At 37.6% G+C, this 144,179-nt stretch overlaps 2 protein-coding genes across 8 annotated transcripts in view; both read left to right on the top strand.

Annotated features, from left to right (window-relative positions):
• The first annotated feature begins 27,398 nt into the window (after positions 1-27,398).
• On the top strand, positions 27,399-135,347 carry Rps6ka3 (ribosomal protein S6 kinase A3). 7 transcript variants are annotated; one of them, XM_087903157.1, is made up of 24 exons: positions 27,781-27,874; positions 50,553-50,646; positions 51,603-51,639; positions 57,800-57,856; positions 81,246-81,362; positions 87,861-87,942; positions 94,406-94,486; positions 95,091-95,170; positions 95,705-95,811; positions 100,960-100,997; positions 101,184-101,326; positions 102,592-102,662; positions 107,040-107,128; positions 107,310-107,374; positions 107,678-107,780; positions 109,049-109,173; positions 111,552-111,677; positions 114,624-114,713; positions 117,195-117,353; positions 118,163-118,324; positions 120,209-120,285; positions 121,427-121,544; positions 129,616-129,756; positions 130,335-135,347. In XM_087903157.1, exons 4-24 carry the CDS (start codon positions 57,815-57,817, stop codon positions 130,455-130,457), a joined length of 2,139 nt encoding a protein of 712 aa, XP_087759283.1. In that variant the 5' UTR covers positions 27,781-27,874; positions 50,553-50,646; positions 51,603-51,639; positions 57,800-57,814; the 3' UTR covers positions 130,458-135,347. The 7 variants fall into 7 exon arrangements, with proteins under 7 accessions (XP_085540534.1, XP_087759285.1, XP_087759283.1 ...); XM_087903158.1 differs by lacking the exon at positions 51,603-51,639; XM_087903160.1 differs by lacking the exon at positions 50,553-50,646 and having other exon boundaries at positions 27,858-27,874.
• A 4,902-nt stretch (positions 135,348-140,249) lies between these two features.
• Positions 140,250-144,179, top strand: part of Eif1ax (eukaryotic translation initiation factor 1A X-linked) — a 14,203-nt gene continuing 10,273 nt past the window's right edge. The window contains exon 1 of the mRNA XM_048440713.3: positions 140,250-140,467. Coding sequence (XP_048296670.1) covers positions 140,452-140,467 — 16 coding nt within the window. The 5' untranslated portion in view covers positions 140,250-140,451. The remainder of the gene's footprint in view (positions 140,468-144,179) is intronic.

Raw genomic sequence — 144,179 nt, 5'->3', positions numbered from 1 at the left:
TTTGCTTATCACCATAGATCCTTCGTCTGGCGAAGGACGGCTATGCAGTCGGAGGCCCACATTGGAGCAACGGATTGAGCCCCCCGAGGTCCGGAGGGGGAGCGGAAGGAGGAGGAACATGAAAGACGAAATCAGTACTGCGAGGGATGCTATCACCCACTGATACAAGGGAACGGATCTGATGAGAATTTACCAGGGCCAGTCGGACTGGGACTGAACGAGGACGTGATCTAGCCAGATTCTCGGAATTTGGCCGGATTCTCTGACTGTGGCTGGCCCGGGGTCTTTCTGAAAAGCCATTGACTATGACACTGGGACCTGTTTCCTCTGCATATGCTGGATTTTGGGGATCCAGTCTGTTTGGACGCTCGCCTTCCTGGACCTGGAGGGAGGGGGAGGGAGCTGGAGCTTCCCACAGGGCAGGAAACCCCGACTCCCCTGGGGGACGGAGGGGAAGGAGGGGGGGAGTGGGGGGAGTGGGAGGGTGTTGGGAGGGGGGGCGGAAATGGAAACTTTTATAATTTAATAAAATTTACTAAAAAAAAAAATGTCACCACAATACTAGTTTTGTTCCTTCTTTTGAGAACTGTCAGTTCCACAGATTTAGCCATTTATTGAATGTATGTTTCAGTTTTTGGTGTTTAATTTTTAATCTCTCTGTAAATTCTAGATATTACTTCCCTACCAGATATATAGCTGTTAAAGATTTTTCCCTCGCTCTGTAATCTCCTTGCTCTAATTGTTCCTGTTGCTGTGCAGATTGCTACAATCCCATGTGTCAATTCTTGCTAATATTTCCTGAGCAATCGGAGTTATTTTCAGAACATCTTTGCTTATGGCTATATCTCTAAATGTCCTCCCCCAACAAATTTACAGTTTCAGGTCTTGCTATTAAGGTCTTTGACCTATTTTGAAATTATTTTGTGCAGGGGAAGAGGTAAGGATCTAGTATCATTCGTGGATACCCAGTTTTCTTAGCACTATTTGTCGAAAAGGCTGACTTTTCTCTAGGGTGTGTTTTGACACCTTCTGTGTGACATTATTCCTAGAGAGATGTGAACAAACATCGAATTACCCTAGATAGGAAACAAACAACAGAGATCTAAGTAACAATACCCAAAACTTGGTGAGCCAATGAGGTTTTTTGGATTACTTAAAAGTGTATCTATGTTGAAATCAGAAAAACAAATGACATATTCTCTCTCAGATGTGGATGCTAGCTATGAACCTTTGGATACATGTGTTTAAATTGGGTACCCATAAAAACCAGAAAACTAGTAAGAGGCCACTGAATTGATTTTAAGAGAAGAGAGATAGAGCACAGTTAGTGTGGATGGGGAAGAAGAAATAATGGACCAGGAGGGATTAGGTGGGATGAAAGATGGGAGGGCAGGGTTAAAAAGGGAATATGAGGAGGAAATAGCTATCTGAAAGACTTTTGAAAATGTCATATAGAATCTTACTACTATAGAATCTTCCTAAAATATACATATACATAAAAGTGTTTACATATTTTTACCCTACAATGGGGTGATAATACCACTATTAGATACCAACTGTTTTTTTAATAAATAAATAAAATAAAAATAAAAAGCCTAGTACCAGGAATAGGTTACCTCTTTTGGAGTTTTTAGAAACTGGGGCCTCATAGACCCCCAAACACTGTAGACTATTGCTATTGCTCTTCATTATGCTATGTAATTTGAGGGTAAGACTCTATTCTTAAAAATACCATATGTTGGGGCTGGAGAGATGGCTCAGCAGTTAAGAGCACTGACTGCTCATCCAGAGGACCAAGGTTCAATTCCCAGCACACACATGGCAGTTCACAACTGTCTGAAAATGCAGTTCCATGAGATCTGACACCTTCACACCAATGCACATGAAATAAAGTTAAATAAATCATTAAAAGTTTTTTTAAAAAAATACCACATGCTTAAGGTATAACTTCATGCCTATTGGCCAGTTTTCAAGGTACTGGAAGGTGTTTTGCATGCTACTTGGAGAGGAAAGTAATCAGTAGTCTTATATAGCTGTGAACCCTGCAAACTACAATAACAAGGAACCTGGCAAGATATGCCCATATACAATAGTGACACAAATGTTACGGGAGAAACTTTTTGCATAAAATTAAGACCTGTTCCACAAAGACAGAATTCATGCCTGGCAACATTAAAGTGAGAAAGAACCCATGAATGTGTAAGGCATAGGTCCTAGGTGAGAACTTACTATTTTATTTCTTTGCTAAGTGGATATAGTATTAAACTGTGCCCTAAGTACCTATCTTTATACTCATAGATTAGTGCATCACTTAATCCTCACCAGAGAAGCTTCTTTTTTTGCAGTAGATGGTGATTAATAAAGAGATCCATAACTGGTCAATTTATAGAGACTAAGAGACTATAGCATGCTAGAACTAAATGGGACATCTATATCACGCTTCTTCCTCCCGAGGCTCAGTAATTGTCGTGGGAGAGAGGGCAGAAAGATGGCAAGAGCCAGGACTTGGGAGTGACTGCAGTGAAACAATGTTTTACAGACATGACTGAGCTATTACTGCACACATGCACTCACAGCAGTTATGATTGCATGCAAAGACCATGCAAGATCAAGCTAGACAAAATCCAGCATGGATTGGGAAGGGGATCGCAAAGTCTCACCCCTAGCTGAGGAGTTAATAGCAACTGATGGTTACAAGGAAAAGGAGGGTCAATTTTCTCTAGGAATGCTGCTTTATCTACTCTAATAGATAACCTTACACCAATGCACATACTGGCAGCACTAAGTGAACTAAATGGGCTGAAGAAAAGAGCACCTGAAATTGGGAATGAATAGTAGTGGAGGGAATAGAGGGAGAATTGAAGAGGTGTGAATGTGTGTAGGGGGGGATTTAATCAAAAGGATTATATGCATGCATGAAATTGACAAACAATGAAAACGTATTTAGGTGAGGGGTTACTTACAGGAGCAGAGGCAACTCAAATGCAGTTACATCACCAAAGGTTCACCCCAGCAAGAATGATGGTTCATGAAAACTGGAACCCTGGAGTTCTCCACATGACTTAAACTTAGGAAGAGAGGTTTCCTGTGCTTCTGTTAAGTTTTAGGAAATGTTTTGAATCTTTTAAATTGTTTATTTCTTGAATTTTAATGGGTCTCTTTTAGAATTTTTCTGAGTCTTATCGAGCCTGCACAAATAGACTGTTTCAACTTCTAGGAAATCACTGCACAACAACACCTTTGTCAAAAACTTGGTGACTGTGACGATGTGGGTTTATTTCTGCTTGTTGGTATTATATTTCACTAATCTATGTGTTTGTTCTTGCACCAGTTGCCTGCTGGTTTTGTTACTATAACTCTGCGATAAAATGTGGGATCAAGGATTGTGATACTTCCAGCATTATTCTTTGTGCCTAGAATTGTTTCAGCTACTCAAGACTGTGTGTGCTTCCATACAAATATCAGGACTGTGTTTTCTAGATCTGTGAAGAATTATAAAAGAGATTTCACTTAATCTGTAAAATGCTTTTGAGGATACCAATTTATGAATCACTGTCATAATAAATAATATTCAAAGCCATGAACTTATATAAGACCAATAGAGAGAAAACATTGCTACAATAAGACAAGAGAACTTGGACCAAGTCTCAGCTACTTGAAAGATGGATAATATTTTGACAGACAGAGATATAAACAGTATCTAACTATAAAGAAGAACATAGTGAACAAAAGCTAAGTTAAAGATGAGTTTAGCCTAAGTAGGACAGCATGAGCAATTCATTTAGAGAGAGACAATAATAGATGTCAAATCCTAGGTTGGATCCTCAGATGTCAACTGATGAATCATGGAAGGCTTTTTATTTGCAGAGGCTTTCTGCTTCTGATGATACCTGACTAGTGCACACATATGACCACCATTTTCTTTATAATAACTATAAATATAAACCAATTTTCCAACACAATATTTTCATTGATTATTTGGGAATATCACATCATGCACCCTGAAAACACTCATTTCCCAGTACTTCCATATTTGCCTCCTTTCTTCTGACCCCTCCAAAAAAATTAAAATTAAGAATAAAAAGAAGTACAATTTGTTCATACACTCACTGGAGCATGATCAAACTCTCAGTGGACTGCCCTTAAGTAAAACTGAGTCTGAAACCATTTTTTTTTACTCTTTTTTAATTTTTAAAGATCCATTTATTTATTTATTATGTATATAGTGTTCTGCCTGCATGTATGCGTGCACCAGATCTCATTACAGATGGTTGTGAGCCACCATGTGGTTGTTGGGAATTGAACTCAGAACCTTTGGAAGAGCAACCAGTGTTCTTAACCTCTTAGCCATCACTCTAGCTCCCTCCCCCAATTTTTTACTGTTTTTGTTGAGTTATCTATTTTTCTCCACTGCCCCACTTCATCCCCTCTTCCATGACCCCCATGCTCCCAATTTATTCAGGAGATCTTGTCTCTTTCTCCTTCTTATATAGATTCATATATGTCTCTCTTAGGGTCCTTTTCATTGTCTAGATTCTCTGGAGTTGTGGACTGTAGGCTGGTTTTTCTTTGCTTTACGTTTAAAAGCCACTTATGAGTGAGTATATATTATATGTGTCTTTCTGGGTCTGAGTTAGCTCACTCAATATGTTTTTTTTTCTAGATCCATCCATTTGCCAGCAAATTTCAAGATGTCATTATATATACCACTGTGTCGTACTCTGTTGTGTAAATGTACCATATTTTCTTTATCCATTCTTTGGTCGAGGGGCACCTAGGTTGTTTCCAGGTTCTAGCGATTATGAATAATGCTGCTATTAACGTAGCTGAACACATGCCCTTGTGGTATGATTGAGCCTTCTCTGTGTACATACCCAAGAGCAGTACTTCTGGGTCTTGAGGTAGATTGTTTCCTAATTTTCTGAGAAACTGCTACACTGATTTCCAAAGTGGCTGGACCAGTTTGTACTCCCACCAGCAATGGAGGAGTGTTCCCTTTATTCCACATCCTCTCCAGCATAAGCTGTCATCAGTGTTTTTGATCTTTCCAGCCCCCCAATTTTTGATCTTACTAAAGGCACCGGAGAACAAAGAAAATCTTTCAAGTGCCGAGTGGGTAGATGCTTGAAGCAGAATACCAGCTCTCTTTGAGTTTCCCATATTCATTAGCTTTTTGCTTAGAGAAAAATTCTGGTCTTCACTAAACAAGGTATATATAATTAGCAATATTTACTGATGAGCCAGAAAGCAGTCTAAAGAGAAAAATAGCAATCTCTTTTAAAAATATCCAGATTCCAGGTGTTTTAAATTCTTTGTTTTAGCTTTGCCTAAATCTCTGGTTGATCCTGACAATACATGGGCATGGCAGACTACAAGAAAACCAGCTCAAACTTTTTGGGCTAAATCTTCAGCTGCTGCCCGATTTGGAATCTGAGTTCAGCTCAGTTCCTTGCCTATAAAATAAACAAAAAGATCAAAACTCCTTTGTAGGATCATAACTTAATCTATACTCCCTAGGTATGCCATTTACAACATGTAGGATATAATTCTTACTCATTAGATACATGAATAGTAAAATATGACTCATGCTCAAGAGAAGTAATAATCAATGGAGAAAATGGCGCAATAAACATCCAAATGGAAATGCACTTATAGAGTATAGCAGTCAACTCGTCCTTGCATACCTTAGGAGAATTAATCATTTAAGTCAGTAGTCAAGATGAATTTAAGTAAACAAAGGCCAGAGGTAGGAGAACAGTAAGGAAACTATTAATTAGAAAAAAAAGATACTTTGTGGAGGACAAAACTTGGATATAGGATGAGAAATTTAGGTTGGGAAATATTTAATTTCAAATATTAACATTATATTCAGATGGAGTACCCAATGTAGAGTCCCAAATACAAGATGGAGTTGTGCAACAGGTCAGAAGTGAAGCTTGAGAAAAATAATTTGAAGTCTGTCAATATAGAAGAGATCCCTGAAGCTCTTTGGAAGTTAGCTTAGTTTTGCAAAGCAGAATATGGATATTTAGACGGTAAGTTATGTGCATTAGTTATCAAGTACTATGATGCTTAGTGTTGTCAATTGGTAAAATCTAGAGTGTCTGGGCATGTCTGTGCGGGATTATCTTGATTATATTACTTAATGTGGAAAGGCCTGGGAGTCCATTCCCCAGGTAGGGAATCCTGTATTGTATAAATGGAGAAAAGGAACCGAACAGTGGTATATGTTTATTGCTCTCTGTTTCTGATTATGGAGACATTGTGACCAGGTTCTTCAAGATCCTGCTGCTTCGCTTACCTGTCTTGATAGACCATACCCTTGAATTGTGAGCAAGGATAAACCATTTCTCCCTTACGTTGTTTTTGCCAGAGTATTTTAGAACAGCAACAGGAAAAGAAAGAAATAAAAAAATAACCATGTGCTTATAGTAACAACCAGACAGCAGAACTAGCACATGCCTAGAATCCTAGCAGAGACTGGAAGATTGTGAGTTTGAGGCTAGACTGGATTGCATGGTGAGACCCTATCTTTAAAAAAAAAAGCAACCATTTATTTGACCTAAAATTTCATAAAAATGGAAATTTGGGGCTGAATTCAGCTGGACATTTATTCGGCTCTTTTGTAGATCCACTCATGATTCTAGCCATCCAGACCTTGGCTGGATACTCTCACTGTTTTTGAGAAGCATCTAACACATCTTATCTCTTCTTCGTGTGTTCTTTCTTCCCTGAATATTTCTGACCTACGTGTATTCAGGCAGATCCTGATAAAGGAAGCAAAGGTGTGCAACATTAATGTGGCTCAGACTAGAAACCAGTACCACATTGCAGCCATCACATTCTTTTGGTTAAAGGTAGTCATCAGGGGGTCCCAGACTGAAATAGCAGAAAATTAACTCTGCCTTGATGGTACAAATAGAAAAGTCATGCTGCAAAATGGCATGGTGACGTGGGACAAAACTTTTCCTGGGGAGATTAAACACACACATCTATTCACCCCATCCAGGGAACCCATGACAGATGAAAGTATAAACATCCCCAAAGTCCGACTTACTGAACCAATGAGTTTTATTAGGGTTACTTACCAGAATATAGGCGAGGGGTTACTTACAGTAGCAGAAATGACTCAAAGACAGCTGCATCACCAAAAACCCATGCACGACTACTCACAAAAGCAGGGAACCTGGAGCACACTGCACAGCCTGCAGGCAGCTAACAGCATGGAGAGTGTCCTTTCCGGGTGCCTCGGTTGGTCTAAACCTCTTCCCACTGGTTTCTGCTTCTTTCAGGCAGTTAATTTGCTGTCAGAATCTTCTTTGCAGCTTTTCTCCTCTGTGAGTCATCTTTGAAGCTCTCAAATGTATCACAAATTGTAAAAACTCAGAGACAGAAATTGGGGTTCAACCCCAAAACCAGAAAAGCAAGGCAGGTAAGCCAGTAGAGAAGCCTTTAAGGCTGAGCGAAGGCAAACTAAGCAGACTAAGCCTCTCTCTTCCCATTTTATATTCCCTCTAGTGCTGGGATTAAAAGAATGGCTCCCTAGTACTGGTATTAAAGGTGTAGGCCACCACTACCTGGATTTGTTTCTTTGCTGATCTTGTGTAGCCCAGGGTAGCCTTGAACTCTCAGCGATCCCTCTGCCTCTGTCTCCCAAATCCTGGGATTAAAAGAGTGTGCCACCATTACCTGACTTCTAGTGGCTTTAGCTTTGCCTCTGGTCTTCAGGCAAGATTTATTTATTAAAATACAAATAATATACCACTATATTTCCCCTTTTCTGTATAAAATAAAAAAGGCTATAAATAATATAAGAAAAACTACATACAGCAATACTGTAGGGAGCCGCCTGGATGTGGCCTTGGCCAGATAGTGCCAGCACTCCTACAGCCTGGAGGTATACATATCCTTTGATGTTGCCGCCTTAGGCCGGTGTGCTGGAGCCTTGTTTTGCATTTCAAGAGACTCGGTCTCCTGACCTGTCCCGTGGCCTTGGATCCTAGTAGAATGGCATCAACCAATCAGCATTCGAGCCTCTCACCCTAGAAAAGCGGCTGTCTTTGGATTTTTCGCTCTCTCTCGTCATCCCTGTTCCCCATTCCCCCTTTCAAGCAAGGAGCTCTAATAAATTGTGATTGAGAAGGATTCTTGATTTTGTGACCGTCCATTCCTGCTGGTCAGGGAGCGCGTCACATTTTGGTGCCGAAACCCGGGACGCCGGATTTGAACAAGCCAAGGAGGGAGCAGAATTCAGAACTCAACACAAAGAGCGGTGACTGACGTCAGGAAATCCTCCAGATGTAAGCTGATTGCTAAGGCTGGTCCAGAGTGGTAATGTGTGCATTTGTTCTTCTCTGTTGCTTTGGGTTGCGCTGTGATTAACCAGGTGGTGAGTGCCTTTGCTGCTGCGACTACAGCTCTAGTCAAAAGTAAAACTAAGTCCGCAGTAGATCAAGCAGCATTTTTCTAAAAGGACTTCCTTGTAAGTAAAAAGGAGGTTTTTTTCTTTAGCCCAGGGGGTAAGTGCGCACCATGGGCAATTCTTATGGAGCCAGTTCGAACCCCAGGGAGATTTATCGCTCAATCCAGGCACTTTTGCGACAGCGTGATTTAAAGATCTCTTCTAGCACTGTCGCTAACATTGTAAAAGACATTATTGATGTCTCACCTTGGTTTGCAGCTTCAGGTGACCTAACTTTACCATCTTGGAATAAGCTAGGCAGGGATTTGGAACAAGCAGAAGGAAATATTGGGAGAGGCACACTTCCTTTTTGGAGGATGGTGCGGGACTGCTTGAAGGAAGAACGTAATATAGAGATATTAAAACAGGGTCGCAAGGCATTACAGAAACATCAGGACAGCTTTTCAGAATCAGATCAGAAGGAGGAACAAGAGTGTAGGCCTAGAAAGAAAAAGGAAAAATTAAAAGAAAAGGATCCGGAAATAAAAAAAGGAGAAAAGGGGAAGAGAAGCCCCATAGCTTTAGTAGTGAAAGAATTTGTAGATTTAGATTTATCAGAGGAGGAAGAACAACTAGAGGGAACGGCTGCTAAATCCGAGAAAGAGCAGCAAGGTAGCCGGAGGCGGGGCGATGTTGATGTGTTTACTACAAAGGGCAGAAGAGACGAGGCGCCAGTTCCTGCTGCCCTCCCCCCATCCGCCCCTCCACCCATGTACCAGCAGGTAGCTACAGAAGGTCACAGCTTCATAGGAAGGCAAACTTGGTCGCAACTGGCTGCTGCCTTTCCTGTTTTTGAGGAGCCACAGAATTACAATAGGTGGTATGAACCAATCCCATACAGACAGCTGAAGGATTTGGTTGAAGCTGCGAGAAATTATGGAGCAAATGCCAGTTATACAATCGCATTATTGAGAAGGATTGTTACAGTAGCACTGACTCCTACAGACTGGCAGGAGATTGCAAGAGCAGCTCTTCCAGCAGGGCAATTCCTGGATTTTAAATCTATAGTCCAGGACAAGGCTCAGACCCAAGAGCGCATTAACATACAAAGTGGCCACCCAGAGTGGACGGCTGATATGCTTCTTGGACAGGGGGCATTTGCTGGAAATCAGAATCATTATCCTTGGGAGGTTTATAGGCAGGTTAGTGAGATCCATTATAGAGCATGGAAATCACTCCCTAATAAAGGTGAAACAGCTGGTAATTTAACCAAGATTATTCAAGGTGCTGCAGAGCCATTCTCTGATTATGTGGCTAGGATGACAGAGGCAGCTGAAAGAATGTTTGGGAATTTAGATATTTCATTGCCTTTTGTCCAGCAAATAATATTTGAGCAGAGCACCAAGGAATGTCAAAGAGCAATAGGTCCAGTAAAGGGAAAGGGATTAGAAGCCTGGATCAAAGCCTGCCGTGAAGTTGGGGGGCCTCTAACCAATGCAGGGCTGGCGGCTGCTGTGCTTGCTGCTGCCAGAGGTGTCAGAGGAGATAAGGGAAAGGCATGCTTTAAATGTGGACAGTTGGGGCATTTCAAAAAACAATGTCCCAATAGTCATAATGCCTCAGATTCTTCAGGGCTCTCAGCTGCAACATCGCAGAGGCAGCCAGACATTTGTCCCAGATGCAAGAAAGGGAAACATTGGGCTAATGAGTGCAGATCAGTTAGGGATATAAATGGACAACTTATTCCTATGCCTATTCAGTCATTGTCAAAAAACGGATTGAGGGGCCCATGCACCCAGGGCCCAAAAATATTTGGGGCAATTCAGAACACGATGGCAGTCCCCGAGATGACTCCATCGTCCCAACAAGAAGGACAGCCAAAGGCTCCGGAGGGCTGGACCTCTGTGCCACCTCCAAACTGCTATTAACTCAGGATATGGGAGTTCAGGTCATAGAAACTGACATGTTTGGGCCATTAGAAAAAGATACTGTTGGCATAGTCTTAGGACATTCATCCTCAATTATGAAAGGCCTGATAGTCCATCCTGGAGTCATAGACCCTGCCTATGAAGGTTGCATTAAAATTCTTTGCCATTCTCCATACGGGGTAGTTTCCATCGCCCCAGGAGACAGAATAGCTCAACTCTTAGTTCTGCCTTCAGGGCGTAATAAGCTTCCAGCAGAGGGGCTTGTCTTAAAGGACAAAAGCCTTGCTCCCATGGGAGTAGATTTGGCTTGTTTATCCTTGGAGCTTGATCAGCGACCAATCTTAAATTTAGAAATAGAAGGAAAGATTTTTTCAGGCCTAGTGGATACTGGAGCAGATAAAAGTATCATCAGATCCCAAGCATGGCCAAAACGCTGGCCCTTACAACAGGCCTCCCAGTCCCTTCAAGGGCTGGGGTATGCACAAACACCGCATATAAGTGCTAAGGAGTTAGTCTGGAGAACAGAAGATCAGAGAGGGACTTTTCAGCCTTTTGTGGTTGATTTGCCCATCAACCTATGGGGCAGGGATGTGCAGTCTCAAATGAGATTGAGACTTACAAATGATTATTCTGATACCAGTAAGCAAATGATGGCACGTCAGGGCTATGTTCCCAATAAGGGACTTGGTAAATGTCTCCAAGGTAGACAGAATCCTATTGAGACTGTCTCCAAGTTAGATAGAAAAGGCTTGGGTTTTTCATAGGGGCCACTGAAGCTGTAGCTTCCACACAAAAGACAATGCCCATCCCTTGGCTAGTAGATAAGCCGGTATGGGTCCCTCAGTGGCCCCTTTCCTTGGAAAAGCTGGAAGCTGCAAGACAATTAGTACAAGAACAGTTAGAACTAGGACATTTAGAACATTCTGTATCACGTTGGAATACGCCTATTTTTGTGATTAAAAAGGCTTCTGGAGGTTGGAGGTTACTGCATGACCTTAGGGCAGTCAATGCTCAGATGCAGGTCATGGGCCCAGCCCAGCAGGGTCTTCCATTGCTTTCAGCAATACCAAAGAATTGGCCTGTAATTTCCTTGGACATCAAGGACTGTTTCTTTTCAATTCCCGTGTGTCCCCAGGACCGGGAAAGGTTTGCATTTACTCTTCCATCTGTTAACAATGAGCAACCCAATGCTCGGTTTCAATGGAAAACTTTGCCTCAGGGAATGGCCAATAGCGCCCTCATATGTCAGTTATATGTAGATGCAGCATTGAGTCCTGTTAGGAGACAATTTCCTACGGTAAAAATTGTTCACTACATGGATGATTTATTATTATCTGCCCCACATCAGGAAACCCTGAAGGAAGTTTTCCAAAAGGTTACATCCCTTTTGGAGGAGCAAGGACTCCATATAGCCTCAAATAAAGTACAAACATCTTCGATGGTGAAATTTTTGGGGACTATAATCACCCCTGAAAGCATCAGGCCTCAGAAAGTGCTTATTCGCACCCATCACCTTAAAACTCTTAATGATTTCCAGCAGTTGCTGGGAGATATAAATTGGATTAGAGGATATCTAAATATACCTCGATCTGAGCTCTTGCCTTTATTTTCCATCTTAGAAGGCAATCCTGATATCTGTTCACCTAGAGCCATGACCCCGGCTGCAATGCAGACCCTTAAGAGGGTAGAATCTGCTATTACTACAGCTCAATTACAGCGAGTGAATCCATCCTTACCAATTTTGCTATGCATTCTCAAAACAAAAAATTATCCCACTGGAGTGTTATGGCAAGATGGACCCCTCTGGTGGATGCATGGAAATTCCATAGGAGCAAGATCTGTTCAATATTACCCAGAATTGGTGGCTGGCCAAGCATTAATGGGAATAAAGCTTTGCTTAGCCCACTTTGCGAGAATGCCTGACAAGTTGATAATTCCCTATACGAGGGAACAGGTAGAAGTTTTGGCAGCCACAGTAGATGGCTGGGCTATCCTGCTTTGTGCATTCCCTAATGTTATTGACAATCATGTGCCAAGGCACCCCTTAATAAATTTTGTGGAGAAAAATTTGGTGTATTTTCCCAGGATTACCTCACCCCACCCATTAGAAGGAGCCTTAACTATCTATACAGATGGCTCAAAGACCGGAAAAGGGGCTCTGGTGGCAGGAAATGCTAAACCTGTGGTCTTTCAATTTCGGCCTGATTCCCCCCAAGTCACTGAGTGCTTGGTGGTTTTGGAGGTGTTTCAGAGATTTCTTGAGCCATTTAATTTAATTTCAGATTCACAATATGTGGTCAATGCTGTGGCCTCTCTTGAGGTTGCAGCCTCAATTCGCAGCTCAAGTACAGTGTCTAATATTCTTTTACAAATACAAAAACATATTTTAAAAAGAGAAAATCCCTTTTATGTTGCTCATATTCGAGCCCATTCTCTCTTGCCAGGACCTATGGCAGAGGCTAATGCTCAAGCTGATGGTGCTACTCGAGCACTCGCCCTTGTGGCTACAGATTCACTCCAGCTAGCTAGAGATTTCCATCAACTTTATCATGTTCCAGCAAATACACTTCGCTTAAAGTTTAAGATCTCTAGGGAAGATGCCAGGAGGATAGTAAAAGCCTGTCCCTCCTGCGTGACCATGTTACATCCCCCACATATTGGGGTAAATCCCAGGGGGTTAAAGCCAAACTCACTCTGGCAAATGGATGTGACTCACATCTCGGAGTTTGGCAGACAAAAGTATGTTCATGTGTCGGTGGACACATGCTCTGGAATAATTCATGCCACCCCACTGGCAGGGGAAAAGGTAACTCATGTAAAAATGCATTGCTTAGAGGCCTGGGCAGCTTGGGGAAAGCCAAGTCGTTTAAAAACCGACAATGGCCCAGCATATGCCTCACAGGGCTTTAAAGCCTTTTGCAAGCAATTACAAGTTGAACATACCACTGGCCTACCATACAATCCTCAAAGCCAGGGTATCGTAGAAAGAGCAAATAGAAATTTAAAGGAAATTTTGCGAAAGCAAAAAGGGGGAATAGCTATAGCAGCTTCCCCCAGAGAAAGGATTTCTCTTGCACTCTTTACACTTAATTTTTTAATTCAAAATATTGCTGGAAAAACAGCAGCAGACAGGCATGCCCTGTTTGAAAGCTCTACAGAGCGAGATTTGGTCATGTGGAAGGATGTATTGATTAATAAATGGTGTGGACCGGATCAGGTAATTACCAGATCCAGGGGAGCAATTTGCATTTTCCCTCAGAATCGTGAAGATCCAATCTGGGTGCCAACGAGACTGACAAGAGAAATAAAGAAGAAAGATGATCCAGTGGATGCTGAGTGTCCTGCTGTGGAAGATTCGTGCCAGTGATGACCCTCTGGGCGGTGTCAAGAGCAACTGTTTCACGTTATCACCTTGAGCAGCACCCTGTGCAACCTCTTATCTCTTAACAATTTTCTGACTGACTCTATTCTGCCTTTCTCCCTCCTTGGGGATGGGTGGGAGCAGAGATATCCTTGGCATGCTGTGTCTAGGTGGAAGTGCTGTATGTCTTTGATTGGTGTGCTACCTGCTAGCCCAAGTGAGGAGGGACAAGGTCTTTGTGGCACAGGCCTTGGCAGTCTTGGAATGTGTATCCTCACCCCAGGTTTGGCTCTCAGCCTCAAAAGAGCTCACAGGCAATTAGCCATGCATAGCCTTTGCACCCTCTAGGGACCAGATAGTCCCACGGCACAGAGGAAGGTATGCATAGGCGGAGGGTGTGCAGACACAGCCCTAGCACTCCCAGGGAAGTAGTTGTCCCATTGCACGGGAAGGGTGTGTCTTGCTTTTCTTTTCTTTAATCAGTCCACACATCATGAGGTGGGGACCAGATTGGAAAATAGTTTTGCCTTATTGCTCTAAAAGACAATAAAAGGAGGAGCTGTAGGGAGCCGCCTGGATGTGGCCTTGGCCAGATAGTGCCAGCACTCCTACAGCCTGGAGGTATACATATCCTTTGATGTTGCCGCCTTAGGCCGGTGTGCTGGAGCCTTGTTTTGCATTTCAAGAGACTCGGTCTCCTGACCTGTCCCGTGGCCTTGGATCCTAGTAGAATGGCATCAACCAATCAGCATTCGAGCCTCTCACCCTAGAAAAGCGGCTGTCTTTGGATTTTTCGCTCTCTCTCGTCATCCCTGTTCCCCATTCCCCCTTTCAAGCAAGGAGCTCTAATAAATTGTGATTGAGAAGGATTCTTGATTTTGTGACCGTCCATTCCTGCTGGTCAGGGAGCGCGTCACACAATACAATGACTGTATACAATATATGCAGGCAACAAATATCTCAACAATGTCTAGTCCATTTGCATTTGACTAATTCAGAGAAAATACTCCACATCTATCCTATCTTGGTGAGTACAAATTTTTGTACCTAATTTACTTTATATCACAACTTGCATTACCATCCAAAACTATCTTTTGATATCTCTCAACCTTATATACTTTACATTTCTTTGATGAATTTCTTTTCTGAGTCTCATAAACAAGGGAGACTATAACTATAACTATGTAGTCTTCAATTCCCTCAAAGACTGAGAAGGAAATAATATTAACTGAGTAAGCAGGAAGTGCAAGTCAGCAACTTCCAAAAAATGTGAGTAATGATAGAAACAGCTGGCTTCCTGGACAGTCACCCAAAGTTCCTCTGCAACTTTGGGACATCCATCTTCAATGTACAAGCCTAACATATCCGACAGACCTTTCTGTGAAGCAGGACATTCTGAAAGGCTGTACCTCCTTGTCTTGACAATGTTTTTGTGTGTGTGTCTTGTTTTTTCAATTAGGACAGCATACTGTCAGGAGTGGAGGCAAGGGCATTATCTTGCCCATGACTTACTTTTGCCACAAAGAAAGCAACATAGAGTGGAATTTCTTCAATGCCCACCATCATCTCTGAAGTAGATTGGTGCTGCCAGGAGCAGACATGTATCATTGTCATAAAAAAAGAACCTTGGTTATTAAAACATCTTAAATGTCATATCCTGTAGATCTCTGAAGGGTTTGAAAATGGCCTGTCTATCTAAAATATATCTTTGTTTGACCTTGGAAACATACCTAATGTGACTATAAGTTCGATTATACTAGGTGACTACTAACCTGCATTTCCTTATTATCCTAAACAGCTGATAATAATTTTCAACATCTAGAAATTTGTATTCCATTGTTAAATGAGTTATATATAGATATAATACCTTGAACAAGAGTAGAAATGTATGTACTGTGTGTTCTAAAAATAATCTGAAAATACAAAATTTGTGTACAATATACAAGAGTCCAATCCAATGTAAAACATTTAAAACTAGTTGCTTTTTGAAAACTAGATTCAATAATCTACCTTTTTATCTTATCATATCTATATTCTCCCTTTTTTCCTTTTCAAAATAAGAACTTTGAATCTATTTCCTTTGTTTATCTTTTTTCCTGACCATTACCTATAATACCTTGTAACTAGCCCCCTAAACAATGACAAATATCCATAATCTATTGAACGACCAAAACCCACCTACCCCACCTCTTGGGAATGTGGGCATCATGGTATTAACTTTACTTACTGCTGTCTAGGGGCGATGGTATCTTTAGGGGATCCTGAAAAGAAAAATTTGGGTAAATTGTCAAGTCCTGGGGGAGACAGAAGTATCATTTTTTTGTCCAGTCCATGTGTAATGGGAAAGTGAAGGACTTGTCTCAAGTCCTGGCTAGAGTAGTCTGTTAGACTGGATCTTCTCAGCTAGCCACCTCAAAATTATTCTAAGCATTATGGGGTTCAAAGCCTAGAGAAGGGGAGGGGTCTAGTGAATCTGGTCAGTTTCAGGGAGTTCTTGAAACTATTTTTTGGTTGTTTACCTGTCTGCTTAAGGAGCTCCCCTGCAGGATGAAATAGTTAATATCTGAGACTGTTACACAACATATGGATATAAACTTAGTTTGTGATTTTGCAATCTACCATATAATCAGGGATATAACCATGGAACATTATTCCTGAAAACCAAAAGAAGCAACCATTTTTCCATTAATGAATGAATAAGTAAAATGCACAGTCTATTTATTATAAACTATATTACAAATAACATACACAAAGAAAGATAAGAGGAGAGGAGAGAGAGAGAGAGAGAGAGAGAGAGAGAGAGAGAGAGAGAGAGAGAGAGTCAGGAGAGAATGGGGTTGGACATTGGAGGAGTCAAAGGAAGGAGTAGGGTGAATATTATCAAAGTGCATTGTGTGTGTGTATGGAAATACCAAAAGTTAATAAGATAGCATATCTTAAAAGAATATTGCAAAGGATGTGGAGAAATATCCAAATTTAAAAAGTCCATTGGAGCTAGGCAATGGTTGCACATGCCTTTGATCCCAACACTCAGGAGGCAGAAACGGGTGGATCTTTGTGAGTTCACGGCCAGTCTGGTCTACAGAGCTAGTTCCAGAATAGCTAGGGCTGTTACACGGAGAAACCCTGTCTCAAAAAAAAAAAAAAAAAAACAAACCCATAGGTTCAGAGAAGCCTTGACTGTAAGAGCTTCTTGCTCTATGAAATTTGGATGCACTAGCTTCCTGGCACAGGGATGTGTTCCATCAACCTGGAAACTATCCAAACTCCATAGTTTAGAAAATGTTAATGGCTGCTTCATCATAAAGGCATGATTAGTTATTAACTCAATCTCCCACCTCTTTCCTCTCCCTGCAGCATGACAAGAATGAAAGCTCCAAGCTTCTACTCGTATTCAGAGCCCACCAAAAGCCACCTTATTCCCCACTCACAAAGTTACAAGAGTTTTAGGAGCTCAGCGTAAGGAATTATGGGAAGAAACCATGTGAGTGTGTCTGTGTGTGATCTTATAACATGCAATGAAATATTATTCAACTTAAAAGGATGAAATTGGGTCACGTGCTGCAACATAGAGGGACCTTGAGAGCATGGTGTTAAGTGAGCTAAACCAATCACAAAAAGAAAAGGCAAATAATGTATTGGTACATAAGGTATCTAAAGTAGACAAATTTCCAGAGACAGAAAATAACATACTAGCAACCAGGGCCCGAGGTGAGGGGGAAACGGGAAGTTGTTGTCTACTGGGTATAGAGTTTCAAGCTTTACAAGATGAACAAAAACGTTCCAGAGATTATTTTTGCAGCAGTGTGAATGACTTAAGACTACTGAGCTGTGCACTTAAAATGAATAAGGTGGTAAATTTTGTATGATATATTTTTGTCACAAAAATAAAATATTAAAAAGATAGACTTTATAAATGACCTATATTGGGGGTAAAGGAAAAGAAATGAAAAACATAAAGAAACAAACATTTTTACTATGTCTGAAGCTAATGGAAACAATCACTGTGAGATGAAGGGCTCCAAAATTTATCCTTTGCTTTCAGGAGTTAAACGGAGGCCAGCTCATCTGGCCTTCATCTCTCCAGGCTAGGGCTCATACCATCTATCCTAGCTCCCAGATTTATAGTGTCTGTTGGAAACTCCAAACCCAGATGCACATTCTTTTCTCCTTTCTCTAAAATCTGTCTATGCAAAAATACTAGATCTTTAAAATTTCGATTTATGGAAGAGCATTGTGGATTTTAAAGAATTAGATGAGATTTTCATTAAGAATGCATCCTTTGGCCATAGATCAGAGCTAGTGAGAAACACTTTGAAAGGTGGGCCAGAGACAGTGAGGGAGGTCCTAACCTTCAGAAGCAGTGACAGACAGAGAAGGAAGGGGGGAACACATAGATTAAAAAGTAGAGTTACAATATAGTTGTATAATGACGCTGGGAGTGGAAGATGAATAAGAGAAAGACAAGGAACGGATAGTACCTTGAACTCTACCTCCCACATGCCTCCCTCCCTCCCTTCCTTCCTTTCCTTACCCAGCCTAAACACACACACTCACCCTGACCTCTCCATTTCTAACTTGTTAAACTAAGTAAATGGTGATGCCACAAACCTCTAGAAATTGAGGCAAAGAATAAAACTATTTTTAAAAGATTAATTCCACTGCTGCCCAAGGAACAAGCTGGGGACATCTCCTTGGACGTGGGAACCCCTCTAGAGTCTAGTCTCTTGTCAATCCTAAAATGGCTCCCTTAATTAAGATATCTACTTCCCTGCTCCCATATCCACCCTTCCCCTCCATCCTAACCATCCTATTCCCCCAAGTTCTCCCTAATCCTCCCCTTCTCCCTTCTCCCTCCCCATCTCCCCTTACATCCACCCCACCCCCACCTCCCTGCACCCAACTTTTGCCTGGCAATCTTGTCTACTTCCAATATCCAGGAGGATAACTATATGATTTTCGTTGGGTTCACCTTCTTATTTAGCTTCTCTAGGATCACGAATTATAGGCTCAATGTCCTTTGTTTATGGAGCAGAAGGAGGGAGAACATGAGCAAGGAAGTCAGGACCGCGAGGGGTGCATCCACCCACAGAGACGGTGGGACTGATCTAATGGGAGCTCACCAAGGTCAGCTGAACTGAGAGTGATGGAGCATATGATCAAACCGGACTCTCTGAATGTGGCTGTCAATGAGGACTGACTGAGAAGCCAAGGACAATGGCACTGGGTTTTGATTCTACTGCATGGACTAGCTTTGTGGGAGCCTGATTTGTTTGGATGCTCACCTTCCTAGACCTGGATGGAGGGGGGAGGACCTTGAATTTCCCGCGGGGCAGGGAACCCTGACTGCTCTTAGGACTGGAGAGGGAGGAGGAGGGGAAGGGGGGAGGGGGAGGGAAATGGGAGGTGGGGAGGAGGTGGAAATTTTTAATAAATAAATAAATAAGATTACTTCCATCCCCTGCCCACCCTCCATTCAGGAGACTGAGGCGAAGGGATAATGAGCCTAAGACCTGTGAAGGTTAGCCTTGGCTAAGCACAAACACCTGTCTAAAAAAAAATGAAAGGAGAGAGAGAGAGAGAGAGAGAGAGAGAGAGAGAGAGAGAGAGAGAGAGAGAGAGAGAGAGAAGGGGGGAGAGAGGAAGATTGGAACTGTGAGATCAGAGTAACCCATAAAACCTAGCTTCCTCTGAAACCTGTATAAAACCATTCTTGGCCACTTCTTAACTTCTGGTGCTTTGTTAACCACCTTTGACATTCATTGGCTGGCAGGTGCACCAGTGCAAACTTCCTTTGTTCCAAGGCCTTCCCCCTGTGTCTCCATTCACAGAGCAGTCTTCTTATAAGGACATCAGCTATGTTGGATTACGGGTCCACCCTGTTAAAGTATGGCCTCATTTTAATTCATTACACCTGTAAAGACAGCATTACCAAATGAGTCATTTTCAAAAGTAGTAAGGATTAGGAATTCAGTATCTTTCTGTAGGGTAGCATAATTCAACCCTTAACAGTTGTCTGAAGCCCTGTAGAAAAGTTTTTCATTGTTATTCTTTCACAGTACCTGGGTTTTTTTTTTCTTTTCTTTTCCCTTCCTTCTTTCCTTCCTTCCTTCTTTCCTTCCTTCCTTCCTTCCTTTCTCTCTCTCTCTTTCTTTAGTTCTTTCTATCTCTCTCTTCCTGTCTGTCTGTCTGTCTGTCTTTTATTGTACTGGAAACAGAACCCTGGGTCACTCACATGCCAGGAAAATGTTCCACCACTGATCTATATGACCACTCATCAAAAAATATTATATTGCTCTTTGGAAATAGTAAAATATTTTCTGTTTTTCTAAATAGCATTTCACAAAAATTCTTGCAAAACTTAAGTGATTTAAATGTACATGATTTTATTAAGTGGGATTAATTGCATTTTCAAATAAAGCTATTTAATCTATAGTTTCACTCCTTAATTAGTAAGCTATTTTAAATTATGCTCAGGTTTTTAAAAGAATTTTTGTAGCTATACCCCTAAGGTATTTTTTTCTTACCCTTATCTGTTTAAATGAATTACTGAAATCATAATCAATGTGTTATGTGATGAAAATGTACTCCGTTCATAATGGCATAATTAAATCAATCACCAGATTTTCCACCAACAGACCTCATCTAAGACTGCCTCACTTACACAATTTTGTGATTAAAGTTGCATATTTCCCAAGCATAGAGATTTGGGATTTGGTAAGTAGCCACAGAGTAGAGTTCCATTTAATTCCATGGTGTCACTTCCAGTTGAGCATTGGTTATAGAATGAGGTTAAATCCAAATCTCTAAAAAAAAAAATCCAGAGTTTTTCTTAAAGTTATCTTCCTCCTAATTGCAAACTCAAATCTGCGCTCCAGAGAACAAACACAAACTTTAAAACAACCACAATAACAGCCACATTCTAAAACAACAGTTTCATAATGTTTAGGCATTTCTTTTTCTTTTTATTTTCTTAAATTTCCTTTTTTTTATTTTCATGATGATGAATAGGAATCGGTGGTCCTTGGGGTTTTGCTTCAAAATGGTTTGTGAACTGAAAAAAAAAATGAGAACCACTGTTCTAACCAAGGCACAGTAAATTGATAGTTATAAAACAGAAATTCTGGCCTCTGAAGGAATGCATTACGCTGTGATTTTTGCTTAATGTTAAAGCAGCCGTTTTAATATTGGTTTGAAAATGAAATTTGAATGCATTATCTCTCTCGTATGAATTAATGTTTATAAACAAGAACATTCCGAGGGTCTTTTCTGCTCTAGTCAAAACCGGAAGGAGAACAGTAGCTTATTAATGCTCCAAGAATGGCTTCTCAGCTCCTTGTCAAGCCTCAAATCCTCATAATTTTTTCTCTTCAAACAACTCTGAAACAGAATGACACCTTCAAGGATTAAACATTTTGAAAACCAATAAAAGAAAACATTAAAGCATGCCTGACACAGACTCCATGTTTCCCTGTTCCTCCCGTGTTCCCTCTGTAAGTATGAGTCAGGTGCTGTTAACTTTGACTCAGACATTTGTTAGTTTCTTTTGAGCATTCTATAAACAGGTTTTGATCATAGCCCATGAGGCAACTGACCTGTAATCATTTGCATTTCAACACATGCAGCTTGAAACACAAAACAGCCAGTTATCCTACGTTCTCTTTTATTTGAATTCCCCAGGAAGTTAGTCACAGGACGTGTGTGTGTGTGTGTGTGTGTGTGTGATATGAGTGCCCTAAAGAAAATGATAGTACTGCAATAAAATGCTCTCTCAACAAATGAAAAGCAATAACTTGCAAGAGTTACATTATGTATTCGGGAATACTCCTTTTCTGAAATGGGTAACAAAAGCTCCATTTATTGAAGGCTTTCTAATGGCAATGTACTTAATGCTTTCTAGACATGATTCCCATTTAATCCTGCCAGACATCCAATGAGACGAATACTATTATTCTTATTTCAGACGAGGAAATCAAAGCCTATTTTGCAAATACCCACTGAGCAACTATTATATGCCGATCCCTGATCTAAACAAAATTGAAGCTTAGAGAGATGTGAAATTTGGATATATTCTTATCATGACCCCATCCCATTTCATGGAAATAATGCTGAAGAAAATGTTCCACACACGGGAAACATGGCTCAGTGGGTAAAACACTCGCTGTACGAGCATGAGGTACTGAGTTTCAATGCCAAGAATCTAGATTGGCACACACAAGTTGTAGAGAACAAAGAAGAGGGGGCTGGAGAGATGGAGAGTGGTCAGTGGTTAAGAGCACTGACTGTTCTTCCAGAGGACCCAGGTTCAATTCCCAGCACCCACATGGCAGCTCACAACTGTCTGAAGATCTAGTTCCAGGGGATCTGACACCTTCACACCAATACACATAAAATAAAGTTAAATAAACCTTAAAAAATATTTTTTTAAAAAAGAACAAAGAAGAGACCCTCCCTCAAACAGGGTGAAAGGTGAGGCCTCACACAACACCTGAGGCTGTCCTCTGATATCCACACATGTATGCCTGCACGAACATACACACACACACGTAAATACGTTTTTTGTAAAGGAAGCATTTTATGTATCTGTATTGTAGAATGCCTTTACCCTTGTTCCGTATAGATTTTATTAATTTCTTCTTTCATCTTGTCATTGAACATTCTATCTGGAGAGGAACCTAGAGAAAATTTCTGCATTTCCAAATATTTGAATGCTCTCAAATAGAATATTCAAATAGACCTCTCTTGTTTTTTCTTAAAGGTTTGTATCGTGATTTTTTTTCATTTGACACAAGGTCTCACTATGTAGCCACAGGGCCTCACTATGAATCCCTTGTTGACCTATGCTCACTATGTAGACTAGGTTGGCCTTAAAATCATAGAGATCACCTACCTCTGCTTCTGGAGTGCTGGAACTAAAGGTGTATACCACCACACCTGGACTTGAGATATATATTATTTCAGAAGTTCCTAGTGATTCTGTTTGTTTGTTTGTTGTGTGTGTGTGTGTGCACCCGTGTGTGGGTTTTTTTTGTTATTGTTGTTTTTCAAGAAAGGGTTTGCTCTATAGACCAGTCTGGCCTTGAACTCACAGAGATCTGCCTGCCTCTGCCTCCCAAGTGCTGGGATTAAAGGTGTGTGCCACCGCTGCCCAGCATTTCAAGAAAAATCATACACATGAAAGATACATTACCATGCATTTTGTTAAACTCCTGTCTTATGTGATATAAGATATGAGCCTGAATCATATAATTCCTTCTGTAAAGAAGAATGTGTCTAGTGTTTGTTTACCATTTGTTCTTGTGAAAACGGATATACTTCAAATAATATAAAAGGGAAAGCGTTTTCCTGGAGGTGACAGTGATTGTACTTTGTGAGTTTCATATGCTATGGCAGGTCTATGCGTATGAAACTGTGAGTTTTAAATGTATGTGGGATGGAGAGCTCACCATGAGCCACGGTTAGTCATGTTGCAACTTTTCCAGACTGAGGTAACTCCATTTTTTGACAAATGTTATTTTGTCAAATGAGTGCCCATTTAAACTTGTACACAAAGGTTATAATTACAGCAGGAAATTGTTGGGGGCAGAGGAGGTTAAGCTAGTTGTCCTGTCATACATTAGGAATCATTTCTTGGAACCCTAGTTCAGATTTTCTACTGAGGTTTGCCATTTCCTCAGCTGTTGTTTTAAGTCATAACTTTCCAGTGTTTGGGTTCTGGATACACGGGGTAGGGAGATTAGAAGATAAACGAACCAATCCTTTCTGCTGATTTTTCACAGAGAAGGGGGAAAAGCAGAACCTGAAGCTATGACTCTAGGGTTATCTATTGGACCTGTGGGCATTCATAAAAAGCTCAATTCATAAAAAATTCAAAAACTCATAAAAAGCTCATAATAAAGCAGTGCTGTCTTGTAGAACTATAGTGTGAAACATGATAAGAACCGACACATGCAAGAACTAGTGTATAGGTTTTAAAAGGTAAAATCATAAGCCAGGTGTGGGGGTGGATGCACACCTGCAATTCCGGTACTCAGGAAACAAAACGGGAGGATCACAAGTTCAAGGCCAGCCTGAGGTAGGTAGTGAGATTCTGTCGCAAGGAGAATCAAAAGTGAACTTAATATAATAAAATTTTATTTAACACGGGAGAGTTGATATAGTCAACACAAAAATTCTGATGAGATTCTTTATATTTTTTTCTTAAGATACAACACACCAGTGCATTTTTTTTTTAATTCAAGACAGGGTTTCTCTGTGTAGTCCTGGCTGCCCTGGAACTCACTCTGTAGACCAGGCTACTCTGGCACTCTGGAACTGAGAGATCTGTCTGCTTCTGCCTCCCAAGTGCTGGTGCTAAAGACATTAGATACCACGCCCAGCTGATACTGTGCACCTCAATTCGGACCAGCATACCTCATTTTAAGGCTCGGTAGACACAGAAAGCTAGTGGCTTGCTATCTCTGGAGGTTTGGAGACAGAAGGCAACTCTTCTTTGAATAGCAAGAGTTAGATTTCTTTCTTAGGAAAACAAAAGTAATCTTGTTCAGGCCAGCAGCAACTACTGTTTCAGAATCCTGTACTCTAGCCGTTTCCTCTATCTTGGTGCCTGGTGGGAACAGGACTTCTAAAACATAAATGTGTCTGGAAGGCTGTGATGCAAGGCCATTTTTGCTGGCTGTAAGCGAGGTCTCCGGAACCAAAGAGAACACATAACTCTTCTTAAATTTGAAGGTGATTATGCCCCAGTTGAAACTGAATTCTGTTCAGTGTATAAAGCAAAAACAAAACAAAACAAAACACATCACAGTCATTCCTGGAGGCAAACTAAACAAAGCCAGAAAACTGAACAAAGCCAGAGTGATCTGGAGAAAGGTAATGGGGGAGGGGGGGCATGATTCATGCCAAATTCCATATTCCAAAGCAACCTTCCTGCTAAGGCCGCCGGACACAGAATATGTGTAATGCTTCAGCCTTCCTGAATTTACCCTAATGAAAAGCAAATAAATAAAAGTGTAAGGGAAGGGGGAATTCTGTACTATTAGTTGATTTTCCCCAAGTTACTCAAGCACTACTCTTGGATCTGATAAAATAAATAAATGGGGAAAACACCCCCCCCCATCATTTTCTTTTCTTTTAGAGGCAAAAAATAAGAGAATTGTATTTTTCTACATCAGTTCACAGTTTAAGTTGATCCTATGTACAAGAAGACATCTGTGGTAGTGGTATTTTAAACCATTAGTAGCAGTCAATTTAATGTTCAATTCCCACAGTTGTGACCACTGCTTACAGATCAGTTAACCTAATTTTAAAATTATTACAGGCAGGGCCTGATGGCACTGGCCTGTAATCCCTGTTATTTGGTATTCTGAGGCAGGAGAATAATAAAATTTAAATGTCAGTGAGACTGAGACCTTGACTCAAAACAAAGCAAAGCAAACAAACAAACAAAAAAGGCTTGGGGATGTAATTCTGTGGCAGAGTGCTTGCCTACCGTGTAGGAGGCTTCAAGGTCAATCCAGAGAACGGCAAAAAATAAGATTGAAATAGGGAACTCTGGTTGGTTTTCAAGGTAAACAGAAAACCATAAAAGCTAGTCTTGAAAAATCACACACACCATGCTTTGTTTTTATTTTTTTATTACATTGATTAATTATACATGCGTGTGCGCACCAGCTTGGGAGATCACAGGACAACTTCCTGGAGCCAGTTCTTTCCTTCCACCATTTTTGCCTTGGGGATCAAACTCGGGTCATCATGCTTAGCCTGAAGTGTCTTTACCCACTAAAGCCTCTTGTTGGCTCAAAATGCTTTATTTTATACGGTTTCTGTGGGGGTAATTAGTGCCAGAGGGTGTTTAGGCAAATAACTTCGGCATTCTGTGTATAAGTGCAAAATAATACATAATTCCATGTCTTCAAACTTCTGAGAGCATGTTTTTACATCAAGCGGGTGCTGCCAACTAACCTGAATTAGGGCCCAGGTTGAACTTGCAGCACCCGAATTAAATATGGTGACAAGCGTCTCCACGTGTCCCTCCCTTCGTCTCGAGATTACTCTGAGCCTGCTTAGCTGTTGTTCAAAGTGAGCTGTCCCTGAGTCCAAGGCTGAGGGAGAGGGCTCGCAGCAAGAATTTCCGGCTGCCTTCCCCAAACAGTTGGAGCTTTCATCAGACGAGGCTCCCAGGCCTGGAGGGGCATGCTGCAGATGGCAGCAAAAAGAGCCCAACACCTGTCTCTGGCGGGCCGGGCAAGCAACCTTGCCCAGACCGCACAGACCTGGCCGACTGGGCGTGGGTCTCTAAGGTCATTCTCACACCTGCAGAAGGGAGGGTGGAGAGAACTCTCCAGGCGTCTGGATCCCCGGGATGATTAAAGGAAACTGTTAAAAGGCGTGCAGGGAGAGCACAGCGGGGGGACGCGCTGTGGTAGCCAAGCGTGGGAGGCTAGGGATGCCTCCCTCCAGGCCTTGGGGACTGAAGGAAGAAACAAACTGGCCAGAGATTTCCCTGTGCTTTACCCCCCCCCCCCTCCCGCTGCAGGGCGATTAGCCAGGGGCTGCAGTAGCTTTCCACTCAACCCAGCGACTTTTACCCATTTCTACCCAGGCATACAGTGCGCCTAAGCGGCGGGCGCGATGAACTCAGGACTGAACGAACCTTCCTGGAACCCACTCCGAGAGCCCAGGCTTTATTTCCCAAACTCTTAGAATTCTGCGGCTTCGACGCCGACTGAAGATTGGGTTCCCTTAACCCAGGGCTTCCTCTTCTTGGGCAGGAGGAGGAGTCACAACCTCCTCCTTCTCCTCCGCCTACAACCAGCTTGATTTTTTTTTAAGAAAAAAAAATCTAATCTTTTATTTAAAGTCAACGGAGGAGCAGGAACCCCGCGCTCCTGCCTACAAGATATTTTTGCTAACTCCTTAATCTCTGCCAAGAAGGGCAACCTTAAGGAACCTCTGTTTTCTTTGGAGATTTAGGTATCAAGGCAGGGGTGTGACAGTCTGGGCTGAAACTCGAGGGCTCTACGTACTTGGGAAGGGTTATTGGGGCGGAGGTAGGGTGGCACGAAAAAAATCGCAAATGCTAACAATTTTAACAGGAGAATCAACTTGAAAAGCTTTGACTCAAACTGGGAGCCGAACCTGCGTGCGGCTGGCTCCCAGGCACGAAGCCTCTCGAGTCCGGTCCAAGAAGAGGCAAAGGGGTCAGGTGAATACTCGGCATGTGATCCTGAAGAGGAAGAATCTCGGGCCAGGAGGGGATGTGCCCATAGCCTAGGCGCGCCCACGCGCACCCCTGGAGGAGAAAGGCCGAAAAGACATCTCCCGCCTCCGCCCCAGGCTGCTAGCACGGGACTGCTCCCCCAGCGCCCTGCCTAGCTTCTCCAGCTGAGCGCGAACCCCTCTGTTCTTGCATTCTCCGCGAACCTCCAACCTGCTTGGACTCGTGGCAGTTAAAGTCACCCAGCCTCTCTCGTCCTTCCTGCACTGCCCATTTCTCCCCCACCTCCTCCCTCCCCAACTCCCGCCAACGCCCCCAAATCTCTTGGGCTCGCCCTTCCTGAAAGTAGGCGAGGCCCAGAAGCCGAGGCTGGGGAGAAGGAGGAGGGAGGGGTGGGGGTGGGAAAGGGGTGGAGCCGAGCATAGAGGCCCGAGGGCGTGTCCTGGAGCTGCCACGCCCCTGGGTGCGCGCGGTGGTGGTGGCAGCGACCCAGCCTCGCTCTGAGAGACAGGTATCGCTTAGACGCCATGTTGTGAGCGGAAGTGGGGGGGCGCCCGGCGGTCGCTTTTGCTGGGAGCGGGCGCGGGAACCGGTGGGGAGGGGAGGCGGGGGGCGGAGCCGTAGCCCGGGCGGCGGAAGGAGGAGAGGAAGAAAGGGGCGAGCCCTGGTGCCTGGCGGCGGCGCGAGGCTCTCGCTCGGAGTGCGGGCGGCTGTGGCCAGGCGCTGGGCATTCGGGCGGTCAGTGTCGGCGTCGAGCTCGCTCTCGGGAGCCGGCGCTGGTCCTGCTGCTGCTTCTCAACTCTGCCTGGCGCTCGAGCGGCGAAGGAGCCGGGCCGGCTGTGGGGCGGGTGGGGAGGGAGGAGGTGGTGAAGGCGGCGGGCCGGGGAGGGGGGAAGATGCCGCTGGCGCAGCTGGCGGACCCGTGGCAGAAGATGGCTGTGGAGAGCCCTTCCGACAGCGCTGAGGTGAGTGCAGCCGGGCGGCGGGGCAGACGCGCCCCTTGCCCACGTCCCCGCCGGCTAGCTCTCCTCCCTGGAGCTGCCCCTTTGACCACCTTCTCCGGCTCACATCTTGTCCCGGGTGCGGGATTCTGCCTTGGGTCGTTGGGGTTTGCCGATCTGTCTGTCTATTTCTCACTCACTCACTCTCATCTCTCCCAGGCTCTTTTTTGGGGGGCGGGGGGGGCGGCTGCCGGTGTGGCGGCGCGTGGGGTTTGGAGTGGGCGCTGAGGCTTTGCAAGAAGCCGGTTTTAATCAACTTTGCGTGGGGGAAGCAGGAGGCAATGCGGGAGCCGGCGGCGAGTTGAGAAGTTTAGCCCTGCCGGCTCCGGGAGCTTCTCCGGAATCTTAGCGACTTTGGGGTAATGGGTTCGGTTCACCCTGGAGCCAAGGCTTGAGTCTGGCCAAGAGAGGGAGGGAATTGCTGCAGAGAGACGGGTGCACGCAGGGCAGGGTGGTAAGCCATGAGGATTTTGAGTAAGGGGTACAGGACTGAGGGGCACCCCCCTCATCTGTCGCAGCGCTTTTCGCCGCAGCAAAAGAAAAACAGGACGCCTCCGGTACCCCACTCACTGGTTTTTGAGGTCACTGAGTTGTAAGACCCTGAGTATAACTTTGTTTCCCGTCCGTGGAGGTTAGCGGGTGAAATTCAAGGAGATCAGCGGTAGCTGTAAAGGGCTATCTGGTTTTCCTCGCCCGGGATCTGGTGACCATCCCCGAGACACCCACCCCGGTGTCAAAAAGCCCAAACAATATACCCAAACAAGGCAAAACAGAATTTCTGCGGACACATCCCAGCACCGAGCTTTTCCCAGCTGCCCCTGTCCCAGAATCAACTCAAGATCTGAGAAAATAATCCAGACAAGATCCATTCCAGGGTATCAGCGCCCCTCTCCAGAGTGGAAAATCAGTTCCTGATGGTGGCGCGCCTGTGATTCTTCTTTCTTGACTTTTCGCTGCCTTCTGTCCTCGCAGCGGACTTTAGGGGATTACAGGATGATAGGTTGGGTGTGTGTAATAGTTACTGAGCGAGTGACCCCATTTCTGGAAAGCATGACTGAAACGCGGGGGTGGAACCGGGCAGGCTCTGATGAGTGGTGTTCTTGGCGGCAGCGGCTGCCCCTGCCGGCCTCCGCAGTGTGAGAGGTGGATAGGGTTACTGGTTACGTCAGTAAAACTCAGGCTCAGTTTGGTGTGAGATGCGGGACACTTATATTCACCGGGAGGGGGAAAGGGGTGGAGGAAAGGAATCCATTCAAATCATTTTTCAGGTTTTTCTCCCTAGTCATTCCACTGCCATATAAAAATATTTGCTTGATCTTCTTAAATTCAGGAAGCATTTGAGTCCATACTTAATATATTTTGTTACAAGATAATGCCTTTAATATCTAAATGCCTCTCAAAAATATGAATGACGTAAACACATGTTGCCATGTTTTTAAAAGGCAATGCCTGTGTAAAAAAAAGAAATAGTGTTTTTACGACTGGCAGAATTACAAGAATTTTATTTAAATTTGAGAGCCAATATGATTCCGTAAGCCTTTAATAACAAAGTTAAATTTAGAATGTTTAATCATCATTTGCCTGGATAGTGTGTAAAACAAGGGGGCCTCTTCTTTTTTTTTCCTTCAGAAAAATTGCATTTAAAAATACATCTATCAAGGTGTCAAAATGTTCCCAAAGTACTACACTTGTCGAAGAAATTGTATATACTTAGTATTTGCTTTTTAATTTATTTTTTTCTTAGTTTTTTGAGACAGTCCAGGCTGGCTTGGAACTCATTATGTAGACCAGGCTGGCCTTGCTCTCACAGAGATCTGCTTGCCTCTGCCTCCCAAGCACTGGGGTTAAAGGCATATGCCTCCAAGCCCAGGTATGAGTCTGCTTTTTAAAAACACACAGTAACAATTATGATTCAAAATGAATCCACTGATACATTAAAATGATTTATTAAAGCTATACCTCAACATATTGCCTTTAGATAGTTTGTTTCCTTTGTTTGCTAAATTGTTCATCCACATTTTTTCTTGACATGTGTCAATATGCAGGGAGAAATCATTTAAAATTCTACTTTATCCTTTTTCTGTATAGTATTTAGAGAAATACTATATGTATAGCATTTAGGTAAAGTACAAGCTCCCTTATTTAGCATCTACTATATGCAAAGGTATTGTGCTATACCTGCTGTTTGATTTTTATCCTTACTGTAACCCAGCAGAGAGGATTGTGGTCCCCATTGTTACAGATTAGGAAACTAAATTCAGTAGTTAAGAGTACAAAGATTATAAATAGTAAATGATAGAGCCATAATTTGAAACCAGGTAGATAAAATGTGTGTGTTTTGCTTTATGTTAGAATACGTGCTTCAAATCATTTGTCAAGGCATAAACATACTAATAGAGATCATGGTATTCTTCATAAGCAAATATAAGATCTGATTTACAAAAGGATTAATTTATAATTATATATTAATAATATTAGATATTAATGATATATACAAGAGAGAGTGTGTGTGTGTGCGTGCGCTCATATTGTTAGTGTCATGTTTTCCAAAGCATGGTGGATAAAATTCCATTGTAATTTCTAAAGATTTTTCTTACTATTCTGGCATAAAGTATGTCAGAACCAGGTATTGCCTGTCTAGCTTTATTAAAGGTAGACTTCAACACAATGCTTTTAGATACTCTGTTTCCTTTGCTTGTTAAGCTATTGCAAGTAAAATGTTTCTTATATGATTTTAAAATACTGAAATCAGTGAGAGAAGAGAGTTTTCAGAGAAACTAATACTGATACCCATTATTATGCCATCTCCTCCCCAGTAGACTTGCATCAGGGGAATAACAGGGTTTCTAAAGAAATATTTACTTAAGCAACTTCATCAGAAATTGCCTCTCCTTGCTAAAAGATTTTAAGTTTGCTCTATATAGGATTACATTTATGGTCTCATCACTAAATAGATAGACTGAGCTCTTGAAAGCAAACCCCTTTTTATTTCTCTGAATCCTCAGCAATTAACATAATGCCTGGCACATATATATTATGAACTCAATAAATGCTAAGTGAATCATGAAGGTTTAGAATAGGGTACTTAGGACTCTTAATCTGTGTTATCATTTTAATTCCTCATTGAAGTATGAACAATTTAAAAAGACCTGCATGCCTCTAAAAACACCAGCTGTTTCTTCATTCCTTCACACCAGTGTTCCTGCTTTAAGACCTCACATAAGCCTCATGGTGTTCAAAATAAACAACAACAACAACACTTGTGGTTGAACTCAAACATGGGTCATAACATGATAGGCTAGAACTAGGCCAAATGTTAAAGGCAAATTTAGGATAGATATTCAGAAGTCCTTAGTGGATTACTTAAAGTTACAAGTACTTTTTTTTTGATATTTGACTGTTAGGGGATGGATATCAAAGAATTGTGGTTCTTCTACAAATCCACTGCTGTCAGGGACCAATATCACTAGCTGACAAGCCTAACTGAAAGTATATGGTTTTCCTTAGTTGCACTGGAATTGGAATAACTGCTAATCTAAATAGAAAACAATGTAAAAGTAATAAAATGAAGGTTATCTATGCTCTTTAAAAATAGACACAATGCAATCCATTATATATAATATGAACAATGTTCTTATACAATGTGTTGCATAAAAATAGTCACCTTGACTTCCTTTAAATAACAAGTACCTAACAGGCGTTGAAAAATAATATATTTGATAACAAAAAAAAGAAACTTTGTATTGTAGCTCTTTAGTGAACATACAGCCATTTTTAACCTCAAAATTAGACAGTAATTATAATACAGCACAGGGTTTTACAGTATTTCTAGTATGTATTATATAGGTTTCTTGTGTTTAATTTGTTGGGAAAGTGTTTTATTCATCTATGATAATTGACTTTTAACAAATGTTTTATTAAGTTCTTTTTCCATTACCTATTTCATTTTTACCACTTTTCAGGTTTTTTATTCCTCCAAATGAAGATCTGAGGCAAGGACAGGTATTACTTCATGTCAGCTGTCAAGTTACTATAACACATTACTGAATACTTCATTGTTTTCAGTGATTCGGATACAGGACAACATTTAAAAAAAAAAAATCCAGAAATCTGCTTTATTTTAGCATCTGAATCCTGTGTTAGTAGACTATCCAAAACGTGAAACTTCCCCTGTTCCTTTGAACTTTAAGATAAAGAGGTAAAAGTGTTTACTCAAAGAAGCAAATATAGGCACATTTGGCCTTTTCTTTACTGCAGTTCTGTAAATCACAGTAAATATAATCCTAATTTTACATAAGAAAAATGACATAATTTAGATGTGCAGTCTTGAACCAAGAATTTGTCTTGGTAAGTTGTAAAATAAATAGAAGTATAGCAAATTATTTATCTAGAAAACTGAATTGCAGAATTGTTCTTAAACTTTTCTTTAATTATCATCTACAAAAAAATTCATATCATTGTCATAGTTAACAAGATTTGCTCTATCCTTCCATGATCTAGTACATGTGTATTGTTAGGCTATAAATGATGAGTGACATCAGAGTGGCCTGATTCACTCATTGCACATTGGATGCGTTAGGCCCAGTGGCTCCGATTGTAATAAAGGATAATAACATTTTCTTGTCTCTCTAATGATGCATAAGTGTAATAACGTTCAATTGTTGATGTGTTTTAATGAAAAATACATTTTTAAGCATTGAAATACACTTTCACGTGTATGTTTGTGTATATTTACATCTCATTCTCAATTCATATCATAGAAAAATTAAGTTTTTTTAAGATTTATTTATTATGTGTACAATGTTCTGCTGGCATGTACATGCCAGAAGAGGGCACCAGATCTCAGTAGAGATGGTTGTGAGCCAACATGTGGTTGGCGGGATTTGAACTCAAGACCTCTGGAAGAGCAGCAGCCAATGCTCTTAATCTCTAAGCCATCTCTCCAGCTTGTGATTAAGTTTTAATAGATAATATTAACACATCCTTATACCCACCCATGTGTTGTTCCGAATCTTCAAAATAAGTATAAAAATATTGACTTCAGAGTTGTGATGAGAATTAAATAAATTGATAGTTTATGTAAAACAATTGTATAATGTATGATTTGTGTTTATTAAGTAATACTTATAATTGACTTACTCAAAGAACTGTCTTGAATTTTTTTCCAGAATTAAGCAAAACAAGGAAAAATAATTTATTTAGTTGATCATTTTAAATAATCATTATAATATCTGAATATACCTATAAGGGTAAAATAGAAGTCTCTTCAGTCTTGTTCTTTTTGTTGTTCTTTCCAAATATTATCTTTAAAGAATAAAAACCAAGAAAGAGCATCATGAGAGACATGTAAAGGAAAAGGAAGACAGAAAAGCGTGTTCCCATCTTAAAACTGTTCAGAAGAGGTGTCATAAACTGACATGCCAGTTTTTTCTTAGAGATAAATAAAATGAAAGTAGACCATTCACATGCTGCTGTCTTATGATCAGTGAAATACAGAATTGCCTGTACATTGATCTCTTGAAGATAATATATTTGTAAAGAAATGATTGAAGTCAATATATAGCATCAATAGATAAAATTTTAATTTTCTAAAATATATCAAAGCAAGGTATATACATGTTTTCATAATTTAGGGTTAATCAATTCTTGTTCATTTTAATTTTAGGGAAATTAATATAGTACATCTCCCTTCCCAGTACTGTAAGTACATTTATTTTGGTTATTGAACAGGCCATCGATAAATAGGATTTCCTGTCTAGAAATGTAAACCTTTGGGTTTTGTCTGTTAGGTATTGGTACTTTAAAAACTTTAAACACTATAGAGTATTTTACAGAGAAGACTCTAGAGACACTCTTAAAAATATCCAGAGGCTCTGGGGTTGTTATTAAAGGGTATATGTAACCCAGCAGTCAACCTCTCCCCTATAAAATAAGAGCATGTGACATCATTAAGTTTAAAAATCTGGAGTGCCATGAGATGAGCCAGTATCTTTACTGCATAATTTCTGAGAACTTTTAAGATAATGTACACAGTGAAACTGCAAAACAGTATTTGAGCCAGGGGTACAAGTGAGATCCTGTCTTTATAAAACAAACAAGCAAAACAACAAAATTTTTATTTGAGACTTGACGTTAGAACTCTGTTTTCATGAACCACCTTTTGGAATCTTAAACAACACAAGTGTTTTACAGAACAGTTCTAAAAAGTTCAGTATCTTAGCCAGGTGGTGGTGGTGCACGCCTTTAATCTCAGCACTTTGGAGGCAGAGGCAGGAGGATCTCTGTGAGTTCGAGGCCAGCCTGATCTACACAAGTTAGTTCCAGGTCAGGCAACAAAGCGACACAGAACAGAGAAATCCTGTCTCGAAAAACCAAAAAAAAGAAAGAGAGAGAGAGAGAGAGAGAAAGAAAGTTCAGTATCTTGTAACTTAATCATTATTGCCTGGAGAAGAGCTCCTATTTTTAATTGACTGTACTGAAGCTTTTGGCTTTGTCAAAAAAATTTCATTTCATTTTTAATTAAAATATTTCTGAGTTGTACAGTAAATTTTCAATTCAGTATTGGACTGAAGTTTAAATATAGGATGTCTCAGTGGGTAAAGATGCTTACTCACCAAGCCTGATGACCTGAATTCAATCCTGGGACCCACATAACAAAAGGATATATATAAAGCCAACTCACATAAATTGTCCTCTGATCTTCACACATGTGTATGCCATGGCACACGTGCACTATAACATTATTGTGCCCCACTCCCATCAAATGTTAAAAACAACATATATTTTTAAATAAAACTTTTTAAAAATTAAAATTTTTTATTTGAATTTTTATGGTTCTTAGTTATATAGTTCGTTAATACCAAGCCTTTACTAAATTACCCTTACATTAACTTCCTCTAAATTTTGTTAAGTATTCATACTTTTTTCACTTTTTCTTTTTGGTATTTACTGGACATAGTGTCTAATAGTAAATAGTAATTTTATGTTTTGGCATACCATAACAAAATGGCTCATTTATTGCCTTCTCTTAAAGATGTCAGCTACAAAGTAGAATGTGAATGAAGTAACAACTAGGAAGCTGTAAAGTGGGTCCAGTTTTGTTCTTGGGAAATTTTGTTGGTTTCCCAAATATTAGAGATATTTTACACTTAAATATCAATCCAAAAGCACTTTTAGATTTCTTCGTTCTTCTCCTATAGTAGAAGTAGGGTTACAGTCAAAGTAAATTAAAGATAATTTCTCCATCTTAGCTAATACAGTCTCTTACACACTTTAGGTCTTGATTATGATTTAGGTATGAATTGATTTTCATATCATCATGTTACATATGATTTTTTGTTTGTTTGTTTTTCAAGACAGGTTTTCTCTGTAGCTTTGAAACCTGTCCTGGAACTAGCTCTTGTAGACTAGGCTGGCCTGGAACTCACAGAGAACCACCTGTCTCTGTCTCCTGAGTGCTGGGATTAAAGAAGGTGTGTGCCACCACTGCCTGGCACATATGATGATCTTTAAATCTGACCTGGTCATCTAGATTTTTGTATGCTTAGTTCTAATCCTTTGGTTCACAAAGCTTGTTACAGGAAACAGGTTAGTCATATGATACGCTTTAGAAATAAGTTGTCAAATGATAGCCTGAAGCAAAAGATCATTTTGTTACCAATAAATTGAATTGCATCTTACACTAGAGATCTTATGAAACCTACAGTAAAATCCTCAACATTAGAACATTATATATTTATTCACATTTGTTAACAGAGGTGAATTTTTATTTTTTTAAATTCTGTAAACAGTATAAAATAATGAATATTTGCCATTAAAAAGAACTGCCAGCTGTGCATAGTTGTACATATATATATATATATATATATATATATATATATATATATGTATATATACACACACCAGTGTATGAGAGACTTCATCTCTACTGGAGAAAAAAATGGATCTGGAGAGATGGTTTGGTGAATAAAAACAGTTATCATATAAACATGAAGACCTGAGTTTGAATTTGAAGAACTCATGCAAAAGCCAGACTTGTAGCATGTGCATTTGTATTTTTATCACTCCTACTGGGAGGTGGAAGGCAGAGAGAGAGAGAATCCCCTGAAACTCAAGGGCCAGATGTCCTGACTTATGCAGAGGAAAAACAATAGAGACCTGGTCTCAAATAAGGTAGAAGGGGAGGACCTTCACAGATTGTCCTCTGATCTCCACATGTGCTCTTTGGCCTGTACATAGCCACTCTTCACATGCATGTGCTCACATACGCATTGTATACACACACACACACACACACACACACAGAGAGAGAGAGAGAGAGAGAGAGAGAATAATTTTTTAAGACTGGAAGAGGGGTGGGGAGGTGGCTGAACATTTAAGAGTGCCTGCTGTTCTTCCAGGAGACTGGATTTCAGTGTTTAGCACACATGTTCTTTGGGTTCCTTAACCACTTATAACTCTAACTCCAGGGAATCTGGCGCCATCTTCTGGCTTCTGTGGGGCATCTATATGCCCTGGCAACCTCCCATACTCGTACGTATTTTTAAAAAGCACCAGGATTTATCCCTACTGCATGCACTGGATTTTTGGGATCCTATTCTTTTTGGATGTATACCTTGTTCAGCCTGGATATAGTAGGAAGGGCCTTGGACCTTCCACAAAGCAATGTGCCTTAGCCTCTCTGAGGATTGGATGGGAGTGGGGTGGGAGGGTGTATGAAGGGAATGGGAGGAAGGGAGGGAGTGGGAACTTGGATTGGTATTTTTAAAAAATCTAATAAAAAAAGAATGAAAAACTTCAAAAAAGAGAATTATTTTATACAGTTGAACGTATAGCTCAGCACTGTTCAATACAATGTTAATAGTGGATTGTTAGGCACTTAAGACATAGTTGGTGTTACTGGAAAACAGTTCTGGGGATGGGACACAGGATTTCACATATGCTAGGTAATTGCTCTATCACTAAGTTACATCCCAGCCCTGAATTTTTAGTTTAGAGTCACCTGTATTTTTGTCTACTGTGTAGACCAATGCAGTTCTAGATTATAAAGATTTGTACAACTAGAACTCCCCTTTTACTTCTAGTTCAGTGTTTAGTTTTCCATTCCTCGACTTCTTATTTGTGTTATGAAATAAATAGGCTAAGGCATTTTTTTCTAAACAAAAATATATTTGATAGATGTTTTTCACAATTATTCCTTTCCTATCCTGATGATTTTTATAAACCTTCTTATGTGACATATATTCACAATTCACCATCATGCTCTTCAGTAGTTTTTCTGGTGGCATTTCTGGTTGAAGCAGTGAAATATTTAGCTATCAAAATGTTGAAATTATAAGCTTCCTCTTGTGGACTGAGCTTGTGGATAGAAGTATTAAACAATAAAAATAGGACAGAAGAGAACATGATTATATTTTATGTTATTGAATGAAAAATGCTACATGGTAACTTAAAATATTGTATTCTGTACATTCTACTGCGCTACATAAAACTAAAAATGGCCTTAAGTGTCTTGGAATTTTAAACCTTTTTAGTTTAGTTTAGTATAGAATTTTGGAACTGAGAACAATTTAGCCATATTCAAAGGCAGAAGCAGGCAGACCTCTGTGAGTGTGAAGCCAGCCTGGTCTACATAGTTCCAGAACAGCCACAGCCAAGACTGTAGATAAAGAGTCTCTCTCTCTCGCGCTCTCTCTCTCTCTCTCTCTCTCTCTCTCTCTCTCTCTCTCTCTCACACACACACACACACACACACACACACACACACGACCAACTGAGACATGCTCAGAACATTTCATTTCACTACAGTTCATTTTTCTATGCACTACACACATAATTTAAAAGTAATTATTTCAAAGCTGTCTTAAATAGAAAAATTTAAGGAGCCACTATGTAAAAATTCATCCAATTTTCTCTTCTATGTGTTAATTTTAACTTTGTTAGCTTTTTCCAAATCTAAAATCAATTTGCCTTAATTTTAGTTTGTTAATTTGGAAAATTCAGCCAATTCTTAATAAACTACTCATAAGATTGCACAGCTAGTAAACAGGAGCAAAGATTCAAAGCCAAGTCTCAAAGACTGCAAATGGCATTGACTTTCCACTTAGTTGGCCTGCTTGAATTGAGAACATCCAGATGATTGATTCTATCTAGATAAAATCATCTACAATACAGAAAGTATCCAGGTGGTTTGCATAAGTGACTATTTGTGAGAATGTAAGGAGGTGAATGAGCTAGAAAGATAGGCACTTTCTCATGTATGTAAAGCCCTCTCAACAAGGCCGATGAAGGATGTGATCCTGGCATAAATCACGAATGCTGTTCCTCATAGAGACATACTGCTTTGTAGTATAGCTTTTTAAAACTAGCCAGAGTAAAAACATTTCACATTATCTGGGAAAATACATTCAGATTTATAAACAGTTATGTTACCACCGAGGCAAAGTATATTGCATTTGAAGTGGGGAAGAAGGAGGTTGTCTAACATTACTTACCAGCCATCTTTATAGAAGCCCCTAGGTAGGAATTTGAGTAAATGGGGCTTGCTACTTTAAGCCAGGTGGTGGTGGCACATGCCTTTAATCCCAGCACTTGGGAGGCAGAGGCAGGTGGATCTCTGAGTTTGAAGCTAGCCTGGTCTACAAAGTGAATTCCAGGACAGCCAGGGGTGTTCCACAGAAAGACCCCGTCTTAAAAAACAAGCAAAGTGTCTATATGTCTATATTCTCAAACATTTTCAGTGTAGATGTAATAAATGCAAAACTTTTCTAGATCAGTGGGTTTTCAGTTGTATTCATAAAGGCCTGGGTTCTACGAACATGCTTTAGGTTACCTCACCACCTACTACACTTTTTCTAAGCAGGAGCCGAGTTCCTTGAAGAATAGAACATGAAGCTATAGATTGGTTATAGAAGAACTGAGGGTGAAGGCAGGAAATAGTCCCCTTGGTCTTAGAAACTCATTAGATTTTTGTTTTGTTTTGGCTTTTGAGACAAGGTTTCTCTGTAGCTTTGGACCCTGTCCTAGAACTGGCTCTTGTAGACCAGGCTGTCCTTGAACTCAGAAATCCTCCTGCCTCTGCCTCCTGAGTGCTAGGATTAAAGGTGTGCACCACCACCACCCAGATCAATAGATTTTTTTTAAAGCAAAAGGGTAGAAATTCGTTGGTAATCAGAACTAAGTCTAAAAAAAAAAAACCTCCAAGTTAAATGTTAAGTCAGTGTATTAAATGAGTTCTTTTTAAGAATCCTCAGTCAGGCAGTGATGCTCCCACCTTTAATCCCAGCACTTGGGAGTCAGAGGTAAGATGGATCTCTGAAAGTTCGAGGCCAGCTTGGTCTACAAAGCAAGTTCTGGAACAGCCAGAGGTGTTTCATAGAGAAACCCTGTCTCAAAAAACAAAAATAATCCATCTCAGTTACCTCTGTTCTTACTTACCTTCTTTCCTTTAGGTTCCTGGTAGCAATTGGTATAATTCAAGAGAATAACGATCACCGTGGATATTGGTATCAGGAAAAGGGGAGGTTGATTAAAGAGAGAAATAGTATAGGCAAGTTAAAAATAAGATATGCCTTGGATCAATAAAAAGAAGAATGTGCAAATTAGTTTTAAAATGTTCTTTTCCTCTTGGCTCCTTTTAGTGTGTGAAATATAGTACTAGGTGATAATGAATTAAGTAGAATTCTTTCCTTTGAATTATTATAGTCTAAAAATACCGATTGTCTGGACAAACAACCAAAATAGCATAAAACAAGCTAAGTTGACCAGGAATACAAACAGATATAATTGGATATTTAGAGGGAAATTACAATCTTATAATGTAACAACTTTCTATAGTAGACTTTTTGATGATGTGAAAATTAGAAAACAAATGCCATTTTTAATATAAATATCACTTGGAAGAAACTTCTGGCTCTGCCAAGATGGAGGAACCTATAGCTCTCAGTACTTCCCTTCCAATTGAACCTTAACAAATGTGACCAGGAACAGTGGAAAAGAAGGCAGATTGTCTGAGGACCTTGGAATGTAGTCTCTGGGTTTTCTTACTGATTTCCATATATCACCAACAGGATGCTATAACAATACCAGACACAAAAAGCTCAAAGAAAACTCAGTTCTCTTTAACCAAATAGGAATAGGGTAGTTCAGTAAGCCTAAACCTTGGCAGTTCTCATTCTAATCTACCCAAATACTTATAGGAATAGGGAACAAGTGACAGTGTTCTGCCCCTCCAGCCCCAAGGGTGTTGGCTAGGGGAAATGTGTCCTAATTACCCATTCCTTGCCTTGAAAAAAAAAAGACAGTGCTTTGGTTCCCTCTGCTGGGTGACTTTTGCATCTGTTCAGGAAACTGATTTTTCAACATCCTACCCTTGTGAAAGGAAGTTGTTTCTTCACAGTGTACTTTCAGCAAGTTGAACCTCCACCACTGACCCAAAATAATGAGACTTAAAGTAGTATGAGGCAGGCATAGTTCATACTAAGCTTCTAGCATTCCCCCAGCATCAATTAGGCAGAAAATAACTGAAGACAAGAGCACTTAATTGTTTCCCACCCCTGCTAATGTCAGTGAGTCTTCGCAGACAGCTGAGACTGATTAGCCGTTCAGTTCCTCTTCTGTTCTTCGCTATTGTCAACTCTTCTTGGGGAATTCCTTGAGAAGATAGACTTTTGGTTCTTACTTTGCTTCCCCACAGCCCAGAAGAAAGGTGAACTCATAGTCCTAACCGTAGACAACAAGGTGGTTCACTCTATGGAAGCAAGCATATAGCTGGATACATTTGAGCATTCGAGACAGTGTTTCCACTATTGCTTGGGTAGTCTTAGTAGTGTCCAGAGAATATTTATGCTAATATTGCCCTTACACTATCCCTCAATATGGGACTGCCTGCTAAAGTATATTAAATAGGATCCAAATGCTTGGAATACAGAAAAAAATGTCACACGGGCAGTGGTTGTGCACGTCTTTAATCCTGGGACTTGGAAGGCAGAGGCAGGCAGATCTCAATGAGTTTTAGGCCGGTCTGATCTACAGAGCTAGTTCCAGGACTACACAGAGAAACCCTGTCTCAGAAAAAGTCAGCAGACACCAATACTGATTCAGATGATTAGCTTTACCTGGTCAGGATTTTAGAGCAGCAGCTTTGAAAAGTGAGCAAATGTAAACAGTTAAATGAATTTTCCGTCTCAGAAAAAAAAAATAGAAAATATAAAGGAGCACCAAATGGAAATTTTAGAACTGAAAAATGTGAGTGAAATAAACTGAGTATGAAATGAAATCAAAAGAGTAAGGATGATAGTAATTATAATATTGAAGAAAGAGCAAGAGAAATTTCCCCTATCTAACTGGGTATGATGGCATACACCCATAATCCCAGCACTTCAGAGGCTGAGACAGAAGAATTGCCCTGAGATCTAGGCCAGCCTAGGTTACAGTACAAGATCCTGTCTTCAAAAAAGTACCTACACAGTCCAAACAACAGAAAATAACCTAGGGAAAAATGAACAGGACTTTTAAAAACTTAAAATGCATATTATCAAAGTTCCAGAAGAAGAGCCACCTAAAGAAATGTAATGGTTGAAATTCTCCCCAAAATAGACAAAAGGTAAAATCTTCCAGATTCCAGAGTCTGTATTAATCACAAACAAGCCCAAGGCAATCCGTTGCCTGAGTTATCAAAATCAAACTTAGAAATAAGGAGTTACTGTTTAGTAGGTATAGTATTTAAATTTTGCGAGATTGGTTGTACAACAATGTGAATAGCACTTAGCACTACTGGATTGTACACTTTCAGAAAATAAGTCTCATGTATAGTTTATTATAGCAATTTAAAAGCAAACTGGAAAATTAAAGAGAATCTTTAAAACAGCTAGTGAGAACTGTGTCAGTATCTGTATGGAGTGATTCACATGCCAGGGATTTACCCTCAGACTCTAGGGAAGTGCAGCATTTTTAAAATCTGAAGGAGAAGAGCTGTTAGCCCAGAATTCTAGACCCAGTGAAAATATCCTATAGGAATTAGTAGTTTTGAATATATGATAACTAAGGATATTGTGTAAAAACTAAGGAATTGGCTAAAGAAGTTTCTTCATACAGAAAGAAAATGATAAAAGAAGAAAACTTGGACCATCAAGAATAAAGAAGCAACATGAATTCTACAGTTTCTCTCAAGAAATAGAAGAGGAGAAGAGCATTTCATATGAGACTTGTTAGATACCAAGACTCAAAGGCAATACAGAATCCTCAACCAAATATTAGACTCAAGCCCAGCAATAAAGACCCATGTACCATAACCACGTGGGTTTGATTCCGGAAATAGAAAAGTGTTTCTGCACTGAAAAGTTTTAATTGAAGATAGTCCAAACATTTTAAAAATTAAAGAAAAATCACATATTGATACAAAAACAAATGCAAAATGAGAATTTGGCAATCTGAAAAGGGAACTTTTCAGCCTGATAAAGAATTTTAAAAAACCTACAGTTGGCATATGGTAAATGCAAAAACAAACAAAAAATCAGTGCTTTCTTCTAAAATTCCAGCAGGGATATAGCAGAGATATCCATTCTCACAACTGCTTATTATAATCTTTAAAAATCCTATCAGCATAATAAACAAGGAAGAGTGGTAAGAGGCATGTAAACTTTAGAGGAAGAAGTAAGGACCAGTAAGCTAACTCGGCAGGTAAAAGCATTTGCTGTGAAAGCCTCTCTGCCCGAGTTTGAGCCCCCAAACCCATGAAGTACCACGCATCTGTAATGCCAAAACTCAAGTGCCAAGGTGTGTGTGTGTGGCAGGGCGGCGGGGGGGGGGGGGGGAACAGGAGAATTGCCCAGAAGCTCATGGGCCAGCTAACCTAGAATACACAGTGTGGCAGAAACAACAAAAGAGACCCTGCCTCAAACACAAGAAAGCCATCTCCAGAAAGTTGTCCTCTGACTTCCATATATTGTTCATGGTTGTCCCATACACAATAATACATCCTTTTTCAAGGAAAGAAATAAGACTGCCCTTATTTACAGCCACATAGTGTTCTCCTGTGAAAGTCTCAGAAGAATTTTACCAAACCGTAAAATTGATTCTGTGATTCCATCATGGTTGTAAAGCACAAGGCTAGCATACAGAATGTTTCTGTGTGTGTGTGTGTGTGTGTGTGTGTGTGTGTGTAAAACAAATGTATAGAAACTCTATAGTATCACTTATATGAAGCATGTATGTGCTGAAAATTAAAAATGTCTAAATAAGCGGAGAATAGTTATTTTGGTCACAGATTGGAAGACTCAACATAGTAGAAATGTTATTTCCCCCAACTCAATTAAAAACAACACAAATTTGTCATCTCAAAAATTAAGTGGAAAGTTAAATGAAGTGGAGTGCCTGGACATGGGGGCAGACACCTTTAACCTTAGCACTTGAGAGGCAGAGGCAAGTGAATCTCTGTGAGTTTGAGACCAGCCTGGTCAATATACTGAGACCCTATCTCAGAGAAAAAAAGAGAGAGAGGTAAAAAGAAAATGGGAGTAATCACCTGCTTTTAAGATTTATTTTAGTAGTTGAAATGCTATGGTGCTGGCAAAGGAATGAACACATAGATCAGTCAGACAAAACAGAATCCAGAAAGGCTTTCCAGGTGCAGTCAACTGGTTACAGCAGATAGAAATGCAACAGCTCTATCCTTAAACATCTCTACTGAAATCCAAGCAGAAGAAGATGTCACTTTTTTTAAAAGGCAATTTAAATTATATTTTAGATGAATTTTGAGAAATATGAATTTGTTTAGAAAATGAATTCAGTTTTGTGTGGGAGTGCTTTGGGGTAAAACTACAAAATAAAGTGATTTATGAAAATATTTTTTAAGAAAATTCAATAAAAGTGGAACACATCAAATGGGGGGAAACATGAATCAAATAATCCCACACTAGCTTTGAATAGGGTATACTAAAGTTTTTCTTTATTAATAGGAAAACTCATGGATCACAAGGAGGAAACAGAAACAGGGTCCAACATCCAGGTGTAGTGTGCTGGAAGAAGGGGTCGAGTGGGTACTCCTGCGGGCTTTTTGGTACCCAAAGGCCACACCCCACTTGATCTGCCCTCTCAAAGGCCGTTGGCTGAAGAAGGTTCCCCATCATCCTTCCCCCTTTTGTCTAAATAAGAGAGTTCCGAGCCCAATACAAAACTATACACAATAAGAACAGATATCAAGTATAAAAATTAGAATTACAACCAGTATAAACAAAATTAAGCAAGTAACATGCTAAATGTTTTAATAATTATTTTATCCTAAGGAGTCTAAGTCTTGTATTAGAAATGGCTTGAATAAATCATAAGAGGAGAGTAACTGAGTATTTAATCTTCAACCCCATTGAAGGCCTGAGAAGGGAGATAACATTACTTGAATAGGCAGGAAGTATAATCAAGCAGCTTCCAAAATATGCAGTAGATAATGGAGACAACTGGCTACTTGGGCAATCACCCAAAGTTTCATTTGCAATGTTGAAGTATCCAACTTTGGCTAAGGCCTAGAGACAGACCATTTTTAGAGGCAGGAAGATTTTCAAAACTGTCTTACCTTGTTTTGACAAGGTTTTGCAGTCTTTTTTTCTTGTATCCTGCTTGTCCAGTCTGGACGCCATGCATTTTGTCAGAGGTTCATGCTTGGGCAATTCCTTGCCCATAGGTCAGTTTTCTCAAGAAGAAAACAAGCTCCAAGTGGAGTGTCTTCAGTGCTCACCATTCTCTTGGGAATAGATCGGTGCTGCCAGGAGCAATCATGTCTCACATCAACAGAACCCTAAATTATTTAAATACCATATTCTACAGTTCTTTGAAGTGGTTGAAGATTGCCTATTTACGTAGAATACAACCTCTATGTATGTAAAGAACCTGAATAGTCTAACTATAAGTCTGACAAACATGGATGAAATTGATTTATAATACTTAATATCTATAACTTAAAGACTAAGACTTCATATTAGAATATTCAACAATCTTTAAACAACTTGCAGCAAATGAGGACAGTGACCTCAAAATATAAACAATGTATAAGTATCTTGATCAGAGGTAGAAATATATAATGCAAGATACTAAATATATCCTAAAATTGTATCAGTATACAAAATGTCTTAAACAAGTAGAAATGCATGCATACAATCTGACAAAATAACTTTGTGTAGGTATACAAATACTGTAAACAGTAATAGAAGCATATTCAGTATAACAAATATAATTTGAACTTGTATCAATGTACAAGAATCTATACCAATGTAAATTGTCTATAAATAATAGCACACAAGTATTCACTCTATTACTATTATTATTATTATTATTGTGAGTAAGCTCACACTAATCTACCTATTTTCCCATTCAATTTCCCTTTTGTTTTCAGAGATCTATGAGTCTACATAATTTCCACCCCAACCCCCAACCCTATACCAGTAATAATCAACCCATAAATGATGTTCCTAACCCTGAGGACAGACTTTGTTGGGAGAAGGGCCATCATCTTCTAAAATTATTTCTAGTGGTCATGGGGGCGATGTTTTTTTAATGGGATCCTGTAAAACTAAAATGATGGTTATGTTTCAAAATTACTGTCTGGTATAATTTCAAATAGTCTTCTGAGTACTTGATAGGGTTTTTCTGAAGTTCATATTTGGAGTTCTGGCCAGAACGTTTAATGATTGGTCATACAGTAAATGTGAAAATGAGGTCCAGGTTATTTTTCTTCTATAGTTACACCAAAATGAAAGCTTGGCCTCTGAAGCCAGCATGATGTTATTTCTCATCTGAGCCTCTGGAAACCAACTAAATCTGAATCAGTCAACTCAAACAATACATAGGTTATCTAATTTTAGATTTTTAGCTCTGAAAATAGGAGGGGATTCTTAGCACAGGGAATGCCTCTAAAGCTTCTCGTATGATATTTGCCCTAAAAGATGAACACAAGAAAAGAGAAGTTGAGATTTATCGAATATCTGGAACAGTTGAGCATACTGAACTTATCACAGCTTCTGGTGGATTGAATATCTGAGTCTGGACTGGAAAGTTGAGATAAATCACTTATCCAAAGACACCTGTAATAAAGGGCAAACCAGGTTTTGCGACTTGATAAGGGAGACATTACAGTTCATAGTCTATTTTACTACCCTGGTTCCCCAGAGTTGTGTAATCACAGGAGTCATTGAAGATGCCCCGTTTTAAAAAAAAATACTAAGCCAGCCAGGCCGTGGTGGGCACACGTCTTTAATCCCAGCACTCGGGAGGCAGGGGAGGCAGATCTTTGTGAGTTCGAGGCCAACCTGGTCTACAAGAACTAGTTCCAGAACAGGCTTCAAAGTTACAGAGAAACCCTGTCTCGAACTCCCCCCCCCCAATACTAAGCCATGGAGCTTCTGAAAATCTGATTTTGTTTCTGTGTAGAGGGAGTCCAGATTACTTTATTTTATTTTGTATTGTGTTTGTGATACTAGAAACTGGATGCAGGGTAAGCACTCTACCTACTTATTATATGTTAACAGAAAACTCAAGTAATTCTGGTCATTGTGCAGGGATTGGACACATACCATCTATTCAAAAGAAGTAGGGCTTAGAAGACAGGGGTAGAATTAGGAATCTACATAGGACTTATTTAAAAAGTTAGCACTACACCAATTTCTCTAATAATAAAATATTATAAGATTGGATTGTGGAAATTATAAGGTTGCATTAGAGTCCTTAATCTGTAAAGAAAACCCATATTTTATTTTTCTTTTAGATGACAACAGTTGTTGCATCCATTCTTTGGCATTATTTTTTTTTTTACACTAGGAAGCAATACACCACTGATATAGATAAAACTATTCTGGGTACAGATGAAAGTATTACACTTAGAAATGTTAAATTGGTAACTTCCTCAAGTGAGATACAAAAAAACCCAATATTCCACAATGGCAGACCCTCAAATCTAAAATGATCAAAGTTCCATATAATTCAGGATTATAGGTAAGTACTCCCTCAAGTGACTTTTCCAAGATCATACTGGATTTTAGAAATGGACAGCAAATCATGTTTTTGATTCCTTCCTTTATCTAGTTTAATATTATATACTATTTTGAGAATAGATTATAGAAACTTATGATTTGAAATATATTCAGCCTATGAAATGTTTTTAAAAAATTAACCATACCCTTATTAGAACAATGTGTTTACAAAGTGATTGTTTTCAAAACATGTTGTGTTAAAGAACTCTGTTTTTCCCACTGGTACTATAAAATTTTATATTAGGCAAAGAGATAAATAAGCATACCTGGATGTTAATTCTAACAGTGTTATAATAACAACAGTATTTCTAAGTGTACTTAGTGGATACTTTGCAATTTGACTTTGGTTCACTTTTCATTTGCAAAAAGTAGCTGTGATCTTAAACAAGTACTCTCAACCTCCCATTATCTCTACTATACACAATATCATACCTCATGGTTTATAAATAAATGGAAAAAATTATAGGATATGTAACGTAGATAGCACTATAATTTAAAAGATAGGCAGAGACAATGAATAAGTAATAGTTGCTACAATTTTTTTTTCTTAATGGTTATTTAAAAGAACTAATTTCTGGGTGGTTGCTATAGTTTATTTCCTTGTTTAATTTATCATAATCAGGGAAAATATGTGATCCCTGCTTTTGGTAGTTTTAGAGTTAGGGCCCTTGAGATGGCTCACTGGGTAAAAGCACTCATTGCCAAGCCCTAATAACCTAAGTCTGATCCCTGCGACCAACATGGTGGAAGGAGAACTTGAATTCCCACAGGTTGGTTGTCCTTTGACCTCCATCCATGTATTGTGGCATGCGCATGCACACACACATGCACACAGATACAAAATAAAAAGGAATTTTAGAGGTTAGATATAGCTCAGAGGACGCAAGTTCAGTTCTTGGCACCCATTTTTAGGGTGCTCACAATCTTCTGTAACTCTAGCTCTTATAAATGTAATGACAAAATAAATATTAAATCTTTTTAAATTTATGGTTTTGAACTCAGTTTTTAATGGCTACTTGAATCTTTAATCTTTTTATACTTTATTTTCTTCGGAAATGTAATATTTATAGGTCCTAGTATAAATTATAACAATTTGCCCTTATTGTATTTTTATGTTAGTTGATACTACTCCATCTTAAAGTTTTTCTATCTCCCTTGTTTCCATTTATTTCATGTTAGTCCTAATACATCTGCTTTTGTGTTGTGGTTTGTTTATATCTGTGACTAAATGTTCAGTACTTTTACACACTATTTGATTATTTTTGTGTCTAAAAAACAACACATGGTGATTAAGTAAAATCTGAAAAATAAACATACACAGAAGGAATTATCTGTACTCTTGCTTTAATGAAGCATTATTAAAATATTGTTTGTGATGAGTGGGGAGATGGCTCAGTGGTTAAGACCATTGGTTGCTCTTCCAGGGGACCCAAGTTCAATTCCCAGTACCCACATGGCAGCTCACAACTGTCTGCAACTCCAGCTCCAGAGGATCCAGCATCCTCACACAGACATACATGCAGGCAAACACCAATGCACACAATTAAAATAAAATTTAAAAAATAGTATTTGTGATTAAAGAACAAAGGGTTAAATTTGAGTCTAAATATGGGCCCTACTTTCATCCTTGAACAGGTTATTGGACTTTTTCATATGTTCACCAAGGATTTATTGAGCATGCACTATGTGCCAGGCATTTTGCTGAGACTACACGAAAAAATACTGATGAATTCATCTTGAATTGATGACAATGTCTCTTGAAGTTGTTAGAAGCATCAGAGATAATATTGCTTAGTATTTCCCTAGCAGTCAAGAGCTCAGTAATTGATAGCAACCATTATTATTATACACTCAGTATGGGTATCTTTAGTCCTTTGTGATTACCTTAAAGGTTGTCTTAGATTTTATGTTTAGCATTAATATTACAAACACTTGCTTCCATTTTTGTTAAAAATGTATATGTTAATTGTCCATAGAAGAGCTTAGAGATGCTATGGTTGTGTTAAAACACTTGCCTAGCATGAGTGAAGGCCTGGGTTGCATGCTTTCTCTTTCTGTATGGTTTTCTATACTTACCTTTTTCTTTGACAGTACATTATAGATTTTTTTTTCCTCCTTAAAAAAATGTGAACCTACTAAAGTTTGTAGTATGAAGCATTTTACACACAGGACACTGAAAGCATGAGCAAGCACCATTTTCTAAGAATAAAGCCTCAAAAGTTAACAACTCATGGCCCACTATTTTATTCTTACTGCTCCCCTCCCACACACTACCCTACACATACTTATTTGCTCCATCTCCGGTGAATTATTTTGAAGCTAATTCTAGATGAATCAACTCCAATGTAAATATTTGTATTGTATTTCTTAAAAAATAAAGACTTAAAACACTTAACTGCCATACTGTTAACACACATGAAAATAATTCTGGGGCTGATGGTTCAAACCTGTAAGCACAGCTACTTGGGAGGCTGAGGCAAGAGGAGGATTGCAAGTACAAAGCTTGTCCAAGCTGTAGAATGGGTTCAAGTCCAGGCCTGGAAACTTAGTGAGACTCTGTCTCCCAATAGAAGATGACTATAGATAACAGTCTGGTGGTAGAATATTTGTCTAGCTTGTGTGAGGTCCTAGATACTGCCTCTAGCAGTTGAAAAAGGCTCCAAGAGCATCAAAGACTAGTCACTTTGTTTTATTAGACACTTGACATTTCTTAAATCGCCTTCAAAACAGTTGCTGTCATTTTGTGTTATTTCCTTGAGATTTTATCTTCTTCCATATGGAATGTTTTTGAAACAATTGTGAAAGCTAGAAGAAGGACTTACTGAGCTAAAAATACCTGGATTTGGGTCTTGTTTCTGCCACTCACTAATTTATTTGCCAAGCTTTAGCTTCCTCGGCTGTGAAATACGGGTAATTAATACTTACCTTATATTCTTAGGATTAAATATGATGTCAGCATAAAGGACTATCAGGTGTATCAGCCTCATAGCACATTCTTTAGTGATTCAAACTGTAATATCTATTTTTATTATTGTGTGTTTTTTCAAAATATTCCAAAACTTTTTAGATACAAACTAAAAATAATGGTTGTTAAATATACTTTTAGGAAGGATGGAGAATTAATTTCTTCTTCTTCTGCTATCTCTTTTGAATTCATTAATTTAGTCCATTATAAATCTCAACTCTACAAAATTTCTTTTATATTGTTTATATACTTATAGCAGTACTTACTCATTTTTCCCATTATCCTTTAGCAGAATTAAATTAGTCAATTATTCCTGGATATTAACTTGGTGTCTACAGATGTTACTTCTTCTCATATTCTTGAGCTCTTTATTCTTTTGATGGTTTTCTAGAGTGTACCTTTGAACAGTTTATTTTTAAAAGATGCTACCAAGATGGTGACATTTTATCAGACTTTGCAGGTGTAAAAATAATTTTCTATGACCTTTGAACTTGAAAAACTAGGGTGAGGTATGAAATTCTTAGATCTTAACTGTTCCCTTTTAACTCTCTGTAGGTCATTACTTCATCGTCTTCTGGCATTTTGTTGTGAGGAAAAATCTGAGGTCAATTTGATTTAGTACCTTTGAAATAACCTATTTTTTCTGCTTGTATGCTTATAGGATTATATCTTTATCCTTGAAATTTAAAAACATTTGCCAGGACATGTCTTGGTGTTGATGATCTCTGTTGAACCTTCTCAGTCTGCAGTCTCAGGTATTTTTTTCAGAACTGGAAAGTTTTCTTATACTTTTGATTGATTAATCTGCTCTGTTTTTTTCTAAGAAACATTGTTATTCATAGATTATTTCTGTCTGTCTTCCATAGTTTTTAAATTCTTTCTTTTTTTTCATTTACTCAAGTTTGTCCTTTGTGGCATGGATTCTGTTTTCTGCAGTGTGTGTTCTGATACTTGCTATTCACAATACAGACTTAATTTTTGCTACTGTGTTTTCATTTCTTTATTCCCAACATAACTTGTTTCATAAACAGAATTTCCCTTAGGGGTATACTTGAAAAAAAATGAGGTGGATCTAGGCCTAAACCTAATTTTCTGAGGCCACAACTACAGAATCAAGAAAAAAAAAACAACTAAATAAAATCTTAAGAAAGGGCCCTCATAAACTTAATAGTGTAGATAACAAGCCAGAGGTCATACATACCTAGTCTAGAAAATAGAGCAGTCCTGGTTACCAGCAGGTTTTTGGTAGCAAGAGAAAGCTAATAAAGCAAACATAACAGCACTGTAACTAGAAAATAAACCAATATTTCTAATTACATTTATTGCCTTTTCTCTTTAAAAAATTAAAAATAAATGAATATAATTTTGAAAAGACAGTACCAAGAAGAAAATCCTATGGTCCAGGTAATCGCTGATAAGATTTTATGTTTTGCTAGTTACATGCTCCCATGCTGGGAGGGAGGGTACAGTATTGGGATCATACTTACAGCTCTATATCTTTTTAAATGTAATATATTACAGGCATATTTTGCATCTTTAATTTTTCATTAGGCCCTGATTTTAACCATTGCATAGTGTTCCTACATATGAATAGATGTATTGTGATTTATTTAACTAGTCCCCTGTTGGTCATTTAGATTGTTTTCTATTTTAAAGTATAATGAATATCACTGTACATAAGTCTTTATGCACATCTCTGATATTTCCTTAGGATAAATGAGGAGCTGATTCTTAATCCTGTCACATTGGTAAGGATTATATACATTCCTTATTAAGAATATAAAGTGCTTGTTTCTTATTGTTTCAATGTGATTGCATAAGAAGCTTCTTTGGATTCTGAACAGTACAATGGTATCTTGACCAAAGTTGGAAAGAGGTTCCTGCTGCCTCATGCACAGCACCTTTATGATGAAACTTCTGCTACATACACTTTCAACAGAAAAGCCACTGCTAGGATCAGGGAGTTTGGAAGGCAGATGTATTTGTGGAAATGTGAGGGTGTTTTGTTTGGGGGTTATTGTTTTCTTAAGTGTGGTCCTTGCTCCTTCCTGCAACTTGGGTCTCTGTATAATATACTATGGCTTCAGACCCCCTTTTTTTCTTCCTTTCCTATTACTTTAGACTGTTAATTCTCTATGGATAATCCTTTTCTCCCAGTGTTGTTATGTGCATTTCATTTTTGGTAAGAGAGTGAAAGTAGTTGGTATGTCCTACAAAGGTAAAAGTCAAATTTTGTCTATCACAGATCACTTCTCAGTCCTAATACACTTCTTCCAGATGATCTCCTGTTAGAAAGTCAAGAATTTTTTAAAAATTAACCTTAATTTTTTTTCCCAAAGAGACCAGGTTACACCCTGGGAATATATGGTGTAACAGGGATTGTACTAAAATAATTTCCATAATAGGGTTGCTGAAAGTGAAGCATTTTTAATTAAGAAAATAGTCTTATTTTTAATGTGTCAGCATTTCCCTTAAAATACTTGGGAATACTCTAGAGGTATTGAAACTTCAGTTTAGAATTACTGATTGAATTGTCGGCCCTCGCACCTTAAAAACAATCTTTAGTGATCCCTGTGTATAACATAGAAAGTTGTTTTGAAAACAACTCCTGCTGACACTGAAGCGAACAGTCTCCTTTATCTGCTTTATTCTGATCAGACCCATATTGTAGGTTAATCCAATTTGTGATTTTTTACACATTTCAAAGTAACAAAGTAAAGCATGATTAGCATTTCCTAACCTTTTCCAGTATTTCACATCGTATTTGCATATGTACAATCTGCCAAGCTCTACAGCTTTTTTGGCTGGCAGGCATTTTGGTAGGATGAGAGAGGATAAATACATTTGCCTCACTTTAAAACTATTTTTCATACTTACTCAGCCACATTGTACAGAAAAATAGCACACATATGAATGATTTCTTCTATCCTGCTTGGCAGGAAATTGACTGCACTGAGTGGAAAGAAAGACATCTCTCCTGTTCTTCACGGCATAACATCTTTAGAAGTTATCTGCAGAAATGGAAACATTTCCCCATCATTTGAGGCAAAAGAGAAAATGTGTAGCATTTATGGTCCTGTAATGGACCCTTCTAATTCAATATCCTTCAAGGTCAACATTATAATATACATATTATGTATATTATATTATATTATATTATATTATATTATATTATATTATATATCTACGAGCGGACAAACTACAACTTAAATTTTTAATTAACTTACCCAAAGTTCAGGTAGCTGTACCAGTATGGGACATAGCTAGGGTTTAAAAGTAATACTGACCAACCTCAGTGTACACTTTTCATATTTGTCTTAAAATTAGAGAAATCTGTTTTCTTGTTTAGTAGATCTTATCCCTCTAGCTTTAGAAACTAGAAGTGCAGCATTGAGTCAGATTGGTCATCTGTTAGTCTCTAGTGATAACCAAAGGTCAGTTTTCAAAGGGGAAATAAAGTTCTTAACTGCAAACATAACATTACATTCATTTCTAATCATACTTGAATCCTTATTTTGATGAATAATACCAAAGGTTCATTGAAACAAAGATTTTTTTAATAAAGAAAAAGGTTTGTAAAGTTGGTATGTAGGATAACATTGGCTTTTCTATTTTTCTATTTTAATAATGAAGTTCAAAGGTGAATCTTCCCTAAATTTAGCAAGAAGTGGATTACTTGCCTATACTACAGAATAGGATATCTTTGGGGTCATGTTTCATTTCAGTTGTTTCTTAAAATGTTTACTTAAAGTGTTAATTAGCTAAATATTTCAGAAAAGATAATGCATTGTCAACATTTGTGACTGACTTGAAGCTGAAAATAGTGAAGTGGTTTACAGATTTTCTATTCCAACAAATAGAAACTGTAGCAATAAGACCATAGGTGGGAAAAGAGGAATCAAGATTTTTTAAGTAAGACTTTTTCTGTGGGAATAAGTAACAACAGTTTCAAGATAAAAGATGTATTATCTTGGGTATGCCCCAACATATTACTGGCATATAATAAGTTGTACTGTATGTAAAAAAAAAAACAGTGGGAATAGGCTCTAGATAGTTTTTCACATAAAGGTAGCTTGGAAGCTTAATGACCTTAGTTCAGTCCCTGGGACCAACATAATAGGAGTGAATCCATTCCTTCAGGTTGCCTCTGACCTTCATACACACACTATGGTACACGTAACCCCCACCAAAAACAAACTAAATGAATGTTGAAACTAGAGAACTAGATCAGTAGTTAAGAGAATTGTTTCTTACAGAGGATCCAAATTCAGTTCCCAGCACCCATGTTAAGTGACTCACAACGGTCTGTAATTCAGGAGATACAACCCCTCTGGCCTCTATTGGTATCTGCATATACATGCACATACCCACATACAGTGATACAGATGCATATAACTAATAAAATAAGTACTTCCTTTAAAAAAATGAGGGCTGAACCAACAGAAAAAAATAGTGTGTGTCAACAGTATGTGGAGGCCTACCCAAAATTTTGCAAATGCAAACAACATCAATGAAAGTTTATTATCTAGGAAAGGGAGGTGATATGCCCACATTTCTGCATTTTAAAACCATAGTCGGAATGTTGATTGTGTGTGTTTTAATATACTACTACTCTTTAAGATGAATCAAGAATATATTCAGCAAGTAGGATCAGAAGCCTCAGCTGTCTTAAATATTTGTATAAACTTGAGTTATCTGTAAAAGATAAGACTTGGGCACATTATAAGCACGAGTGAAGATTTACTTCCTATGTCTTTGCAGGTAATATAAAGGCAACTTAGTCTTCATTTATTAAGTACCTTCTTAAAGTAGAATTTGTGAGTGAGAAAAATTGCTGTACAGTGAGGAATTATGTCTAGTAGGCAGTGTTTTATCAAAAGTAGTCTAGTAGTGGGCTACCTAATAGGACTATATTCCTGTCCTGATAGCATTTTAACATAGGTAAAAACAGAATACAAAGAATTTAAATAGATTATTGCAGTTGGAACAGAAGACTTTTGAGATACCTTTCTGATTATCAACAGGATTTTTTTGTTGTATCATTTTATCCTTATGAAGCTGTTTCATCTTAATAGTACTTTACTTTGATAGTTAACAAAGTGCTTTCTTATGAATCATCTCAATTTTGAGCTGAATAATAACCTCTTGAGTAGACAGGACAAATAATCCCTATTTGAACAGAGAAAATGATAGGTTCAAAGAAAGTCCAATTTCCCCAAATTATAAGGCCTTAGTGAGTGTCAGGTCTTTATGTCAGTACTGCTGGTCTACCAGTTCCAAGTTCAGTGCTGTTCATATTGTACCAGCGGACTTTTAAAGTAAAAATCTAATTGTGATGGTTGTTTTGCATGCATTGAAACTTATAAGAAGCTGATGGTTTTGAAATTCTATTTCCATGGGAAATATAAATGTACCTCCAGTTAGACGAAGAGTTCTAAAATCCAAATAATAGAGAAAGGTAAATACTATTATTAGATGGTGGCATTCACTAAGAGAGGAATTACAGGGAAAGATGGCAGGCTGGTCAGATCTGGACCTGATAAAAAAAAATAACTAATCTGATTGTTTACTAAATGCCAAATGCTCAGATTAGGTTTTCATGTATTTATCTTTCATCTTCACTATTCTCTGAATAGTACTCTTTTATTTGTTACTTTCTGTGTACGGAAACTAAATCTTATGTGGTTTGAATAACTTGCCCAAGGCTTCATCATTGCTATTATGAAAACAGGATTTCTAATCTACACACTTGACTCCAACTCAGTATTCTTAAGAACTAGATTAAGGTTTCCTTGGAGTTCCTGGATTGGATTAAAAACAATCAGATGTCAGTCAAATAAGAAGTTATATCTTGTAGAAAAAAGGCATGTCTTGAAGATAGTTTGGATGCCCTTGCCGCAGAAATGTGTCAGGATATTAAGATTTTATTTACATATGCTCCCCACCCCTACTTTCCTGCATTTTAGGCATCAGTTTTGTCCTTTGTGTTATTGTATAGACAACCTCTACACCTAGGAATGTAGGTGCCCCTTGGTTTAAGTCAGTAGACATTTTAGGATGAAAGACATGTTTACATTTATCTTCAGGTCAGCACCTAGAACATAGCAAGAGTAAATGAACAAATGAAGAATGGATGAATGAATGATAAATAGAGCTGGGGAGAGAAGAGAGACAGGGATTTAAATTCAAAGAATCTGCCTTATGTGATATTGTGGGCTGCCTTTTATAATTTCCCCACTTATAATGCTCTAAAAATGATTAACTTAGATCCTGGTACATTCGTTGAATCACAAGGAGTTAGAAAGCTTTTGTCCACTGAGAGAATAAAAGAAGACCCTTTATATTTCTAAGTTCCATTGTCTTAAGTTTTATTTTTGTTTCTTTGAGATATGAACTTGCTATATACCTCAGGCTGGTCTCAAACTTACAGACCTCCTGCCTCAAGATCCCAGGTTCTGGGACTATAAACATGGGTCAACACTCCCTACTGGTTTTTTTTTTCAGGTACACAAATAATACATATTTATTGTAGATACTATAGATATATTACAAAATTCAAATAAGCAAAATAAAAGTTTAAGTCATCTGAAATTCTGCCATTTGGGGATAGCCACTGTTAACATTTTGGTGTATATCCTTCCAGAGTGTTTTCCCATACAAATATATACATTAAGATATGTATATATTTGTTTAAAATGGGTTTGTTATAATTCATATTGTTTTGTAAACTGCTTTTTCACTTATTATATGTGACTGTCTTTCCATGTCAATAAATTTACATCTTTATCATCATTTTAATGACCACATAGTATTCCATTATATGAATGCATCATACTATATTTAACTAGTTTTCTATTGTTAGGAATTTAGGTTTCCAATTTGGAGTTCTTTTTGGAAAAAATAATTATGGTGAGCATTTTGTATATACATCTTTGTACACTTGTTTATTTTAAAAGAAGTAGAATGGATGGGATACTAAAATTTTATATGTGATAATTGTTTTCCTAAAAGAGTGCTGATTTACACTTTCTCCACCAGTAAACCCAGAATGCTTTTTCCCCATGCCCACTGAGTATTAGTTTCAGGTTCTTGTAAGCTGTTACTGATTTGGAAGGCAAAGGTATCTTTGGGTTAAATGCATTTCTATGACTGGCACTAAGGCTGAATTCTTTTTTCCCTTATTGCTCATTTCTGTTGAGGTTCATCGTTTTTTCTTACAGGTTTGTAAAAACAAAGATCTTTATGTATCAAGGATACCAACTATTTGTCATGTTGCTTTAGTTTTTTTTGTAATCAGTTTGTCTTTTGTAATCCTTTGTGTCTGGTATAATAACTTTTATGGATGCAAATGTCACTTATTTCTTTATGATTTCTATTATAACTTTTACTCACCCATATTCTAATACTTGCTTAGTTTTACTTTTGACATTTAAATATTTAGTCCATCTGGAACTTACTTTGATGTAGAGATTGAGCTTAGTTTTCTCTACAATAATTAATCAGTTTTTCGGATTAATTATTAATGGTATTGAGTTTAGAATGTGTTTTGTTGTACAAAGTATTATAAATGATGTTAGATGAGGCTTGACTAAGACCATTTGTAATGCATTAACCTATGAAGCATAAGAGCTCACCTGGAAAGGTAGTCAGTGTTTATTAGTTCCATGGAAAAATGCTCAGATAGTTTCAAATAATTAAATTACCTATGAACTTCTGAAACACAACTTGTTACAAAGTTGTCCCTGCATTCTTAGATGGTGGTTCTACTTCACTGAAGGTCTTTAGGAGTGGAGATATTCTAGATGATGGGTTGGTAGTTTTGTTGCTTTATTTTCTTTTTGTCTGTCTTCATATAATTTTGATGTGAAATCTATTTTGGTAACTTTCTACTTGCTGTGCTTTTCACAGAATGGACAGCAAATTATGGATGAACCTATGGGAGAGGAGGAGATTAATCCACAAACTGTAAGTAAAATATGTATCATGAAGGACAGAGACAAACCAGATGTAAAATTATTAATTTTAAATTAAGCAAAGCAATCATTTTATTATATAAGGCACTTGTTGATGTTTTAACATTAGTTTTACCAAAATATGATTATGTGTTCATCTAATTATTTTTGAGCAATAAAACTTTGGGAATCAGATGTCTCTGAATGATAAGAGAAAGGATGGAGAAGCGACCAGCGATAACCTATCTCTTTCATTCCTCCATCTAAAAGGGCCAAGACTCTCTCTCAGCCATGCCTTACTACTTTCTGTGTCTATCAGTCCTCAGGCCTCCATGGTTAATTTTGGTCAGCTAGTAGCTAGCTCCTCTACCTTCTGATCTAAAACAAACTTTGTCAGTCTCAGAAGTGTCGGAATGCAATCACAATATCACACAACAGTATGCCAGTGTCACCTTTCTAAATACTGTTTAAGATTTGTGTTAAAAGAATTACAAAGCTGACTCTGGTGGCACAGGCTTATAATAAGACTTCAGAAAATTGAGGCAATAGAATCACATGCCTGATACCAGCTAGATTAGTAATAAGTTTCAGGCCAGCATGAGCTACAGAGACTCTGTCTCAGAGAGAGAGGAAGAAAGAATTAATTCATTTATATGCGCACACATATTAAGGTCATACTTTCAAGAAACAGTTAACATAGAAAGTGGATTATTGACTTGACCATTCACTCCCTTTTTACTGTTGTTAAATATTGAATCCCCAGTACCTAGAATGTGTCACACATTAAGTACTCAATATTAAGTATGTATAAATGAATTAGTAAGTTCTTCCCGGTCTACCCAGGATAGCTGTCCATTGTCAGCAGCTCAGCTATAATTTTGTTATTCTATACATATGACAGTTATTTTGCAACTTGCTCTTTTCACTGACATGTCTTGAACATTTTTGTAGCATAAACAGATGTTACCCCTTTTTTAAATAGTTACATCTTTTTACAATGGTTACATGCTATTCTATTCTGTGTATATTTTATATTTAATAAATTTTGCACTATTTATTTTTATAAACTTGCATTTCAGTAGACTACAGAAAAGGTTACATTTGAACCAATAGGTATGAATATTTAAATTTCAGTAGACATTACTAAATAGTCTTCCAAAACTGTTGATAAAGTTTCAGCATATGAGAGTAACTGTTTGGTAATTTCCTGTCCCACATTGGAATGTTATCAGAAAACAGTCTTTATGAGCCACTTTAAATATTTAACACTTTCTCATTTTAGTTTGCATTTCATCTGATCATTAGATTAAGTAAATATTGCTGATCTTCATGTTTTATGTTTAGCATAAACTTCTTTTAGATAATTTATATCCTTTTTGATTTCTGTGTCTCTGAATATATTCTCAACATTAACCCCATCTCTGTTATTAATCTTCCAAACATTGTATACAGCTTTTTAAGACACTGATTTTATTCCTGCATTAAATATGCACATAAGTTTTATTTTTAAATTAGCACACCTGGCTTCTGGATTTCATGTCCTGGCTAGAATACCTATCCCTCTTATTAAAACCTTATTTTGACCTAGTGATTTTTTTTGATTTTTCTTGTGTTGGTAATTAGCTTTATATTTTTCTGTTTTTGCATTTAAATCTGTCATCCACTTGGTATTATAATTTGTGGTACGATGTTAGTATTTTACTTTACTTGGTAGCCTATTGTCCTAAACCCTATTTATTTAATTAATAAAATTCATTCTTTACCCATTCATTTAAAATACTTCTTTTATTATATTTAATTTGTCTTTTACATGCTATATAAGTTTTTGAGAGTTGGTATAGCAAATTAGCACAAACTACAATGCTTTAAAAAATAGAAATTGATTCTCTGAATTTGAGAAGTCAAAAGTTTGATGTCAAAGTTTCCACAATACTGCCTGTCCCTAGAAGCTCCAAGGTAGGATCCTTCCTTTCCTATTCTAGCTTCTGGTGTGCCACCAGTCCTATACATTGTCATGTAAACATATCATTCCAATATCATTCTCAGCCACTACATGGTGTAATTGCTGTCTTTGTCTCTGTCATTCCCTCCTCATAAGAATTCTGGTCATTGGATTAGGAACTGCCTTATAAAGTATAACCTAATTTATATGGCTTTTGCAAAGATCATAATTTAAAATATGGCTATATTCATAGATAACAAGACTTGAATGCAAACATATCTGTTTGAAGGATACAATTTAACTACAATCCTCCCTGAGTATTTTGGTCACATGCTTTTTCAACTATTGTGGTTTTTACCATATTTTTAGTATGTGTGAGGCAAGACCTCTTTTTAAAAAATTACAATATTATGCATTTAATTTTCCAATGATCTTATATTCAGTTTGTCAGTTACTCCTAAAAAATGTATTTGGACTTCTTAATTAGAATTGTGCCAAATCTATAGACTAACATGATAAAAATTATTTTTAAAAAATTTGTCTTCAGATCTCAGCATATTCACTTATTCCAATATTCTTGTGTATCTTTTCTCAAATTTTATGGCTTTTTTGGTTTTATTTTGTTTTTTGAGATAGGGTTTCTTTATGTAGCCTTAACTGTCCTGGAACTAATTCTGTCAACCATACTGGCCTCAAACTCACAGAGATGCACCTGCCTCTACCTACTGAGTGCTGAAATTAAAGGCATGCACCACCATCACCTGGCAATTTATGAGTATTCTACAATTCTTTTCATTGTTTTTAATTTTCCTTCTGAAGCTAGTCTGTAACTTACTATGTATCCTAATGGTCTCAAACTGGTAATTCTCTTGCCTCAGCTTCAAATGCTAAGATTAGAAGGCTACAACACCTCGTTTCAATTTTTGTTACTGTAAATGGGATATTTTTTTGCCATGTCTTCCATAAAGTTACTGCTAATATGTGTGGATGTGTTTCTCTTCTTTGATAGAGGAGTGGTTTTGAGACAGGGTTAAATGTAGCCCAGGTTGTGGCTTCAATCTCTCTGGATAGCTAAAAATATCCTTGAATTCTTTATCCTCTTGCCTTTACCTCCCAAGCGATGGAATTACAGGCATGTACCATCATGCCTGCCTAGTTACATATTTCTATTGGCTTTTTTAAAAAAACATGTTGCAAAGGTTAATTTTTCAGAAATAAAATAGTTATGAATACTATATGAGTTATATATGAATGAGTTTATTTTATTCTTCTGCTTAAATTCCTTCAATAGTTTTGTGCTTCCTTTAAATAAGGGCTAAACTCTGCAATATGACCTGTAGTGTCCTGTATAATAATAAATAAGGCCTTTCCCCACTTGTCTTCACAACCTCTCTGGCCACACTACTCTGTCCTCTACTCAGAGTCCACTCATTTAAATATGTCAGCTTCTCTTTTGCTTCTGCACTTTCACAGATATTTCTTCTCCTGTGGTTCTTAACTACCCATCCCCTTCTCTTTAACCTAATCATCTCCAAGGTTCAGGTTTAGAGATCATTTTAGCTGAGACATCTTCCTGACACAACTAGCATTTTGAGTTAAGCATTTTGCTTTGTCCAGCCATAGTAGTCTACATATCTTAATGCAAATACCACACCAGATCCTTTATTTATTTACTTGTCTGTATTCCCTGTTAAAGTGTAAACTTCATGAAATAGTGGCCAAATATGGCTTATTCATTGTTCTTTAGTATCCAGTTGATTTCTAGTAAGTATTTCTTAATTCCCTGTATGCATAAACCACACATAAAGCCTAGTGCTGGGACTATCTTCAGATTTTGTCTAGATTCCCACTCCTCTCAAACCATTCAAGGTGTTTTATATTATGGTCTATAGTGTATATTTTGACATGTAAACAGATAGAAAACTGATCAGTATTAACATTTAACTTATTAGAAGGAAAACCTCCACATTTTGTAGTTTCTGTAGTCTAAAATGAAAGCATATGATGTCATATGAATTGTACTTTTGCTTATGGCACTCCTTATACTTCATCTAGGAGCTGCATTGTAAAGACAGTTTGGAAAAGTGTAGAAGTATGATATTACCAGCAGCGTGGATAATCAGTCTAGTGAATATGGAATTAGGTTTAGTTGTCAGGTACAAACAGTATTTCTCTGATATAATTAAATCCAAAAGACTATCCAGCTGATGAGGTGGCTCAATGGGTAAAATGTTTGCTGTGCTAGCATGAAGGCCTGAGTTTGGATCCCTGAAATGCAGATAAAGTTCAGATACATGGTGACACAAGCCAGTAACTCCAGCCCTGGGGGATGCAGAGACAGGTGAATTCTTGGTTAGGAGCTTGCTGGCCCAGAAGTCTAGCTGAAATAGTGAGCTTCTGATTCAGTGAGAGACACTGTCTCAAAGACAAAGGTGGAATGCAATAAAGGAAGACATGCACTGTCAATCATTGACACACATCCCTGCACATACACACTTATTTACATGTATGTACTCACATGCATACACCTCACACAAACACACAATAAATATAAAAAGATTATTGAAATTTATATTAGCTTTATACTTGAAATTGTACTCACCTTTAAAATACGATTAAAAGGTTGCTTTTTGTCAGCTACTAATAATTTACATGATGAAGGTTAAAATGCTGTATTAATCAGTTACAGTTTATGTAGGCCAACAGTCTGGACACAGCTTAGCCTAATGTTTGTGTTTAAGAAACTCTCATAGACTGCTCTCAGGATGCTGGCCCCAGATAAGAGTCTCATCTGAAATTTGACTAGGCAAGGATCTGCTTATAAGCTCACATGGCAGCTGGCTAAGATTCCTAGCCCACAGGAACTGTGAGATAATTTATGTATGAAGATTGTTAACTGGTAGGCATTTTCTAGGTTGATTAACCTGTTTCCCATGGTCTGGAATATTGAGTTATGATAAGCCAGTTTTCACCAGAACAATATAAAGGATGAATAAATATAAGAAAGAAGAAACCTGGGTCTCTTAATGATGCAGTGTTCTAATGCCCTATTGCTAAGAATTTTCAAAAGAAATCTTAAAAGATCATATACAGGATTGGATAGAACAATCCTATGACCTGATAGAAGAGAAAGAACAATGTCTTTAAAATGCATAGTGAAAATGCCAATATATTTCTAGACATTACCTATTGGAGGAAGTTTCTAGAGAGTTGTTAGCATATAAAAAGAGACATGGCATTCAGGACACAAAGTATCCAGTACTACAATTCTGCTGAAGAAAGGACCTTCCCATCATAACGAATAAATGAATCTTCAGAAAACTAGTTTATTCAGTAGGCTTAAAGAATACTGAATCCAGACTGAGACACATAGTTCCAGGAATGCTGCCCGCAGAGAGGATAGGGAAACCGCCAACGGTATAAAACTGATGAATTCTCCAATAGGTCTGAATGCTGAAAATTCACTTAAGCTGTTGCAGAGCAGAAAGAATTTTAAATAGATACAAGGAAGGCAAGTTTTAAAACAAAGCTGCCATAATAATAAGCTTAAGAAAAAAAGAAATACAGCTAGAGTACTAGGAAATTAACAGTTTCTACATAGTCAAAATAGTTATAAAGAGTATATAATATTTACAGAAATTAATGTTATGATTGCTAAGTTATAAAATAGGATGTCTAATAATGTCAGAAATTGATAGCATTAGATGACATATCAGGGAAGCCAAACACAGCTCATACCCTTAATGTCAACAATGAAGCAGGAAGGTTGCCACAAGGTCAAAGTAAGCATGGGCTACATATGAAGTACGAGGCCAACCTGAACTAGAGTTAAGACTATGGAAAAAGAATCAGAGGAAATGATAAAAAAAAAAAGCTGAAAGAGGAGAGATGGCTCAGCAGTTAAGAGCATTGCCTGCTCTTCCAAAGGTCCTGAGTTCAATTCCCAGCAACCACATGGCTCACAACCATCTATAATGACGTCTGGTGCCCTCTTCTGGCCTGCAGGCATACACACAGACAGAACATTATATACACAATAAATAAATAAATAAATAAATAAATAAGCTGAAAGAGTACCAAGAACTGCTGCATTTTTATTATAATCCTGGCAGCAATTTTTGACCCTTTCACCTTTAATTTAAAAAATTAGCAAGCTTTAAGTAGCTGTGTCGTGTAATTAGGTTTTAAAAATGTAAATTGTACAATATATAAAATGAGTGTTTAAGAGTAGGTGTAGGATTTTTGTAAAGTAAATGTCAATTTTGGTATGAATTTTTTTCATGGGAAAATGGTGTAAACAAAAGACAAGGGAGAGAAGGTGAGATGTAGATGGTTAAATCCATTTACCTAAGATGATTCCTGTAAAGAAGAGCCTCAGTTCTCCTGAATATGAAACATCTCCATTCAGAACTTAATGCACAGAGTTAGTTTCAGTATGTATATCTTAAGTGTATCTTAAGCATACCATTCTATTTGTGATAAACCATTTCCTTTTGGCTGCATTTTTCTTTTCTTCACTGCTCATTAATTCCTCTCTTCTGTTTGGTGTTTTTTCTGTAGTCTACCTCCCAGTCATGTCTTAGATTCACTTCTCCTCTATGTTCTCTAAGTTTTAATTCCCTTATTCTTCCTAAAGAGTCAATCCTTACCTATCTTTACTCACCTAACATTCTTTATTTCCTTTGTTCATCTCATAACATTAAGAAAATTTGCCCAATTTAAAATAAATTGTCCAGCACCAGATCAAATGATAGCATCTCCCTCCCCAGATATGTTGGTTTGTCAAGTTCATACTTATGCATACTTAATTTATCTCACAACTTGCTCTAGACAGTATCCTTTGTCTTCTCTGGTGATAAGAGTGGGTTACTTTTATCTTTCACTTCTGTGGGACTTGAAAGAGAAACTATCTTTATAACAGAAGATAGAACATCCCCAAAATAAGATAAGTTTCTAGACTTCAGACTTTCTGTCATTTCTCAGCTGACCAAAGAACTCCATGGTCTTCATGATCCATGTTGAAGAATTGGAAAATCTTGACTGTCAAGATGGTCATTAAAGAATAATGTAAAGCAGTTTTCTGTTTAGTAGGAAATTGATTCTCTTAATAGTTATTATAATACTATGCAAAGGTCCTTCTGAGGATTGAGAATTGAAGAAAAAAAGTAATGCCTAGCCCTAAGAAAGAACCTAGTAAATATTAATTTTCCCGTCTTACTCCTTCTAGAGGCTACTCCTGTTTTCTCATATTGTTTTCCAGAGATGAAATGTGTTCCTAAGAAATAGTGTGGTAGCCAGTATTTGTTTGTTTGTTTGTTATTTTGCTGAAAGTAGACCTGGCTTCAGGCAAAATTATGAAATGAGTTTACTTTCCCTTAATTTAGTCCTTTGACCATTCCGTTCCATCTGCCATCCATTTGTTCATTTATAAATAAGAAATTAAGACAGAATTGTACTCTCTGCCAACCAGCTTCAAACTCCTGGGCTTGAGCTTTTCTCCTGATTCAGCCTGAGTAACTAGGACCAAAGTGTGCACCACTGCACCAACCTCCCTTCTGTCATGTATTTTCAATTATCATACCTATATGAATTGCTTATAACATCACCTTTACAAATTATATATTGCTACAAAACAAAACGTTTATTAACCCAGTCTCCATAGCTTTTATATTATAGCTATGCATATAATTATTGAGTGAAGAAATCTAGTTAAAAATATTACATCCAAAGTACTCCAAAATCCAGAACTTTTTAAAGCATGGACATGATGGCACAAGTCAAAAGTTCCATACCTATACTGATAGCAGATTATAGTAACAATGCAGACTCATGAAAAAGACTGGATAAAATTAGCTTCTGGCTGTGTACGTGAATACACAACATACATGAACTCTATTTTTAGGCTTGGGTCCCATCTCCCAAACATCCCATTTATTAAGCATTTGAAAATACTCTGAAACTTTTTTTTTTGCAATGGCTAGGATTGAACCCTGAACCTTGTACATTTCAGGTACAAAGGCAGTAAATAACCTGTTCTTTTTAGATTTCCAGATGCCACTGGGCCATTAGCAGTTAGCAGTAGTTCCTGTCTTCCACTTTCACCATTATTTTAGCTACGGCTCATTCTGTAACTATGAGACTGCAATGGTGTATATAATCCCCTTCAAGGAATTTCACTTGCTTATTTAGGCTCCCTCAATCTGCCTTAAAACTTGAATTTGAGCATCCCAGATAATACTCAAACTATGAATTCAGCACATCATTTAGCAGTCATGGTTAAAGCACAAAACAAGCTACAGAAAGAATCTTGAACAAAGTAGATAATAGGCAATGAGCTACTCAGAATAGGAAAGTACAGTTGAGTGCTCATTGGCAGGAAAATGCATGGTGTGGTACAATAACACTTATTGACTAATTTTGTCAATTATTGTGTGTCATTCTAACTCATTGACTAAGAAGTGTAGTTCAGCACTCAGAGCTTGGGATAAAAATACTCTAGTCAATCTAAATAAATTCCATTTAGGGAAAATACTTCTGAGATAAATAGGATTTTAATTAGCACGTCATGGTAACATTAAATAGGATACGTGTACACTAGGCAAACTTTCCAAGCTTATAAGGCTTCCCTTTACTGATTTTTGGCATTCTTTCAGAGAATTTTTTGGTTTTGTTTTGTTTTTATTTTCTAGAGATCCCTTTTTCTATTCCTTAAAACACCAGAACTTAAAACTACTTTTCCTTTTATCACAGCTTGCCACTGGTATGACTTGGTTATGATACAGTGTTCTTCTGATTTAAAGTTAGTTCTATGCTCTAGTGTGTTCATCACAAAATGGTATCCATTCTTTCAGGTTGAGTGATACTGTCCATATTTGGAAGAAAAACAAGTGACTTAACTGAGCGATATTCAAGTATGAATAGTTGACTGAGTCAGACTGAAATACTGATATATGAAAAACTATGGCCCCTTTATCTAAATGGATATTTTAAGCTAACTATTTTATACAAGCATTATTAAGACCCAGAAAAGGCTATATAGACAAAAAGAGGAGTGATAGATTCCTACCTGGGACATGGATGCTGCTTCCCCTCTCTATTTTCTGTCCCATATGACAAGTAGAACATATCATGCTTGCTTTTCATCTAGACAATGCCTTAGAAGGAAGTCCCTACAGCACACCAGTAATCCACTACCATTTAGTTCAAGTCAATCATCTTTGTAAAACTTGTATCATGTCTCTGATATCAAAGCCTTGGACCTTTAGTATCTTATAGTCACAGTTATGGCTGAATGTACACTGAAACTCTTGTGCTTTACAGAAAATCCTTAGATGCCAAACCCTTAAATAGCTGAAAAACTTAATATTACTATACAAAAATATATTCTAGAGAATTCAATTAAGAACATGATGGTTTTACAAATTCAATTGGGTTTTTGTTTGTTTGTTTGGGGTGTGTTTTAAGACAGAGGTGGCATATATTTCAGACTAGCCTCCAATTTCCTATATTGTGGAAGATAACCTGGAACATCTTACTTTCCTGCTTCCACCTCCAGAAGTACTGTGATTACAGGTGTGTGCTACAATACCTGGTTTATGCTTGGCTGATGATCAGCCCCAAGGCTTCATGCATGCTAAGCAAACACTCCACCAACTGCTACATCCCCAGTTACAAAAATTGTTTTGTTTGGTTTTCCAAAAGGATTCATCTGTTATAGAATCATGAAGATGGCTGATAATCAGGTTCAACTGTGTTTATAGTTCTGCCTTGGGCCATCTACTGAGCAGTCTTCCTTCAGAGTCTTAATTATCAGAAAGTTTAGCAACTTCACGGTTTTGTTTGTCTGTTTTTTACCTAAGTCAACTACTAGTTCAGTGATTCTCAACCTGTGGGTCTCGACACCTCTGGGGGGATTGAACAACTCTTTCACAGGGGTCACATATCAGATATCTTATATAGCATATATTTACATTATGGCTAATAATGGTATAAAAATTACAGTTATAAAGTAACAGTGAAGCAATTTTATGGTTGGGGTCACCACAACATGAGGAACTGTATTAAAGGGTTTCAGCATTAGGAAGGTTGAGAACCGCTGCACTTGTTAGTTCACATATATTCTCCATTGAATTGCTTTATTATGCTGCCACCAATATCCCATCATTTCCATATTCAAACTATGTAGACTTGAGCAGCAGATTATTTAATGTTCCCTCTAAGCCTCAGCCCCTTTATTTGTAGTTTAGATAATCTTACCTAAAAATGAGTTAAGTGGTTTGAATTATCTGAGATAATTCATGTAAACATTGGTGACTAAGTTATAGTACTGTCTTAAATATTGTTACAGTTATACCTGCAAAACTTCATCAACAAATGGTAGAATTGAAATAAAAGCAACTCTATATTCACTTAACAAAGAAAAAAAGTAAACCAATAAAAAGCAAGAGAGGGGACTTCAGTATAATTCAAAATCAGTGAAATAGAAAGGGGGTACAAATGTACAACACTAGGAAAGGAAAATAGGGAAGGAAGAAGATTTGGGGTTATTTAAAAATAATTACATGAGAAAGGGTAAATAAATATATGAAACAAGGTCATGAGTTAAAAATTATTAAAGCTGGCCTGAGATGTAGAATGTAGATGTAGTTCAGTTGATAGAACACTTGCCTAGCATACAGAAACCCTAGATTATATCACATCACATAAACAGGTGTGGTGGTATAGCACTCTGCAAGTGAAGGAAAGAGAATTAAAAGTTCAGGGTCATCCTCAACTGCATCCTAAGCTTAAAGGCTAGTCTGGCTACATGAAACCCCCTGTTGTTTTGTTTTGTTTTAAAAAGAGAGGAGTTGGAAAAATGGCTTAGTGGTTAAGAACACTGGGAGGCCCTGAGTTCAATTCCTAGCCACATGGAGGCTCACAACCATTTGTAATGAAATCTGATGCCCTCTTCTGACATGCAGGTATACATGCAGATAGAGTACTCTTGTACATAAATAAATCTTTAAAAAGAAAAAAAAGGGAAATTGTTAAAGCTTAGTGATGGACAGGATTTATTACTATAATAGTATTTATTTGCATTTCTGGGTATGCTCAAAAGAATACCAAATATAACTCTATATTAATTTGTTCTGAAATATAGTTTTAAAGAAAAATTTAAAGTATATTATTTGTAAATGAATAGAAAAAAAGCATTTAAATCATTAGTAAATGAGCATGTAGCATGTGTACAACACTACAGACATGCGTGCACACACATTCACAATCACAATTCAGACCACAAAGGTTTCTTATTAACATCTAATTTGTTTTATAAAATTAATGCCATGAAAATGAAAATTGGTACAGAAAGTAGCATGATAATTTAACATATGAACACAAGTTTAAATATCCTAATAAAACATCTATACATTAAGTTCAGAATTACATTAAGACAATTAATTTCCCCCAAAATACAAGTATAGATCAGTATTAAGAAACCTATTTATAACTGGGCATGGTGGTGCACACCTTTAATCCCAGCACTTAGAAGGCAGAGGCAGGGAGATCTCTGTGAGTTCAAGGCCAACCTGGTCTACAGAGTGAGTTCCAGGACAGACAAAAATACACAGAGAAACCTTGTTTTGAAAAAAAAGTAAAAAAAGAAACCTATTTATAAGTTATCAAATTATCAAATCAAAGGAAGAAACACTGAGTTTATTATAGAAATAGAAAATCAACACTTCTTATAACATTGAAGATTTAAAGAAAAAATGTATCATGGGTTTAAAACTAAATGTTTATGTCTAAGTACTTTAGTGGTATATTCACAAAGTCAAGATCAAAATACCATTTGGTATAACTTTAAACTCTGTTGATGGAGAAATTCAATTTTGTTCTATGATTGGAAGCCAGTGAAGAATTTTGGATGGGGCTATAACCTATTTTAATTTATGTTTGGTTTGTGTTTCTGGGCTATTGGGGTTTTTTTTTTTTCATAGCTAGGATATAGTGTGAAGCTATGGATAAGTAAAGTCTTTGTGTGTATCCACATTCCTTTTTGAGATATGGTGTCTCTCATTGTATAGCCCAGGCTGGCCTTGAACTCCAGATCTTCTAGCCTCTGACTTCTTAGTGTTGGAATTTTAAACCTTGCCACCACACCTGGCTATAATTTGTGCTTTAGTGTTATTCTGCCTGGTGTTGTAAAGACAAAGGACTGAACAGGGAAAAATGCAAATAGGACAACAATACTCTTGATAATATACTACTACTTTGAAAAATTAGTTCTAAGTAAGTGTGAATGTGCATGAAAGGTGGGGACATCACAATAAGTGTGGGAGGTTCTTCTGTATATGTATTGCTTTTAGTGGTTAATGAATGAAGAAACTGTCTTGGCCTGTGATAGGGTAGAGTAGAGGTAGATGGGGAAAACTAAACTGAATGCTGGGAGAAAGACGGCAGAGTCAGGAGAAGCCATATAGCCCCACTAGAGACAGACACTGGAGCTTTACCCAGTAAGCCACAGCCTCATGGCAATACACAAATTAATGGAGATGGGTTAATTTAAGATATTAATTAATCAGAAACACACTTAAACTATTGGCCAAGCAGTATTGGAGATAATATGGTTTCTGTGTGATTATTTTGGGGCTGAGCAGCCGGGAACAAACAAGCGGCCTACAACACACAATGGTACAGAAAATAAAGTTCCCCAAAGTAGATTTGTATTGTAGTACTGTTTGTATTCATTAGTAATGCATTTAAGGTTTTAATAATAGAAGTGGAGTCAGAGACTATACCTAATGATTCTGTCACCTATTTTTGTAAATGAAGTTTAATTAAAACACAGCCTCACCTATTCCTTTCCCCTTGCATTGGCAAGATAGAAGGCATCTGTCCTACAAATCTGAAAATGTTTGCTATTGGCCCTTTACTGAAACCATGGTAATGTATTTAATGTGGTCCAAGTGTATGTGTGTATGTGTACAGAAACACAATAAAGAAAATTTCCAGAGTTGAATGGGTTTATTTTTGTCATGGTTCTAGGGTTTGAACCAAAGACCTTGCACGAGCGATGCAAATTCTGTACCATTGAACTTAACTCCTAGCACAGAGTGGGCAGGTACATGAGGATCAGAAGATCAAGATCAGACTGGGCTACACAGGGAGTTGAAGGCCAGCCTTAAAGATACAATGAGACTTTATTTCAAATGAAAAAGAGTGGTTCTTTGTTGTCCCTTGTTCAAAAGTATCGCCTGAATAAAATAGAGAACTGTTCTGAACAGAGGCACTTTTTCCATAGCTGATTGTGATTAAACATGGTGTTTGCTTTGGTTCAGTGTAATCTAATGAAGTACCTCATATTCAGACTACAGTTAGTCGGTTGGGTGAATGTCCTAACTTTGCTGCCCTGTTGGAATTTCTTAAGACTTAAATGATTTATTTTGAGAAATGAGAGAATTTTGTTCTTATGTAAAGCTTCTAAGTGCTTTCCTTACTGAAAAAAAAGAGTCATCCATTTTTAACTGAGACAAATATAATATAATCCAAAGATCTATAGTAGATATTTGTTTTAGTTGATTTCTAATGTATTTGATCCTGTAGCATTTTAAAATTATTTTCCATTTACATAATGTCCTTGCTATAAAAATTTGATGTATTTTAATTTTGGCTTTTTATTTTGAGGTTTTTCTTGGATCCATATATATTAAATTTACATTAGATCATATCTTGTATCTGTTGATCCTTTGGTTGTTTTGAGTGCCACTTACGGTGATACTCTGATTATTGGCATAATTTAAAAATATTTTCCAAAGCAAAAATGCCAGTAAGTGAAATGAGAAAGGACTTACATGGAAACCGGGCTCTACCTTCCTTTCCAGCTTAGTTTCTTAGAAATTTGTTTTCACTCACTAATAAACCCAGAGGTTGGACTTTTTAATTTAGATTGTATCAGCTGGGAATTGAATTTTAGTTACTAGAGCCTTGCCTTTAACTTGGTTGATAATTGATGATTATAACACATGTAAATTTAAGTTCCTTTTATATTCAATTAAGATGGAAAAAATTTATCCTTCAGTTTAAAAGGGGTTATTTTGTTTTGCTTTGTTTTGCTTGCATGCAGCCTTTGTTTTCTAACCATAGTTATGAAACTCTTCCTTACTGACAGGGAACACCCATGGCATGGCTATATATAACTTTAAAGTCATCTTGAGGCCATGTCTTGTATTTGAATATACACATTACAGAGAATAAATTCCCACATGTGCATGAGCGACTTTTATTATTTTAAAAAGTATTGGCTAGTTTCACTTGCTTTTAAGAGTCATAGTTAAGAAATACTGTTGTTTCTTGGGATTCTAAAATGACATTCATTTTTCTGGTTGTAAAAAAAATGTTAGGACTGCTGGGAATCAGGAAAAAAAAAAAAAAACTTCAACCGGATTTAGTTATCAGCAAATCTGTTGCAGTTTCCTGTTCTGGCCTCCCTACCTATCAGCTACAAGAGAGCCTCTGTCGGCAGGTTTCTCCTTTCTTTACCACAGGAAAACTGTCCAGCCTCTTTTTCTAGCATTTTCAGACCCGCCTGACAGGAAATTTTCTAATTGCCGGAACAGCTGGTAGGAGAAAACTTTGCAGGGGCTTTGTCTCCTCTTTCTAACTAAAGTTTTACCGTCAGGAATTCTTTATCATCAGCATGGTTTCGTAGCCATGTTTAAATTTTTGTCTTTTCGTGTTCGCTCTATTCAGGTAAGCTTTGTTCAACTTCTTTTAAAAATCAGATGTTTTATTCAGGACGAACTATAATTTTGCTAGTCATTCAGTTTTATAGATTCTTTTAAGAAACTTGAAAAAATTCAGAATAAGTTTTGAACGAACTTTTAAAGAAACATTTTTATTTACTAAATGTAAGTTAGTTGGTCATATTAGACATTTCAATTCTTCATTTTTAATTTATTTTCATATTGGATTATTTGTGCTTGAGTAATTTTATCATACTTATATTTATAATTTTATATAATAAAACACTTGACTAACTCTCAGAATTAAACTACCTATAAACAAAATTGCAAACTTAACTAATTTAATATTAGGAGATAATTATGATGTAAGTAGTATTTTGACATATAAGAGGGCATTATTTTAAGTAGTTAAACACTTAGGTTTTTGTTGAAAATGGTTACTGTAAAAACTCAAGAGCCTCAAGCAGCACTAAATTTCAGTAACTGTAAGCAAGTGATTTAACCTGACTTAGTGTAGACACAATTTTCACAGATTTATTTTTGTCTCAGTGGGTTTAGTGGATAATAATTTACATTATATTTGATATAAAATCCTGCCAAAATTAACTTGGTGTGTTACCATGAGAATTGTTCTATATTTCTCTCTTTAAAGAAAGTTAAATTTGCTGATTGGAATTCTGGGCTAGGGTGACGCAGTATTGAAAATGTTAATCTAGAGAATTAGCAGTGCTTTAATTAAGTAAAAATACTGAATGCAGTTGTTTCATTAGCAAGAACTACAAAATGAATCTAATCAAATTGTCTTCTAGAATAAATTAAAATATTGTTTCTTATGATGGCTTGGATAACCATCCTAATTGTTTGCCACACTTAATAATTTATTTTGGTTTTTTTTGTTTTTTGGTTTTTTTTTGAGACAGGGTTTCTCTGTAGCTTTGGTGCCTGTCCTGGAACTAGCTCTTGTAGACCAGGCTTGCTTCGAACTCACAGAGATCCACCTTCGTCTGTCTCCCGAGTGCTGGGATTAAACGCGTGCGCCACCATCGCCTGGCCAAATAATTTATAGAAGTCTAAATCATATTGAAAAAAAAGTTAAAGATTCCCTTTCAAATAAACTATAATAGTGGTATAGGAATCTCTATAAGAAGCGATTATTCAATGACTTTAGTCTACCATACCTTTAAGGATAAGCTATGTATATTTCATTTGTAAGGTTTTTTATATGTTACACCAGGAAATATGCCCATGGTTAAGAAATACTTTTTATGGTCTTGTACCAAGAAACATTTAAATATTTTTTTTCGAGTTTTAAAAATGTTTTCTGGCATTTAAAACAATTTGGAAAATACAAATGCCTCAAGAACAGATTTCCTGAGTCAAGGGAGGGGAGGAAAAAGGAAATTATGTATACAAGGTAGGGCATACTGCCAAACATTGAATCATTCTTTAAAATCAGTTAATATCACCCAGTTTGTGTTCCTAGTGTTAACATGGTACAATATTAGGTTTTTAATAACTCAAAAAGACAGCATTAATTTAAGTACCTTTAATTTTTTTTACATTTTAGGGTCAAAGTTACATTTTTCTCTCATGGTTTGAAAAAGATTGTTTTTGTTTTTTGGTTTTTGTTTTGTTTTGTTTTGTTTTGTTTTTGAGACAGGGTTTCCCTGTATAGCCCTGGCTGTCCTGGAACTTGCTCTGTAAACCATGCTTTGTATACTTGCTTTGTAGATCTGTCTTCCTCTGCCTCCCAGTGCTGAAGTGTTAAAGGAGTGACCACCATGCCTGACTTAGAAAGAAAACATTAAGTTAACCTTTTTCCCACTTTAAGGGTGAGCTTTTAAGACTAAGAATGAACCTGGTGACCTTTAGTATAGTACGAACAGTTCGCTACCCTTAAGCTCTGGGTGACAAATGTCGGGGAAGTTTAAAAGAATGATGTAGAATTGTGTTGTAGATTTCATTGCTAGCCCATTTTGCCTATCATAAAACCTTTTCTTAACAAACAGACTTTGTAAAAAAAAATCATTAGAGAATTTATAACAGTTTTATGTGCACAACATAAGGATGTTTTGTGGTGGCAAAAGTACTCATGTATCGCTTAAAACAACATTCACTAGGGTAGCCCTACCACATAAAACTAGGTGTGATGGTGCACAGTTGTAATCTCAGCACTGGGAAGCTCATGTAGGAGGATTGGTTCAAGATCAAGGCCTGCCTGGGCTACACAATGAGGCTTAATCTTAGGGGAAGAAGTCAAACCAGGCAGTGGTAGTGCACACCTTTAATCCCAGCACTCAGGAGGCAGAGGTAAGGTGGATCTCTGTGAGTTTGAGGACAGCCTGGTCTACAGAGTGAGTTCCAGGACAGCTAGGACTACATAGTGAGACTCTGTCTTAAAAAAATTCAGCATAAAAATGAGAAGATGATCAAGAAAATTTCTCAGAAAGTACATACAGACATAAGAGATTAAATATATATAATTCCAAATCCAACCAAAAGGAAAGTTGTAAAAATAGAAACCCTGAAAAATGATTGGAAGGAAATTATTAAGTATTAGAGTTCCCCATAGAGATAAAGAATTCAAAGATGATAAAATTATCTAAGTACCTAGTATTCTGAGAGAAAGCAGACTCTGACGTACTTCATTAGTGTGGTTTAAAAAAAATAAAGTCAGCCAAGATTATATAGTGAGACCCTGTCTCAAAAAAACTATAAATAAATGAGTAATGAAGGCCAGCAAAATACCTCAGTCATTAAGGGCATTTGCTGCCAATACTGGCTACCTGAGTTCAGTCCAGTCCCAAGAGCCACATAGCAGAAGGAGATAATTCACTCTACAGAGTTGGCCTTTGCCCTGCATGTTCTCTGTCTCTCTCTCTCTCTCTCTCTCTCTCTGTGTGTGTGTGTGTGTGTGTGTGTGTGTGTATCTCTGTCTCTCTGTCTCTGTCTCTCTCTCTCTCTCTCTCACACACACACACGCAAACACACACTACAAATATATATTAAATACATTTTTAAAAGAACATCTAGGGCTGAAGAGACGGCTCAGTGGTTATGAGTACTGGCCACTCTTCCAGAAGATTCAGGTTTGATTCTTGACACCCACATTGTGTCTCACAGACATCTGTATCTCCAGTTCTGTGGGATCATACACCCTCTTTTGGCCTCCATGGGCACCAGGCATGTACATGGTGCACAGACATACATGCAAAGAAAATGCTTATAGACATGAATAAATCTAAAAAACAGCACAGAGAAGAGGTAGACACAAAGCCCCATTCCTAACCAAGAAGTTATTTATAATTGACACCTGCTGGGAAATGGAAAATCAGTTTTCACCAATGGATTGTCACGGGGTACATCAACCACACTCTAAGGCAGGCCCCATGCCCGGGAATAGTTGGCCAACACAAAATGAACTCTGTGCTTTTGGTATGTATACTTTTGTTTCATTTTGATGTTGTTGTTGTTTTTGTCGTTTTGGTGTTTGTTGTTGGCCTTTGTTTCTAATTTGTTTGTTTTGTTTTTGGGGTGGGGCAAGAGTAAAAACATGAAGTTTGGTGGATCAGGAGGTAGGGAAGAACTGGAAGAAACTGGAGGAGGGGATATGTGACCAAAATATATTTTATGTGCTGAGTGGTGGTGGCACACGCCTTTAATTCCAGCACTTGGGAGGCAGAGACAGGCAGATCTCTGTGAGTTCGAGGCCAGCTTTCTACAAGAGCTAGTTACAGGACAGCCAGAGCTGTTACATAGAGAAACCCTATCTAGGAAAACCAAAAAAATACAAACAAAATATTACATGTAAAAAGTTATTTTAAAAGGTGATCTCCAAAGTATGCCTAGGCTAGTATCACCCATCTTGTAAGTAGTACAGTTGCTAGAAGGCAGTGGACAAATTATACCAAATTTCTGAGACAAAATTGTTTTCAGCCTTGATTTGATATCAAGCCAAACTCTACAAACATGAGGACAAAATAACGACATTTACAGATTTATGCAGTTCAGAAAATCTTCTTCCAGCAGGGCATAGCAATATACTTGTAAGTTCTCTGAAGGCTGAGGTAGAAGAATTGAGACCAACCTGTGCTCATAGCAAGACCTGTCTTAGGAAGCTTAAAAAAACCATTTTCTTCCATGTAATCTTTCATAGAAAACTATAAGGGATAATCCTACAAGATGGAAACATTAAAAAATAATGGAAAATGGTAGATTGAGCCAGGAAAGAAAAGAAGTCCCCTTGGATTGGCCTGGGACTCATTGCTAGGGGCTTGTATAAAAGAAAACCGACTATATTGCCTAGCGTGCTTTTAATTTGTCAATGCTGCTGTATAGGCATTTAACTTATTTAGGATCAGGCTACAGAGAGTGCTTTTTAAATTGAAAAACAGAAAACAGAGCATTGGTATTCTCTCTCAGCATAAAAACACCAGAGTGTGCACACACACAAGTTGACTCAGACTGACTTTGAACTCCTGCTCCTCATGCCTCAGCCTTCCTAGAGCTGGGATTACAGGCATGTTTCAGCATTTCTGGTGCAGAATATTAGTTTTCTTCATGGGCTTAACAATGTAAAAATGTAGCTATCAACAGGCAGTAGAAATTTAAAGACTATATGGGCACTGATGACTTTTACTAATTGAGGAGTTAAGCTTCTATTCAAAAACAGGAAAAGAAAGGGTTTAAGTAGAAGTAATACAACTATCAACCAGCAGAAAAGATGTCTTAAACTTAATAAATATTCAAAGTAAGTACAAAACTAATTGTTTTTAAAATCTGGGTTAAGCAATATGGTGGTGACACACAGCTTAATGGGATTAATCCCATGACTAAGGATATAGAACCAGGCAGATCTCTTGAGTTTGGGCCAGCCTGGTCTACATAGCAAGTTCCAGGACAGCCAGGGCTACAAAGAGGGACTCTGTCTCATATATAAAACTCTATCTAGGTGATCAAATGAAAAGCAACTTGCTTTTCACCATAAGCTGTTCTGATTTGTTATTCATGTGCACGTATTACTTTGATTTAGAAATTAAAATTTTAGGGGCTGGAGAGGTGGCTCAGTGGTTAAGAGCATTGCCTGCTCTTCCAAAGGTCCTGAGTTCAATTCCCGGCAACCACATGGTGGCTCACAACCATCTGTAATGAGGTCTGGTGCCCTCTTCTGGCCTGCAGACAGACACACAGACAGAATATTATATACATAATAAATAAATAAATAAATAAATATTAAAAAAGTTAAAAAAAAAAGAAATTAAAATTTTAGGGAATAAGAAATATATCTGGGGCTAGAGACAGTGGCTCACTAGTTAAGAGCATTTGCTGTTCTTACAGATGTTTCATAGCACCCACATCAGGTGCTTCTTAACTGCATAAAATCTAGGAAACTCTATAAACACCTACACACTTGCTCATTCACATGTAGAAAAGTAACATATATACATACTGAATTCTTAAAAATTGAAAAATATTTCAGACTGACAAAAGACTATTATGTAATAAAAAAGTAGGTTGAAGCTATATTGCAAAGGGCCTCAGATGCCAGCATGAAGCAGTATATTAAATTTAGGAGAACTTGCAGTGGTGTTTGAGTAATCTGGTCACATAACTGGAGCTGAATATTTTTCAGAAAATGTATCAAAAAAGAAGTATACATACGCAGGATGAGGTATTATGCATAACCATACCCATTTCACTTTTCTACATGAAAAATTAAAGGGTTATGTCTACATGATGCCATTGGAACGGGAGAAGAAAGAACGAAAGGTCTTCTAAGTACTGTACTTGATATCTAGTGATATCTAGCTGGCATTTCAGTATATATTTTTTGGGTGAAAAGATCAAAGAGAGTCTGCATTTTTAGTGGCTTAATTGACATGAGAGGAAAGGAAGGGTTGTCATCAAAGATGAGAATAGTAAGGGGTATTTATTTTGAGATCCATTCCCTGATTGTAGCCTACACTGTAACCGTATGCCTTGATCCTGCTGAATGCTTGATTCAGGAGCTGTTCTCCTTGCTTATGCTACATTCTTGTGAAAGTCATCACAATATGTATCTGCTATAGACTTTAAGACACAAAAATAGTGTAGCTGAATTGAATCACATCCCACTTACCCAAGAAAAAGAAATGATTAAAATGTAGACTATTACAGAGTATATAGTTCCTCATGGCCATATGATTTAAGGACACCTTTTCTCCATGAATCAAGTTTCCAGTCCATTAGTCTTTCAAATACAGTGTGATGACACTGAGTGTGGAGAAGAAAGAGAACTTCTTTTAAGTGTATATAATTTATGAACCACTAAGCATCCAAATAATGGTTCTGTGATAATCATTTTATTACTAAGGATGTGCTACTGAGGTAACTGAACCAAGAGACAGACTGGTTTATGCCTACAGTTGCTGAATTTAGGAGGCTGGGGCGAAGATATTTACCAGAAGTTTAAGACCAATTTAAACTGATAGTGATACCCTGTGTCACAAACAAATACTGCAAAGCCTAGGGGCCTAAGTCTATAGGTTCCTGTTGTTGTTCTTGAGTGGAAAATCAAGAACATCCACCAGCCTTAGAATAGGGTAACTTTATGGGCCTTGCTTGGAAGTTAGAACTAGAATTGAGTCCTGAGTCTGCAACATGCTGGCTATGTTCTTTTGCCCTCCTTAATCTCTTTTAAACTTTAGACTTCAGAGTATTTAAGGCATTTTGCCTTTAAAAGATCTGTTAAATTTCTCATGGTAAATGGAGTTGGGGGGAGCACATTAGAATTCTGAAATGCTTGTGTCTGATCTGGAAATTTACTCTGTATATCATCCACCCTCAAGAGCATTAATAAAAAGTCAAAGGTTTGTCATGAAACATAAAGATATAAGGTGTAAAAGTACTTAATGCATGTTTGATACAAAATAGATAAGTATTTGCTGGATTTTCATCCAAATCTTACTTATCACTCTTCCATATGCTTTCTTCTTTGGAAAGATTGTTTAATTTGATAGCTTGCTTCCTGCTTTTCTTACCGCAACTGCTTAGTCTCATTCAGAGAGAAGTGTGTTCAGGAAGAGGTACCACCTTAGACTCAACTGATACTTGGTTCTACTCTAATACTGCACATACAGGGTTGTCAGGAGAATTAAGGAAATGATGCTTGTGAAATTACAAAATATGTGACAATATTCAGAGAAAATTTTTGTTGTTAAAATTCTAAGACAGTCTAGAATGAGTAAGCTGCTGAAGTAATAGTCTAGCCTATGAAAACACACCACCTCTGCCTTGGAAACTAAAACGGTATCTTCCTCCATGTCTTCTACCTGGAGATTTTTTTTCATTTTACTGTTCATTTCCAGATTCTTGTTGAATCTTTTTGAGAAATCTCTACAGCATAATTCTTGCTTGTTACTTTGTTGGTTGGTTAGTTTTTATGGTGCTGGGGTTGAAGCTGGAGCATCCCACATGTTAAACAGGTGTTCTACCATTGAGCTTATTGCCAGCCTTTAAGGGTATGAGAAAATGCTAACCAGGTATGGTAGCACATGCCTAGTCTGAGGGTCAGGAGGAGCTTGGCCAGCTTGGATTAACAGTGAGACCCTAGCTCCAAAAACAAAAGTATTTGTATAACACTTTTAGATTCTTCTACCAGTATTATGCATCTAGAAAAAAACATCATTCAAAGTCAACAAATTAGAAATGACTGTTTATTTGCTAAATTTTGGGTTTTTTGTTGCCATTTTTGTCTGTAACATATTGTTTTGATTAATCTCATCACAGCACAAATAGGTAATTAAAATCGTATGTACACATTATATATTTTCTAGTATCCACTCGGGGCTTTAAAGATCCTTCATTAAGATGAATGTGGTGTTGCATGCCTATAATCCCAGCACTGGAGAAAAGTTGGAGGCCAGCCTCATCTACATAATAGGACACTATCTCAAAATATCCTTTCACTGTTTTATTGTGGAAAACAGTCATCTTTTCCTCCCATGTTTAATCCCTTTATCCAAATGTTAAATCTTTTCTGACTTTGGTTTTCAGAGTTACTAGCCCTTTCTCTCCTTTGAGAATGGGAAGTAACTTAGATATTTCAAACATAAAACTTTACTTTTTTCTGCTCCTCTTCAGTATGCTTTGTTAAACAGTTGTGTTAAGGATGTAACTGTGTTTATTCTGAAATAGTTTTCAGTCCCTCTCCCCCAACAAATAGTGCTTTAATATATAGCATTTTTTTTCCACCTGGTATAGTCACGTGCCAGGCACAGTATAGTATTCTAATCTATTTTCAGATGCTCTCACACGCTTTTGTTCCCCCTCAAAACTATTCAAATTATCTCCAAGAGAAAGAATAAAGATTTGGGCATAATTAGTGCTAATATATAGAAGTTAATATGGTTTAACATTCTCTAACATTTAGCTTGAAAGTATAATTACTTGATGTATGTTTTCTATTAATTTTTTTTTATTTTGGATTTTCAAGACAGGGCTTCTCTGTGGCTTTGGAGCCTGTCCTAGAACTAGCTCTTGTAGACCAGGCTGGCCTCAAACTCACAGCAATCCGCCTGTCTCTGCCTCCCAAGTGCTGGGATTAAAGGCGTGCGCCACCACCACCCGGCGTTTTCTATTAACTTGATAAGTAGTAAAGAGTAGTTTTGTATATTAGAGAGTTTCTAGTATCTTATACTAAGATAGTTTGATTATGGCTAACAATGTGTTTTGTCTCTTTTTATTTATTTCAACAGGAAGAAGGAAGTATCAAAGAAATTGCAATCACACATCATGTGAAGGAAGGACATGAAAAGGCAGATCCTTCCCAGTTTGAGCTTTTGAAAGTGTTAGGGCAGGGATCATTTGGAAAGGTAAGACATAAATGCGTGCTCTCAACAAAGTTTATAGAAATTCTGTGACTGCAGAAAGTCGAATGCTAATCACACAAAGTTTGGAATAGAGGGAGGCTAGATAATGGATACCAAAATTGGATACATAGAAGGAATAGAATCTAGTGTTCTATAGTACAATAGCGTGACTATAGCTAATAACAATTTATTACATATATTATTAAGAGCTAAAAAAGAAGTTTGAAGCTTCTCAGCACAAGGAAAGTTAACGTCTTTGGGGGGGCATAGGATCTTACTGTGTAGCCCAGGTAGGCTACACAACCCTCCTTCCTCAGTCTCCTGAGTCCTAGTATTATAGACATATGTACCACCACAAATGACTATAAATGTTTAATGATATAAAAATACTAATTACTCAGATGTGGTCATTATTCATTACATAAATTTTTCAAATTGTCATATTATGCCCTGTAAATATATATAGTTATATATTCATTAAAATATACGTAGATGGGGCTGGAGAGATGATTCAATTATTAAGAATTCATGCTGTGGGCTAAAGAGATGACTCAGAGGTTCAGAGCACCAACTGTTCTTTTCGAGATCCTGAATTCAAGTTCCAGCAGCCACATAATGGTTCACATCCATCATGAAATGAGATCTGGTGCCCTCTTCTGGCAGGAATGCATACAGGAACATCGCATACATAATAAATAAATATTTTTTTAAAAAAGAATACCTGCTGTTCTTTCAAAAGATAAGAGTTTGGTTCCCAGCACTCACATTGGGCAGCTTACACCAGCTTTAACTCCTACTAGATTCAGGGGTTCTGACATACTCTTCTTGCCTCAGTGGTCACATTCACATCTATAGACACGGGCATAGATACAAGTAAATAAAAAAATAAATTATAAATAATAAAATACACATGTGTATCCTAAAAAAAGAGATATGCCATAGGTTTAGATTGAAAAATTACAAGAAGGCTTGGCATAATGTGTATGCCTTTAATCCCAGCACTCAGGAGGCAGAGGCAGGCAGATCTCTGTGAGTTTGAGGCCAGCCTGAACTACACAGTGAGTTCCTGAACATCCAGGACTACATAGACTGTCTAAAAAACAAAACAAAACAAAAAAGTTACAGGAACAACAATACAATACCTGATGACACAAGCCTCTAGTCCCAGCATTTAAGGAGTGGAGACAGAAGAATCATAGAGTTTGGGGCCAGTCTAAGATGCATGAGATTCTCAAAAAAAAAAAAAGTTAAAGAGGGGCTGGAGAGATGCTCAATGGTTAAGAGAATGCCTGTTCTTCCAAAGGTCCTGAGTTCAATTCCCAGCAACCACATGGTGGCTCACAACCATCTGTAATGAGGTCTGGTGTCCTCTTCTGGCCTGCAGGCATACATGCAGGCAGAAAACTGTATATAACAAATAAATCCTTTTTTGAAAAAAAGTTAAAAGGAACTGAATACAAGTTTAAATGATCTTCAGAATTAAAAGGAATTAATGTCTTGGGCTTATAATCCCAGTAATTGGGGGGATAAAACAGGATGATGATTGCCATGAGTTTGTCACCTGCCTAGGCCAACCTAGACTAGAGGAAAAACTTATCTCAAAAAAGAGCTGATATTTATAATTCATAGATGATATTTATAATTCATAGATGGAAAGCAAATATTTTATTAAATGCTACCAGTCTACCAGTAATATTTTCTTTTTTATAATTTTTACTCTTAATAAGTATAAAAAGAATAGACTTATTCAAAACTACAGTAGAAATCTTAGTAAATTGAGTGTTCATACTAATTTTTTATCTTTAAGACTGTCATTTCTTGTCATGCTGCTGGGGTGGGTTATGGATGGGTTAGATTGTTTTACTTTGTTTTGTGTTTGTGATGGGGAGGTTAGACTTAGGGCTTCAGGGCATAATAAGCAAGCACAGTATCACTAAGCTGTATTCCCAGCTCTCATGCTTCTTAAATGATTAAAAATCACAAGCCATTCTCTTCATACACTCTCTTCTTTTTTTGTCTTATTGTTGTAATTGTTTTAAGACAGTGTCTCCACACTAGCCCACACTAGCCTCAAACTCCCAACAGTCCTTCTGCTTTCCACTTCTCAAGCTGCTACTACTTGATTTTTCTAGACAGATTCACAACAAGTAAGATATTCTGAGATTACACCCAACTTTGACAGTGCAGTTTATTCCTTACCACCTTTCTATAAGAAAGCATTGGAAGGTGTCATACTCTGTAAGCATCAAAATAGCATCAATGGATAGCTCTTGAATATTTTATTGAGGCTGTTTAGCAGCTCTTTGCCAATACAGATAATTTGTTGTTGTTTAACCACTCTTAAACACAGAGCATACTTCTAATCCAAATATAGACTCAATAGCAAGCAAAGCATGATGGTTTTAAGTTTAACACCCCACCCATAAAATAAGTTTAAACCCTGAGTCAGCCAGACTGAACTCTTTTTTTTCTACTTATTATTGTGTTAGTTAATCTCTTAGAGCTCTGTTCCCCTATTCTAACATGTCATTAAATATAGGCGTTCCTTGACGTTTGATTCTAAACTACCATTTTGTACTCCTCACTAATTGATTTCTCTATGTCCCTGTATTAATTGTAACTCACATGCTGCTGACATCACAGATTTATACTTCCAGTCTGTTTTTCCTCTGAACTCTGAACTCTTTCTATGGCTATTCCTCACCCCCATTTATGTCTCCGAGGCATTTTATTTTGTGCTTGGTGTGTCTAAGACCAAACTCATAATTCTTCCCACCCCCAAACCTATCCTATTTCATTTTTTTCTGTCACTATGAATAGCATCCAGTTAAATGAGCCAGAAACTGGGGAGCAATTCTTAACATCTTTTTCACGTCTGTTCCCTCCTCTCCTCTAATTCCCACTGTGTCATATACCACCCCCAGCCAGTATGATCTGTCACCAAATCCTGTTGATTTAGTAAATATTTTTGAAATCATAGCAATCCTATCCTGCATCACCACTATCTTTTCCTGGTCTATTGAAAGAGTATCTTCTCAATGTATTTTCTTAACCTCAATTATGTACATGAGAAATGGCATGAAATAGTGTTATATTAACTCCTTAGCTGCCTCCCTTTGTTTTTATCATTTAAAAAAATTCTTTTGTTGTTGTTGTTTTGTTTTGTTTTGTTTTCGAGACACGGTTTCTCTATAGCTTTGGAACCTGTCCTGGAACTTGTTCTTGTAGACCTGGCTGACCTCGAACTCACAGAGATCCTCCTGCCTCTGCCTCTTGATTGCTGAGATTAAAGACATGCACCATCATCACCGGCCAGCAAAAACAAATTCTTAAAATTGCAGAGGAGCCTCTGAGTTTGACTCCATAGCCACCTCTAAAACATCAGCTTATGTGTTATACAACACTGTGTTCTGACCCCATTGACCTTTTTTTTGGTCCTAAGCTTTCTTCAGCTGGTTAGTTCTTGTGTCTGTGATCTCAGAGAAGATTTCCCTGCCACCCTACTTGTCACATTTCTTAGTTATACCCTCTGGGAACATTATATACCTCTACTTTATGGCACTTACTGCAGTAGTAATTACTCATTTGTAAAATTACATATTGGCTGTCTCTCCCACTAGACTAGAGATTCTGTGCATGGTGCCTAACATGTAATTTTGAAAAATATTAATGAGTTATAGTGCTGACCTCATAGGATAGCAGTGAGAATTAAATGCTACAAGGCCAAACATATCTGGCATTAACTGTATTGCCTACTCCTCAACAAACCCAAATAAAAGAGTGTATTTTTATACATTAGATTTCAAGGGACATAATATTTAAGTTTCAAGGTTTCGAATACCTCTCCCTTTATTTCTTTAAAAGTACTTTAAGTGCCTTACTATAAATAGCAAACATTAAAATAGGGTGTCTTCTTTCTTACTCATCCTTAAAGGCCAGTGTAAGCCAAGGGAACAGGGATGACCTGTCAGAGCCTAGAATAGCTGTGTGGGCAAGTGAGGACTCCTGCTGTTGTCAGTGAGCTTGGTAGCTTACTGGCAAACAGTTAAAGAATGCCATGAGCAGAGTTCCAGAACTGGGTATATGACCCGGATCTTGTCCCACTGTGACACAAGCAAATTGTTTGATTTCTCTAAGTCCTTACTTGGGCAGCTATACAACTGGCATTGTTTAATAGGCCTGCCTGCTCAGATCATCATGATGCTGCACTGCAAATGCTTCTGAAGGTACTATGAAAGTTAAGAAGTGCTGAAAAGTCACTAAGAAGGTGCTTTCAAAGAACTGAAACAAATTATCCTGTTACAATTGAATGAAGACATTGATAGGGCAATTTTCTAATTTCCTCTACCCAATTAGAATTTATTTATTCTGTTCATTATAATTATTACTAATAGCTGACTTCCTTTAACATTTGAACAGCAGTCTACCTTAGAACCACACATATTAAAAGTGATGTTATCCTTCTAGGTCAGCTCCCATAATTGACTAAAAGAGCTTCTGGGTGGGGCTTAATGCTGGCAATGAGAACACAATTATAGGAGAGCACATCCTGCCTCTGGAGTCCAGTGTGAGATGTGGTACTTTTCATTTGATTCCATTACCCATTGTCTTTGTACCATTTCTCAAAACAATAAAATTCTGCCTTGCCTGAGAATCAATTGAATCATTTTGAGATTTTTATGCTAATCACATAGTGTATAAGTCAGATAATTAAAAGCTGACCCTAATTTTTTTTTATTTTGTCTGTTTGTTTGTTTGTTTGTTTTTTGCTGACCATAAATTTAAATCTTGGGTATAATTGCTTATCTTCTCACACATAGCAGCTCAAGAACACTGCTTTCCATCAGACATGGTGGCTTACATCTATAATTCCCAGCAGTTAGGAGGCTGAGGCAGGCTGAGTTCCAGGGCAGTCTGGTTTATACAGAATAAGACCCAGTCTCAAAAAAAAAAGTGGGGGACTCTGCTTGATTTGAAAGATTATGTAAGAAATAGGTTAAAATATAGGTCCAAAAGCTAGAGAAATGACTGGCTGAATAAGAGCACCTAAGTTCAAATCCAAAGCACCTATGTAAAAAGCCAAATGTGGCCCTAGACACCCATGACTTCAGCACTGTGAAGGGCAGAGACAGGAAAGTTGCTAGAGCTTGACTAGCTACCAGAATAGCTCCAAGTTCAGTGAGAGAGAGTCTGTCCCAAAGGAATGAAGTGGAAAGTGATAGAGTAGGACACCCTGCATCCTTCCCTATCAAACACCACACACACACACACACACACACACACACACACACACACACACACACAAATTCAGGTCTCTTTAGCAGGTCTCTTTAAGGCCTGGTGACAAAGCTCATGAATATAGTAGTCCAAGTGAGTATGATGTATTGACAGTGTTTGTATCAGCCATATTACAGCACAACTGCTAAAGCACATCTTATTTATTCTACCTAAACCCCACACTCTTTTCAAAATACTCCCAAATATATGAAAATTGAAGGTGCTAAATAATAATCCTGGGACTTGTATTCTTCATATTTTGATATATATATATATATATATATATATATATATATATATATATATATATATAGTGATTTGCTGGTAAAAAGGTAAAGGTGTAGTCACGTTAAATATTGATGTTTAGGATACATGATTGACAGTGCTTTAAATTACTCTCCTCAGCAGTGAGATAGATGTGTGTATACTTTTCATACACAGAAAAGACCTTCATCTGTGTGTAACTGTGTCAACAGTAGTTTGTCACAAGAGGCCCCAGTGTAAGAATTTTGAAAGAGGTAATTCAGAAGGGCCCACCTCCCTCCCTGAGGATTCATAGACAGTTAATGGTTGCTTAGGAAGGGAGGAACATTTTCTTCAGTGTATAGTCACTAGTAATTTGCCCATGCTCCTGTAAGCAACCCTAATTAAACTCATTGGGTCACCATTAAAAGAGACATGACAGTAGAAGGAAAACTAGTTAAAAGGGGGAAGGTGACAAGAAGATAATGAAGAAAGTAAATCAGTTTTTTAAAAAAACTAACAGAAAAAGTTTTGTGGTGTGGGACTGGGCCTATTGCTTGGCAGTAGAGTGGTTGCCTAGGGTGAATGAAATCCCAGGTTACACCCCAACACCCAGAAAAATTGAGGGACTCAGAAGAATTTTGTTTTGAGAAAGCAGAACCACCATCTCGTGTGGTATGCTGTGAATGTGTGGGGCTGTTTTCTAGGTGCTATATTTATAGTTGAAAGACTTTTTTGTCTTATTCTGTATATTACATGTTCTTTTGGAACTGTCAAACGACAAAATGAAAAAAAGAACCAGTCACCTATATTGAAATATCAATCTATAACTACTGTTTATAACTTTTTTAATAACTGATAATATTTTGGATAAAATGCATTTATAATATGTTAAAATATATTTATGTATAATGGGTTTTTACTATAATAAAGGAATTTTGTGATTCTTTGTAATGTTTATTTTCTGTCATTTCAATATAGGTATTCTTAGTTAAAAAAATCTCAGGCTCTGATGCTAGACAGCTTTATGCCATGAAGGTATTAAAGAAGGCCACACTGAAAGGTAAGTGCTGCTGCTATTTGCCATGTTCATGTAGTCTAAACAAGCTGAAAGGTCTCTGTGGAGCTCGCGTGATCCTGAAGCTACTTAGATTCTGAATTGGGTCCTGTTAACAGCTTTAGATTTAGACTGACTTCCAATGACTTTCTTACTAGGCTAAAAATCATATGGCTTGAGAACAGGACTTGCCATGTTAGAAAAGGATTATCAATTCATCTTGGACTTTAGGCAAGTAGATTTTGAGAAGATTAAAACTGGGTTTGAGTTATCTGCAAATTATTTGAATTTTTTTTGGAAAACGTACTAATCACCTAGATGCAAAATAGCTTTATTCTTTAGGATTTTGTCTTCTTGACTTCTGGTCTCCAAACATGATTCTGAGTCAGTGATTTAAGAAAACATAATGTAGGATTTGGGTCTGATAGGTAAAAAGACATTTAGAAGATCTATACAAAAATGTTTAAATACTTAAATTTTCCTTTTATTTAATGATATTTCTTATTTTGCCATATCTCTAGATTCTAGATAGTTTAGGTATTGATTCACAATGTCAGGTTTGTTTCCCTTAAATTTACATGTAATTTGAAAAGCATTAAAATATCTAAGAGAATATTTGTATTGATCATTTATTATTTCCAGTGTTCCTGTCACTCAGTGTGGATATTATCATAATGCCATGAAATTTTATCATGTTCTATAAAAACATCCTCCTTTGCTTTCATTTTCTTGCTCCTTTTCCTGAATACATTTTCTAGCCTGTGTAGTCCTTACTTCTGTAGCATTGACACTTACTAAAGTTTTTAGGCACCTTCCTTCTTAATCCCTGCTTTTTAAAATTTTATACACCTGAATCCTATGTTGTGAAATCCTATAGATGGAACTCTGACAGTTGGTTCACAAAAACAAGAGAAGTTTCTTGTTTTCTTATATTTAACAAGATTTATGTTGTATATACTATTTGAAGGAAACTATAAAACTGGAAACTTAAGATACTAAAAATGGAGATAAATATCTAATCCCTTATGAAACAAAGCTGTTGATCCTGTACTTTAGCTTTCAAATTCATTAGCTGAACATCCAGATCCCAGTTGAATTCTTAAAACTTAGTGAAAGAAAAACATACCTTAAAGAAAAATGAGAAGGGAATAGCTCTGTCTAATGTTAAAGCTTGTTTACAGCAGTGATAATGGAGAAAACAATGCAAACATAAATCAGTACAACAAAATACCAAAATATATATTAAATTTCATTATATCTGTCACAGATGTTGAGTACCTACTGTTCTGCCTGCTAAAGCCAGTAAATAAAACAATGGGAAATGAAGTAATGGTTTCTCAAGTTGTTTAGCTACTTGAAAAACAATTAGTCTAGTCTTCTCTTAAGTCTTACACCATAACAAACTTCATCCTATCTGAATTTCATAATATTTTAATGTCAAACCTCAGAAGGAGATTTACAAATTTCAACGAACAAATCGACAATAAAAATTTGTAGGTGACGCAGAGAGAACTCAGTGATTAAGATCAGTGGTTATTCTTGAGAATCTGGGTTCTATTCCCACCATCCACATGGTGGCTCACGAGCAGCTGTAACTCTACTCATAGAGAATCCAATTCTGTTTTCTGGACTCCTCAGCTATCGTTCACACATATGGTACCCAGAAATACATGCAAAATTTTGCTGTGCACATAAATATTTTTTAAAGTTAACCTTTTATATATTGTAAAATAGTTTCTATAGGGAACAGATAAATGTATGCCTCATATATTGTATTAATATAAGAAGTTGGGGGACTAAAGAGATGTGTTAGTTTGTAACACTTGCTGGGAAAGTGTAAGGAGCCAAGTTGGGATCCCAACACCCACACAAAAGCCCAGTGTATCCACATATATGCCTGTAACCGTAGCACTCTCTAAGGCAGAGACAGAAGAATATCTGGAGTTAGCTAACTCTAGGTTTAGTGAGAGATCCTGTCTCAAGGTAATAAGGCAGGGGAATGGTAGGACACCTGACATCCTCCTTTGGCCTACAAACACACATAAGCCCACACACATATACACACACGTACACTTGTTTATACATACAACACATACATCTACATATATACACATTTTCACACAGAAAAAAAATATATGGAGTTGTCTCTAGGGTGGTTTGACCTCTGCAATAATTGTTAGCAATAATAGTTTATTAAACATATTAAATGCCTATTAACTAAGAATCTGCAGTTAATCCATAAGTTAATGAAGAAGAAAAGAAATCTCTTCTTGCCATAGAATTCCAATGAATAAATGTAAAAACAGTATACCGGTAGGAGTTAATAAGACATACTTTTACAACCGTATGTAAAGGACTTTGAATAAAGCTTATTTAGGAAGATAAATCTTTTGAGTGGGGACTGGAGAGATGATTCAGTGGTTAATTGCACTGGCTGCTCTTCCAGAGGACCCAGGTTCAATTCCCAGTATCTATATGGTGACTCACAACCATCTACAACTCCAGTGCCAGAGGATCTACTGCCCTCTTCTGGCCTTTGTGGGCACTAATCATATGCAAGTGATGCAGGCAAAAGGCCCATACATACAAAAAACAATAAAATAAAATAATAATTTTTAAAAATCTTTGAGGAAATGATTGTTGTTGCTTAAAAATACATATTAAATAATATGCATTTTAAGAGAAAATGCATACTAACTAATACTGAGTCATTTCATATGATGGCAGCATCATTAAAAAGCAGTTTTGCATTAAGTACAAAGTTGTCATTGATGCTGCTGAATTAACCTGAGAAAATAGCCTTACAAAATGAGTTCCTACTCTTGAAAATATTCACAGAAACATTGACATATGAAAAAATTCATAGTTATTGAAAAAGGAATGCTTGGAAAATCATGGTATTATAATTAGTATAAAATATGATTAAACAAAATGTTGTTGAGCACTTGCTGCTTTTCAGAGGGTCCGGGTTCAATTCCCAGTATCATAAGGCAGCTCATAACTGTCTAACTGTAGTTCCCGAGAATCCAAAAGGAACTACATGGATGTGGTAAGAGGCATACATGCAGGCAAACCACTCATACACATGAAATGAAAATTAGTGTTTTACATATGATTATGGAAATTAATAAAAACATAAATAAAAATTATAACACATTGGGCTATCACAAGTATGTAAAATTATATAGATAAAAGCTATGGAAGGAAATTCTAGAATGTGTGTGTAAACATCAGAGTTATAGAATTATAGACTTCTAGATAATTTTGGATGTGTTCTTAAGTATGTACTTTATTTTTATTAAAGTTTTGTTATATAAGACAGCTATACTCTACCCCATCTCCCTGCCTATCCTTATTCTTGACCCTCCCAGAGTTGCTGGCTTGCTGCTTCTCACATTTACTTTCACATTCCATGTTTATCTTTGCAATTCTTTGATTGTTTTCATTTGGAGCCATAATCTGTTTACTTCACAACATGGATGATTTTAGGATTTAGTTCCTTTATACTGCCACCCATACAGTTTTCATGTCCACATCTTCCCAGCAATGTTCTCGTTATTTCTGCTTTAAAAATTGATTGTAACTGAATGAAATAGTACAGTGGGACGTGTATCCTTTATATCTTTGCTATATTTCCTTTTTCTGGATTGTTTACCTCAGTATACCTTCTAGTTTGGGTTGTATGTATTTCCTAGTAGCTACAACAGAAAAGACAACTGCATGGTAAAATTTGTTTCATGTAGCATGTCTGAAAGTATATTCTGCCCCCTTACTGAATTTATAACTTGATCGGGTTTACAATTCTAGGTCACAAATAAGTTTCCCTCAGATATTTGAAAGTACTGTTTCCATTGTCTACTTGTTTCCCGTGACGAAGGTTATTTCCATTCTGATTGCCAGTCCTTTGTGTGTTAGCAACTTTTCCTTTCCTGAAGTCTATAGATAAAATCTTCTTTATCTTTGTGTCCTGAAATTTATGAAGCAATATCTTTGAGTGCATGATATAAAATTTCATCATACCAAATATGGGATGGTTCCTTTCAATCTAGGGACTCATATTTTCAAGTTTTGTGAAAGTTTTTTGTCATGTATTCTCTATTTATAAAACCTAGTTTTGGGTATGTTGTGCTTTCTGGATGAGTCCCTAAGTTTTATTATATTTGTCCTTTCTTGTTTTTTTTGTTTTGTTTTTATTTTTGTCTCATGTTTTCTAGGAAATTTCAAACAAAACTTATGGTAATAATTTCTTCAAAACACAAAATTAATGATGTTGGTAATTCAGACATGACAAAACAAAGTCATAAAGAGCTTTTTAAAGTGAAAAGCTGAAATTTCAGTAAGATGCTTTGGGAGGAAAAAAAGTGACTGAGAATGAGAACATGTTCAAAGAACTTTTATTAATTGTTTTTATTTATTTCTTACTGTGTGTAGTGTGTAAATTATATTTTATCATAAGTATGTATCTGCAGTGTTGGTATTTGGCTGATTTTAGGTGCCCTTAAAGAGTCCTAAAACATACCCCTTGCAAATAAGAACTTGCTACTGCCATTTTTCTATTAGTGTCATTTTAGTGGGATTTTAGAAATAATTAACAGAATACCCATGTTTACCCAGAAGTCTTTCCAAATCAAAGTTCTTACTAATACCCTGAGTGGGGTCAACTAGAAGTTAATGACATTAGATCAAATAAATGGGGAATTTTGTCCTACTGTGGTGGTCTGTCAGCCAAAAAAAAAAAGAAAGAAAGACTTCATGCATGATTACATAAACAATTTTCTATCTATAGTCTTGGAGACACAAACAGCATTTCTTCTTATCCCTTCTCGTGTTCAGAGGATGACTTACTAGAGTTTGTTCTCTTCATCCACCGTGGGTCCTAGTGATCAAAGTCAGGTCATCAAGCTTAGTAGTAAGTACCTTTGCCCACTGAGCCATCTCTCACTGGGGTTTGTTTCCCAGAGGTCTTTTTTGTATGTTTTAAATATCTGTGGTTCTCTTGAATTGATAATAAAACCAACTCAAGTTTCCCCGCACACACGCACCTCATCTTTCTTTTGACCTAATCACTAACAGAAACATTGAACTTTTTGTTGTTTTTTTGGTTCAGTTTGACTTTTTGAGACAGTCTACTGTAACCAGGCTGATCTCAAGCTGACTACATAGCTGATAATAACTTTGAACATCTAATGCTCTTGCCTGCACCTCCAGTATGCTGTGATTACAGACACATGCTACTACACCTGGCTTAAACACATGCCACTACACCCAGCTTTAAGAATGGTTTTCTGATCATTTACTTAGTTCTTGTCCCCACTGTATTCAAGCCTTTGAGTGTATTCTAGCTCTAGTGCCTAGCATTATAGGCTTTACTCAGGAAATGTTTGTTTCTAGAAAGGAGTTTTGCCACAAACCCAAATTCTTCCCAGTATTTTAATTTGTCGTGAATCTGGATCTTCCATATGCCATGTCCCCTATAGTGAACCTTTGTTTCTACACTGATATGGCTCCTTCTAAGTCATCATTTATGCTTCCATGTCTGTTCAGGTGTTGGTACTCCATACTTGGTCTCTTTTAGAACCTGTCTTTCCCATCCTACTGTGCAATCCAACTAGAAGAGTCTTAGAGCTTATATCCTAACCCTGCTCCTTCTTCTAGACTTCTAGTCTTCCTATACAAGTAAAACTGATCTTGTCTTCCTCTGACTCCAGTAATACTTATCACTGGTAATAAACTGCCCATTAGGCATATTCACACTACTGCCTTTTGGTATAACAATAGTCCATTACTTGAATACCTCATACGCACGGGCTTTAGGTATTAATGTAATACCTAAAGCACAATTACATCAAAGGTACAATTTTATACCTGAAAGGTAGCTGAGATTCCAGAATCCCAGAGAGTTTAAATAAGTAACTTACTCATGATTATACAAATTAGAATCAGTATCTTTTTAATTAAAAAAACAAAGCAAAACTAAACCTTTGACTCTTTCCAATCCACCCCTCCTCTTTCCTCCTTCCCTCAAAGACCACTTTGGCTTGGGATGCATCTATCCTTTACCAAGTCTGCCACATTTTATAGATACTTTGTGAACATTTGTTGAGGTGATAGGGTTAGTAAAAGTATTGAATCCTATTTCAGGTTATTGTTTAATATTTCATGAAATGTCTTTTAAAAAACTCACATGTTTTTTACCATTTTCCACAACTTCAACTAAAATGCTTCTAGACTCAATGCCTAATATATTTTTAACTTGGAGCTTAGGGTTTATAAATATACATAGTTGCCTTTGATTATGTAATGTAGCAAAAGTTATTTTTCTATATTTTAAACACTCAGCATCAATAAAAATCGTATTTTATGCCCATCAGCAAAATTTAACTTAAAATGCAATCTAAAAAGAATTTCTTTTAATATTACCTTTGAAAAATACTTGCATTGTATCATGTGTGCACTCACTCCTTTATAGTTCGAGACCGTGTTCGGACAAAAATGGAGCGTGATATCTTGGTAGAAGTCAATCATCCTTTCATTGTCAAATTGCATTATGGTAAGTTTTGAACCATCTCTCACCTTATGCCTTCACCTCTATTCCCTCTCCCCCAGGGTATATTCAGATACACTAAAATATATAGAGATACATAACACTGCACCACCACTTTATAGTCTTTATGTGTTAGCACAAACTGAGGGTGAGAAAGAGGCCCAATATCAGCATCCTAAAACTTCTATCACCTACCTTTCTTTTTCTCTTAAAGTCAAGTGCTATTTCTCAATGTGTAAAAAACATAGAATCCTTGTACTATGTCATTAAATCTAATCAACCTACCTTTGTGGCATAGTTTTGTATGATAGTTCATGGTTAAAGAAATCTTTCTGGTGTAAGTTTTTCTTACTGATCACATTTAGAATGGTAGCATTCTTGAGGGAAGTCTTGCCAGTAGAAAATTTTGTTCCCTGATAAGACATACTATATTTGACATTTCCTCATGGAAACTAAGAGAATCATTGTTTTCTTCTATATAGAAATAAGTTTAGATTTCTGATATCACTTATTTGCTAAAAATAATATTCATTTATGAATTAATTGATTTAATATAAGCCTAAAAAGTAAACTACAATGGTTTAAACAGAAATTTTGTTTCCTCATTCAGCTTTTCAAACTGAAGGGAAGTTGTATCTTATTTTGGATTTTCTCAGGGGAGGAGATTTGTTTACACGTTTATCCAAAGAGGTATATAATTAACATCTATTTTTAATTTATTTCTACTGATCCTATTTCAAGTAAAGCTTTGTTATTTCAATGTTGCATGTATCATACTCTCTTATAACATAAAATCTTTCATTCAAGAAACTGAGTCAAAAAAATTATTTTGCTATCTTTTGACTATACGTAAAGCAGCACTTTACATGGAGTTGTCTTAACCCTGATACTGTCGTAGTCTTTTTTTTTTCAGAATTGATAATGTTTCAATAAACGCCCTTAATAATTGGTACGATCAATTCAGCATTTATTCTCAAGATTATTTTCATTCCTCAAATGTTAATATGCTAAACAACCATTGCTGCAACAGGGCATAATTAACATTTAGCAAGTGATTATACTTAACTGATTAGGTCATTTTGCAAATTTCTTTCATGAGTAAATTGTAACTAAATCTATATCTGATTAACATATTTACAAATTGAATGAAGTCTTACATAGAGCCTCGCATAAAAATCGTAGACATCAGAAGAAAATAAATTTGGGAATATTATTTTTTTTTAGGTGATGTTCACAGAAGAAGATGTCAAATTCTACTTGGCTGAACTTGCACTTGCTTTAGACCATCTGCATAGCCTGGGAATAATCTATAGAGACTTAAAACCAGAAAAGTAAGGAGCCATGCTATTATATTGAATTTAGTATGATACAGCTGTGTAGAGGTCATAAAATACAATTACTTCACAGATCTCCATCCACAGCACTTCATTATAGTACTGTGCTTCATGTCTGCAAGCACTAGATGATCTTAAGCTTATAAAATCTTTGTTAAACAACACTGTTAACCTATTTTCATTTACTTTGTTGTTTGTTTGTATGTTTCTTTCTTTCTTTTGAGACAGGGTCTTTCTATTTATACCTGACTGTCCTAGAACTCACTCTGTAAACCAGGCTGTCCTCTAACTCACAGAGATCCACCTGCCTGTGCATCCCGAGAGCTGGGAATAGATGTGTGCACCACTGTCTTTCTTGTTTTTTATTTACATTCTTTGATTTTTAATGAGGTTAAAATTTGTTGGTTGGCAGTTTGTATTGGAGTGTTTTATATTCATGGCCTTGATTTATTTTTCTTTTGGAATGTCATTTTTTCCCATTAAATTAAAAGATAACTTTACAAATGAAAAAAATTAAATTACCTTCAATTCTTTATTTTGTATGGGTGTGCACACACACCATGGCATACATTGTAAATCAGAGGACAACCCATACCACTCAGTCTCAGGTTGGTAGCAAGTACCTTTACCCACTGAGCCATGTTGCCAGCCCCAAACTAAGAATTTTAACCATTTATCCAGGAATAGTTGAGCATTCATATAGTCAAATCTCTTGGGGAAACTTAGGCAGGAGGATTACTTAAGCACAGATCTGAGGCTAGTCTAGGCAATGTATTGAGAGCCCTATGACAAAAGGGGAGGGTGGGAGAGCACTCTTTTATTTTTTTCAAGACAGGATTTCTTTGTGTAGCCCTGGCTGTCCTGGAACTTGCTCTATAGACCAGGCCTTTGCCTCCAGAGTGCTGGGATTAAAGGCGTACACCACAACTGCCCGGCAAAAGAGAGAACTTTGATCATTTCACATATATTTACAAATCTTTTCATTAAAAATGTATTTACATTGTTTTAATCCACACATTTTTTTGTCTGATTGGGTCAACTAATCTTTTGTGATTTCTCCAAAGACTTATTGGTTGAAGAGTTTTTCCCAATCGCATGATAATATTTTTCTTCTAATGATACTGTTTCTTCCTTTTACTTAGCTCTGTGAAGAATGATATGGAGCTAACCCTTTCTCCAAAATACCATTTATTGGAAATATCTTTTTTGTTTGTTTGGTTTTTTTGATACAGGATTTCTCTGTGAAACAGTCCTGTCTTGGCTGTCCTAGAACTCACGCTGTAAACCAGTCTGGCCTCAAACTCACAGAGATCCACCTGCCTCTGCCTCCCATGTGCCAACAACACTGGGCTTGAAATATCTTCTTTGCCGTCCTCAGTGATGCATACCTTTATCCCCAGCACTCGGTAGACATAGTTAGGTGGATCTTTGAGGCCACCGTGGTGTACATAACAAGCTCTAGGACAGGTAGGACTACATAGAGAGACCCTATCTCAAAAAAACAGAAAGAAAGAAAATTTACTCTTAAAATTTCAATTTTTAGATGTTACAAGCAAATTTTCCACAGCTCTTATATTGGCACTCATCAATAAACTGATATTATTTTATATAATATGCACACAGGGGTTGTTTTGTTTTGTCTTTTTTCAAGGATATCAGCAGGAGCCTTGCTCTATAAAGAATATTTTTAAATTTTTAAACAGCTTTATTGAGGTGAGATCCACATGTCTGTAGTAGACCTACTACACAGAAAACTAAGGTGAGAACATCACTTGAGTTCATGACCTGCCTGTACAACATAGCCAAAACCCATCTCAAAAAATATAGCATGTTTGGCTGGGAATTTGGCTCAGCAGTTAAAAGCACTACTGCTCTTCATGAGAACCCAGGTTTGATTCTCAACACCTACATGGAGGCTCACAACCATCTGTAACTCCAATCCCAGAGGATCCAGTGGCCTCTTCTAGTCTCCATGGCCAATAGGCTTGTACACGGTGCATATACATACATGTAGGCAAAATATCCATATACATAAAATAAATCAAAAATTTAAAACATAAAATTCATTGCTTATTAGTATATAAAGCAATAATCATTACGAATTTTCTTACTCTGGCCTTTGGGTTTTTTTTTAACAGTCTTACATAGTCCAGGCTAGCCTTGGACTGACTATGTAGCCAGAACTGGGCCTGAACTCTTAAGCCACTTCCTAAGTGTTCTGATTTGGTTGTATGCCACCACACCTGAATTTTAACTGAGTATTTTAAATACTACTTACTTGAAGTTGTTACAATTGTGTATTGTGACAAAATATAAAGGATGTGCACATATGAATGCCTGTAAAGGGATCATTTAGAAATTATCACGCTTCTTACATTTTGTATATATTTTTCATGTAGTTTGGCTTTTAATTCACAAAGATTATTGAGATGTACTTGCCTCTGCCTCCCAGATGCTGAGATTAAAGACTTAAGTCACTACTCCCATCAGCTTTCTAGGTTCTTTTAAATTAAAATTGTGTTATAATAAAATATTTATAATATTCATTAATAGCTGATAACATTAATTGAATATTTCTTTCAAAGACAAATATGAGCATTTTTATTTTAGAAATTCATTTGTTTTATATACTAATACTAATGTCAAAAAATTCTTTTTAAAAATATATTTGGTCTGGAAAGTATAAGTGATGCATTGTTTTAAATCCAGATTTTCTCTTCATAACTCTTAGAATTACTAAGAATAACTTGAAGATTGATATTTGTTTTTAGAATTGTCCTCTATTTATTAAATAGAAAGGGCCATATTTCCACCATCCAATTAGTGTCTTTATTTAGTAATTCTCTCTCTCTCTCTCTCTCTCTCTCTCTCTCTCTCTCTGTGTGTGTGTGTGTGTGTGTGTGCGTGCGTGCGTGCGTGTGTGTATGTGTGTGTACACATACATACATGTTCCTCAGCACTTGTATAGAGATCAGAAGACAACTGCATGTAGGACTCAGTTCTTTCTTTCCACTGTAGGTTTCAGACATCAAACTTAGACCATCATCAGGCTTGCATAGCAAGCACTTTCGCCCACTGAATTATCTCGCTGACCATTATTAGTGTCTTTTATGCCCCTTAAATATACTGGACTGCTTCATAAATAAATATAATTAAAAGTAAATTTTCATAATAAGTAGCTTGATATGAAAGTGACTTGAAAAATATGTCCCTTCTAAATTATTCTTGGTGCTAAACTCCAGTGTAAAATTATGTTTGGATTGCTACATTAAGAAAGCTGGTGACTAACTTGAACGAGAAAGCCCAAGAGGCCTGCCTCATCCCTGCACAAAGAACTGCAGGAAACTAAGAAATCCTGAGAAGAGGAGAAATAGTCTTATCTGGGGAAGAGTACACCAACTGATTATCCAAAGCCAAATTATAAGCTCTGAAAATATGTATACTAGTAACATTATACAGACTGAAGAGGTTATATTAGGAATATATACATACATAAATATATGCATGCTGTAACAACAGAAAGCTGACAGTGGTGGTGCACACCTTTAATCCCAGCACTCAGGAGGCAGAGGCAAGCAGATCTCTGTGAGTTCGAGGCCAGCCTGGTCTACAAAGTGAGTTCTAGGGCAGCCAGAGCTATACAGTGAAACCTTTGGAAAACCAAAAATAAAATAAAATGGAATAAATGAGAAAAAAGAGGCCTTGAGTTTGAAAGAGAGGTATATGAAAGGTTTGGGGGTAGGAAGCAAAGGCAAGGGGAAAATGATGTAATTATAATCTCAAAAATAAAAGAAATAATTAAAAAGTTAATTTTTCTATCCAAATTTGATTTGCTTTAGTTCATATTAAAAGTAAGAAAATGCCTATATTATAGGATAGTTTATTATTTGAGTTATTTAAGTTAGTATACTAGCATGCCTTCCCAAAATACAAGTATGGGTTTATAGCTTAGTATTAAGTCCTTCCTGTGGCTTCATAGTTTGGTATTATCCCCCACAAAAGTTATCTGCTCAAAGATGGAGAGACTCACAAGCCAAACATTAGGCATAGTATAAGAGGACAAGTAAGGATTGTAGGAGCCAGAGGGTCCAAGACACCACAAGAAAATGGCCCACAGAATCAATGAACCTAGGCTCATAGGGACTCACAGAGACTGAACTGACAATCTAGGAGCCTATATGGGTCTGACCTATGTCCTCTGCATACATGTTATGGTTATGTAGTATGGTGTTCTTGGGGGACTCCTAACAGTGGGAATTGGGGTGTCTCTGATTTTTGTCAGCTTTTGGAAACCTTTTCTTCCTACTGGCTTGCCTCATCCAGCCTTAATATAAGGGTATGTGCCTAGTTCTATTGTAGCTTGTTATGCCGTGTTCAGTTGATATCCCTGGGAGGCCTGCCCTTTTCTGAAGGAAAGAAGGAAGAGTGGATCTAGGGGAGAGGGAAAGTTGGGGGTGGGACTGGAAGGAGAGGAGAGAGGGAGGAGAAATTGTGGTTGGGATGTAATATATAGGAGAAAGAAGAAAGAAAGAACCCCCCCCAAAAAAATGGTCTGTCCAAACTACATACTTAAGTGATCTTTTTCAGATGTTTCTCATGATGACTCAAATAACTCAATAAATACCTATATAGTCTCTTCCTCTGTGCCTTTATACATCCCTTTTACTAAAGAAGCAAGGATTATTAGGAATGTCTTTTAAACCCTCTGTAGACTGACTTCATTCAACAAATATTTTTAGAATTATTTTTTAATATTTCTCATTTATTTTGCGGTTATAATATAATTACCCAGAGGAGCCAGGTAAAATAGTGTACACTTACAATCCCAGGGAAGACTGAAGCAGAAGGAAAGCCTTGAGTTCAAGTGTGATCCTGTCTCAAAAAAAAAAAGAGAGAATTTAGATTGAATATTTACTTCATATGTCTAGTATGCATGGACAAGAAGATTTAGACAGGTCACCTCAATAGAAGAGCATTAGAGAAAGCATCTTAGAAAAGTATAGCCTGTTCAACTGTTTTCTTAATTATTACTCATGGCTCTTTAGAGTCAGTATGGTCGACTGATAGTTGAGTAATTTCAGCTTCAGCTTCTGTATGTCTCAGTGTAGAGTATTTTAAAGACATTTTCTGACTTTTTTTTTTCAGCATACTTCTTGATGAAGAAGGTCACATCAAGTTAACTGGTAAAAGTCCTCATTTTATTAAAATATTCTCTCTTATATTTCTTTTAAGGTTGATTATGATTTAAAAAGTAAGCAGTTAACTTTAAATTTTAGGTTGATATTCCTAATTATAAATAAGTACTGGAATTCATAGTTTAAAATTTATGTAAAATACTTCAGGTATTTATTCAGTATTTATTTTGGCAGATTTTGGCCTAAGTAAGGAGTCTATTGACCATGAAAAGAAGGCTTATTCTTTTTGTGGAACTGTGGAATATATGGCTCCAGAAGTAGTCAATCGGAGAGGTCATACTCAGAGTGCTGACTGGTGGTCTTTTGGTGTGTTGATGGTAAGGCTTGACTTTTTAGGGGTGGAAGTTCTTTTGTTTTTCAAGTGAGAGTTAGCAGGGCATATTATAAGGGAAAAGCTAGTACATTTATTTTCAATATTTTCTATTATTAATACAAAATAACCAAATAAAATGATTGCCTGAAAGGTAGGATTAGAGAACCTACTGGTTGCTTCTATCTCATCCTAGTTTGAAAAGGCCAAAATATATTTCCTTTGATTTTTCTACAGTATATCTTCAACTTGCAACCCATGAGCTGCTTGTACCCTAAAATATATGTGAATACAGCCCAATGCAAAATCATAAACTTACCTAAAACATTAGGAGAGTGGGAGTTTGGGGGTGTCATTTGTTAACTTGATTTGGTAGTTCTCAAGCATGAACATTATAAATGACAACTTTGTGTTATGGTGTTGTTGGGTTAGAAAAGCCCAAAGGCATTAATAATGTTTTTTCTTTGCAAAAGCCTCTTAGAGAAATCTGTTGGCAATAACCCTTTAAAAAGCTTAATAGTGCCAGGCGGTGGCCTTTAATCCCAGCACTCGGGAGGCAGAGGCAGGCAGATCTTAGTGAGTTCCAGGCCAGCCTGGGCTACAAGAGCTAGTTTCAGGACAGGCTCTAAAGCTACAGAGAAACCCTGTCTCGAAAATCAAACAAAAAAAAAAGCTTAATAGGAAATTGGCGGTCTGTTAGACTAGTCACATATTTACACTTTAAAAAATGCCATTTAAATTTTGGGATCCTAGTCTCTTTGGATGCACACCTTCCTAAGCCTGGATGTAGGGGGGAGGGCCTTGGACTTCCCACAGGGCAGGGTGCCTTGCCCTCTCTTAGGACTGGAGGTGGGTGGGGGGAGGGTGTGGGGGGAGCGGGAAGGAAGTGGGAGAAGGGGAGGAAGTAGGAATTTTGATTGGTATTATTTATAAAGTAATAATAATGCCATTTAAAATATAATTGATTTCTGTAAAATTAAATAGTTTGATTATTTATATTTTATGAATTATCAAGAAATTCAGTAGTAAATATAGTAGAAACAGATGCTTACTTTAAAAACTATATTTAATTTATTATAGAACAGCTTGCATATTAAGTATCACTATAATAGAGTGATTTGATGCAGTTTTAAACAATAGAAAAGGGTTTTCTATGGGTAGCAATTTTAGAAGATTTAGTTATAATGAAGAAGAGGAGGGTTTTTGCTTTTAACCTTCTGGACTTGAAATTTTATACTTATTGGCTAATACCTCTGTTTTACCTTTCTGTAGTTTGAAATGCTCACTGGTACACTACCTTTCCAAGGAAAAGATCGTAAAGAAACAATGACTATGATTCTTAAGTAAGTATTCCCAAATGAACATGTTTTGATGAGATTTCAAAATAAATGCTTCAAACTGAAGACAAATCATGTGTGTATGCCTTTCTCTGTTTATCCCACTCCTAGGCATGCATTTATCATTTATGTGTCAGGGTACTCAAGAAATAAGTACAAAGATATTCAAAATGTTATTGTTAACAGTGAAATTTGTATCAGTAACAGTAGACTGGATTTATGATAATAGTATAATCATATAGTTGAGTTTTTATTACATTGTTCTTTATTGTATTTTTATCCAACACTATACAAATATAAAACAATTATTTTTTTGTCCGTATTTTGAGACAAGGTCTCACTATGTTACCCAGGCTTGTCATGAATTCATGATATTTCAACCTTATCCTCCTCAGTATTGAGATTATTGGCATTGAGGTACCACCATGCCTGACTAAAGCAAGTCTTGACTTAGGAACCATAAAAGCAGGTCTAGGCCTTTATATGAATATAATATGCCATATAGCAAAGAAAATGAACATGTCACAATTCCATGCAAGAATTTGTATAAGTCTTACTAGGAAGTTAAATAAATAAAGCTTAGACCCAAAAGAACTGATTCTGTGATTCTATTTATAAAGTTTACAAACTAACTAAACATATTTTAAAGTCTATATTCAGATGGTAGAAATAGAGACAAAATAAAAAATATTATGTTGGATGGAAGTTTCTGGCAATGCTATCATTCTTGGCAAGACAGCTATTTATTGAGCTGTGTGCTTTGGGTGAGCATTTGTTTGTTTTGATAGTTTTTTTGGCATGTTATTCTGAACAATAAAAAGGTTAAAAATACATATATGAATGAATTTTCACTGAACTCTCACTATCAAACTTCCATTGCCCATCCCCTGATTTCAACTAATGTTCTCTAGTGTTTGAAAAGAAAGCCAAGCCTTTTCTTTGACCTGGTTTTCCTTTACAGTTACTGTAGCGTTATGTTCTTTCATCCTTTCAACACAAAACCTCTTTAAGTGTAGTCTGTGCTTTTTCTTATTATTTCTCAGCTTCTTTTACTCCTCAGCCTATTTGTTCACCCCTAACACTCTACTAAAACTGATTTTCATTTGATTTTCAATGACCTTCTAGTTGTTAAATCATGACAAGTTGTCAGAAAGGTAATCCTATTGTTCATCCGTAAGAGTCATTCAACAAGTAATAGAGTTCTTGCTACAATCCTGGAAATGCAATATGAAGAATACTGAAAAGACCTTCAGTGTCTCACAGTCCTGTTCTAATGGAGGACGCATAGCATTAAAGAGAGAAATAAGGAAAGTTTCTCCAAGGAGTGTTTGACACTATTGGCACGCACGTGTGTGCACACACACGCACACATAAAATCTCTCTTCTTAGTTATTGCCTACCCTTCATCTGCTTGTCTGAACCTCTCTAACAATGCCTTTTGGTCTGATTTTGTTTGGATTTTGTTTTTTGTTTTTGTTTTGGGGTGTGTGTGTGTGTGTTTTGTTTTTATTTTTGCTGTTTTTATTTTAGACAGTAAGTTGGTATTCCAGGTGTGTTTAGTTGAATGAGGCTGTTCTGACTTGCTAATTTTCAGAGATAACACTTAATGATCAATTGACCCGGAAGTTTTCCAGGCAAATTGTCATTGATAATTGAATGGATTTAAAACTAGTTCTATGGTTCTTTTGGTACTTTGGTTATATAACAGTTAGTTTACTCCTAGAACTGTGCTAATAACTTAGTAATTTATTCCTCTATCCCGTTTTTTGCTTAAATTCTTATTTTTTGATGGTGTTTGGCTTTATAGTTTTGTGAGTCTCACTATGTAGTCAAGACTGATCTGAAACTTAATGTGAGTATTGTAGACTAACCTCAAGCTTTCACTCCTCCTACGTCAGCCTCTAAATGACTATAAGACTACAGGTGTGTGCCACCATACTTGTTTAAACTTGTTGGTTTATTCAATGACTTATACTGCGTGTTCTCTATTTCATTGAGTCAGATGACTTACAATTGTCTCACTTTCATTCCAGCTGAGCCCACATTTCCTGTCAAACATTGTCTAAGGGTTTAATCTGTTAATAATAATTACCTTTAAAAAATCTTTTAAAAATTCAAAAGATGATTTCTTCTATTACTGTTTTCCTTTCCTCACTTTTTAGCTGGTATTTTTTGAAACGATGAACTTTCCTTCATCAAATCATCAGTGTGATTCAACCAGTTGTATTTTTGGTTTTGTTTTGTTTCTTCTGTTTCCTGATACTAGAATTGAACCTAGGGTCTTGTATATACTAGCAGGTGCCCTACCACCGAACTGTCCTGCCAACCCCATTTCATTATTTGTAATGTTCAAAATACTTCTTTTCTAACCACCTCTCAAATGATCTTCTCTCACCAGGGTTCTATCTATGATGTATTTTTTTTCTTCTTCTCTTCCCTCTGTGTATTCAGTTCCCTGACTTTCTTTAGTCTTTCTTATAACTAATTTCAACATTTTTTACCTTCAAAGTATTCTTATATCGGTATACCTGGCGCAAGACCTGTACTCACACCCACATGATTTTATAGTAAGCATGACTTCACATCTTTAAACTAAGTCCCTGTTTGATGTTAGTCTCCTATCCTTATACCCCCAATAAATAAACATTTCCATGTATCCTAATTTCCAACTCAGAAATATGTCTTCTTCCTTCTTTCATATCCAGGTATTCTGATTTTATCTTAGAACTATTTCATTGTTCTAGCCCTTCCTCTGTATTACATTGCTCACAGTGTTCAAGCAATGAGACAATCTCTCCCACACTGTTGAGCCACACTCCTAGTATAATGCCTACCATCTCTTTCCATTCTAGATTGTTCTCTGCTACGCTTGGAGTTATCTTGAAAATAAGTCTGGTCATGCTAGACCACTGTTTCAAGTTTTCTGCTACACCCTAGTTACTGAAATACAACAGTGCTTTTCCAGTTTTTCTCAAAAGAGGCCTAATACTGTAACAAATAGTTATCTTCTCAAAAGGGGATCCTGGGAGATATATATTTAGAAAATAATGATTTATTTACTCTAGATTTCTTAGCCTTTTATATGTAATACATTTTATGTCTTCAACATGAAGGATGTAATAAATCACAATCCACAAACTCACTGGATCGTAGAACTCTATTGTCACCAAGTATCTAGGGGAATAATATTTATTATTATTTAGTAACATTTTGGGTAACACTAAACCTAGTAACTTCAAACTAAATTCAACCTTTAAATTCATTTGACGGGAGACTAGAGAAATGGCTCAGCTGACTAGTAGCACTAGTTTTTACAGAGGACCCATATCTGATTCCTAATACTCACATGGCAGTGCTTTGACTACAGGTGTGCACCACCATTCCCAGGTTTGGATTTGTCACTTAGTGTACTGTGGTTATCTATGTTATCTATATTAATCTTCCATACACTGAAAGGGGATACTAATTTTAGCTTTGTAGCCAGAGCACTGAGCAGTATCTGGCACATAGCAATTCAGTAACAACTCAATACATAATAAATAGATCTCTTTCTGAAATGGCAATTACTATGCTGACTGTTTTCTCCAGATCTGTTTTTATTGTCATACTTACAGGATCTTTGGTTTCTTTAGGGTGGGGGGAAATAAAACAATTCTACACTGTAGCCGAAACAGATCATAAGATCATCCAGCCTTGTGTTTTTTCAGCCAGTGTGCCATAGGCTCTCCAATGTTTCATAAATTCCTTCCCCATCAGTTTTCCTTCACTAGAGGGCTGTTAAAGAAATTGAAACATAGGAAAGTAGCATATAAAGCACATATTTTCTTTGCAGTATTAGGTTTTTTTTAAAGTCCATTTGGAAAAGGGCTATGGTTTGAAAACCATTGATGTAGAATGCAACAGGCAGAAGAGTAATAGCCATAACTAAGGCTCAGATGACCTTATTCTCATAGTATTAATTTTTATTAATTATGTTATTCAAAAACCTGTATATGTATACTTGTAGCAGCTTTATTTATAATCATCTAAACTGAACACGATTTAGGTATTGTTCAGAAGGTAAATAGATAACTAGTACATCCATGTAGGAGATTGTTCATGCACATGAGAACATTGTGTAAAACTAAAACTACACAAACACTTAAGTACAAATAAAGCTGGAGCCATCTGAATGACAGATTATCTCAGAGTCAGTACCCCAGTTGTATATTGCATTATAATTCTATAAGATATTACCATTGTAGGAATTGCAGAATGATACAGAGATCACTGTTATTTCTCATAACTTAGTATGAATCTATACATATTTCAAAATAAAAAGTTTAATGTTTGAAGATGAAATACTTCCAAAAGTTAAATGTTGTTACATGGATTTATATTTAGAGCCAAACTTGGGATGCCACAGTTTCTGAGTCCTGAAGCCCAGAGTCTTTTACGAATGCTTTTCAAACGGAATCCTGCAAACAGATTAGGTAAAGACATGAATTAATTAGTTTCCTTTATGAATTTGTGTGAGTTTTTTCAGGGGAAGGTGGATATGTATTTTTTTGTAATGGCGTTATTATGTATTCATAAGTAGTCAAAGCAAAAAGTGTGAATGATTGTGCATGTTTGTCCTCAAACTAAAACTACTAACCAGTCAATTTCTGATAGGTGCTGGACCAGATGGAGTTGAAGAAATTAAAAGACATTCATTTTTCTCAACAATAGACTGGAATGTAAGTACAGGCTGAAGACACACTCGAAGGAATTTTTATGGAAGATTTCCAAGGTTATAGGTTCTTAACTACTTTAAATAAAAAAGAAAAATTTGAACTGTTTTTAAAAATTAGCTGATGAGGGGGTGGCACATACCTTTAATCTTAGCACTTGGGAGGCAGAGGCAGGCAGATCTCCTGTGAGTTTGAGGCCAGCCTCTTCTACAGAGCTAGTTCCAGGACAGCCAGGACTACACAGAGAGAAACCCTGTCTCAAAAAAAAATTAAGCCAACCCATGTCTAAATCTTCCTTGTTTCCAACAGAAATTGTATAGAAGAGAAATTCACCCACCTTTTAAGCCTGCAACTGGCAGGCCTGAAGATACATTTTACTTTGATCCTGAGTTTACTGCAAAAACTCCCAAAGGTAAAGAGAAAACATGAAAACTCAAATATAAGACATTGGGTATCTGTTTCTGGTTTAATCAGAAAATCTTTTCTTGAATCTCCTAGATTTGCTGTATATCAACCTTGCATTTCCCCCCCCCAGCCAATAAAAATGTGGAGCCATTAATAGATCATGATGTAAGACTGTGATGTCTAGTATAATAAATCATCTGTTGCTGATAGATTTAATTATAATTTACTTTTTAATCATAGTAGACACATTTCAAATACTCTGTAATTGTATGTGGTTACTTACCATATTGGACAGCACAGATCAAGAAAATTTCCCTTGTTTTAATAAAATGAATGGAATGACATTAATTTCAAATATCATTAGCCCAATAATTCATTGATTTATTATGTTCTTCAAACAACATTAACTATTTTCTAGGCTCTGAGAATAGATTAGTGTTGTTTGTTTTTGCTCTTTTGGGGAGGCCTGCCACCCAGATCCCAAATAAATCACACACAGAGGCTTATTCTTAGTTATGAATGCCCAGCCTTAGCTTGACTTATTTCTAGCAGTTTTTCTTAACTTAAATTAACCTGTCTACCTTTTGCCCCTGGAATTTTTCCTTTTCTTACTTTTGTATATCTTCCTTCTTACTCTGTGGCTGGCTGGGTTGCTGGCCCCTTGCATCTTCCTCTCCTTCTCTTGCTCTGTCTCTTCCTCCCAGATTTCTCCTTCTGTTTATCCTCTCTGCCTGCCAGCCCTACCTGTCCTTTTTCCTGCCTTGCTATTGGCCGTTCAGCTCTTTATAGCCCATCAAGTATTTTACACAGGCCAAGTATCACAGCTTCACAGGGTTAAATGCTGCATAAACAAAAATAACATACCTTGAAATAATATTACCCAACAGATTAGTAGGCTGATGGTTGCAATAGGTAATCGGGACAGATCTAATACATTGCCTCACTGAGGTATCCTAGACAGCAAGAGGTACCTAGGTGTGTGTATATACATGTACACATACCAGGTAACTAACAACTCTAGCGTAAGAGAGAAAGTTCAAAACATCAACTTTTTTTCCCTTAAATACTTTCCAAAGACTCACGCTGAACAGGGGTGGCACATGTTTTTAATCCCATCACTCGGAAGGCAGAGACAGGTAGCTCTCTGTGAGTTCGAGGCCAGCCTGGTCTACAGCCCAAGTTCCAGTACAGGCTCCAAAGCTACAGAGAGATCCTATCTTGAAAAATAAAATTATTTTCCAAAGATTCTTCTTAGTAATTCCTCATTCTTTTTAGATTCACCTGGCATTCCACCTAGTGCTAATGCACATCAGCTTTTTCGGGGGTTTAGTTTTGTTGCTATTACCTCAGATGATGAAAGCCAAGCTATGCAGACAGTTGGTGTGCATTCAATTGTTCAGGTAAGTGGTGTCTCAATAACTTAGAATTTGAAATGTTACAATATATTTTAGTATGTGAATAGTAAGATTAGATTTTATGTGCTGACTTTAAATGAACCCCTTAACATATTTTAAATCATTTATATCAGAGAAATTTCTTTCATATATCATTGCAAAGGTTACATGAACCTATATGTGATTTGAAAGTGAAATTCTAAGAGAATTAAGATAAACATCACTATTTTGTTGCCTCCTCTTCTATATTTCAAAATGTAGATTAGGCCTAGTATATTCCATCCCTTGCCTCTGTCAGGTCAGCTATAATAGATTGAGATCTATAAACCCATGATGCCTGCTTAGCACACATTATGAAAAAGTAAGAAAACAAACATCTGAGGTTTTGTCAACTATTCTTACAGTTACTATTACAGCACTGCTGTTGTTGCAAGAAAGCAGCCATGGTACCACTTGTACTTGGGTAATCCTAACATTCAGGAGGCTACAGCAGGAGGATCAGTTTCAGTTGATAGGGCCTGCAGAGTTAGATCAAGGCCAGCTTTGGCTGCTTAGTAACATCAAGTAAAAACATTATAAGACTATCAAAAAATACAACTATAGACAGTTTATGTGCAAATGTGCTATGTTGGATGCTAGTAAAACTTTATTTATAAACTCAAGGCAGGAACCTTGAGGCAGGACTGAAGCAGAAGCCATGGAAGGACACAGCTTGCTGGCTTGCACAGTCTTCTTTCTTATACAACCCAGCACTACCCACTCAGAAATGGCATTGCCCAAAATGGGCTGTGCCCTCCCACATCAACCATTAATCAAGAAAATCTCCCCCCAAACATACCTACAGACCAATCTAATGAAGACATTTTTCTCAGTTGAAGTTTTGTCTATTCTGATAACTCTAGTTTGTGTCAAGTTAACAAAAAAATTATCTAGCACAGTTCCTTTACTCCTTTATATGATATGATTATCAGATTTGGGGCAAGCAAGTAGGTAAAAGACTTCAGAACCTCGTTTCTAAATGCATGTGTGTGGGAATGAAAATGTTAGCAACAGAAAACTAAACTGGTAAATATTGTGAAAGGACTATAAACTATGAGATTTTTTTTTCTTTTTGTCATAGTATTGTGGGAAGATAATTTTAGTTTATCCTGTGTGATCATTGTTCATTGTGTACATATTAAGATATAATATACATCATATTTTGTTTTGAAAACTAAAAATACTGTGAAAATTTTTAATTCATCTTTTAAATTATAGGTTTTAATTAGCCTTTTGAAAAAAAATATATTTTTTAGGAAAAATTAAATTGTTTTTAGGATATCATCAATGCTTGAATTTATTGAATTTGCTCAGTGAATAAGTTGCTTTTTAAAATTGTTTTTGTTTTATATTGCCCGTGGCGTGGTTTGGTGTTGGGCTAGGAATTTAACCCAAATCCTCAAGCAATGGTAGTCAGTCTGTCTTATCTCCGAGTCACACCCTTAGTCCTACTCTGAAGTGTTTGTGAGCTGTCTTATGTAATAGAGGTCTCAAACTTCCATCCATTTTTAAAGATACTCTAAAAGCCTGTAGTTGTTTGAGGAGTGAAAGAGCCTCGGGGCTAGAAATATTAAAACAACTTCCCATTCTTCCAGAGGACTTGAGTTTAAGTCTCATTGTCCACATTAGGAAATTCACAACTAGGAATCCAATACCTTCTTCTGGCCTCTAGGGGGTCCTACAGACATGTAACATACAGACACACATGCATAAATTATACACACACACACAAGCACAAGCTCAAACCATACAAAATCCTAGAGAAAGGAGCAGACAGAAAGCCCCACCCCTATCCAAGAATCTATTTGCAACTCATACCTACTGGAAAAAGGAAAGTTTGCATTTTTCAATAGAGTAAAACTGAGTATGTCCTCTAGGACAGGCTTTATGCTCCAGAGTAGTTGTCCAACACAAATCAGATTCCATGGAAGGGTAGAGGTGTGTGTGTGTGTTCCTGACTTTTTGTATTGTGTTCTTTGGTTTATTTTTTAAGAGAGAGAAAGAACATGAAATGATATGGGGTCTGACAGAAGTTTGAGGAGAGGAAAGAATATGATCAAAATATATTGTATGATAGTCTCAAATAAAAACAAAAGAGGCTAAATCAAAGATAAGGGTATAGGCGAACTATCAATTATTTCTGTTTTTATGTTCTACATATTAATTTCTCTTATTGATATAAGTACCTTCAAAGGGTCTATTTCACATACTATAAATAACATTTTTATTAATATTTGTATTAGTAATAATATCAGCAATGCATGCTCAGTAAAATATTCTTTGATTATTAAAATGCATTAAGGACATTACGGAGCTCTTTTATCAACCTTTGATTTTGTTTGCAGCAATTACACAGGAACAGTATTCAATTTACTGATGGATATGAAGTAAAAGAAGATATTGGTGTTGGCTCATACTCCGTTTGTAAGAGGTGCATACATAAAGCCACAAACATGGAGTTTGCAGTGAAGGTAAATATTTTTAGATTTAAAATGCAACTCTTAGCAATTCTTAATCATACATGTCAGTGTGAGTTAAAAATTACACTCTTTAACTCAGGTACATGTACAGTGGCACCTGACTATAATCTAACCACCCAGGCAACTGAGGCAGAAGAATCATGAGTTAGAAGTTAACCTAGCCAGTATGGCAAGTCCCTCCCTAAAATAAAATACATTCTTCTCTTTTGTTATAAAATAAATTGAAGATAAATTTAAATTTCTGGGTTAGTGATCTTCAAAATTTTTTTTATTTTATTTTTATTTTTTTTTTTAGGTTGTTCACGACAGGGTTTTTCTTTGTATCTTTGGCAGTCCTGGAACTCGCTTTGTAGACCAGGCTGGCCTCAGACTCACAGAGATTCGCCTGCCTCTGCCACCTGAGTGCTGGGATTAAAAGTGTGTACCACCACACCCACAAAAGGTGGGGGTTTTTTTGTTTTTGTTTTGTTTTATTTTTGAGACATGCATCCTGGAACTCACTGTGTAGATCAGGCTGGCCTTGAACTCACAGAAATCCGCCTGTCTCTGCTTTCTGAGTGCTGGGATTAAAGGCTCGCACCATCACTCCTGGCTATGTGATCTTCAGAGATCTTAATCTGGAATCATGGAATCCCATTCTGCTGAAATAAACAAGATGGAGATGGCTATGTAGCCAGTTAGGCCAGAGAAGTGCCAGTTTATACCTCATGATTTTTAATAGGACTCCCTGTACTATGAATAGCTCCTACTTTATGATCAGAGTATCTAGGAATTACTGAAAACTATGTGCAAATTTTATATTATGTCTGGTGAAAATACTCATACCTTTCTTTATATCTAAAATGAATCTTTGAACCATTGAAATTATCATTTCTCATCATTAGTAATTTTAATTTTATATGATATCTTAAGACAAAAGTATCCAGGCCAAAATCTGGGTATCTAGTTTTGTGATAAAGTTTGAATTTTAAACCTTAACTATGAATGAACAAACATATTCAAATTCTGTGCCTTTTCAATGTTTATGATAGTCATCTATCCTTTCCCACTTCAAGTAATTCCTAAAGCTTCACAGTAGTTAATAAATATGAAGAGTTCCTGTTTAGTTAGGGAAAGAGTAACACATTATTATTACTATGTAAAACTGGATATAATTACTTTAAAGAGGCATGAATGTCCATGAGACTTTCTATCAGATACAATGAGGAAACATAAGAAATGCCTTTAACATGCTGTTCTGCTATATACTGTTCTTATTGAAATCTAAAGTGATTGGAAATTTCAGATTGCTAACATGCAAGAGAAAAAGGGAATGGTATACTTGATAGGCAGTTTAGGAATGTGTCTTACCTCCATAAACACATCAAACATGTCCTAAGGGCCTATTTTAGAATGATTGCTCGCACTGTGAGGCCAGCCTGAGCTACAGGGTTACTTTGAGGCTGATCTGACCTACAAAATAAAAATATGTCTTAAAAACATATAAAAACTAAAACTAATGAAAATTGAACATAAAGACCACAAAATTTGTTTCAGACTACTCTTTGAATGAATCGAAAGCCAGAATTGAGCCAAGTGTGGTGGTATGTGCTTTTCTATTCAGCATTTGGGAGCAGAGGCAAGAGAAATCAGGGGAATGTCACCCTCAGCTAAATAGTGAATTTGAGGCCAGTCTAGTGTCCATGAGACCCTGACTTATAAAACAAAGCCCAGATTGTCTTTACACTTAAGACTAGAGAGATAGTTTAGGAGTTAAGAGGCCAGACTTTCCTTGCAGAGGACCTGGATTTGTTTCTCAGCACCCACATAAGTAGTTCACAGTAGTGTAGAACTCCAGTTCCAGGAGATCTAACACCCACTTCTAATCTCTGAGGGCTCGTACACATACGTGATAGACATACATGAAATAAAATCATTTTTTAAAAGAAAGATAGCCCTTGCCGCTCTTCCAGCAGACCCAAGTTTGAGTCCTAGAACCCACATGGGAGTTCACAATCATCTGTAACTCCAATTCTAGAGACTCCAACACCCTTTCTGCCTCAGTGGTCACCAGACATATATGTGGTACACAGATTATACATATGTAGGCAAACACCTATTCACATAAAATTTTAAAATGTATGTGTATAGTACTTGAACATACTAAAACATTCAGAAAAAATTTAAGCAACTGACATAAAAGTTAAAAGGCTATGTTAATATTTTAAAGAGCTTTATTATGATCAAATGTAGTCAAGTAATATTCTAGGGGTGGTTTTCATACAGAGCTTTCTACTTAGCTTCAAAAATAAGCTTATTTACTTAATTTTTGTAAGTAGACTACAGTAGTCTATTAAAATAATTAAAAGAAGTAAAATCAGCCAGGTGGTCGTGGCACATACTTTTAATCGCAGCACTGAGGAGGCAGAGGCAGGTGGATCTATGAATTTGAGGCCAGCCTGGTCTACAGAGGTAGGTCCTGGACAGACAGGGATACACAGAGAAACCCTATCTTGAAAAGAAAAAGTAAATTTCATTCAGTAAGCAGATGCTAATGATGGGATTGCAGACTCATCCATCTGTAAGTTATCTGTATTGATGGGAGATTAGAAATCGAATTCTCAAATGTTTGAGAAATTCAAGAGTAGAAAAAAAGTGATATGGTGACTTTATTTTTGATCATTTTTCTTGATGCGTTTGCGTTTTCAGTAAGTCCCAAATTTACTACAAACTTGCCTTGGAGTGACCTAGTAAGAATGTGTCAAATGGTTAGCCTTATTTGGCCATTTATATAAAGACTAATTTTCTAATGAAATAATCTGGCTAAGTAGTTAATTACTACTGACAGGTAAATGGCTTATATGTACAGTGTTTACATGTGATGATACTTAAGGTCTATAACTATAAACATTGAAGGTTGATGCTCATAAAATTTTATGTAAAATGTCTGCCTTTTAGATAATTGACAAAAGCAAGAGAGACCCAACAGAAGAGATTGAAATTCTTCTTCGTTATGGACAGCATCCAAACATCATTACTCTAAAGGATGTAAGTAAATTCTTTAACAAAGATCACTTGAAGCAGTTGTTAAACTCATATTTTGGATATTTTTCAAATACTATGTGGTAGACAAAGCTTACTTCAGAATAGTCAGCTTAGAAAGTAAATTTGAGTGAATGAAAGAGGAAATTATTATCTTAAGCAAAGTATCTGAGACTTTGAATGACAAATACTGCATAGTTCTTCTCATATAAGGATCCCAGATTTTTTTTTTGGTGTGTTTGTGTACAAGTGGAGGTATAGAAACTAGAAAGGTGACCATAAGAGGTTAGATAAAGATGTCTTAAGGGAAATTTGAAAAGGGGACATGAAATCATAAAAGGAGACTTGTAGTGGGAAGGGGGCAGGAGATTGGAAGGGTATATATTGGAGGAAGAGGACTGATTTAAAACAAAACAGTGTTTATGAAAATCCATTAATGAAACCCATTACTTTTTATATTAACTTAAAAAATAAAATATAAAAAGTAGATTTGAAAAAAAAAGTACTGATTGCTAGGGGCCTAGAGAGACAGCAGTTAAGAGCACTTGTTGCATTCCCACAGGACCTAAGTCCAGTTCCCAGCACCCACATCAGGTGGCTTACAACCAACTACTCATGATTCCAGCTTCAGGGAATCTGATGATTCTGACTTACTTCGGCACTAACAGTCACATTCATGTGCAAATACACACATACTTAAAAATTAATCTTAAAATTAATAGTAAAACTTTTAAAATATGTAATTAATTTTCTGCTTTTGCTTTAAAAAATTTGCTTGGCAGTGGTGGTGCACTCCTTTGATCCCAGCACTTGGGAGGCAGAGGCAGGCAGATCTCCGTGAGTTCAAGGCCAGCCTGGTCTACAGAGTGAGTTCCAGGACATCTAGGACTGTTACACAGAGAAATCCTGTCTCAAAAAACCAAAATAAATAAATAAACCTATTTTAACATTAGTGCTTATAGTATGTGAATTCAAACATATAACTCTCAATATTCAAGATGGATCAGTCTTTTTGAAGACTCCTTGTTTTGTTTTGTTTTGGTTTTTGGTTTTTGGTTTTTCAAGACAGGAACCAGCTCTTGTGCTTGGATTAAAGGCCTGCACCACCACCACCACCACCACCCAGCCTTGAAGGCTCCTTAAACTGTCCTCCCACCTGCCTTCCTCTGTAGCAGTTTTTTTTTTCTTTTGGTTTTTCAAGACAGGGTTTCTCTGTGGCTTTGGAACCTGTCCTGGAATTAGCTTTTGTAGACCAGGTTGGCCTCAAACTCACAGAGGTATACCTGTCTCTGCCTCCTGAGTGCTAGGATTTAAAGTGTGTGCCACTACTGCCCAGCGCTCTGTAGCAGTTTTTATACTTTTTTACATACCCTATGTTCTGGCTATGCTTTATTTGGAATGTAGATGTTTTAGAGCATGCATGCCTCATTTTCTCCTAGTGCTCTTTGAATGTGTAGATCCTTAAGTGGGAATATCATTTCCTTTATTTACCTAGTTGACTGCCACAACTAAGACTTTGCTACAGGCTGCTTCCTCCCAGGAAGCCTTTCATGCCCATTACCACCACCAGGACAAATGAGGTATTCTTTACTTAGGATATCCTGATAACTCTTTCTCCTGTGGCTTTTATTATAGCTGAATATTGACAAAAATATCCACTTCCCAAGTAATTAGTCAGCTCTCTCTTGCTGCTAGTGCATACATAGGTTCAAAGGCTATCTCTCTAGATGTTGGCAAAACTCTTATTTTCTCAGAATAATTTGTCTTACATAAAGAATGTTGACTAAGCCAAGTGGAGGCAGAGGCAGGCAGATCTCTGTGAGTTCAAGGCCTGCCTGGTCTACAAAAGGTAGTTCCAGGACAGGCTCCAAAGCTACAGAGAAACTTTATCTCAAGAAACAACAAAAAAAAATGTTGACTAAGTCATATTAAATGTGAAACTATTCACTGTAAATGACTCTTTAACATAATCTCCAGAACTTCTGTATTGGTTTTATAGACAGAAGTTTTTGTCCCACCCAGTACCACAGCCATTCAATCCCAAATAAACACAGAGGCTTATATTAATTATAAACCATTTAGACCTAATGCTCAGGCTTATTACAAACTAGCTCTTACAACTTAAATTTACCCATAATTCTTGTCTTTGTTTAGCCATGTGGCTTGGTACCTTTTGTCAATAAGGCATTCTCATCTTGCTTTCTCTGTGTCACTGCCTTTCTCCTTCCCAGAATTCTCCTTGTCTGGTAGCCCCACCTATACTTACTGCTGGCTACTGGCCAATCAGAGTTTTATTAAACCGATATGAGTGACAAATCTTTACAGTGTACAGAAGCATTCTCCCACAGCAGGTTTTTCACAAAATTTTCTTTAATATGCATTTTTATTTTTTTTAATATATTCACTCATCTTTAGTATATTTAAGTAGTAATTTAAAGACATGCATAAAGCTTCAAATAAGTTTTGTTTCTATTTTAAACTTTATAGGTGTATGATGATGGAAAATACGTGTATGTAGTAACAGAACTTATGAAAGGAGGTGAATTGCTGGATAAAATTCTTAGACAGAAGTTTTTCTCAGAGCGAGAGGCCAGTGCTGTCCTGTTTACTATAACCAAAACTGTTGAGTATCTTCATGCACAAGGGGTAAGTCTTTTGAGCATAATTTATGTACACACATATTCATATGCACATTCTTTTTTACTCAAGATAAAATTGAAAATATGAAAGTAATAGAAAACTGTAATGGGCTTTATTATCCTGCTTTTCCTTTACACAAACCTTTTTTATTGAGCCCAAAGTACGTTGAAATCTTGGCATACTTATGTTAAGTTGTTAATGCTTTCCAAGAAAAAGTTAATAAGATCTTTGGACCTGTAAAACATAGCTCTGTGTATCCTTGGAAATCAGGCCCTCTTAAAATTATAAGCAGAAAACGAGAATGGTGGTTTGAATCCACATAAACGAGTAAAGCCAAGTTCTCACCTAGTGAGTGATCTCATTGTTTTCTCCTGCATTCAAATTTTAGTAGATGATAAAAAAGAATGAAGTCTGGAAGAAGGGAGAAAGGGAAAATAAAGAGGAGGAAAGAATATCATAGGGAGAAAGTTTTGCTTATTTTTTAACATTTTTTAATTGATAAAATAAACTTAAGGTATAGATCAAAGATTTTTAAGTATTTTTGTGTTTTTGGTACATGTGCACATGCATATAGATCATGGAGGACAACATTGCTGTCATCCTCAGGAATACCATCTATCTCCTTTAGATCAAGGTCCCTCACTGGCCTGAATCTCACCATTAGGTGCAACTCCTAGCCGATGAGCATTTTATAGTGTTAGGATAATGTATTCATCAGCTTGTTTAGGTACAGTTTTTAACAGTATGAGAATAAAGAAATTTCGGTGAGTAAATGTATTATGTTAACATAAATCTCTAATTTGTATTTCAACTAGGTGGTTCACAGAGACTTGAAACCTAGCAACATTCTTTATGTGGATGAATCTGGTAATCCAGAATCTATTCGAATTTGTGATTTTGGCTTTGCAAAACAGTTGAGAGCAGAAAATGGTCTTCTTATGACTCCTTGTTATACTGCAAATTTTGTTGCACCAGAGGTAATTGTGAGGGATGTGCTTTTCTGTATTTGGGTATATTTAAGAACTTATTTTAAATCTTTAATATAGAATGGTAATTATTGTTTAATTGAAGAATCACAGAACTGATCATTGAAATAAATTACCAGCCCTTTGTTTTCCTGTTTAGTGCTTCAATGATATCACATTGCCTACAGGATAAAAATTTAAATTCCTTTAGTAAGATATTACAAAAGCTCTTTGTTTCTCTAGTATCCTCTTCCTGAAGTTCTAGCCACTTTTTACTCCTTTGCCTATTATTAACACTATTTTGTCCTCTTGTTTTGTTCTGAGACTAGGTCTCAGTTCTGTACCCAGCCTGGCCTTGAACTTGCAGTTGATCTACCTCAGCCTCACAAGTTCTGAGATTATAAATGTGAACCACACAAACGTACAGCTTTGCCTTTTGCTGCTTCTTTTGACTGTCTTCTGCCTCCCCTCTTTGCCTACTGACATCTTACTTGAAAGTTCAAAACTAGCTAACTCCCATATCAAGAATTAATTGGAACTCAAATTTGATGGAGTGCTTTCCTAACCTATAGGAAGCTCTGTATTTGATCCCCAGCTCTACAAAAATGAATCAACCATGTTTTTATCTCAATATCAGAGTCTTTATTAACATGATTTTGTCATAATACTTAAGTTGAATTATTAATTATTTATATATGTTGATTTCCTCTGCTAGAGTCTACTTTTTAAAGAAATTAATCTTTTTCAAAATTTATCATAGTTCATGTCTGATACTAATTAATGAAGATGATTAAATGTTTTAGTGAATCAAATAATTATGCATTAGTAGTTTTAGCAACTGTAGCTATATGAGATTGCATGTGTTCTTAAAATATTGTTATTTGCCAGGCATGAGAGGCATGACTGTGATCCTAGTACTATGAAAGCTGAGTATAGGATCAAGAATACACAACATGGCCTGACTATATAAGAAGTTTGAGGCTAGACTGAGCTATAGAGTGAAATTCTAGCTCAAAAAGTAGTCTATAGTCATTTCGCTAGCCCCATTCAAAATAGAAATGTATTAAGATAAACTTCTCAGGTATGGCAGCACAGACATTTCTATCTAGTTACAGCACTAAGGCAGAGAGAGATAGATGGTTTGAGTTCTATGGTCTACATAGTGAATTTCAGGAAGAACTACATAGTGAAATTATGTCTTTAGAAATATGTGAAGAAAATTTACCTTTGATTTGTTCTGTATCCTTCTCTGTGCCCACAGCAGTACGTAGTAAATGTAAATAAAAATATCAATGTTAAATTCATAAATGTATATATGAATAATTTAACATAATGTACATAAATGTATATAAGAATATTCTAATATTTGATTACCACATGTTTTATTTGTTAATCATATTTTATTGAAGTACTTATTGTATTGTTTTGGGAAATGTAATTCCATTTAATATCAATATATGTAAAAAACATTAGAAAAGCTGGAAAGATCACTCCAGTTAAGAGCACTTGCTACTCTTGAAAAGGATCAACAACTAACAATCCCTTGTAACTCCACTTCCATGGGATCAGACCCCTCTCCTGGCCTTTGTGGTGCACATACAGACAAGCTGGGATACACAGAAAGATATAAATATTGGGATATAAATATTGGGGCTGGAGAGATGGCTCAGCAGTTAAGAGCACTGTTAAGAGTTAAAGTCCTGAGTTCAATTCCTAGCAACCAAATTCCCAGCTCACAACCATCTGTAATGAGATCTGATGCCCTCTTCTGGCCTGCAGGCATACATGCAGACAGAATACTGAGAATACTGTATACATAATAAATAACTTTAAAAAGATATAAATATTATTTTTAAAAAGATATTAGTGTGGTAATAATCATCTTACTTTTTCTAGGTTTTGAAACGACAAGGTTATGATGCTGCCTGTGATATATGGAGTCTTGGTGTCCTCCTTTATACAATGCTTACTGGGTGTGTACCATAAGCATTTATTCATCAATATTTTATTTAAATTATGTAGGCTTTTTAAATTCCTATATTGTAATATCTTTCCATGTTTCTCATACTAGTATGTAATATTATAATTATGTATATAATTATAGCCCTATAATTATATTTATAGCTATATCTTTTTTTTAGATTTCCCTGTTGTTGTTTTTTTTTGTTTTGTTTTGTTTTATTTTGGAGACAGGACTCAATATGTATATCAGACTGACCTCAGACTCAGAGAGCTCTGCTTGCCTTTTCCTCTCCAGTGCTAGGACTAAAGGGTTATCCCCACACCTGGCTATAGTTGTATTTTTAATGTCTTACAATCTTAAATTAATTTTCTATACTTTTATTCTGATTATGTAATAAAATACGCTGTTTTAATATTATCCTAGACTGTGTCCTAACTTAAAATACATATGATGTTGTGTATTAAGTCTGTCATAGTTAGGGTTTTATTGCTGTAACGAGACACAATGACCATGGCAACTCTTATAATGGAAAACATTTCATTGGGGCTATCTTGGATTTATTCCCTTATCGTCATGGTGGGAAACATGAAGGCATACAGGCAGACATGGTGCTGGAGAAGTACCTAGAGTTCTACACCTTTTTTTTTTCTTTCTTTCTTTCGGTTTTTTGAGACAGGATTTCACTGTGAAACAGTCCTGATTGTTCTGAAACTAACTCTTATAGACCAGGCTTGCCTTGAACTCACAGAGCTCTGCTTGCCTCTACCTCCCAAGTGCTGGGATTAAAGGCAAGCGCTGCCGCCAGCATCCAGTGAGAATTCTACATCCATTGGCTGCAGGAAGAGAATGAGACACACTAGGTCTCTTGAACTTCTGAGACCTCAAAACCTGCCCCCAGTGACACAGCTCCCAATAGTGCAACACCCTATGAGCCTGTGAAGCCATTTTCATTCAAACTACCACAAAGTCTAATTACTGTAACCTATTATTTGTCCTGTGCAGCTTCATTTTATTGTCTTTTATTTACTTTGATAGACTCTAATAAAATATTATATTAACTGAACTATTCAGAATACTTTTAGAAACTATAAGTAAATGAAAACATTATTAACTATAATATGCATTGACATTTTAACTTTATTATAATCTAGTTACACTCCATTTGCAAATGGTCCTGATGATACTCCAGAGGAAATATTGGCACGAATAGGTAGTGGAAAATTCTCACTCAGTGGTGGTTACTGGAATTCCGTTTCAGATACAGCAAAGGTACGTGTGACTTCTGTTGTGGAATATTTGATCACACTGTGAAACTCCAAGACTGTGTAAATAAAATTTACTTTGGATCAGGGAACTGAACCAGCAACTAGTTGACAGGAATTAGCCATGGAGAGAATGAAGGAACCAGGAATACAGAGAGACACATGAGAAGGAGTGGGGAGAGACTTAGATCTTTTTGGTTTAGGACAAGTGAAGAGATGCTTCTCTTGCGGGATCTCTAGTCAAAAAAGAAGATCAGCTGGTTGTTCCTCGGCTTCTCTGATATAGCAGGTTTTCACCACATCTGACTTCCAAGTTTTTATTGGTAAATATAACGATAGATAGTTAAAAACGTACATTTGGTAGCCGAGGTTGAGCCGATGCCAGCAGACCTGAAATCCCCCCAGGCTGCAGTCTGAGAAGCAGGGGGACTGCTAGGCACACCTGATCATGATAGTTAAAATATCAGTAGATTCAGGTGCAGCTGCTAAGCTGACAAAAACAATAGACTTCTAACTACATGGTTATTTCATTTTGTTCTGTTACTGGGCTAGGAATTGAACTCAAGACATCATGTATGTTAAGCACACATTCTACCACTGAACTGTCATACCCTCAGCCATATTATAGACTTTTTGATAGGAATATAGGGTGCTTGATGTGTGTGCATGTTTGTCAGTAAACAGATAGGTGTGTTTGCAAAAGAATGTGAAGCACAAGGCCATGCAACTTGAGTTTAGGGGTATTGTTTGTTTGCTTGCTTGCTTTGCGATGTGTTCTCTTAGCAATCTAGGACTCACCATTTAGGCTACACTGAGACCCAGAGATCTACCTGTCTCTGCCTTCCCAACTCTGAGATTATAATGCATGCAGCAATGCTCAGCTTTTTCTTTGGGTACTGGGAGATTAAACTCAGGTCCTCATGCTTGTACAGTGTTCTAGTTTGTTTTCTATTACTGTGATAAACAGTATGACCAAATCAACTTGGAGAGGAAAGAGTTTATTTGGCTTAACACTTTCTGATCACAGTCCATCATTGAGAGATGCCATGGAAGGATATTGAGTCAAAAACTGAGACATAGTCAATGGAGGAATGCTACTTACTGACTTGCTCTCCATGGCTTGCTCAGCTTTCTTTCTTTTTTAAAATTGATATTTATTGAGCTCTACATTTTTCTCTGCTCCCCTCCCCACTTCAACCCTCCCCCAAGGTCCCCATGCTCCCAATTTACTCAGGAGATCTTGTCTTTTTATACTTTCTACTTCCCATGTAGATTAGATCTATGTAAATCTCTCTTAGTGTCCGCATTGTTGTCTAAGTTCTCTGGGATTGTGGTTTGCAGGCTGGCTTTCTTTGCTTTATGTTTAAAAACCACCCATGAGTGAGTACATGTGATAATTGTCTTTCTGTGTCTGGGTTACCTCACTCAATATGTTTTCTAGCTCCATCCATTTTCCTGCAAAATTCAAGCTGTTGTTATTTTTTCTGCTGTTAGTATTCTATTGTGTAAATGTACCACATTTTTCTTATCCATTCTGTGATCAAGGGGTATTTAGGTTGTTTCCAGGTTCTGGCTATGACAAACAATTCTGCTATGAACATACTTGAGCACATGTCCTTGTGGCACGATTGAGCATCCTTTGGATATATACCCAAAAGTGGTATTACTGGGTCTTGAGGAAGGTTATTTCCTAATTTTTTGAGAAATCGCCACACTGACATCCAAAGGGATTGTACCAGCTTACATTTCCACCAGCAATAAAGGAGTGTTCCCTTTCCCCACAACCTCTCCAGCACAAGTTGTCATCAGTGTTTTTGATCTTGACCATTCTTACAGGTGTAAGATGGAATCTCGGAGTTGTTTTGATTTGCATTTCTCTGATGACTAAGAATGTTGAACATTTCTTTAAGTGTCTTTCAGCCATTTTAGATTACTCTGTTGAGAGTTCTCTGTTTAGGTCTGTACTCCATTTTTTTATTGGCTTATGTAATCTTCTGGTGTCCAATTTCTTGAGTTCTTTGTATATTTTGGAGATCAGACCTCTATCTGATGTGGGGTTAGTGAAGATCTTTTCCCATTCTGTAGTCTGTCATTTTGTCTTGTTGACCATGTCCTTTGCTTTACAGAAGCTTTTCAGTTTCAGGAGGTCCCATTTATTAATTGTTTCTCTCAGTGTCTGTGCTACTGGGGTTCTATTTAGGAAGTGGCTCCCTGTGCCAATGCATTCAAGTGTACTTCCCACTTTCTCTTCTATAAGGTTCTCAACTTGCTTTCTTATATAACCCAGGACCATCTGCCCAGGGATGGCACTGCCTACAATAGGCTGAGCCCTCCCACACCAATCATTAATTAAATTGTGGGGTTTGGAGAGATAGTTCAATAGTTCACTTCGTTGCTATTGTAGAAGACCAAGGTTCAGGTCCCACTACCCACATAATAACTCACAATCATCTATAACTCCAGTTACAAGAGACCTAATGCTTTCTTCTGACCTCTGGAAGCATCAGGCATGCATATGGTGTATATACATACATACAGGCAAAATACTCATATACAAAATAAGTAAATCTTAAAAAATATTTTTAAAAAATGTTTCATAGACAGGCCCACAGGCCAATCTAATGGAGGCAAATCCTTAGTTAAGGTTCCCTCTTACTGCCAGGCAGTGGTGGTACACTCCTTTAATCCCAGCACTCAGGAGGCAGAGGCAGGTGGATCTCTGTGAGTTCAAGACCAGCCTGGTCTACAGAGCAAGTTCCAGGATAGTCAGGCTGTTACATAGAGAAACCCTGTCTCAAAGGAAGAAAAAGGAACACAATGGGCTGGAGAGATGGCTTGGAGGTTAAGAGCACTGACTGCTCTTCCAGAGGTCCTGAGTTCAATTCCCAACAATCACATGGTGGCTCACAGCCATCTGTAATGAGATCCAGGCAGATGAGGAGGAGGTTATAAAAGTTGTATTCTATTTCACGATGAGGGAGCTCAGTACATGCCAGTTAGGCGGTGAGCATGAGAACAGCAAGTGCCTCTAGACTGGTCATTTGGTTAACTTCTACAGCATGCACAAGCAAAGATGGCTGATGAACCTGAATTGTAAATCACTTTGTGGCTCATACTTAGGATTATTGGGGGGGAAACTACCACACTAGACAAGCATGGTAATGCACATGCTTTTAATCCCAGCACTCAAGAGGCAGGTGGATCTCTGAGTTTGAGGCCAGCCTGGTCTACAGAGAGAATTCCAGGACAGCTAGGACTATACAGAAAAGGCATCTCAGAAGAAGAAAAAAAGGAAAACTACTAAGCTGTGTGCAGTGATCAGATTTTCCATTTTGCATTTCATAGGACAGTCATTTTCATGCAGTGGAGCCTGCCACAAACTGTCAATATCACATATGAGGTCATATGAAGAAATATTACCAATAACCACAGTATCAGAACTTACACATCACACACTTTTTCTATTCAGTTAAAACTAGTTAATCTCTATTCCTTTGCATTCATTTGCACTCCAAAATGCTTTTTTTAGTGAAAGATGAGGATGAATATACACGTACACACACACACACACACAGAGACAGACAGACAGTTAAGACACCTGATTGTAAGCATCATGTCAAACTACATTACCCACAAGTGGAAAAGAGGATTATGTCGATGTAGGTGTGTCCTTTCAAAACTAAATTGCCTGTGTGAACGTTGTGAGTAGTTTGGGTTACATAATGTCTACGAGAAGAGAACGGGACCACAGCTACACTTTAGTGAGAATTTACTCACAACGGGCTCTGCTGACTGTTTGGTTTGCATTGTTTTCCTTACAGCTCACTGACCTAAGATTATGGGTATTACTTGAAAGGGTTTATAAATTTCAGATCATTAAAGGTGAAGATCAAAATTATAACAGTGACAGTGAAATCTGAGGCAAATGAAAGGAAAATTTAGAAGGCAAAACAAACTTCATAATTTTATTGAACATAAACGTAGCATGCAGTCCACAATGCCACTTCAGGCAAATGTAAGAGAGTGTCTTTCACCAAGTGTTTGGATATGTAAGAAGCTTTGAGATTGGCAGTAGTTGAAGATTTGGCATAATGAATTTAAAATGCTTATATAATTATGAGATGTTTGGCCATTAGGCAAACATGTAAGTCTTAGAAGTCTATGGTGGAAAAAGAAGTCTGTGGTGGAGTTTGAAGGAGTTGACATCATCTGTAGTAGCTAAATTATGATTATTATTAATGAGATTATCAGAGCATAGTGATAGAAGAACCAAGGAATGGATTTCAGCAAAATGCTTCCATTTAAAGAGAAAGCTGGACCTGGTGCAGAGAGATATATAGCTCAGTGGTTGAATTCGTGCCTGATATGTGTAAGGCCTCCCCAGAATCATGAGGGACAGAAGGAGGGAGGGCAGGCAAAGTGAGTAGCCATTGTAGGGTTAGCAATAGAAGAAAGAAGAGTTTGAAATGACTTAGCTCAGTCAAACACAGAGATGTTATTAAAATTATAATTGAGTTTTATTTTACCCCTGGAAGTTTTGCAACATTTACTTGAAGCAATTCAGCCTATTTTCAGAATTTGATAGGAAAGTTTTTTATTTTCATATTTTGATGTTTTTACCTATCTTTTATTTATACTTATTTATTTTTTATATAGAGTATCACGATGTGTTGCCCAGGCTATTCCCAAACCCCTGGCTTTAGTGAATCCTCTTTCAACCTCCCAAGTGGCTAGGACTACAGGCGTGCATTGCTGTGCCTGCCTCACTCTTTAATTCCAATTCTATTCCATTCTGTTCTTAGCTGTTAATAATAGCCAAGAAAGACTGCAAATGTCTAAGACAGAAGAGTAGCTAAAATAGCAACTCCCAAATTGCCACTATCTAGTCAGCCACCAGATTCTGTCAAGAAATCTTTTCTACCCAGGACTGATGGTACATTCCTAAAACCTTAACACTTGAGAAGCTGAGGGAGGAAAATTAGGTATTCAGGGTTATCTGTGACTACTTAGTGAGTTTGAAGTATGCCTAGGCTATTTGAGATGTCTTTAAACAGTAACAATAAAAATAAGTAAATCTCCAGGTTTTTGCCCCTCCAAATGATTTTTCTCCTAGATTTAAGGAGTATAAACTATTAAATTACAAACGTGACTACTTTACCATCTTACTTAGTGCTTTATTGTTCTAGAATAAGTCCATATTTGTTAATATGGCTTGCAAAGACCTTCCTCATCTTTCTATTCTCAACTTCTTCCACCTTACTAGCTTCCATGTTCTCCTTGACAATAAATTTCTACTGTAGCCACATTGCATTCTAGTCAGTTCCTCAACTGTGACATTGTATTATGTTACTTCCTATTGCTATGATAAATTTCCATGACCAAGGCAACTTCGAAAGTATTTAATTGAGCTTGCAGTTTTAGAGATTTACAGTTCATGATGGAGAAAATGCATGGTGGCAGGATCAGTAACTCACATCTCAATCCACAAGCAGGAGGCAGAGAAAGCTAATTTGAAATCGCAATAGTCTTTTGAAACCTCAAAGCCTGTCCCTGGTAACACTGACATACTTCCAACAAGAGCATACCTCCTAATCCTTTACAAACAGTTCCACCAACTGGGGGCCAAGTATTGAAACATAGGAACCTACAAGGGCCATTCTCATTCAAACCACCAAAAAACATGTTTTCTTGTACCTTAGGGTTTTCCTCCAGATCCGCTTCCTTTTGTCTACCTGAGATGTTCTGCTTCCTCCATACCTTCTCATGTCCAGCTCTTACCTACTCTTCAGGGCTCACCTTTTTCTTTTTTTTTTAAGTAATTTTATTAAATTATAAAAGTTTCCATTTCCGCCCCTCTTCCCAACACCCTCCCACTCCCCCCACTCCCTCTCCTCCTCCCTCTTCATCCCTTAGGGCAGTCAGGGTTTCCTGCCCTGTGGGAAGTTCAAGTTCCTCCCCCCTCCCTCCAGGTCCAGGAAGGTGAGTATCCAAACAGACTGGATCCCCAAAATCCAGTATATGCAGAGGAAACAAGTCCCAGTGTCATAGTCAATGGCTTTTCAGAAAGACTTCAGGCCAGCCACATTCAGAGAATCCGGCCAAATTCCGAGAATCTGGTTGGATTGCGTCCTCGTTCACTCCCAGTCCAACTGGCCTTGTTAAACTCTCATCAGATCCGTTCCCTTGTATCAGTGGGTGATAGCATCCCTCGCAGTACTGATTTCGTTTTTCATGTTCTTCCTCCTTCTGCTCCTCATTTGGACCTTGAGGGGCTCAGTCCGGTGCTCCAATGTGGGTCTCCGTCTGTATCGCCATCCATCGTCGGATGAAGGTTCCCTCTGATCTTGCCTTCCGTGCTCACATTCTCTTTCCTTCTGCTCCTCATTTGGACTTTGGGGGGCTCAGTCCGGTGCTCCAATGTGGGTCTCAGTCTGTATCGCCGTCCTTCGCCAGATGAAGGATCTATGGTGATAAGCAAAATATTCATCAGTATGGTTATGGGTCAAGGCTGGTTCAGGCACCCTCTCCTCTGTCCAGAGAACAATCTGGGGATCTCTCCTTGGACCTGGGATCCCATATATAAGCAAGTCTCCTGTAAACCCTAAAATGACTCCCTTAGTTGAAATATATTCTTCCCTGATCCCATATTCATCCTTCCTCCCTCCTCCCATCCCAGGCCACCTAGCTTTACCCATTCCTCCCCTACTCCCTTCTCTCTAACCCTCTCCCCTTCCAACAACCCTCCCCCCCATGCACCCGAGGTTACCTGGGACTCTTGTCTATTTCCTACCTCCTGGTGGATAGCTAAATAATCTTCCTCGGGTTCATCTTCTTATTTAGCTTCTCTAGGATCTCGAATAATAGGCTCAAAGACCTTTAATTATGGTTAGAATCCACTTATGAGTGAATACATACCGTGTTCCTCTTTTTGGGTCTGGCTTACCTCACTCAGTAAAGCGTTTTCTATTTCCATCCATTTGCATGCAAAATTCAAGATGTCATTGTTTTTTACCGCTGAGTAAAACTCTAATGTGTATATGTTCCACACCTTTTTTAACCATTCTTCTATTGAGGGGCACCTAGGCTGTTCCCAGGTTCTGGCTATTACAAATAGTGCTGCTATGAACATAGTAGAACAAATGCTTTTGTAGTATGTTAGGGAATCTCTAGGGTATATTCCCAAGAGTGGAATTGCTGGGTCTTGAGGGAGGTTGACTCCCATTTTCCTGAGAAACCGCCACACTGATTTCCACAGTGGTTCTCAACCTATGGGTCATGACCCTTTGGTTGCATATCAGATATTTATATTACAATTCATAACAGTTGCAAAATTATTGTGGTGAAGTAGCAGTGAAAAAATTTTATGGTTGGGGTCCCCATAACATGAGAAATTGTATTAAAGGGTCGCAGCATTAGGAAGGTTGAGAACCACTGTTCTTAAGAGTCACTTTTGCCAGCACTCAGGAGACTGAAACAGGATTGCCACAAGTGTGAGACTAGACTGAGCTACATAGAGTACCAGGCTAATTGGGGATACATGGCAATACTCTATCTCAAAAACGTAACAATCAAAAGTGACATTTTTGTTGTTATTGTTTTTTGAGACAGGGTTTCTCTGTGTAACATCCCTGGCTGTCCTGGAACTCGCTCTGTAGGCCAGGCTGGCCTTGAACTCTCAGGTGTCTGTATTCTTCTAGCTGCTCTTGGCACTTGCTCATCCCATCAGGGACTTTACCTTGCTTTGTAACTGATTCTTTATCTCTTCCTTACTCAACTAAAGCTTTATAAGGCCAGAATTCTCTGAATATTATAAACCTCTAGAATTAAAACAAAGTTTAAAAAAGCTAGAATAAACTCATCCTTTTCACAATAAAAATTGTGGTACTTGGGAAAGAGAAAAGAGAGATTAAAGTATTTTTCTTAACAAATTTATCCTAATATTTGCTTTGTTACCAAAGGCCTGCTACCAGGAAATGTAGCATCATAAATGCTGAATAAGAATGCTGACAATATCAATCATAGAAATGATAGAAAAAAAGAGAAATAACCACGTCTTATTCTTCTCCTTCACCTAATAGGACCTGGTGTCAAAGATGCTTCATGTAGATCCTCATCAGAGACTGACTGCTGCTCTTGTGCTCAGACATCCTTGGATTGTCCACTGGGACCAACTGCCACAATACCAACTAAACAGACAGGATGCACCACATCTCGTAAAGGTGAGCAGCTCTATATCCAGTCATTGCTTTCTGTATGGCCTGCAGGATGGACAAGGCCAGCTGAGCCTCCAAGAAGTCTGTCTTCATGCCCAAGCAACTTTTCCTTTCATCTTGTTTACAAGTTCTAGTATGGGATTCTCATACATGGGTACCTAACAGCTTGGGGGCATGGTGACACAAAATGTCACTAATTAAGTTAGCTTAAGGGAAACTTTCGTATTTCTGTCATTCTGTATACCTAAGTTTCACTATCAGAAAAGACAGAATCTGTGAATTTTTCTAAATGAAAGATCATGGTTTATAGCCTCTCATATTACAGGGTTATAGAGACAAATTAAATGACCCTAAGAAAAATGAGGACTGTTCTGTTTGAGCCCCTCCCTGACCTTGTGTTATACAAAATTTCAACCTCTCACACTGCCTCAGTTTGAGTTAAATCTGAAAAATTAACCAGAGGTTATTCTTATTACGAGACTGATAAAGATCTATATTCATTTACATATGAAAATCCCTGGGGGACCTTTATTTTATATTTGTATACACGCCTCTTTGTTGTAACCTTTCTTTGCTTTTTTCAGGGTGCCATGGCAGCTACATACTCTGCTTTAAACCGTAATCAGTCACCAGTTTTGGAACCAGTAGGCCGTTCTACTCTTGCTCAGCGGAGAGGTATTAAAAAAATCACCTCAACAGCCCTGTGAAGTGACCTCAGTGAGATATTTGGTACCATGATGTAAGCTGATAGCACAAGTTCTGGCGACGGGTAGCACATACCTGAGAGACATCTGCAAGCACACACTGTCCCAGCTGGTACCCACAATGCTGCTGCTCCTGCTGCTCCTGCTTTCTCTCTTCTCGCTTTGATTGGTAGCAAGTTAGATGTTCCTGGAGCTTCGAAATGAAAATGGAAACATGATGAAGATATAATCACTGAATCAACAAGAAAAATAATGAACACATGAATACCACCTAAAATACACTGAATAAAAGTACTCTACACCATATAGCATTATTTTTATAGAAAATATTTCATGTCCCCTAAATATTCTTTGTTAGTTATAGAGATGGACAGTTTATGTTAAGCACTTAGCTTAAACAATCCGTTTATATTAGCACTGTTTCCCTTGTGCCATCCAACATTTTGTATGTTTTTGTAAACAGTTCATATACAGTACATTTCTGTACTGCTTTCTTTAATGTATACATGCCTTGTTTAACTTGGAGTCTATTAATCAATTGACTATTAAATCTGGATAAATAGTTCACCTGGATTAACAGTATTGTTGGGAAAACTTAAAGATGGTCAGATTGATTGAACAGATTTGATTGAACAGCTGTTGAATGTAATTCTTTCAAATTGTACATATTTTCCTCCATCTCTTTCACTGGTTTGTTCATTTGTTTCTTCAAGTCAGGTGCTCTGTCAGACTAACCTAAAGAGCTGTTAATGGTAAAGAAAGTTGTGTGTGTGTGGCATGAAATCAAGAATACACCTATGAAGTTAGTCCATATACTTTGTGATTTCTTAGGGTTTCTTTAAGGAAGTAATCCTCGCACTTTTAACCTTACATAGTCCTCATACTTAGTATTTGGCATATCATTTGAAATCCTGCCAACATACATGAAAGGCCTTTAAAAGAATCATATTAAAGAAATTGGAAAAGGAAAATTTAGCAATTGATAACTAAAGCCTTACTGGATATTTCATGTTTAAATAGATATTCTATATTAAACACTAATTTGAATGTAGTAAAGGCCACAGGTCTCCATATGAAATTGGATTTAAACTTTCTTATTCTAGAGAATAAAATATTCTTGGCCAAACAGTTTCTGTTCTAACCTGAAGTCATAGCTGAGGCAGGCTCAATGACTGATCAGCACTGACTGTTTTCTGAATCCCTGCTGATAGTTTATAGCCATATGATGTTTCCTTTGACTTCAGTGGTGACTAGTTTTCATAATGGTTCTTGGCTGTGCTTCAGTGCAGTATTCAGTATCTCCATCTAACTTGCTAGTTTCCTGTTTCATTTGACAAAAGAAACTTCTGTACCCATCATTACCCATATCTTTGTCACACTACCCAGTGTACATTGATATGTGATGTGAAAGCCATGAGCAAAGGAAAAAAGTGATTTAACTTAAACCTCATTAGGAATGTGCCCCAGTAGATGTGTCACTTACTGAGCCATTTACATCATAAATCTTTTCACTCAGAGTACTAACCCAAGAATGTGCTTTTTGCAATTTATAGAAGACAGTAGTCATTCCTTATCTTCTCTGCTACTAAAGAGAAAAAGACAATCTCTAATACTACGTTTGCCCAAGAAACACGAAATGAGGATGCATAGAAATCAAAAGTAGGTTTACCTTCTAAATAAAAAAATACATATTAGGACGATGCCAGAAGTTCTGCATACCAGCTACTGAAGTTCTTGAGTATATAAGTATATGGATGCTAACTATTCAAAGTTGCTCTCCATTGCCTGGCAAGAAAGCCTTTCCCCCTCTTCTATTCAATGTGTCAGATTCTTGCATCTATCCCATCTCTCATTTAGTTTTTCCTCATAACACCATGCTGCCCTTATTTCATATTATCACCAAAAAGAGCTAAAGTCAAAATCATGTACTTCTTAGGGCAATCCTCTACTATATTATGATGCGAAATTTATTTCCTTTAAGAAGAATTACCTTTGTCTTCTTTGTCTAGTCAAACTGCCAGTTTTATTGGATAAAAGCAAGTTACAGATTCTCAAAGCTGAAGACTTCCTACTGACAAGACAGGTTAGGAGCATAAATTACTTCATCTGTGACTCTGGTGTTCACATTATATTAGGACAAACATAGCCAGCAATGTAGTGCTTGTGCTGGGTTAGCCTTTCCATTCTTTTCACAAAGTCCATTTCCGACAGGCCACCATACTTACAGGATTAAGGCTCCTGAAGTCTTCTGCCTTCCCTGCATCGCTGTCAATTTCTGGGGCTTATCCCTTAGTTGTTGGCCCTGTTTTTATGTTTCTCTGAAAGAAGGAACTAAACTGACAGGAATCTTTTTGCAGACATCTCTTGGTTTATGATGCAAAATAACATCCCAAACAATAGAAATGCATTTAACATAGCCAAGCACATACTGGAAACTGAATTAAAATATGTGTTTTTGCATCTTCCCTTTCAAGTGATGATAGTAAATTAAGGTAAGTTTTGTTGTTTTTTGTTTGTTTTGCTTTGCTTTTTATGAATCATTTCAGCTCCTTCTGTTTAAAAAGGTATCTTCTAAGTGCATTAATTCCTTGAATTTAGCAGATGTAATGTAAATCTGTTTTTCACAAGCAACCCCAAAACTCTAAAAATAATTTTGGCAAGACCCAAAGTCAAGATGCTGTTAAGCTGGCATACGGAAGAGTAAGTTCTGAGTGTCAGGAGAGAGGATGTAGGGTATGTGTGGTAGTTTCCACATTTCATGTGCATTGCACTCCAAAGAACAGGTTGGGAGGATCAAACCATTTTTCCATCTGTTCTTTAGGCGTGGCTTCTGTTGGGATCAAAAGACATCAAGAGAAGTGGGGGTGTCCTTAAAGCTGTGCCCATACCTTCTGTCCAGGAAGAATTTGAACACAGAGTAGGTGCAGAAGCTTCAAGAGAAGGCATGTATTTGAGAGGAAAAGGACCAGAGTAGACTCATTCTGTGATGAAAGTTAGCCAAAGGCTTTTTTCAAGACTTTGGGACCTTGGTTCTTATTCACTATGGAGGCCAGTAACACACATCTCAATATGACTCTGATAGTTTCCAGTCCCTACCTTTTATGAATTACCTACAGTATTTTAGATTATTTTTCTATATTTTATAAAATAGGTTCCATCTTAGTGTGGTGATAATAATTGGAGACTTGTGAAAGTATTCAGAGAGCTCTCAAACGTAAAGGGTCAAAAAAGGTCTATTTTCTGAGACTCACAAAAACAATGGATTCAGTGGCTGATCTTGGTGCTTAAACCAGGAGGGTTCAGTCTAACTATCTGTCCCTCTGCAAGATCCAACTCCCTGTGACTAACTGGATGTATACTTTGAGCCTTATTTAATTCACAGAGAAGTTGACTTAATTCAGTGTTTTATTTCAATTAATGAAAATAGTCCTCTTTTCAACCCCAGGTTGCTTACATTTTGCTGATCTCCCCAAGTGACCATTGGTGGAGATTAATGAAGGAATGAATTCAGTTTCTTGAGACTGTGGTATTCTACAGAGCCACACCTAACCACTTTTTCCACTGAAGAATCTACACAGTGATAATGCCCAAATATGGATGGCCAAGAAGAATTTGTATCTACAGTGTGCTTTGTGTGTTTTTGACTCTGCTGTGTTGCTAAGTGACTTGTAACTGGTTCCAAAGTGACAGTCCACAAAAAAATTTAGTAATTAAGTCAACTTAATTTTCTTAAACCTAATGTCACTATAGGTCTCATATTTACCACTTTTATTCCAGTCTTTTACCTGTTCATAATGGGCATAGCAAGGGTTGGGATGAGAGCCTACTTCCTACCTCTTAAGGCACTTTCCTCATTGTTTTGCCATATAACCTTGAACTGCATGATAAGCTGTTGAAATATCACGACTTTTCCCAGAGCAACTAGCAAGGCGTATGATGTTTTGACTAGAGATTAGTGGAAAGGAAAACTTAGAGATTTAAGTCCAGATGTATGAACCTCACGAAAATGTCTTCTAGCACATACCATTTAAGTACAGTATATGGAAATGTATTTGAGAAGAGAGTCACTATAATAATTCTCTCTAAGTAGATTAGTTCAATGTCCAATGAAAGTGAACATCTTTATTCCTATATTACTATAGTACTGGATGAGCTGTATACTGAGTTTTTCAAACAAGTATTTAAAGTAGAACTTTTAAGTACAAAGCAAGGGCATGAGGATAAAGACTTGGGTTGTGTTTCTGTAAGTGTAGTTTACCATATAAAACTTGGTTTTTTTTATTTAAAGAAGGTTTTGAAGTATTGCCATTCATTAGTGTCCTTAATGATTATGAGTGATGAGTGTGTAACTCAAAATCATATACATGTATTAGTTTATCTTGACTTTTACCCTAAATAAAAAGGGAAAGTATACACCTAAAAGATGTAATTATTTTGCATTTTTGGCCATGAGTGGGAATGGGGTGGGTATCTACTTAAGCAGTTTTTAAAAAAGAAAAAAATCATAAATATTTTTCTACTGTTATATATGATCTTACTTTATACTAGTTCATCTCTAGTAAGGCATGCCAGAAGCCCAAGCAAGGTACCATATCAAGGGTTCTTATGTGTTGTACCTTTTATTGGTGGGTAAATTGCATAGATGCTTGGCACTGCTGCCATAGTTATGAAATGCTTATGAGGATCAGATTTTACTGAGTACTTTAAATTGTTTTACTTAAGAGTTTAATCTGGGAAGTTTGCAAATCATACTATTAATGTGTAATCTAAGCTCTTTCCAATGTATCCATGAATAATTCTGGAACAATATTGCTTGTATTCCTGTCAAAGAACAGGTTTTGTAATCTTTAAAAGAAATGGAAATTTATATAATAAAGTTTCAAGTAAAGCATATATATTCCTTTTATCATTATTTTAGTTATATGAGTAGACCATTATACTATAAAAATTTCTCACCAAGTTGTATTTATGAAATTATGTTGATAGAATTTAAAACAGGACTATTTCTAATTTAGTATGTGCAAAATAATTTTGCTGTGCATCATCTTAGATTCATGTTCTCAGTATCAAGCCTGGCACAAATGAAATAATCTTTTTCTTGGAGAAGCCCAAAACTACCAGAGTTGGCTCCAAAACTGCCCCGTTCTCCTTTGTTACCTTAGTTCTCCTTTGGATTCCCTTTGCTATCCAGAGTGAACCTTGTAACCTCAACTTAACTTCTCTCTCAGAGCATCCTGAACTTTCTTACATCTTTGTTTTTATACTGTACCCACTGAGCAAAACTCCAGTATTTGCTCTTTGGTTAATTCTAGCTATACATTTCTGGATGTTGTATGAAACCATAAAATTATACAAATGGCATTGAAAGTTTCTGTTTTCTTTATTTTTTTCTTTTTCTGGTTTTTTAAGACAGGGTTTCTCTGTAGCTTTGGAGCCTGTCCTGGAACCAGCTCTTGTAGACCAGGCTGGCCTCGAACTCACAGAGCTCCACCTGCCTCTGCCTCTTGAGTGCTGGGATTAATGCTGCAGTGCAATCACTGCCAGACAAGTTTCTGATTTCTAAATATACTTAAATCCTTATAGTATTTGTCCATCATTTTTCCTTACTGAAATCCATTCTCTCATTTCTTTTTATTTTTAAATAAAAAAATTGCTTGTTGGGGAGGGTTGGGGGTGTTTTAGTTTAGTTTTGGTTTGGTTTGTAGAAGCAGGACTTCACTCTCTGGCTTTGGTTGGTCAGCAAATGAGAGTGTAAACTATCCTGTCCCCAAACTTGCAGCAGTCATCCTGCCCGTTGCATCTAAAGTGCTGGAATTACAGGCATGTATCGCCACACTCGGCTCCGGTTCTTTTAAAGATATTTTTGTTGAGATACAATTCATATACCATAAAGTCTACCCATTTAAAATTTACAATCCAGTGTTTTTAGCACATGTACACAGTTGCATGGCCATAATGATAAGCCTAGTTTTAGAATATGTCATCATCCCCAAAGAAGCTGCTCTATTTGAAGCCACTACAGCTGTCTTGCTTGGACAATCGCAGTATAGCATGCCTGGTTTCTATTTCTACCTTTGTCCAATACAGCCATTCTTAACACACAAGCCAAAATGATCTGTTTAAAACCAACCGAGTGATCTGGTCTCCTTACATCTCTAATTTTGGTCTACTCTCTCCCAAGCTGTCCCTGGCTTGCTGATTCTTTGTCATACCATCTGTTCTAGTTTGCTATCTGTTGTGATAAACTCCATGACCAAAAGCAATTTGGGGAGGGAAGAGTTTATTTGGCTTAAATGTCCTGATCACGGGCACCATAGAGGGAAGTCAGGGAAAGAGCTGAAGCCAAGACCATGAAAGAATGTATGCTGCTTACTGGTTTGTTCTCTAGGGCTTGCTCAGCCTGCTTTCTTATAAGTTCAAGATCACCTGCCCAGGTGGCACAGCCCACAGTGAGCTGCCTGGTCCCACATCAATTGTTAATCAAAATGCCCCCACAAACATGCCAATCTGATGGCAATAGCGCCTCAGTTAAAATTCTCCCTTCCTTGGTAGCTCTAGTTTGTGCCAAGTTGACAAAAACTAAGCACCATATACTGGCCTTGGTCCTTCTTGAGCATAGCAAGCACAGATGCTCCAATGGGGCCCTTGCCTGTCCTTAATATTTCTGACCAGATGTTCACATGATTCACCTCTTCCTCAGTGATTCTGATGATCAGATGTAGGAACCTTGCTAAAGGAATCAAAAAAAAAAAAAAACAAACTGGCCCTTTCTCCAATGAGGATTTACATCAAGTACTTGACTTTATTATTATTGTTGTTGTTGTTCTTGTTCTTGTTCTTGTTGTTTGAGACAGGGTTTCTCTATGTAGCCATGACTGTCCTGGAACTCTCTTTGTAGACTAGGCTGGCCTTGACTTACAGAGACCCACCTCCGCCTCCTAAGTACTAGAATTAAAGGCGTGTACCACCACCACCCAACTACTTGACTTTTAAACATGTAGCTGTACAGTTGTACAAGTTATCACTTGTGTACTAAACCTAATTGCTAAACTCCTAACATATTGCATTGATTTCTGTGATGAGAAAACTAAAGTTTACAAAGATGATGGAACTAAGATCAGAGAGTATGACTCAGAAAATGACAATAAATCGGGCATGATGATACAGACTTTTAATCCCAGCACTGAAGATACAGAGGAAGGTAAATATGTGAGTTAAAGGTCAGCCAGGGCTACATAGTGAGACCCTATCTCAAAAACAAAACCTATGAAGGCAATTAGCACCTAGGTATAAAGGAACATTTCCTGAGCCACCTATAGGCCATAGAGACCTCAGAAGAAACCAGACTTGCTGCTACTTTGATCTTAGAGCATTCAAAACTGACTAAAAGTAGTAGCTAGGCCTGGTAGTTCACTCTTATAATTCTAGCACATGTGAGGCTGAGGCAGGAGGATTGCTGCAAGTTTGGAGGAAAGCTGGGCTACATAGTTCCAGGTCAGCCTGGGTTACATAGTGAGACCTTGATTACAAAACAACACAACCAAGAGACAGTACATTTCAGATCTTGAAGCAAACCATTACCCAGTCTCTATTTTGTTGTTGTGGAAGTCACAGCAGAGAGAGCGAGCTGTGTGGCTTCCCAGAGCAAATAGCTTCACTTCAAAACGGGCTTATTTAGACCTGCAAGGTGGCTCAGCAGGTAAAATCACTTACCAGGAAAGCTTGGCAACCTAAGGTCAGTCCCGGAAGCCCATGTTAAGTGTGGAAAAGAGAACCAACTCCACAAAATTGTCCTCTGAGCACCACAATACCCCCCCCATTCCAGTAATAATATGTAGAAATTTAAAAGGAGGCTCCTTTTGGTTATTTGAGACAGGGTTTCTCAGTGTAACAGTTCTGGCTGTCCTGGAACTCGCTTTGTAGACCCAGGCTGGCCTGGAACTCACAAAGATCCTCCTATCTCTTCCTCCTTAGTGCTGCGATTAAAGGTGTGCACCACCACCACCTGGCTAAAAGTAGGCTTATTTTAAATAACCCTTCTGTAAACATTAGCTTCTTAACATCCTCTCTATAGGAAAAGAGACTAAATGACAGGAATAAGGTATAATTATCTCATAGTACTTCTCTACTGTGGACATTTGGCAGTGTCTGGAGATAGTTTTGGTTGTCATGAGTGGAGAAGAAATCAATGATGTTGATATTGGAGACCAGAAATATTGTTAAACATCCTACAGCTCCTGCCCTCAGTGAAGGACTATCCAATTAAAAAACAAGAATAGAATTGAGATTGAGAAACTCATCATTCTGTTCTACAATGAGACCCAGTCTCAAAAGAATGGAAAATGACAGGGCAGAAAAGTTCTGATTTTCTCTTTTCATTTGTAGTTTTTTGCAACTTACACTTTTTTTTGAGACAGGCCTGTGTAGCCCAGGCTTCCTCCATCTCTCTGGTGCTAAGATTGCTACCATGCCTGACTGAAAATTCAAATGATTCTAACACTGGGCTCTGGAATTTATAGAGGCGAGTTTAAATGTGACTAAACAAAACTTACTCTGTGATCTTAGATAGTTCCATCATCTTTGTAAACTTTAGTTTTCTCATCACAGAAATGAATGCAGTATGTTAGAAATTTAGCAATTAGGCCTAGTACACAAGTAATCAGACTCTAACCGTACAGCTACAAAGTCAAGTACTTGGGTGGTGGCACCTGCCTTTAATCCCAGCACTCAGGAGGCAGAGGTGGGTCTCTGTGAGTCAAGGCCAGCCTGGTCTACAGAAAGAGTTCCAGGACAGTCATGGCTACATAGAGAAACCCTGTCTCAAAAAACCATCATCATCATCATCATCATAATAATAATAAAGTCAAGTACTTGACGTAAATCCTCATTGGAAAAAGGGCCAGTTTTTTGATTTCTTTAGCAAGGTTCCTACATCTGATCATCAGAATCACTGAGGAGGAGGTGAATCATGTGGACATCTGGTCAGAAATATTAATGACAGGCAAGGGCCCCATTGGAACACCTGTGTTTGCTATGCTCAAGAAGGACCAAGGCCAGTATATGGTGCTTAGTTTTTGTCTAAGTATCCCATTTCAATATAATCACTTCTTTAAAGAACTTACCCCCAAATACAGCCATATACATAGGTATTTGGAGTTAGAACTTTAGCGTGATTTTGGGAGATCGGTCCCTAATACCAACTTTCTTCCACCTCTTCTTTTTGTCCTGTGTGCGCTGAGCAACCTACTATGTGCAGCCACTTTTAAGTGCTGGCAATAAACAACAGACCTGGCTACGGTAAGTTAGGGAGGACGCATTTTTTTTTCCCAAATACCATTCAAATATTCTATTAAAGTTTAGAAAGGGAGGGCAGATGGCCTTCTCCCCTTCGCCTCAGACTTTCCAGCCTGGTTGGGCCGGTGAAAAGGTCACATAAAAACTCAGTTAACTATGAGGTTAGTGAGTCAGCAGCCTGTCAAGCTGGGACTCAACTTCGGTAGGAATCAGCCCATGGTGGCCAAGGCAGCAGCATCCCGCACTACCTCCATACCCCACCCCCCTCCACTCCTCCACTGTGACGCGGGGCCCCCGTCAGTTCCTTCCGGCCTCCAGGGCCTCGCTAGCTCCACCCACTGCGTGCCCTCCCGTGGCCGTGAACCCCTCCCGGCAGGCGTTCCCGGGGCTCCCACCCGAAGGCGTCCTCTTGGACACGCCTGCGCCGTAGAGCGGAGGGAGGGCGGGAGGCCGGCCCCACGGGCGGGGGAGGGAGGAGGGCGGGGAAAAGCTCCGCCCATAGCCGCGACGCCATTTGCCACTGCCGAACGTGGGCGCAGGCGACTCTCGGAAGCACCGGTGAGCAACCTCTTCCGAGCACGCTTCTCGGCTTCCCGCATAGTCTTCCTCCCGCGCGTCTCTCGGCGTCGCCCCGCGGAGTCACCGCCGTTCCCGACGCCACCCGGAGCACGGTCCCACAGGCCGTCAGCCCGTCTTTGCCGCCATGCCCAAGAATAAAGGTAACGACGCCGGGACCGCGGCTTCGCTCCCCGCCGGCTTCCCCGGGCCAGCTCGCGGCCTCGAGGTCAGCTCAGGCCGCAGTGACCTTCCTGCCATCTTCCCTTGCCTGTCCTTCGGCAGCATTCTCTGCGTCCTACTCGGAGCTCGGCAGAGGCGCAAGGAAGTTACTCCTGGTTCCCAGTTTGGCCACATTGGGGTGGAGCCGACGCCATTTTTGTAGGGCCTCCTGTGTGAGAATGTGGGCTCCTGCCCCTGGTTCGCGCCACACTGACCGCGCCGCCAAGGGGACCCGTGGGAACACCTGCCTCGGGCTTCTTGGCTTTCCGGCACGTGGGGAGTTAAGCCCTGGGAGCGACTCTGAACTTTGAAAAGGGGTAATGCCCTTCTTGCTTTCGTGCCCATCTGGCACCTTCTGCATAGGCTACTTTATGAACACTTACTTGAGACTGTTGAGGCTGCTCCCTAGTCGCCAGTGGTCAATACGTCCGATGCACTTTTAAAGTTATCTCTTTACTCCATGGCTTTACGGGGCTTCACTTCTCTGCCACCCCAGAGCGCTTCGTCTTATTTAGCCAAGTTTTCCACTTTTGCTTCAGATCATGTATTTGTTTTAATGGAAAAATAAAAGCCTTTGAAGTTCCCTCTCTTCTGGGAACATGTTCTCAAATTATCAGTCATGAGGGCATTTTTAATTTGGTATCTCCAAAATGAAGAGCCTAATCTAAGTAGAAGTACAGCATCCCTAAGGACAGCCTCAGTTTTATATATTTTGTGGTAGTGGGTTTTTTTTGTAGGACCGATTCTGTCCTTAGCAGGACGCTGCTGCTCTGCCCTCGGGCTAAACCAGAACTCACTCAGTAGCTGGGACTAGCATTGAATTTGGGATTCTTCTGCTTCAGCCTACCAAATAGCTGAAATTACAGGCTTGTGCTATTCATTGTCAGTAGAATTGTGCAAGTAAAAATAGAAAAAAACTTGTGTTTCCCACAGGATAGGAGCACATTACCTGACCCTTGGGCCAGTTGGTGGTGGCTCACACCTTTAATCCCAGCACTCAGGAGACATGCCAGGAGGATCTCTGAGTTCCAGGACAGCTAGGGCTACATAAAGAAACCCTGTCTCGAAAAACCGAAATAATTTAGAAATGAAGTCGTCTTTGGGCAGAAGAGATACCTTCCTGATTAAGAGAAACAAAATTGGGTTCCCACACCCGCATGGGGCAGCTCGTGACTCCTATGACTTCAACTCTGAGTCCAGTAGGGTCTCTGAGTTCCGGGACAGCCAGGACTTATACAAAGAAACCCTGTCTCGAAAAACCAAAAATAATAAGATAAAAATGAAGTCTTTGGGCAGAAGAGTTATCTTCCTGGTTAAGAGAACCAAAATTAGGATCCCATACCCACCCACATAGGGTAGCTCATGACTGCTTATAACTTCAGCTCTAGGGGATCCAGGGACCTCTTCAGGCCCACCTGGGCACCCCACCACACACGCACACACAGGTGCACACGAAGTCTTTGATAACTCATCTTTGGGGCCACCTCCCTTGCCCCACGCCTGCTAGTGTTCTCTTTCCTGCATGAGAGCTGACTCCAGGGAGTCTGCTTAATTACCTGGCACTGTTCACATTAGACCTCTGAGTACTTGGTCAGAGTTTTGTGGATGGGACAAGTTGATTTGAGATAGTCTTGCTATGTGACCCAGGCTGACCTTGAACACACTGTTGGCGCCATGCTTCAGGGCTTCAAAAATCAAGGTTGCCAGTCTTTTTGTGTAGCAAGAATTTTTACTGGTTGTCCTGGGAAAAGTGTAATTATAGGCATAATGTGTTCAAAGTCTTAAAATTGCTCTCTGTAGACTTCCTTATTCTGAGATGGCAACTGGATCACATCAGCAGGTGAGGTGTCTTATTCTCACTTTAATTCTAGTGACTAGATTTCTGGTTCCCACATTAGTTGTAAGTCCTAAAAGGACGGGAATGGTGTCGGTCATAATCACATTGGCTTGATAGTACTTAGCCTAAAAGATGCTCAATAAATACTTGTTGAACTTAGTCATCTCCCTCTGGTGACTCCACCCATAGGTGAATAGTAAGTTCCCCTTTGGTCCCAAGGAGACAGAGCTATTCTAAATCACATCTTAGTGTGTTTTAAGAAAGATCCTCCCTGGGCTTCTCTGAAACACCTCTGTAAAGAACGAATTTGAGAATTGTGATTAAGCTTAAGAAATAGTCTTTTGGAAAGAAAATGGGGTTGAAAAGATGGTTTTTTTCTATTTATTGCTGTTTTGTCATACACTCGGGCTTGGTCTTGTTTCAGTCTTTATTTTTTTCTTTTGTTTTGTGACAGGGTCTCACTGTGTAACTCTGGCTGTCCTGGAACTCACTCTGTAGATCAGGCTGGCCTCGAACTTAGAGAAAATCTGCTTGCCTCTGCCTACCAAGTGCTGGGATTAAAACTGCATGCCACCACTGCCACATTTCTTTATTACTGTAGAATATCCCTTTGTATGGTGTCACCATTTGTATGCTTGCCCTTAAAGTATGTAGGGCTAGAGAATGGCTCAGTAGTAATTCCCGTCACCTATATGGCAGCATACAATTGTCTGTAACTCCATTTGTAGGGAATCCAATGCCCTTTTCCAGTGCCTGTGTTGGCATTGGACATGCCCATGATGGACAGACATACATGAACGCCAGACACCCTTAAACATTAAAGCACATTTTAAAGGAGGCTCTCGAGGCAGTTGACACCTTGCTTTTAAACTAGACTGTCTCAGGTATGGTACATTTTAAAGGATGAGATTCAGAATCTTTAACTGTTAATAGTCTTCTACCATCATGAGGTCAGTATGCCCCATTCCAGTAGCCATAGCTTCATTTTTCTGTCTCCTGTCATCTTTTTACCAGCGCTTCTTTTCATAGGGAAAGGGTCAGGTGTGAGAAAGGCGAGGTGTTTTTGTAAAATTTGTCAGGGCTCAGTATGGTGGCCCACACTCATAATGCCAGCATTCAGGGGGCTGAGACAGGACTGCCAAAGTTTCAAAGCTAGTCTGAGCTATAGTGTGAAACCCTGTCTCAAAAAAAAAAGAAAGCTGAGGCCCATGTAATTAAGAGTGTGGTGACAGAAGTCTCCGGAAAGGAGCCCTAATATGAGCACTCTACTAGGACAGAGAGGGTTAGGGTTGGATCTGGGGTCCTGAGCTCATTGACTAAAATTTTGAGTGAGTTATTTAATCTCTGACCTTTAGAGAACTTACTGATAAACTGGGGATAAATGTTAAATATTCAAGGTGATTATGACAAATAAACAGATGGTCACTGGTCATCTACCCACTGGTAAGGGCTGGTCCCATGCCCAGCAGTAGATGGCCAGCACAAAAGGAACTCGGTAACATCTTTGGAGGTTCTTTTATCACGTGTCCTGTTGGAACTTTTTTTTACCTTAACAATTCTTTTGCTTATGACTTCATTTATTTTATTGTGTCTTATTATTCCTTAAATGTCTATTCATTTTCTCATGAGAAGAAGGGGGTGGATCCGCATGAGAGGGGACGTGGGGGAAGTGAGATATTGGAGGGAATCAGAATATATTGTGAAAAGCTTTTGGCGGGGGGTTCAAGACAGGGTTTCTCTGTAGCTTTGTAGCCTGTCCTGGAACTAGCTCTAGTAGACCAGGCTGGCGTTGAACTCGTAGAGATCCGCCTATCTCT

Source organism: Myodes glareolus, chromosome X (assembly GCF_982192425.1).
Source record: "Myodes glareolus chromosome X, mMyoGla1.1, whole genome shotgun sequence".
Lineage (NCBI taxonomy): Eukaryota > Metazoa > Chordata > Mammalia > Rodentia > Cricetidae > Myodes > Myodes glareolus.
This window is presented reverse-complemented; position numbering and strand designations above follow the sequence as displayed.

Coding starts and splice junctions, on each gene's coding strand:
- Rps6ka3 (XM_087903159.1), top strand. CDS start 27,806: ATGCCGCTGGCGCAGCTGGCGGACCCGTGGCAGAAGATGGCTGTGGAG. Junction 57,857..81,245: donor AGGAGATTAATCCACAAACT/GTAAGTAAAATA, acceptor TTATTTCAACAG/GAAGAAGGAAGTATCAAAGA. Junction 121,545..129,615: donor CCGTTTCAGATACAGCAAAG/GTACGTGTGACT, acceptor TTCACCTAATAG/GACCTGGTGTCAAAGATGCT.